Source organism: Augochlora pura, chromosome 10 (genome assembly GCF_028453695.1).
Source record: "Augochlora pura isolate Apur16 chromosome 10, APUR_v2.2.1, whole genome shotgun sequence".
NCBI lineage: Eukaryota > Metazoa > Arthropoda > Insecta > Hymenoptera > Halictidae > Augochlora > Augochlora pura.
In genome coordinates this window covers 8052773-8195908 of record NC_135781.1, presented here as the reverse complement: position 1 = coordinate 8195908, position 143136 = coordinate 8052773, and the positions used below count along the sequence as shown (strand labels likewise).

At 39.0% G+C, this 143136-nt stretch overlaps 9 protein-coding genes, 1 long non-coding RNA gene and 8 other non-coding genes across 27 annotated transcripts; 11 read left to right on the top strand and 7 right to left on the bottom strand.

The window, feature by feature from the left end:
• The first annotated feature begins 26447 nt into the window (after positions 1–26447).
• Positions 26448–48507, top strand: LOC144476078 (uncharacterized). The gene is made up of 4 exons (XR_013494962.1): positions 26448–26579; positions 26702–26794; positions 46671–46807; positions 47248–48507. It is a non-coding gene; the product is annotated as an uncharacterized LOC144476078 (long non-coding RNA).
• On the top strand, positions 28273–28356 carry Trnal-uaa (transfer RNA leucine (anticodon UAA)). Its single transcript has one exon. It is a non-coding gene; the product is annotated as a tRNA-Leu (tRNA).
• Positions 28484–28567, top strand: Trnal-uaa (transfer RNA leucine (anticodon UAA)). Its single transcript has one exon. It is a non-coding gene; the product is annotated as a tRNA-Leu (tRNA).
• On the bottom strand, positions 38849–38920 carry Trnaa-ugc (transfer RNA alanine (anticodon UGC)). Its single transcript has one exon. It is a non-coding gene; the product is annotated as a tRNA-Ala (tRNA).
• Trnaq-cug (transfer RNA glutamine (anticodon CUG)) lies at positions 39326–39397 on the top strand. Its single transcript has one exon. It is a non-coding gene; the product is annotated as a tRNA-Gln (tRNA).
• Trnal-uag (transfer RNA leucine (anticodon UAG)) lies at positions 39926–40005 on the bottom strand. The gene has a single exon. It is a non-coding gene; the product is annotated as a tRNA-Leu (tRNA).
• A 1460-nt stretch (positions 48508–49967) lies between the features above and the next one.
• On the bottom strand, positions 49968–50039 carry Trnaa-ugc (transfer RNA alanine (anticodon UGC)). The gene has a single exon. It is a non-coding gene; the product is annotated as a tRNA-Ala (tRNA).
• A 36130-nt stretch (positions 50040–86169) lies between these two features.
• Positions 86170–86241, top strand: Trnag-ucc (transfer RNA glycine (anticodon UCC)). The gene has a single exon. It is a non-coding gene; the product is annotated as a tRNA-Gly (tRNA).
• Positions 86242–86888: 647 nt separating this feature from the next.
• On the bottom strand, positions 86889–86960 carry Trnae-cuc (transfer RNA glutamic acid (anticodon CUC)). The gene has a single exon. It is a non-coding gene; the product is annotated as a tRNA-Glu (tRNA).
• A 565-nt stretch (positions 86961–87525) lies between these two features.
• On the top strand, positions 87526–95287 carry LOC144476033 (uncharacterized). Of its 3 annotated transcripts, none has more exons than XM_078192562.1 (12): positions 87526–87667; positions 88373–88587; positions 88674–88848; positions 89124–89252; positions 89327–89641; positions 89708–89943; positions 90023–90152; positions 90250–91332; positions 91408–91460; positions 91544–92405; positions 92479–92883; positions 92957–95287. In XM_078192562.1, the coding sequence occupies exons 2-12, from the start codon at positions 88400–88402 to the stop codon at positions 93500–93502; spliced, it is 4122 nt and encodes a 1373-aa protein (XP_078048688.1). In that variant the 5' UTR covers positions 87526–87667; positions 88373–88399; the 3' UTR covers positions 93503–95287. The 3 variants fall into 3 exon arrangements, with proteins under 3 accessions (XP_078048688.1, XP_078048687.1, XP_078048689.1); XM_078192561.1 differs by having other exon boundaries at positions 89115–89252; XM_078192563.1 differs by lacking the exons at positions 87526–87667; positions 88373–88587; positions 88674–88848 and adding an exon at positions 88890–89013 and having other exon boundaries at positions 89115–89252.
• Positions 95288–96352: 1065 nt separating this feature from the next.
• LOC144476197 (uncharacterized) lies at positions 96353–100167 on the top strand. The gene is made up of 4 exons (XM_078192860.1): positions 96353–96587; positions 97157–97197; positions 98107–98303; positions 99123–100167. Exons 1-4 carry the CDS (start codon positions 96503–96505, stop codon positions 99175–99177), a joined length of 378 nt encoding a protein of 125 aa, XP_078048986.1. The 5' UTR covers positions 96353–96502; the 3' UTR covers positions 99178–100167.
• A 2549-nt stretch (positions 100168–102716) lies between these two features.
• On the top strand, positions 102717–108082 carry Vang (Strabismus domain-containing protein Vang). 2 transcript variants are annotated; one of them, XM_078192978.1, is made up of 5 exons: positions 102717–102777; positions 103243–103462; positions 103560–104148; positions 104226–104384; positions 104457–108082. In XM_078192978.1, the coding sequence occupies exons 2-5, from the start codon at positions 103332–103334 to the stop codon at positions 105291–105293; spliced, it is 1716 nt and encodes a 571-aa protein (XP_078049104.1). In that variant the 5' UTR covers positions 102717–102777; positions 103243–103331; the 3' UTR covers positions 105294–108082. The 2 variants fall into 2 exon arrangements, with proteins under 2 accessions (XP_078049104.1, XP_078049103.1); XM_078192977.1 differs by lacking the exon at positions 102717–102777 and having other exon boundaries at positions 102984–103462.
• A 1776-nt stretch (positions 108083–109858) lies between these two features.
• Pfdn2 (prefoldin 2) lies at positions 109859–110755 on the top strand. Its single transcript, XM_078192097.1, has 3 exons — positions 109859–110065; positions 110324–110447; positions 110522–110755. The coding sequence occupies exons 1-3, from the start codon at positions 109920–109922 to the stop codon at positions 110711–110713; spliced, it is 462 nt and encodes a 153-aa protein (XP_078048223.1). The 5' UTR covers positions 109859–109919; the 3' UTR covers positions 110714–110755.
• Positions 110756–111043: 288 nt separating this feature from the next.
• Positions 111044–112856, bottom strand: LOC144475805 (polycomb protein EED). Its single transcript, XM_078192092.1, has one exon. It carries the CDS (start codon positions 112854–112856, stop codon positions 111573–111575), a length of 1284 nt encoding a protein of 427 aa, XP_078048218.1. The 3' UTR covers positions 111044–111572.
• A 3-nt stretch (positions 112857–112859) lies between these two features.
• LOC144475807 (uncharacterized) lies at positions 112860–114068 on the bottom strand. Of its 2 annotated transcripts, none has more exons than XM_078192095.1 (4): positions 113855–114068; positions 113299–113484; positions 113059–113220; positions 112860–112986 (listed from the first exon to the last, which is right to left on the bottom strand). In XM_078192095.1, the coding sequence occupies exons 1-4, from the start codon at positions 113951–113953 to the stop codon at positions 112888–112890; spliced, it is 546 nt and encodes a 181-aa protein (XP_078048221.1). In that variant the 5' UTR covers positions 113954–114068; the 3' UTR covers positions 112860–112887. The 2 variants fall into 2 exon arrangements, with proteins under 2 accessions (XP_078048221.1, XP_078048222.1); XM_078192096.1 differs by having other exon boundaries at positions 113951–114068.
• Positions 114069–114409: 341 nt separating this feature from the next.
• Positions 114410–115979, top strand: Mcts1 (malignant T-cell-amplified sequence 1 homolog). 2 transcript variants are annotated; one of them, XM_078192094.1, is made up of 7 exons: positions 114410–114475; positions 114602–114816; positions 114894–115046; positions 115123–115223; positions 115372–115505; positions 115595–115662; positions 115747–115979. In XM_078192094.1, exons 2-7 carry the CDS (start codon positions 114806–114808, stop codon positions 115826–115828), a joined length of 549 nt encoding a protein of 182 aa, XP_078048220.1. In that variant the 5' UTR covers positions 114410–114475; positions 114602–114805; the 3' UTR covers positions 115829–115979. The 2 variants fall into 2 exon arrangements, with proteins under 2 accessions (XP_078048220.1, XP_078048219.1); XM_078192093.1 differs by having other exon boundaries at positions 114424–114816.
• On the bottom strand, positions 115351–119482 carry LOC144475804 (uncharacterized). 3 transcript variants are annotated; one of them, XM_078192090.1, is made up of 11 exons: positions 119051–119482; positions 118922–118968; positions 118775–118855; positions 118483–118689; positions 118325–118409; positions 118132–118254; positions 117902–118074; positions 117706–117807; positions 117442–117630; positions 116614–117387; positions 115351–115482 (listed from the first exon to the last, which is right to left on the bottom strand). In XM_078192090.1, exons 1-11 carry the CDS (start codon positions 119112–119114, stop codon positions 115441–115443), a joined length of 1887 nt encoding a protein of 628 aa, XP_078048216.1. In that variant the 5' UTR covers positions 119115–119482; the 3' UTR covers positions 115351–115440. The 3 variants fall into 3 exon arrangements, with proteins under 3 accessions (XP_078048216.1, XP_078048217.1, XP_078048215.1); XM_078192091.1 differs by having other exon boundaries at positions 116758–117387; XM_078192089.1 differs by lacking the exon at positions 115351–115482 and having other exon boundaries at positions 116110–117387.
• Positions 119483–120719: 1237 nt separating this feature from the next.
• LOC144475802 (uncharacterized) lies at positions 120720–130597 on the top strand. 3 transcript variants are annotated; one of them, XM_078192085.1, is made up of 12 exons: positions 120720–120913; positions 121615–121757; positions 123159–123483; positions 123569–123763; positions 123845–123960; positions 127566–127777; positions 127851–128487; positions 128600–129017; positions 129096–129317; positions 129400–129575; positions 129657–129803; positions 129884–130597. In XM_078192085.1, the coding sequence occupies exons 2-12, from the start codon at positions 121650–121652 to the stop codon at positions 129974–129976; spliced, it is 2649 nt and encodes an 882-aa protein (XP_078048211.1). In that variant the 5' UTR covers positions 120720–120913; positions 121615–121649; the 3' UTR covers positions 129977–130597. The 3 variants fall into 3 exon arrangements, with proteins under 3 accessions (XP_078048211.1, XP_078048210.1, XP_078048212.1); XM_078192084.1 differs by having other exon boundaries at positions 123129–123483; positions 129884–130596; XM_078192086.1 differs by lacking the exon at positions 120720–120913 and adding an exon at positions 121912–121946 and having other exon boundaries at positions 121669–121757; positions 123129–123483.
• Positions 130598–143136: the final 12539 nt, after the last annotated feature.

Below are 143136 nucleotides of genomic sequence, written 5' to 3'. Positions count from 1 at the left end.
TTTAAAATACTAGAAACTAATGTACCATACATTTTGTGTACAGGTTGCAAGATTCGTGAACCGTGAAATCGTAGTACGATCTATCGACGAGCATGGCTCGTAACCAGTCAGCATTAACACTTTCCTTCCCCAGGCAAGAGAGCCCCTTTCCTCGTCGAAGACTAACAATATCTCTTACGGTTGATCGGCTTGTAATAATTGCGACTGCACGGCAGCACGCTAAACGTTGGCGAGGGGCAAAGAGGGAGACGAGGAATGTTTTGTGTTTCCGAAGCCTTTAAATCCCGACTCTAAATTCATTTCGTACCGACGATCGACTCACCATTGTCCCCGCATCTGTTCCTCGGTCGGTCCGCGGGGTTTAGCTTAGGAATTAGGGGTCGCGACTGGATTTCATTATCGGTATAATTTTAAAGTGGCTGTCAAGGGGTGATCGTAGCTTTTGACGCTTCCTTGACTGACGGAGGGTGTCTCTTTCTACCGGAGTCCTCAAGCTGAATCACCGTTTAAAACATTTCGTTTCGGCCGGCTAGACACGGAGACAGGATAAATGCTGTCGCGTAAAACACACCGGGAACGAATCGCCGGGGTTCATGCTTTTAGACGATTAATGGATGTCGCGTTAGCTTAAAGTAAACAGCGCGAGAGGTTCGGTCTTGGAACGCTTTCCATCGAATCTCAACATTCGCTTAAAGCGTTTAATAGATCCATAACCTGCCATTAAATATTCTTCACGGCTGCAGTAATTAGATTTTTGCGATTGTAATAATGGTTTAGAACAAACGGGAAATTTACATTTACCGCGTATCTACGCTTATTTAAATGCTTTCACGAGTGGGTTAAAATTATTGTGACGTAAATCAGTATTTCAAAATAAAGCGGTTGAACTGGTTCAACGATCATTTTATAATTTAGTATATAATTTATAGAGAATATAAGAAGTATTTAAGAAATCGTTGAATATCAATAACATTATCTAGTAATTCCATTTTACGTTACCAGATAAAACAAAATTGTTTAGATCTCTCTTGGTATAGCGTAATAATTCAGCATTCAATTAATAAAATTCTGATGGATAAATTAATAAAAAAAAAAAACAGGTTTCAACTAGTCTTAATTGTGTAAATTTCTTTACTCGGGACGTCGTTCTACAAAAATACCAATAGACATGTTGGTACAAGCAGAGCGGTGCAATTCCGCTTATGAATACGTCGTGGGACAATAATACGTGCACGGTACACAGTACACACCGACACACCTCGTTCGAGATCCGTCTTAGATACACAATGAGCGCACGGACTCCGCTCTGCCCCCGTCGCCGTCGGTCGATAAATTTACCAAAGATATTCTCGGCTGCCGGGAGCTTGTCATTTCCACGCAGACGAGACGCCTCGCCGCAGAGATCAGAGAAAAATCCATCTAGAGGAAACGGGGGGGCGGGGGGAGAGGGTGGAAGGCCAACCCGGGGGCAGTCCTGACATAACATCTCTTCCTTTCGAGGCTTAGGGAACGAGATCAGAGATTCCCGGCGAGCGCGACATGTGAAATCGACACAAAAGTGACCATCGTCTGGTAAACGATAGCAGCACGAAATTGCCCTGCTCTTGAGATTCGGCTTAACCTACCCTCTCACGAGCCAACCCCCCGCGCGTATCTCGGCGCGCGCCGGATACAGAAGAGTATTTCGCTTGAAATAACACGGACGATGATGTTCAGCGCTAACCGGGGGCACTAATGTCTAGACAATATTTGTCTTGACCCGGACAAGAAAATAATAAGCGATGAGAGAAATGATACGCGGGATGATCGTGTGCCGGCTCGATTCTGCGTCTGGCTACGCGACGGCCACGGAGGTCATAACGGGGTTATGAGCTGTGAGGTAGTTAAAGTTTTCAACTGCCGCCGCGATATATACGGTCGCCACCTCCTCGCCGTCGTCGCCAGCCAGTGGCACTCCGAAGCTCGTTCGTTACGTGTTTCGCGCTAAATTTGTTCGATATCTTCCCGGAGTACCGTAAATCCGGATATACCGGAGGAAATTGCTCTTCCCCGGCGGCCATAGGCTCCCAACTCTGACAGGGAAAGAAGCCAAACAACCATGGATGACACAGAACTTGGTCAGGTTTTTAAACGAATTCTAAAGATAATTGTTCGGACGAAACTGTCGAAAGTGATTCGAGCATATTTGTCAATAGACCCGAGTCTGTCCCAAGTTGTTTCTTAACGCGTTGACTGCAAAACTGTTAGCCCAATAGAGCATGTATCGTCGACGTAATTTAATTATTAGGGCTAAGACCGTACACTTATTCTCGCAATGATTACTATTGCAATTTTTTAAATGTTGTGATATCTATCACACGCATGTGATCGACGTGGCAGTCACATGTCAATACATTTAACGTGGACAACTTTCATCGCACAAGTTCAGTTAAACTGCAACTTTAAAATTTTTAGTAGCAGATTATTTAGACACTTGCATCGAACGTATTCTGTGCCTTTAATCAATACACTGACACTTTGATTTCGTGTGTACTAAATTGTACACTTAAAATACAAAGTATTAAAAACATACGTTTTACTCTTCATTTATAGACGATTTAAAATATGGCCACTACTATATATTGCACTACTTAATATAACACCACTATTTTACGCAAATTGAACTGTATGGCATGATTAGAAATTTAAGATATTAATAGCACAGAATCTAATAAATCCTTGAATTTTCGTAATACCGGATTACTGGAAACCAAAACAAAAATGGTTGAACTAATTGAAGAAATCATCAAGCTCAACCGATAACAACATCAAATACTAACAGTTCGAGCTATACGTAAAAGCAAAAGCCTCGAGCAAGCGACGAGGAGGAAAAGGGAAAACCGTTTGACGAGAATTTTAATTGACGGACTGTACGCAAACAAGGAATATCTGGCAGTATGGAGAGGAAACTTTGTAACGACAGGATACAATTGACCGCATCGCGGCTAGAGTTTGAAAACGTGCTCGATGAGATTCGTTATGATGCTCCCCTCCCTGTACCCTTCGCCCACCACTAATGACAACACCAGGGTGCTTCAGCCCCTATCATAATTCGCAGCTTCTGGTTTTCTGTCGAGGGTTGTTGACACAATGCGGGCGCCTTACCGCAGCCCTATTCGTGCCTAAGACCGTCAAATATCAATAAAGATAGAAAAGAGGAGCGTAACAGCTTGGCGAGCGTAGCGGAGGAAGTGAAAAAGGGGATGGGTAAGAAGACGAAAAGAAGAAGAGTCAAACGGGACAGAACCGCGGGCCTCGGACATCGTTTGGAGTTTGGGAAAGCTTGCTGCGGGATACGGCGATCGTGACGAGATCAAAGGGAACGCTTTGTCCTAATGACCGTGTTGCACACTCGCTCGTCGGCGAAAAGCCACGGGGTTCGTTCTCGTCCCCCTTCGGGCGCCGGACAAAATGAAATCGAGCATCTTTGGAACGGGGCTTTCGTGACCGAAAAACGGCGAGTTCGTGATCCTCGGTTGACGATACCACCCACCGCGTTACATTGTTCCGCGGCGTCTCGAAAATCTCTATTTCCCTCGGTCCCCGGTTGAATTATGGAACGTGGATGCCTACGCCCGGGAACACGAGAAACGTGCTTCCGAACGGTCGACTAATTTCTCGTCTTATAATTTATTCGAGGAGAACAGGCACGAACTTTCGTGGACGATTCTGCGTTCAATATTAATAGCTGAACAGAAAGCAGCTGCGATAATTATTGCGATTGCCCGCCCTAAAAAAGCCGTCGGGAGCCCCCGGGCAACGCGAACTCGAACAATTAATCTAAATGTCACCAGGAGTTAATTTATACCAGCGTGGAATCGTATATCAAGCGCTATCTTCTTCGGATATTCTCCGGGGTATAGCAGCGTATAAAGCGTTTCCCGTTAACCAGCGACGCGCGGTCTTTATCAACCCTTCAACGAACGTTTCCTATCGTCCGCGCTGCGAAGCTGTTTCATGCTTTAATTACTTTTCGAACGAAAGATGATCGTTAATGGCATACGCGTATAGTATAGGAGGTATTCGCAAGTCAGTCAACGTAATTACAGTTACGCCCATGGTGGATCCGTAAAATCTGCATCCCAACGAATCGTGTACCTCGCACCAATTACCATCTCAGTTACTTTATCTCGCATTTCTACACACCTTTTTTTATTAATCTTCGTCCAGTGACACGACCTATCTAAAAATGTAAATAGAGATAAATAGTAGTCAAAACTATAGTGACTTATTAGAAGATCCTCTTCTTATGTTATTTTTGGTCAAACAGTGAAATAAATGTTACTTTTGTAAAATTTTCATTCAGAAAAAACTTTTATAAAAAAAAAATATTATTTTTATTTTATATATAAAAAAGAAAAATATCAATGATTATGGAAGAGACATTGAATTTTCCGCAGACCCTTCTCCAGTGTTATCAGAGCACTCCGACGATATCAATTCGTGGAAACGTCCGCAAATAACCATCGATTCTTGCGTCGTTTTCATATTAATTGATTCTCTCAGTGTATACTGACGACAAGCAATAAAACCAGATACTATCGTCTGCCGGGTTGGAACAGACTCCATCATTAATCGGATTTAATGAAACAACGTATCGGCAATTTCCGGTCTGGCGGTGGGACACTGCGACACACCGACCGCCTTATCTCGCACTCAGCGCCACGAACATCGATGCACCCAGTCGACATTAATATTTATCAGAAAATCACGTTTCTTGCTGCCGGGATGTTTTATTGACCATATCGCCTGGTATCGTGATGCTGGCTATCTGTGTTATTATTACATGCACTATAAGATGACGGCGAACGCCAATAAAACGAGAACGAACACAAGAGACAGGTCGCGTCGAGAGATATCGACCGTTCGCCTACTCGAACAACCGCCTCTACTAGTGCTAGTACCTTTACTCGGCTACATGAGATATATTACTACCCGAATACCCATAAAGAACCAAGCTAGAAGAAAAATACTAGAGTAGTAATTGTGCGCATGAAGTGCTTATTTATCTTATTTATAAACGAAGTCCTTCCTCATGTCAAATGAAATGTACGTATGGAAATATTAATTAACAGAAATTATTATGTATGCTAATCTAGTACACGCACCTCCCTAATTTGATCAGTATCTGCAAAACATAAGAATATTGGAAATGTGATTGACGTTATACACCTTAACTTTTCCATTTTAATTTGATTAATTCAAATGCTATGTGATAGTGTAGTTCAAGCGTTAATAAGTAACTCCGATAGCTGGTTATACCTGTCGGGTAATTTTCGTTTACCCAAGTATCTGATGGGTTAACTCGGATGCCCAGGTATCTTATTAAATAAAAGCTCTAGTCTCTATCACAAACTGCTATACAGCAAGAAACTAGCAACCGACGACAGGACTGGTTACCGTAACGTCGGTCGATTGCAATTTCACACGAGCATCGGCAGTAAAGCCCCAGAGACGCCGTAATTATAAACAGAAGGCACTTCGCGCGACGATAAATCCCATTCGCAACTCGGCTACGTGAGTCATACTCGTTTACTTTATTCCATTTGATTAATTCTGGGCCGTAAAAGCACCGTAAAAGCGCGACGACTCGACGGAACTGGAATCGCGGGGGCATCAGACTGCATTTCGTGGCGGCAGTTCCGCTCCCGATCCCCGGGGCTCGTAGACGAGTTCAACCGTTTTCCCCGGTGTCGGTGGCCGTCGTTCCTCCGTACATTGTACCGTCGAGCGGGATCCCGACGATTCCGAACTTCCTTTTTCGGGAGGAGAAACCGGCAGCAAGGATAAAGTCGTAATTTTAACGGGTCCGCGCGCGGCTAGCATTTCGATGCCGAGCCTCGAGCCTCCATCTCCGTCTTTTTCACGATCCACGCAGCCGGTTCTCCTTTTCCAGCCCTCCCGCGACGATTCCGTTTTTTTTACGACGATAAAATTTCTTCGTGGCAGCGGCGTCGGGACGAGGCCGCCCGACTAGGATAAAGATATTAACTGTTCGCGGAACAAATATGTCTAATTGCTAGATCCACGCCCTCCCGGCGGGGTAGCGATCATAAAATCTTTATTGTCCCGGTATTTAGAGTTCGACTGCCAATGGCGAATCGTAGGGGCAATCGTAACGCACGGATTTCGGACCAGCGTGCGAGAGGAGTACACGCGCGTTCGTCCCGTGTCTTCGTTTTCTTCCACGAATACAGCCGCTACTAATTGCACGGGGACACCCGTCGCGTTCGGTTTTATCGCGGCATAAAATCGGTACCGTTGTAGGAAAATGTCTGGTCGTTCAACCGCGATCCGTCATCCGAAGCTTTTCGATTTAGTGGGCGAAGCTCCGACTGGGCTAGTCGTTCGCCGCGTGTATACTTTCAACGTAGTCGGCTTAATTGAATTAAGACCACGAGACGTTAGAAGCGACAGGTCACGGAGCCGCGGTTGCCGACGCGATCGAAAGCAACGGGTACGATGCCACGATTGTTTCACCGACCGAGACTTCGTTACCATGTCTCTCGTTTGCCATAAATCCCCTCGTTTCTTAGGATTCGAGCGCGCGCGAGAAGGGGGCGTGTTCGTGCATTCGACTGCGCGAAACGATATCGCGAGCGAGAAGTATCAGCTGTAACTTTTATTGGTTATAAAAGCTCGCGATATTATGCTGAGCCTAAGTAAATACGTTTATATTCCTCGCGTTTCTTGTTCTGTTTCAGCTTTTCCGTCTGTCTGTCCTCGTTTCATACTTGCATCGACGACAGTGCGTTCTGAATTCGAAGGGGTCTTATTAATCTAATACGTTTCAGATTTTATGATACCTTCGTAGAAGTGAGAGAGATACTCTTTGCTTACGTTTGACTGCTCTCCGGGTATCAGTTCCATACAGAAATGTAGGAAGTGCGACCCTTTTAGCGATTTCCAGACTCGCGATATAGGACTGTATGTATAGAACGTGCGATAGAGTGATAGGACAATCGCAGATTTTCTATATTCACGGAGCGCGGTAAATAGTTTCTTCACCTAAAAACTTTTCTGAAGAGCAATCCTCAATTTCTATATTTCCAAAAATGTCATACAGAAACATATCGGAGAACAAGTTATTTGGTAATGTATAACATTATTTTTACATCTTATCATTTTCTTGCATCACTGTTAATATAAATGAGCACATAATTTCAGAAAGTCAGCGTGAATAACAGTCTTTATGTATATTATAAAGGAATAGATAAGTGATTTTGTTTGAAAATTTAGAAGTGACTTATGTTAATTATGTCGCGAAGTATAAAAATATTGTGTGAATATAAAATTGAGTGAAAGATTCTACAGAAATGTATTCTATAATACGAAAGAGAAAATAATACTTCTACGTTTAAGTATGACAATAATTATTGTAAATATTACTGAACAGTTGTAATGACTCTATAGCAATTGTACATACACATAGTAATTATACCTCTACAATATAATCACGTTTAATGGAATCATTCCATTTATGTACATTGGAATGGTAAAACATCGCAATGCCGTGAACGCGGAGTCCCCACTTCGATCTACGCGAATGAATCACTCGGGGTTGAAATCGAAGGGAAAAGAGATCGCCTCAGGTCGGTGCACCTCTGGTATACACAAGCTCAGTTAAGTACTTCCCCACTATGCGTTACGGAAGTTTCGCCGATAGGCCGTGAAAATAAACCATCGGGTCCGAGAAACTTTATAGACTGCGACGGCGATTGCTATCTCGCGTCAAGCAAATGTCACGGTCTTTTCAAGTGTAGCGTCAGTGATTGTCCTAACAACAGGGAAATTCTGAATAAGTTTTCGCAACGGTCATTAAGCAAATTGTCGGGGAAACGGAGCCGCTAGATCGTCCTACGCTTTGCCGACGCTCGAAAAATGTTTGCGGGGAAAAAAGAAACTTCTGCGAGATAGAATCAATCGTTTCCAAAGTACCGAAGTCAGGCACGCAGTTATGCCAACGAAGCAAGGACCGGCAGACGGCCAATAAATAGGACGATAGGTTCCGTCGCATCAGCAACACGGGCAATTGCATCCAGGTGGTCGTACTGTTATGACGTAATAATCCAAAGCAAGCTACCCCTAATTCACAGGCAAACCTGTGGCACAGCTCACAGGAACGTAGTGGCCTCGTGAGTGGCCGTAGTACGTCCTACTGGTCCGGCAGCTCCGTGCGTGCGAACGTGTGCGAGTGTGTGCGAATGTGCGTGAATATGTACGGACGTGTGCACGTGTATCCTGCGGTGCACGAAGCCCGAGCTAGGTTGCACGCGTTGATGATGCGTCTCGACACACCTGACGCCCGTTAACGTCCACTAGACGCGTCTAGATATCCGATCCTACCTGAACCCGACTACTGATTCGTATTTAAGCATACGTGGCAGCGACTTAATTACACGCGATCGAACGCGTAAAGCGGTCGAATAATTATTACGTCTCGATTGAAAAAACTGACAGAGACTAATTATACATCGACTCGATCTTTATCTTTTTTTGAATCGCCGATCGCAGGTTTCATTTTGTAATGAAACTTTCTTGGTTGTCCTGTGAGTCTAGTCGACCGTTCGTTTAAGCGTCTATGTACGATGCGTAGTAAATTTCGACTCAATATTTAAGACGTATCATTTAGCAAGCAGTTTAATTAAAATGACAAGATTGAATTTGTCTAGACTCTTCGCTGTTTTTGTTATAGATTACTTATGCTTATCTTGCGAAATTGATTCAATCATCCCCTGTGAAAGATTCTCTATAATTCCAATAATTCTAAAATGTAAAATGCTGATAACTGATTATAACTAACTAGAGAAACTGGTAAATGAATATATAATATACAGGGTATCTCAAAAATTACTCGCGATCGGGAAACGAGGGGTTCCAGAGGTAATTTGAAGTAACTTTGTCTTTAGCGCAAATACAATCCACAGCTTTCTTTAGAAGTTATTGACGAAAAACAGTGATCAATAATAGGTGATATCAGCTGGCGCGAGACGGCCGAGCTAACGGGCAGACGAAGCCCAGTTCCGCCCATTGACTCGGCCGCCGCGAGCAAGTTGATCTCGCCTCTGTTTTTCGTTAATACCTCGTAAACAAAGCCGCAGATTGTATTTGTGCTAAAGAAAAAGTTACTTCAAATGATCGGAAGAAAACCCTTATTTCTCGATTGAGAGTAACTTTTGGTACACCCTGTACAAGTCAGTGAATACCTCATGTACTAATATTATTGAAACAAAATCTTGATTGTGTCCCTAAATGTGAAAAAAGCCGATACGATCGTTGCAGCGCTAACAGAAATATGAAACGGTAACGTAATCAGCTTGGAAGCCCATTAACGAAATCACCGTGGCCGATAAAGTGTGTCCAGCGAAACGAATTCGAATATTGTCCGCAATAAATCATCGTGCGACCTATAGCCTCCGGGAGCGTTCTTTGTTACAAGAGACGGTAATCATAGCATCTTTTTTCTCGCGCCAGATACACGTTTTAGAACGCAATCGGCGGCGCTCGTGCGGGACCACGATCTCACACAATCGCGATCGAATCAATCGATCGGATTGTATAGACGGGAGCCTGGAAAAACTGTTGGCTACGGGCAATCAATATTATCGCTTAGCAGTCCGCCGCGCGCAAGGTATATAATACTTTCTATTTCCCTAACGAGTGGATACGCACACCTGTACGCGGCTATCAACCACCTTCCGGGCACGCGTACGGTGCGTCGTCGTGACTTACCGCGTCACGGCCGTAACGATATCTGTAACTGTAAGTGTGGAAAGCAAACACACGGTGGAAGCATTGTGAGAACAAACAGCCATTCAGCTGCAGCATAAATGGAGTTTAAACTGGAACAACGTGGTTTTCCTTGGGAATCTTTCGAGAGGGTTGAAAAAAGCGAGAGACTACAATACGTGACATCCGCGGGGCATAAATTACTGTTCAACACCTTTTCTTTACTATCGATAGATCTTCGTGACCAAGATACAAATTTGCCAATTTGTTTTTGTAAATTTCAGTTTTGAAAGAATCTCTTGTATACAAGAAAATAATGGAACACTATCAAGGAAAAAAGTCATTTACATTATATTAGAGTATTATTATATTTCTATTACTAGTTTCATACTCGTATTGTTTAATAGTATGTTCCAAGAAGTTTGAGATTTTTAATATTACTATTCATTTACGTGATTTTATGGTTTGCTTTGCATTCGTTTGGTTGCAACTTGTATGGCAATGTATAAGATACGTGTAAATATAATTAATCTAAAGTTAATGCATCTGAAGAAATTTGTGAAACTGGAGTGCAGCTTTTGGTTGATTTTCTTCCATATTATTATCGCTTAGCAAAAATGTTATTGGGTAAATGGGCCAAAAATCGCAAAGATACTATATCTTGTAATAACTGTTTACCTTGCTGCTATACGTCAGACCGACAACACAGGAATCGAGTGTACAGCTATTACTCGGGGTATCTTCTTTCGAAAACCAGACATTAGACGAGCAATACGGAAATGGTGAACGCACCTGCAACCGATCTGGTAATCGAAGGAATAAGGATCAAATAGTGCAGCGTGTATCAAGGCCACTGAACTTGCCACTTGAACCTAGACCGGCGTGGCCGTGTGGTTTTTGTGGTTGCTCAGATTTTATAACGTTTCACCGGTGTGTTCGTACTTCCCTCCCGTTACCCCGGTCGTTTATATTACTCTTATTAGCAGCAGGGCAGCGAGCGCGCGCGCGCGCGCGCTCTGGTCTACGGTAATCTTTAGACGGTAATGATAACTCGTCTTGATTTCCTGGTGCGGTCGGCCCGGCACGAGCCTCCGCCGAGTCGTTCGCGGTTAATGGACGAGACGCGAAACAAAGAAACATGGAACGAAGAGGACGACACGCCTTGGCCACGGGGCGAAATCTTCCGAGAACCGATTACGATTAACGCGGTCGCGCGAAACTCGGAAGCTCGGAGCGCGAGCACCGTTTTCACGATACCGGCTCACGGACCCACCCATGATAATTATGATCCTCGGTAAGTAATCACCGGTGGCGAAGTCAAACAAGAAAACATCTGGGTTGGCTCGGAGCAAATACCTGGAACCGGGCATCGGTTTTCTGCGTCGAAACGCCCTGCTCGGTTCGACAGTTCTCTTTTTAGCGAACGTCTTCCGCTCGAAACACGATAATTCGCAGCTCGTGAACGTGACGCGCCTAATAAGTGTTAACGGAGTTGTTTAATTCGATCAATTAAAATCAAACGGTCGTGCGGGATGCGAATACGTAGAACGTTTACGCCGCTTTTGATACATCACTACGAAAGAGCGAATAGAAGCTCACAAGAAGAAAAAGAAAGGAAAGAAGGGGGAATCCGGACACTAGAACGCCATGAATAATTAGGTATAGAATACAAAGGAAGAATGTGGAAATGGTTAAAGACGTACGTGGCGAAAAGAACATAACCCAGTTTAAATTCAGAAGCAGCAAAAGGCAAATAAAATGCTTACTTATTGACTTTATATGACATAATTAAAACGAACGAAGTTTTCTAATATAATCAAATATTTTTATCACTTGACAATAAATTACCATTGAAATGCAGTCATTTGAAATGTTAGAAAATGCATAAACAGATTTAAGTTATTTTCGAGGTTATCGGATATTCTTGTTCAAAAATCAAGCAAAATTAAAGCAGAAAAGTTATGTACTTAGTTTTTATGAAAAATTTCTATTTCGGATTGTATTTCTTGTACTTCTTACCTTGCGTACGATTTCGTTCTCTTCTCTTTCTTTCTTTATCCTTGTCGTGGGTGCTGTTAAAAATTCTGTCACTTTCGCTTAATGTACTCGTTACACTTCCGACGGCGAGACAAATACAGTATGATACGACTGGCGCAGGACTGTTCAGCAACCACTGAAAATTGACGAGCAAATCGTAAATGTATATGTTAAAACATCATATTCTTATACATAGAAGATGAAAAAATACAATTATAATGGATTCCGTAGAAACGACTTAATTCGAGTTAAAACGTTTTTGGACATGGTGTCTCATGATAACGTGAGATAACGACGTGATTAAATTTACTAAAAATTGGTATAATTTCGATTATACGCTATGCTTGAATAAAAAGTTAACGAAAAAGTTCCTCGCGGAATGACTCTCATAGTTTCAGTAACTGTAAAAGAAAAAAAATCAGAAAGCAGTCATTTCGCAGCTTTGGTGATTTTATTATTAAGTCAGTTTTATAAACCAAGTCCATCTTTTAGTCCTTAGATTAAATAAAGTTATTATTATTGACACATCGCTTTTGATCGTGTTGCAAAGTAAGAGCAGCGTACGATATATGTAGGTACTATGAACGCCTGAAAGATAGCTTGTAACGCACGCGCGATAAAGGATAATGCATTCGCATAAACCTTGGAAACATAGCGAGAAATGATACGCGCCCAACGAGTCTGAGCACCACTTTGAATGCACTCGAGCATTCGAATATTTAGCAGAGGCTTTCACTCCTGCGGCGATTCCTTTTCCAGTGCGCTTCATTTACCCCGGGCGTTCCGCCCCCTCCGAACGAAGAAAAAAAAAGGAAAAGAGAAGTTTTCATGGCTGAGGGTCCGGAGAAATTTTCACGGAATCGTCAGACACCTCATTTGATTCGAGCTCACGGTTTGACGCACCGTGCGATCCCGCGATCCAACGGCTCGCGCGATTTAAACTTCCGCGATAAATTCCGCCAGCAGCTTCTTTTGCGTAAACAGACCATCGTAATGAAATAGCATTTTGTATAAAAATGTAGAATAGAAATAATGTTTGAACTTCACGACCAAGAAACATAAATTTTCTATATCACCTCGTTCAAACTGTTTCCACTTATTCTGTTTCTCAATGCTCAGTATTTAGACTTGAGTGACGAACGAATACGCTGTGTAGCTGGAACGGATGAATAAAATATTTTATCTTAACAAGCAACAAGCATAACCTTCAATTACTACTTGTTCCAACTTTAAAAGCTGCTTCGATTCCTATATTTCTATTTATTCTGTTTTTTATTGTTTAAACTCGTCTATTTGTTTCCACATCATATTTATCCTTATCCTCGTTTTATCACTACTTTCTAGCATTCACCTTTTCCTTTCTTGCTAGCGATTCTAGTAACTCAGTCGGCGTTATGTACTTGCATGTGCATAATCCACTTTCTTGATATTTTATCTGAGTTGTATCTTCATATCTTTTCTTCGCCTCGTTTACTATCTGTCCCCCTTCATTTCTCGATACTTTTATTCTCAATTCTTACATCCCATCTTTTTAATACGTTCTGTGCCACGTGTACCACCTATGGAACATGTTTACGCTAAAAAAATAGTTTATAACAAATTATTAACTAAAGAGTCAATTTCCATCATAAGAATGGGTTGCAATAAGTTTGTTTCATAATTAATCATTACTATGTACAAATACATTGAAATGGCAAAAAAAGCTTACATATGGCAACACAAAATATTGCCTATACTTCATGGTGAATGCTGCTGATCGAATTCTATATTCATTTTTACAGAATGCATCCTCCCTGCTCCTTATAGCATATTACGACTATTTCATAAAATAAGAATACACATGCACAAGACTCATTCCTTCGTCGAATTGATGCAGAAATTTTTGCATACTCCGTCATCATGGTTCGAAAATGCTCATACACCCTCGATTGCGATGTTTGCATACCATTATAAACTCAAACGACCCACTCGGAAATTAAATACGTCCACGGGCGCGCGTATTTCATAAACGACAAAAGAATGTCTATCCACGAAAGCTTGATATACGAGTGGCTCGCTCGCGGAAAGCAGAACATATTTGACTCTCTCGTCCCGGAAAGTCGTTCCTCTCGTCAACGAGCCAACAAAGCGCACCTTATTACGATCGCGGAATGGAAACACGTATTCAGAGGGAAAATAGACTCACGAGAGAAATAATCGGTAATACCCGTCGGTTAAGAAGTCCGTAGTGCTGAATAAGGGGTTGCTGAGACTCAAAAGGATCGGAACCCGAATCCTACAGAGAGAGCGAGAGAGAGAGAGGAACGAAATATACGTATACATGAATATATACACGTATATCCGCGCCGTTCTTTCGCGATATAAAAGACTATAAAACCCCTCTTTCGACGTAGCCTTCCATCCCCGCGTCGCCCACCCCTACGGCGACTGACTGATCTTTTGCCCAAAGCGTCGTCGATGCTATGGCGTAATTAACGATTACGAAGTATTTCGTAGAGATGATTATCAGTCTGTGCCGGATCCAGCAGCGTTCTCACTCCATAACATCCGGCACTTTGATGTCCCGACCGTCTCTTGTTTTCTGCTCCATTGTGCCGACTCTTACAACCACCAGCGTGAACGGGGCGGCTGCCTTCGCCGTGTTTTCCACATCTGTGTTGCGCACTGGCAAGCCACCCACACAGACCGGGAATCGTAGCCACGAAACGGCGCAGCTCCGCATCAAAAACCCACGTCGATGAAGCGCGGAATTGCGGGCTCCATTCTACCGGCATTGTCGAGAGCACGACGTTTTAATTGGCGATCCCCGATGAAGCACACTCCTCCACGTCGAAAATGAACCATCACCGTGATACGCACGTTTTCACCGACGATAAAGATATATTCCACGTAGTTAACCCCTCCGGTGCCCGTTTACGGTTGACGATGCACTCGAGGGTTATCCAATATCTTCCGTGGAATTACGTGCACTCTCCGGCATTTAGCAAGACAAGATTGCGAGGAGTGCCGGCGGTACTAGGTATCGCTGCTGTTAATATCCCCTCGGCTAGTGCTTTTAAGCGACACGATAAGTTTTCCGACGCGTCGCTAACACAACGCGTCCTCGCGAATCTATGACAGACTGCAAATCACCGAGAGTTCTTTGCGCAAACCGTGTTCTTTCCAACAGGCAGAAACCTGCTGACGCCTATCCGCTTCCGTTTACTCGTGGAACGACCTCTACCCGGACGCTCGCTGTCTCGAAGCATAGGCACCGAGGCAGTTACACGCAATTTCAATCGCATTTTTACTGGAAAATCGAGAGACGTCGATTAATCGGAGCTCCGCTAACCGTGACAACCGCCACACCCTGCGAGATGATCGCGTGCTCCAAGAAAGATGATCGGCGTTATAGGAAATATACATTCCTCGGCTATCGGCAGTTGACACTGTCTAATGGAATACTGGAGTAGTCGGCTCAGATAAAGGATCGAAGTGTTTTGAAGATAGATGCACCGTGGAAAGCATTACCGTGGAAGGATATAAATAGACGAACGAATCTGTTATTTTTCTGAAAGTTATTTCTACGGAAAATGTCCTGGGTATATCAAACCAGTAACTGAATGTAATTGAACGTAATTGGTAAGTTATATTTATCGTTGAAAAGCTCAGTTAGCTACCTGTGGAATGAAACATTTATCAGTAATTCTTTAAGTTCTTTGCCTCCTGTAAATCTGTACAGTGTATTTATTATCATTTGACTGCGGATTTTATGCATTCGTCACAAACATGAACAGATCACATAAAAAACAATCAATAAATTTAAAAACATTGATAATACTGTTTTATTAGTTTTATTCCAGGAAAAAACACTAAAACGATATACCTATGCAATTGCTGTATCCTTTGATTAAGACAAACAATTTTTACTTTGTATGCAAATTTTCCATCTAGTTATTATATTATTTCAGCCGTCCCGAAATAAGTAATTACCAAAAGAATTGCAACCTTACAGACACATAGGAAAGTATAGTTGAAAAATTGAAATTTTTTTTCATTTTTATCGGTAACAAAACTACCGATTCTCAGTCACGCTGGTATTTGAGATCACGAAATACCGAAACACATAAAATACCAACACCATATGGCGATTAGTTTATTGGTATTGTTTATGCGATAACTGTTTGAGCCGTTTTATTGTGGGAAAGAGAAAGAAAAAGAAGAGCCATTTCGATCTAGGAAATTCAAAGCAAACCGGAACAGGGTAGGCCGTCCAAGAGTACTAACGAAGTTAATGACGTGTCAGGATCATAATGGCGTATCATCGTGCGAAGACAAGGTACATAAAGCATATGTTTTAAAGCTCCGCGTAATCGACCATCAAAGTAGACGCTCTGCCGTCGGGATACAATGCCGGTGACGCGAGGCCATTAAAGAGGTGCGATTAAATTTAATTATCAAATTTTACGATTATTTGGGGCGCGACCGAGCCGAATGCGCCGGCTACCATGGGACCACCCGAAACGCTGCAAAAAACCGACGGGAGGGTTTCGGTGCGCAAAAAGCGAATTAGAATTTTCGCCGGTCGCAGTAAAAGCGCTAATAAAACTATAAAAACCTGTCGGCCGGTACCGGTCACATGGTCCGCCGTTAACAGAACAATGCGTGACAACACCATAAATCTGCGATCTTACCGTTTTCCATAAATGGGATTAATACGTTCCCTTTGTCCGTGCGCGAGTGCCGTTTCGAACGACTCGAATACGCGGGGGAAAAAAAAAAAGTCGACATTATAAAGAGCCGGCGAATCATAAAAGCTCCACACCTTGAGCGTAATTTCGTAATTTTATCGTTTTCCGTAGCGCATCTTTGGCGCGACGCAATGAATTAACGGCGGAAACGTTAGACTTTTCACGTCGCGTTTAACCGGACGCAGATAAATTGTAAAGCGCAACGATTAAACGGGAATAAAGGTGAAACGTGTCCACGTGTTGGTGGATGAGGAAGAGGATAGATCGTTTTCCACGAGTGTAATCGTTTTTATCATCGAGCCTGAACCGCCTTCGCTTTTACGCTGCTCATCAAAAGGCGTGCCAGTTGAACCTCGTAGTTTTTCTCTCTCTCTCTCTCTCTCTCTCTCTCTCGCGAGGCCTTTGTTTCCGATCCTGCGTGTGGGTCAACGTTCAAAATGTCCCGCATAAACCGAAGGCTTAATAAAGCCTGGAATCCGGACTATTCCGTTCGCAGTCGACATTCCGTATTGGATGAGCGACCGTTTACAACCTTTCGACGGTCCTACGTGTCTCATTTCACCGGCGAACCGAAAAGGTCGTGACAGTCAGCGGGATAGACCGGGGGAAAAAAGCTACCAGATACGATTCGATGAAATGAACGAAAAAAGAAAACGAAGAGGCGAGCTTAACGTACGCTTTAATGATAGGCCAGCGCAACAATCGGGTCCCTGTTCGCCGCGCCAACTCTCTTTTGGCAATAAAGCCCGGCCTGGCTTTATTGACCGGAAGACTAGGCTGCCGAACGATTTGGACAGTCGGACATTCGACCGGCGAATTTCCGGTTTATAAGCGAGCCCGTAGAGTCGTAACGCCACGCCGTTAACGATTAATGATTCATTTAGGAACGTTTAGTACGACGAACGAGGGTTCCGAACGTTACGTCGACCAGTCCCGCTTGCGCGCCGCGATAAGAGACGTTTTCTTCGTGATGGTGAGTTTGAATATGCTTACAGGCCTGCGCGAATTGCGGAACGTGGCACGGCAAAATGCAATGGCTGCGTGTAAAACCGTACATGGGGATCTTACATTCTCGTCGACGTGTCACCCCTTTGCCGTTGTATTCGAAGCCATTTTAACTCTACATCCGAAATAATTTTTCTAAGCTATTGTATTACCATTGTATAACTTATTAAATTCTATTTGCATTGAATCTTGTGATAATATTTAGCTTAATATTTAGCATAATATTTTATTTGCATAGTATGTAGAGTTTTCTAGTTTGTCTTCAACGATATTTTTCTCATAGTTTGTAAGAGAATACGTTGTTCTTCTACATTAAACCACGAAAGCCATTAACAACCGGTAGCCAACGTGTACATAATCCCCGTCCGCATACATTAGGCCGTCTAGGTTTTATGAGAAAGTGATATTTAATTGATATTATGCAATTTGGCAATGCATCAAAAGACATTATTTAAAGATATATAAAGTGTTATAACCGTCAATATACAAAACATGTACTAGTACGTATTAATTGAAACCATTTATCGAATTACAGATATGGTCAACAATAGATATTGGGAGATAAAATGTTAATGTTTCATCGGCAGAAAAATATGATCAAATAGATGTGAGTACAATTTACATAAATATTCCGTCCACGTATTTGGTACATGTCTATAAGAAAATGTTTCTCAAGAAATAAAAAATATAGATATAGAAAAAATTGAAAAGTATGAAGTTTCTCAATTATTGTAACTCCGGGAAATGGGGGGTAGCTGAGGCTATTTCAAGTAACTTTTTCGTTTGCCGAAATGCAATCCGCGGCTTTGTTGTAAGGATTTTTAGACGAAAGCCAGACCGGTACGCCGGCAGATTCGATGAGAGTAAAAGTCATAAAATAGGGAATGAATGAGACAGATGTCTCGAGCATTTTGGAGCATCGAAAACCTGTGCGACCGAAGGATCTTTCACAGACATTGAAGGAAAAGACTGTGTCGGTGAAAATTACGGGAACTCCTTCCTACAGAAATTTGGCCACACGCGGTCTGTCCCACGCAGGGACTGCAGTCCTTAGGCAAAAATGCCACGGTCACTTGAAGCTGCCTCACTCTAACATCTGCAGTCCGCGGGTGGCCGTAGGAAGGAGTTTCCGTAATTTTCACGGTGACAGTCTTTTCTCTTATTGCTTGCGAAAGATCCTCCGATGCTCCAAAACACTCGAGACATCTGTCTCATTCATTCCCTATTTTATGACTTTTACTCTCGCCGTGTTGCAGTTTGAAAAACCTTCTTTATCGTCGGAACATCTCAAATTTCTTTAAAACCGAGTGTCCGTTGCTATGACAATCGACACAGTATGTGTGAACATCTTCGTGGAGAAGGTCAGTTTCGTTCGAGATTTCATCCCTATAACTTCACCGTTCTTTAAAAAGTATTTGAAATTACTTAATAACTTCTCCGTATTTGAAATTAATCGACCCTTTTCAGGGCCACACAAAATAACACTGGAAACTTCGGACATGTGTTAATTGTTGAATAATTCGTGATCAGTGTGAAATAATAGTGCAGTGAAAGTGAAAACGAAAGTGAAAGTTAGTGTAATCTGTGCCGTTCTACATACGTGGATTACATACGTGGATTACAACTTTTGGATTACAACATTTACAACTGCATTGGTAAGTTTTTCATTAATAACATTTGTGAAATTCATGAAATTCTTATTTGATGATCGAACGCGGCTCAGAGGCGATACGTGGCCCTGGCTCCTGTCACCGAGACGGGCTTGAGTCGTCCCTGAATCGTTCGCGCTCATGTGCGCAGCAGCACGAAAACTCGTCGGTGCGCAGCCAACTTTAATTGTTAATAACTCGTTAACAAAGCCGCGGATTGCATTTCGGCAAACGAAAAAATTACTTGAAATAGCCTCAGCTACCCCCCATTTCCCGGAGTTACAATAATTGAGAAACACCCTGTATATTTTAAACATGTTGCATGAATAGAACAAGGTTTATAATCATTGTTGAAGTATGTTGAATTTTAGTTGCAATGATATGCATGATTGTATAACGTATTTTATACTGCAGATTTACAAAAAATCTCTTACTTTGTTCTTTTCGGGAGTGGAACCGTTAGGAAATTAGGTTCCATTATGGACAACCCTGCAGGGGAGAACACCGCTGATGTAATTCACGTCATTCCGAAGTTAGTGCCGCGTTAAAGTTACTGAAACGCGTCTAGAGAACAGAAGACAATTCTGTCGTCTCGTTAACGTCATCGCTTCGGGTCGTATAACTTGCTCCACTACGAAATTAAAGCACGAATCGATTAACCGAGGGGACACTGAAATTATTACATTAAAGGTGCTATATCGAGCGGACGAAATAGAACCAATAAACCGTGCCAATATATTCGACTGTTCACTCAGATAATCAAGAGGATCATCAAGAATATACAATTAGGTAATTTCAATCGTTCACAACGCACACGTGGATATCGAAAATGTTTTAACTCCAGAATTTTGACCGAGAATAAAATATTGTTCGCCCTCCTCGCAAAACTGCTATGATTTTTTATAATTAAACTAATTTTATTATTTATATACATATAAACTACGACATCGTGAACGTCGCATATATCTGACATTATGGATAAACTTCGTTTTAAGAATTGATAAATTATTGAATTTAGATTACCAAGATTCTATAAAATAAAAGAATATTCACAACATTGCATACAATGTAGAAACAACTTAACTAGATATAGGGTGGGGCAATAAATACATGTACTTTGAATGTCCAGCTATCTATAACACTATAGAATAATGTTATTGACATTTTGGACAGTATTAATAGAAAATAAACATCCAAAGTCAAATATGGTAACATAATTAACTGGTCCATTTTTACAGCTTATTACACACATGACTTTGAATAACCGTCAATGAAAGCTCGCTGAAATCGTCTCAACGTTTCTCTCATTCACTGGCACAATTGCAAAGTTGACGCGCGCGTGCATAAATCTCGCACCTGATTAACAACGTTCACGAGCATTTTCGCGAGCATCGTACCGCGAGCATCCTGTTAATATCGACTAAAAGCAGACGCGTCGCTTCGGTCCATTTTCGAGACGCGATACGAACCTGTCACGGCATTCCGAGAACGATACGACATTCTTGCCCGGGGAACTAAAACGGTTCGCTGGTAGCTGAAATTGCGTGCATTTAGTATCCGTTATTTTTTCTCGATTCACGCATTCGCATACCGTGTAAGTACGTATGAATACTTAATGCGGCCGAGGCTGAAGGGAAGAAGACCATGCCTTTGCCACGGATCATATCGCCGGTCGCGTAACAGCTACGGCACATGGCAGGCGGTCTTTTAAAACCGCGACGATGGCCGCCATCAGCGGGACCGAACCTTTTTCTCTCGCCGTTAATCCGGAGCCGCGTACGGACGTTTATACGAGCGTATTATCGCGGCTAGGCCGCTCACGGTTCCTCTTAACACCTTTCATAGTTGGCATGCTGCTGCTCTTAAAGCGATTTCGAGTAAGTACTTTGTCTAACTGCACTCGCAACAGGATATAAACGGGCAGATATCAAACTGCTGCAACCTTGCTGGAGCGTCACCGGTTCCCCGCTGCTGGTTGCGCGGTCATTTCTGCAACGTCGCACCATTTACCGGTTTCGTCGGCTACGGAAAAGGCCCGTAATCCTCATATTGCCTTCGAACCGCGAAATATTTATACAATGTTATACGGTGACGTCAACACACGTGAACACGGTCTTTGTAAACTACGGTCGCTTTTTTCGCCACGCGAGAAATTCGTGCCCCCACCGTGACGGAGTAAACCAGAATTCAAGCCACGGACGGCTTTATGAAGTGTACGTTACTGGCAGACACGATTGGCATCTCGTTCTTTACTGCTGCTGAAAATTGCGCTGCTATAATTTCCTGTGGACGTTTAGTGCCTTCAAGAATAAGTATTCGACCCACACCTCTGTTATTGATACTATCCTTCATTGTTTTATATAGTTGTTAAACTTTTTCCTGCATGGTAAACATTAACCCGTGAATGACACTTCTTCAACTCGAGATATACATGTCTCATCTAAATTCTAATTTTGCGACAAACATTATTAATTACATTTTTATTCGGATAAATTGTGATGAAATCTATATTTCTTTGAAAAAATTAACTCATTACTCGGATATTAATAGTAAAACGAAATATGCAAATTTTCATTTGATTTTCTTTGGTTTATTCTAAATTTACATATTTATTTTATGACATCTAATACGACACATCTAAATAGCTAATACCTTACGTAAAACTAAGCATCAATAGTTTAAACTGAAACACCGCACAAAAATTAATAACAGTTTAAGTTATCTTCTTAATTATATTTATTAAACATTGAAAGAACTATGCATCTTCAATAAAAGCAACTCTAATGTCAAAGTATCTTTTATAATTTAAGCATTTCTTTGTAAATTTTAATATCGAACGTATCATTATTCAACATGACACAGGAAATCAATTACCGTTTGAGCAATCTATCCACAAGCCCTGACAATGACACACGAAGAGAAAGGCTCTTTCCGCGGCAGTTCGCCGCGCGTACCTCTTCTCTGTCCGCGTGCTCCTTTATTTGCCTCTGCTCCCTGGCGAGCGGGAGAAGAGAGTAACCCAGCCATAAATATCCCGTAGGGTAATTAACCCTTTGAGGACTTTGAAGCTCTGACGATTTTAATAATCTTAAAAGACACCGGGACCCGTGATTAGTGTTCCTGCCGGCGGATGCAATCGGCAGTACACTCTGTCTCGCGTATTCCTTCGTCGGTGCTCAGACTGCTTCGGTAAGTACGTGTACATCACAGAGTTCCGCGTTTCGCTGTTATACTCGTAGGAAAAACGTGGGTGCAGAGACCGAACGGAAATTAAAACGAAAGAACCGAGTAAACGCCGTTTCTTTGCGCGGATCTCGGCCCTTTGTGCAGCGTGCACAAATTACGAGTTTATTATCGCATCGTATGAAGTTCTGGTTGATACGAACGTCATTTTAAAATTCAGATACCGTAACTGACAAAAAGTAATTGATAATATTGCATAAAAATTCATACAATATATTATTTTCAATATTTCGTCCCATTACGGTCCACTAATAAAAAAAGCTACGGACAAGCGTGTTAGCGGAGTGGAGACGTGAGAAAAAAAACATTGAAATGTTTACGTTTTCATTCTATCCTCTCTCACTCGCACGCGTTGCCATTATATGCCGATTGTCCGATGCTCATTCCCATTTTACTCAATCTCGACGTAACCTATAGTCGACCTCTGTCTCCGTCTTAAGCCGAATGACGTATCGTTACTGGTGAAGAGTTTCACGAGGAGCTAAGAAAGGGGCAAAAGGTTGAATAGCACTGGCATACGAAATCAAAATAGATGTAGTAACTACTGTGACGATTGTAAAAAAATCATGTTTGTAATATACATGCAATAAAAGAATGTAAAACTTTATATATTTAATGTGATAATGTATAAATAAATTTTTCATTTGAATTTATGAGTATATAACCTTACTCTTTATTCCTTCGAAATAATCATATTTACGGGCGCGCAAAACGTAAAACTGTATATATTACCTCAATAGTAATCTTGAAAATAGTATTACGAGGTGACAATTCACCTAACCACAATCCACCGTGTACTATCGTACAATGTGTAAAAACAGGAATAGAATAATTTCTAACAAACGTTTTTAACAGCTCACTCACCATAAATAAATACATTAAAACTGATCCGACAGTGTCACCAGTGTATTGCAGCGGAATATATCAAAGATGGCGATGATCCGATTCCGGTTGTCGTAACATTTGCAACGCACGGCTCTCTGCGCGCGTCGGTTGCATGCTACTTTGAAGTATCGGCATAAAAGCAGCCCGCGTGGCACGACGAAAACAATGAGCCGGTATACATGAAACGACCCTTTTTAGCCAATAACACACGTGGATTATTTCAAAAAGCTAATTTTTCTCTGTGATCGTGCACAAAGCCAGAGGGCTACACATCATTATAGCGTCTCCGTTTTCTAGAAAGCGGAAGTCTGGTACTCTCAGCCGCGTGCTTTTTGCTCGCTTACGATCAGAGAGAAGCGCAGAAACAATACTAATCCGTAATCTCAAAGCAACGGACACGAAAGCAAACAAATGTTAAACCCTTAGGTAGTACCCGCTGGTCTGCTGAATAAAAATTACCATCTTACAACTTTAAGAAACTGTGTAAATACTTTACAATTTGTCTCAGCATTTACAAGAAAAGAATTGAAGTCATCCTATCTTTATCCATTTAATAAAACCATTTTCACTACTATACGATTTTCGGCGATTATTATATCTATAGAACTGTCCTAGCATTCCGTTCACACGTCACCAATGCTGCAAAGTTAGATCGTATATCAATGCCCGATAACCGATATCGTGCAACTTTGTAAATTGCTCTGAATGCGAGGGTGTTTACAAAAAGTGATAGCGTCGAAAACGTATGGGATAAAAGTCACAACGAGACGTTGTTCGTCCCACGAGATAACCTAGTGGATCCAAGACGATTACGTGTCGTCGATACCCGGTAATATCAGTGTTTACAAACAAATAGGACGACCGACTTAAGATTATAAAGCCCTTCGTTCATTTTACGGAGATCCTAGTATATTTTTGATATCGGTCCAATTGCCCTCCAATGACCTGACGTATCAATTGCAAACAGTTTTTCAAGAGAACTGAATCGCTCTGTTGACCGCGACACGAATGTCTATAGCTTCGTGTTGTACTTTAATGCGAGCATCTTTTATTCATAATTTCAAGCACATTCGGAGAACCTTCACAGATCTGTACTCGGATATATTAATTCGCGAATTAGTAAGTATCAAATCGAATATAACATTATATTATGGACTTACATGCCTTTGTGTACCATACAGGAGACGGTGGTGTCTGTTCTTCGGAAATAGGTTGTCTTCTTTGTGGCTCATGGACCATAAAACATCACAGGGCACATTTGTTTTGGATCTGTTACCGACATCGGATGAAAGACGAATTGGCCTAGCATTTGGCTTTTCAAGTGAAACTGCACCTTTCTCAAATTACTCGGAAGAGATACGATACACTTCAACTTTGTTTGTAGTTATCTACTTTCCTTCCCGATTGACTTGTGCTAACGCAGCGGGAACGCGGATGTCACCAGGATCGGCTCGTTCGGTTGGCAGTGCCGTACAGCTAAAGCCAAGCGACAGAGTCAAGGTAGTGGAAATGAGGCTTAACGTAAACTGTTAGTTTTATGGCAAAGTTGAACGTAGCATATGGTTCGCATATCCGTGGTAAAAATAAGGAACGTTCGACGCAATTCGCTTTTGGGAGAAAACTAGTTGTAACATCATAAATTACAATGAATTATCTGTTAAATTATGGTGGACAGGATAAGTAATAAAACGTCATCTGTCATTAATATATAATATTCTTCTACTTTATTTTCAAGGCTCTGACACTATATTTCCTTTATCTACATTTTCGACCGACTGACCGCTCGCGACAAGTGTCGCTTATCACGGTGCATCGCGTGGCACTCTCAAATATCATGGAGCTCGACCATTGGCTGTAGCACTCGTGGCATAAAATTACTCATATTCTAACATTATCTACCTATTTTGCAAAGTAAACTTGAGAACAAAATCCTCAATTTAGCTTATAAACATTCTAGTGCCTTAGATTGCGTTACAAATACACTATAAAAGTCCATTTTGAATTCTCTTTGAATATTACTGTCGGTAATCTCTATTCAAGCGATTACCGAATAAATAGCTGTCGACTAACCAGCTGCGCGGTTTCAGATCTTGTGAGGAAACGACAGGTTTGACATGCGTTAACCTAAATTAAAGAACAGCGGACGTATTTAGCTCGTGTTTCGAGGGTGTTGAGTTTACGCTTCGAAACACATCTGTTTAGTTAGGAATACATGTCTCGACTAATCACTTCTCTGTTTCTCTATTGGCTAGGCGTTGAACGTCTGGATAAACTAATAACATCGGGTCTCATTAAAATGTGAGTGCAAAAGATGTTAAGTTCAAAATAATATCAAAACGGTAGAACATGTTTACTTTATACACCCGTATGTTGTTCAACCGATGTTAATTTATTTTTGTGGTTCTTTTTATAATTTATTTGTCGAATAACATAATAGCTTAAAATTTCAATATCTCGAGAACGCGAACTTTGTGTTTGAACCATTTTAACATGAATACCTAAAACCAGACAACCTGTATAGATAGTTAAACATTGCAATTACGTATGCGTAATACGAAATGCCCTGTATAGTTTGGTAGAATTTCGTGTGCCCTCTGAAAGTCGCGAAGACGAATTACATTCATTGAGAAGCACGAAGGCTCTTAAGTAAGTGGAAATTCGCGAGGAGCTTGGTCGCTCGTGACGCCGAAAGTTTAGACTGCTTAAAGTATCGAGTGCTTTCTCTCTCTGGAGTTCTCTAAGTGACGGAGAGTGATTACGTTAACGACATGACCGAGTACGTCCAAATAGTTGGATAGGTGCAGACTGGTACGACATCGGTGGCACGCGATCTTAACATCAAAAACGACATAAACCGTGCCATGTACAAATCTACTGACAGTGACTCGACTGACACGAGACTACTTTCCGTCGTCGATTCTCTGCCTCCCGACCCCTTTCGTTTTTACGAGGCGGAGTAGTATAGGCGAATCGCGCGATTTGGTTTTATTACCGTACCGTCAACCTGTAACGTGACCGTCGCGCTGACTTATCGTCGCGGTGATGCAACGCACACATGTACGCGCATACACCTACATATTGTGTGCGCACGATGCACGCTCGTTACATCGATGAAGTACCGTGAATGATGCCCGCGTAAATCTGCGGGATGCGGTGTTAAGTATTGAAGCGACTAATGGAAATGGGTCGTTGGATATTCTCGCAAGAAGATCGAGACGATTATCGGCCATCGTTGGATCCGTCAAGTACACCCTGCGTTTCGGTAAATAAGTACATTTGAATTCGTGAAAGTTGGTTTCCACAGGCACTCGAGCTGCGTTAAGAGGATCGTGCTTGTTGTCAACATGACTAATAACAGCATTATCGCAATCTGCTGGTTTTCAGTACTCTGCAGCTACCTGCGCAGTTGTTGTACATCACACTAGTCGAATATCGTGGCAAATCACAATCTCCGTTTGCAGTTTGCTACGTGCATGCGTAAGTTGAATTCATATTATTATTATATGTTTTTAATTATATCTTTACAATAATTCTAAGATATTCATATTTATTTAAACAAAGCTTTTTTTAATGAAAGTGTAGGAAAAAGTAAAGGTTATTTAAAACTGAAGAAGTTAGTAATAATTACTTATCTTTATCGTAATTTACGAATTCATATCTTATTTCCAAGAACTATGAATTATAAACCATTATAAGTCGTAACTAACCGCCAATTATCAACTAGACATACAAAACAAATCAAAGTGAATGATTTTCAAAACTGATATTAAAAAATGTTTTCAAGAGACATCTTCAGATTAATTTTTTTACTCAAACAATTGTTATAATAGAAATACTACGAAGATAAAATGGATCGAATCAAAATACAGTGTTTTATTAAATGTTGAACTAGAACTAACGTAATCGTAACCAACATTTATTTTTTTCACACAGTTTCATAAATAAAAAGCAATACTTAATAAATTAATAATTTTGTATAATCATTCATCATCAGTACGTATTTATTCGAAGCTCGATTGTCAGATTGACGCGTACTTATCACTGTTTTCGATTGAAATTCGAGCGAATAAAATTAAATTTATTTAAACTCAATGAATTTTTTCGTATAAAACGGGACCACCAGTTGATCATTTAATAAAACGGGAGCATTGTAATATCGCTACGTAAGTACCAGTGGGAGTTAAACTAAATCATTTCAATTACGATCGTAAAAGGAATTACATGCATAAAAACACGCGATACAGTTGCGCGACATTTGATTTACCTGAGCGCAATCAAGTTTTACGAGCGTGGACTATTTCCTCGAGTCGATCATTAGTCAACGTTAAGAACAAGGTAAGAGGGGGGAGTGAATAATCGCAGTATTATTCAAATCGACTCTCGCCTTTTACAACTTCTGTAATTTTTCTTCCATTTCGTATGGTGAAAAAGTTCATTAGCACTTTACGGTAAATTAGACTAGTATTGTGTAATTCGATACGCTTGACCCTTAATAACACGAAGATAAATTAAAGTCGAATTGATAACAGAGAAAATACGTGAATTGGAATAATATTTTCATATGTTCGATATTCTAACTTCTAATAAGAATATTTGTTATTATTTCTAAATTTACACATTAGAATTGAATGTATTAGATAAAGAAATTCGATTAATATATTTGGTATTCTTAATAACAGATTAGTTCCATGTACACAACGGAATAACTTATTTAAAACTAAGCTAAACAACTTATTCAAGGCTAGGTTGACCAAGCCGTCTTCGACTAATTTCGGTCTGGGAGTGTTGTTTCCAACTCTACATTTAGCACAACCTTTCTTTTTTTTATCTTTTTCTATCCGATATATGTGTGTTTATATCGTACTACCATTTATATAAATGTATAAATAGATATTACTACAATAGTATTCATAACAGACCATATATAACGAAATTAAGTCGTGTAAAGCAAGCAAGCTAGGTTGGCCGAGCGGTCTAAGGCGCCAGATTTAAGCTCTGGTTCCCGTCAGGGAGCGTGGGTTCGAACCCCACACTTAGCAAATTCTTTTTCTTCTTTTTTTCTCCATAGATCTCATTCCGGATGGTAGTGACATCTATTTGTATTTATTTGCAACATGATAAACTTCGTCCCTTATATACTAAAATACTACAAGCCCGTACAAGCATGCTAGGTTGGCCGAGCGGTCTAAGGCGCCAGATTTAAGTTCTGGTTCCCGTCTGGGAGCGTGGGTTCGAACCCCACACTTAGCAAAATCTTTTTACTTTTCAAATCCGATTTGTCATTGATGAAATTACACTTGAATGCATTAATGCTGTACAAATACGCATGAACAGATGCTAGAGTGCGGTGTAAAAAATTAGAAAATATGCGATGTCACGTTCTGAAAGGAATTTTTTTCTCTTAACATATGAGCCACTGAGAATTTATAGTAACTTCCTGAAACACTGCGTTACATAAAGAACGAACTGTAGTTGCTCCTTCTTAAATAATAATTCTAAGAATAAATGTTAGATTTCCTTACTTGGCGTACTCTATCGGTTCATAATTAAAATTAGTATATCGCTATGGAAAAATTTGCCATAGATAGCTTTTAGCTGAAAATTAGATATTTTTAAGAAGTATTAGAAACAGTCACTAGGTAATGTGTTAACATTAGTACATATTATTGATTGTCCAAGGCTTTTATGCAAATAAAAATGTATGTGTTAGTCCGTTAAACTGTAAACGTATAACAATTACATTTCAAAGTATCCTTTGTACGTATATCACAGCAATTTCGTAATATCCGTGATCTTTAAATATCGCTTAAATGGTACAGCGAGTCCCATGTAATCGCATGAAAAATGCTTTCGTTAACAAGTCATTAATTAAAAGAGTGGAAGCTGGATTTGCAATTACAGAGCATCTCAACGAGGAGATAAATGGTTCTGGCTTTCGTCGTAGCCGGATTCGAAGTGACTCGGGGCCTCGTAACTGATGGCAGCGATAATAGAGCCGAGTATAAATGACTTGATGAATAGTCATAGACAATTAGGGAGGTCGAGATAAGCCGGCAAACTATGCGCCAGCAATTTTAGCCCGTTGATCCCGTTAGCGAGTAGCGAGAGCGCATTCGCCTCGACGTATTTACATAACCCGTGCGATCGAGTAATCGCAAACATCGTAATTACCAATATTTTCGTAGTGGAATCGTGTTCGCAATCCGCGCGATTCGTACGACTAACCAGGTTACTCTTGAGATACTCGGACTAAAAATTACTCAAGTATTCAGGTATATTATAAGATGTCAGGCTACTTGAATGCTCAGTTATTTATTTGATTTTAGATCAAATCTGAAATATTTACAGCCAAAAAATTAAAACAGTATTAAAATAATGTTCTTCAATTTAAATTTATTGCTTTTGTTGGATTCGTGAACAAACTATAATATATCATTACTTCTTAATCCTCTATAATTATCTGCCATAGCCTATCACATCTCATGCTACATTCTTTCATATTCACTGATTGGTTCTCACTCCATTTTTACTATTATAGCTATATTTTATTAATATTATATTAAATCAAATGAAATAACAAGAAGAAGAAGTTTAAACTATTAAGAAAGTATGGATGAAAATAATTTGTTACATCGTGAGAACTTTATATTTTAAATAAATAGAAATTAATAATTAATGTTAAAATAATACAAGTTTTTGTAGTCAGATGTAAGACCCGATTTATGAAACACTCGACTACTCGGCTGTCTCATGATATGATATAGCTCTATCTGGATATCTTATGGACAAACGGTATCTCGTGTACTCTGGTGAAAGTACTGGTCCATGCTTTACAGTTCCGTACAGAGACCTTACGATTGTACCGAGTCCCCTGTGGGCGAAAAAGCCTGACAACGCGTTTATCGACGTTTCCGAGTTTGACCAACAGTTTCGTTCGAATCGTTGTACCGGGAAGGAAAAGGAGCCGATTAAATCGAGTTACGGAACCGGCAGAGGCGGCAGGACTAGGCCGCCCAGCCCTTTTCCCAGAAGACCAGGACTTGACACCGTAAAAGTGTCACGGGGGCCTCTTTCCCCGTTGAAGTGAGCCGCCCGTTGAAACGCTTGTCACAACAATTTCGGTAAAAAAGCACAACTCCGGCGACACAATGACCCGGGACACTTGTAATTCCATTCCGTCGCATCTGTTGTCATTCTCACGTTACCAGCACCGATATTTCGGTCTTCCTCGTTACCCGCCTAGGTGCGCACGCGAGGGATAGAGACGCACAGAGATTCGCAGAGGTAGTCATGTTGAAGAAAAAAAATCAGACTCGCGTATTTCAAGCAACCCTTGCGCGAACGTTGTACAATGGAGCAGAGTGGGTCCCCCTGTAGCTAAGGGGTGCCGTTCCTGTCGATACTGTGGTCGACGAATAAAAGGTCCGCTATGAAAGGAAAATAGGAAGAGCGCAGGGAGAATGGGGGGGGGGGGGGCAGCGGGCTAGGTGTTCGGGCGTCGAGGTGCTCCCATCATCTTTCTTGCTCCTTTGATTTCATCAAATCTCTTTTTTAATCCTTTGACAAATGTGCTCATCGGGCAACCGTCTTATTCTTAATCATCTTAACACGTGCTTGTAGTCCAGAATAAAATTATCTTCGTTTTAATTAAGAATATTCATTTAAAATCTACAACAGATAATGTCAGCATTATAAATTTCGGAATGTATTTAGAGGGGTATGAATGTTGAAGTCTAAATAAAATCTAATGATCAGTGAGAAGGTTAGCTCTTACTCGCAAGATTGTTCGTTTTAATTTTGTTTCTATTCTGATCTGAATGATGTCATCCTGAAAGCATCCGAGTGCTCGCTGATATCATAAAGTGTACGAGATACGTTCATATCTACAACTACGATAAATACCACGCGTCGATTCTAAAATTATGAGCTTAAATAGACCGATGTATGGAACAAGATGTTTCCATTTTGCCTAACTTTTACTTTTGTGCGTATTGATGAATACAATGTAAAAAATTCACACAATTCGTTGTCCATTTCTTGCTCGACCGCCGCCGTTTTCGCGTTAGGGTAATTCAATTTCAACCGGCGAGGCGTAAAAGTAAGGAAAAAAGAAATTGGAAAACAAGTCTGGTGAAAATGTCTTCCGCAACGCGATCCGCCGCCCCTTACGAATCCGAAAGGGAAATCGTATTTATAATACTTACGCATTTCAAGCCTGACGTCCCGTGAAATCGCGTTACCGGGATTCGGAATATTAAATTCATCTCTGTCTTCCCAGGCTATCGCATCGTGTTATCGTCACCATAATCGAACCCTAAAACACGGTCTCAACTGGCGCCCGACGAATAACACCGTCCGAATACGATTAGCTGTTTCAGTTGCCGATACTAAATTCGAATCGGTGGCAGTATTTTAAAGGAAGAAAGTTACATTAAAAATTTTTTTCGACCGCGGTCGACAATGGCAGAGTTTGTATATAGCAAATCGAGTGTCAGCCACAAAGACTGCGGTTGACGCCGCCAATTCTGAAATACAACGAAGATGAGGCAAAAATTAATCAACCGAAAACCATAAATAACGATTCGCGGCGGTCCCGGCCTGCGTACGGTCAGACAATGGATGACAAATTGCGCGAAAGCAAAACAAACTGAGGACTAGATTGAGCCCGGCCGGTCGATTCGGTGGCTTTGCCATTGTCATCAATATAACCAGCGACATAATCTCTGTGTGGCGAGCAAGCGAGCGCGCGCGCGCGCGCCGGCCAAGAAAAATGGACCTTTCCGCCGCTGTCCGAAAATTCCTTTGAGCGGAATTCGTTTCACCCCTGCGAGATAAAACGTCCACCACCGCTAGTCGTCCAACGAAAACCTCGCGGAGGTTGCGGCCGCGTCGTTCACCGAGCGTGTTCCTTGAAGGAGGCTGCCGTGAACGAACTTGATCTTTGCGCGAGGTTATCAGAAGGTACATAAACATAAACAAGAGGTGGCACGCGGGCGCGGCGTGCTGGGCGGGTGTGGATGTTTCGAGGGGAGAGTCGCTTTGTGTAGAAGGGAAGATCGGATCGGGGCCGCGTTAAAAAAGAAGAAAGAATAGTCTTAAGAAGAGGACGGCATGGCAATCGTAAATGTTTAATATCGTGATTAAAGGCGCTGGCGCCTCTCATTATTATTTCAGTCTGGAGGACATTTCACCCAGTCTTCTACTCCCTCCTCCGCGTCACCGCGTTTCTTTTCAATTCTCACTTTCCTTCGTCGGCTTAAAAATCCTCCGTGAAAATTAGCCGCCTAAATATTTAAAGCTCCCCTTCCGTCTCCTCCTGCTCGCCCCCCCCCCCCTGCCCCAGCTCCTCTTCCTCCCACCCCTCTCGACAACAGTGCTCGCAGAATCGAGGAAAAAGAGAAGAAGAACGGAGAAAGAGAGACGGGAAATCTAAAAAAAACAAGAAGAAAACAGAGAAAAACAAGAAAAAGAGGCACGAGCACAAAAACCGTCTGCGGGCCGCGTTATTGTCCCGGGTATGGAGACAGGCGTGATCTCTTCCATCTGATGGATTTCTGCTGCAGTCACCTCTAACCACCTCGCTCGTCACTTCCCGTTGCGCTTCGTGCCATTGGACACCCGACTGACTTTTTGTTTTAAATCCTTTTCCTCTCTCGTCCTCGGCATTCAGCTCGTTCCTGGTTGTTCACTGGCTCTTCCCTAGTACCCTCCGCCGAGGCGCGAACAGTGCTTGGTGCGAGTACCCGGGACGGGTGTGAGCATCGAATTAACGCGTAATTTCTTCGGGAAGACTTATCACGCGAAGTGAAGCCCCGACGTGACGGGAATGCCTCCCAGCCGCCGCGCCGCGCCGCGCCGGAGAAACGAATTTATGGAACGACGATGAGGCATTTCTCTATTGTCTACACCCTCGCTGGCAGACACCTCCGTGCATCGAGTAGCTTGCCCGCCGCCGAGGGAGGACGGGACCGACCGGGTTCAATTGGACATTTAAATTCAGCCGGAAGTGTCGATGTTCCAGGCGCGAAAAGAAATCCAGCCGGCGTCGTCGTCCTCGCACGACGAAGCTTTTATGCTGGGATCGCCTGGACACTCCGCGTCCGCCGAAGGATATTCGTAAATAAAATTTTCCCGAGGGTGACAAAATGGTCACACGCTCCAGTGCTGACCCTATTCGGGTCAGAATTTCATATCTATGCGACGTGATTCTCTTTTTTTTTATGTTGTTTTCACGTAGTTACGCTGCTTTCGACGACAGAATAAAATAGATATGGGATTGGCGGACAGAATATTATAACGGTCCGCTGACAGGGGATCCGAGACGTCCGCGGTGTTTTTCCTTTGGGGTGGGATTAACCTGGTCCGGCCAGGTCTATTAGATTTCAAAGTGTATCTCGAATTTGCTAACCGAACCGCGTGTCTTTGGCCTTTCGTGTCCACGGAATTCCTCTCTGGCCAAAGCGTTTCGCTAGAATATCGTTAGGGGCGGGATTAAGTTCAATATGTACTCGCTAATCCAAGTGAATTTCAACATGCATGTTTCATTTCGCGGTTTTCGAGTACATACTACCCGAAAGCAGCAATGTTTTAATGTTTACCTATAGCTTGGTGCAATGCATACGATTCAGGCAAACAAATCTTGTTTTGAAAACTGTGCTCTGTTATTAGGATTCAAATGGCAATACACTAGTAAAGTGTATTACCACTTGTAATTACGTATACAATAGAACCTCTAATATCAGAATTTTCTATCAAGCCACCATTTTATATGTCAGTAAAGACTGAACTATTTCATTATTAAATCACATGTGCTTCCTTGATTTATCTTTCGTTTTAGTCACAAGTTCCATGTGTCACGGGGATTTATTAGCCGTGAATAAAAAAAAAGAAATATCTAGTCCATATTTCCATTTTCAAAGCAACTTGTTGTGCAGTTGCCAGAGTTTGTGGATTTCTAGCAATTACTAATTTTCCTACATCGTGACGTAGGTTAAAGATGTATCGAGCGGTCGCGGTATCTTCTTCTTCCTCTAAAGCGATTCGACGGGCCGTAGGTTTGGGGTATTTATTTTGGACGGCAAATCGTAACTCGTTTAATTGTTGGCGACTTGTACGGATTCAGTCGGGTCTTGTTTAACGTTATGCAATTTTGATCGCGCATTTAAAATAGTCGTAGGCGGGGAAACATGCAGTCGTAAGTTTTCGTATAATTCATCGTACGTATTGATACTCAGGTGTCGGATGCTACGTTCTGCTTGATCCGTTATCTTTTCAGCTAAAATTAGACCTAGCAAGAGGTGTTCTTCATTACATTGGGCGCGAGACCGTTTCACCGCTTTGATAAAATCTTCTACTCCAATATAATCTCTTCCGTTTAATATATCTTTAGCCGGCACGTGCGCAGTTTGCAAGCTTGCTTCGTCGTGCGAACTTGATGGCTCGGTGAATCGTCGACGAGAAGGAATGCACTGAGACTTGCCGTCTTCTGGGATCATATTCTATTCCTCGTCTTGATCATCTTGTTCGCGCGCTACGTAGCCATTCGATTCGTCGTATGTTGCTAACTGGCCTAGCCTTTCGGCTAGACACCGTATTTCTTCTGATCTTTTCCTATTCTCATCTCTTAACTTCAATATATCTGCTTGCAGCGTTTCCTGCATCTTTACTAGAGTCATCCTTCGCTAAACGTAAAGAAATCTAAGATAATTGTGCTTGGGAAAGTAAGAGGAAAGAGAAAGAAAGCGATATGGAAGTGGAAAGGGGAGGAGATAGAGAAGGTTAAAGAATTCACATATTTAGGTGTACGGTTCCAAAAGAATGGAGAATGGAAAAGCCACATTAGGTTTGGGGAATTGGGGAGAGGATTTTTAAGGATGATTTTGGCAGAAGAATGTGTATGTTCAACACCCTGGTGGCAAGTGGCATAGAAGGATGTGTGCTAAAGTATGGAAGGATGAATGCAACGGGTTTTTTTCTGTAAACCAAGTCCATTTCTTGGCCCAAGGGCTGAAATTAATAAACATACATACTAGAGTCATCCCTATTCCATCAATGGATGTACTTAGAGTGGCTACAGCCTTTTCCAATTTTGCTAATCTTTCGTCCATTTCGATAACCGAATCAACGGAGTCACTGTCGCGGTCACTGTTATCTGATGTGAATTCAGCGAGTGGTTCTCGATATGTGTTAAATAAATAGTAAGCCACGGCTTACCTTTGGATCAGCTTTGTGGTGGACAGCGTTGATGACTTTCAGGTAGTTCTGGTCCTTGTTTCTTGGTTGGTCTGCTCGCTAATCGTCTTGTGGCACTCATAGTCCCTGCGTTGATTTGAGCGCGCGTAGTTTCGAGTCGCGGTAGTTTCAAAACGATCACTTTTTATGCATCTTTATGCATCTTTATGTATTTATGAGCTTACCGATTCTGGCAGGATCGCCAAATTGTCACAGGGATTTATTAGCCGTTAATTAAAAAAAAAGAAATATCTAGGGTCTAGGAATAGATCCTGTCATTAAGATCTTCTGATCTTATCATATTAACGTATCTTTTAAGATTAGATTATTCTTATTTCGCGATTTTTGGGCCGAGCCGTAGCGATATCAAAGGACACAGATATGACGTTTGAAAGACTGAACTTTATTCATTAGTCTGTTGGCCTTTTTATACAGAGGTTTGTAGGGAGTGGGGTAACTTAGAAAATGCTGCCCTCAGCGTTGCAACTATATCCGATCGGTGTGGAATATGTTAGTGTTGTTGCACATGTGTAAATACACAACTGATAACAACACTTGTAATTTGAAACTGTATATGTGGTGGTTGAAGCTATGAATTGATAAAAATTGATCTAAATGAACTAAGAGATTGCCAGTTTTGTACAGCCATTAAAAATATCTATTCGAAATTATCTTTTCATTTTCGTCATTATTTGTATCGGGTCAGAGCAAAATTCCTTGTGCAAGCGATATTTATTGTTGCTTGTGCAATCTCCATATGTATTAGTTCTACTTTTTATATTAAAGTATCTTTTATATAAAAGTATCTAGAAATAAGCCCAGAATTTTAACAAAAACACGATTCAAAATTCATTTCCACCTTACATGTACTGCTATATAAGTAATCTTATCACTTCTATTGAAATGGTTCATGAACTTTTGACTCAACAGTTGAACTCTGAGCGAACAGTTCAAACGCACATACTAATTGACGACAAACGACAAAGGTCGCCGCATTTTTCCATTTTCCAAGATGCATCGCTTACGAATACCAAACACAGATTTTACGTAACGCGGCTGAACGCGATGCTTGAATTTACATAGAGGATAATAAGAGTTCCCTTATCGCGCGAACAATGGAAAAGAACACGCGATGGTGGACCGTATCTTTTTTCGCGATCGACTGTCTTTCCCTCGGCGACTGCAACATTAAATGGTCACGTTTACCTCCGATCAATCAAGGTCTTTATCCGCAACGGCGGGTTTCTTGCGAGCGTACAACTCATCGGTGTTCTATTACGTTAGACCTGAGCTATGCCCCGGCCTACTGCGTCGTTTCCATCGTCGATGATTAATTCTCTCTCTCTTCGACCGCGACGGTGCGCGGCGTATACCCTACGGGGAGAAAGAACGAACGCTGGGAGTGAAGAAAAAAAAAAAGGAGCCTGTCACAGGATATTTCGCGCGATTATTCTCTCCGCATTTTCGTTGCGAATAGGAGACGAGGCACGCGTCTTTCTGGCCGCGCGATGAGCACGGCAATTCAAATGATACCATCTTTCTCCCGGCCGGCGACGACAACCGCGGGGCCGCTTTTCACTCCGATATACGAAACTTTTGCATATGACGAATGGAAGACTATTACCATTCAATCTCTCTGCTCGGCTTCGTTTGCATCCTATCATTTCTGCCGTGTGTTTCGTTTTACATATACGGCCACGGCCATCGCTCAACAACGTTGCGCATCATCGACTTTTATCGTACTTCTCCCTTCCTTTTTTTTTTCCTTCACACTAATGCGACTATATCGTGGTCATCGATTCTATCGCACTTCAACGATCGAACACGCAATGCTCGAGTAACCCCGAGTATCACCTCAGTTGCGTGTACATACACTCCACGATGAAAAGGGAGCACGTGTATCATTTTCTTAATTTTCGTCAATACAGTCGAATAACAATAGTTCTCGGTATTATCAGTTTACATTTTACAATGTATGCTATGAACGCGAGAAAATTATGTATCTTTATAAAGAAGGATTCTTTTTTTCTGCAAATATTCATTATCCAAATCTATGTTGTTTTCTGTATTCTTTATATCTTTTTACGTCTATTATTACGGATAAAGAACAGGTTAGAATTATTCGATTGTACAAAGGAGAAATTAAGAACTCCGACATTGTTATGACTATCTGATACGGAAAAAAGTAAGAAGAATGGTCAGAAAAAGGAATTGAAATTATCATTATTGAAGGCACAAGATCTCTCATCAATCGTTCAATATTCAAGTACGCAACAATCATTAATAATTTTCGAACAAGACTTCGAGAATCTATTAAGCAAAAGGAGCAAATGTTGTACTCTTAGTGTAAATTTTATGGTTCAGTTTTGTGATTAATATCGTAGGGTTTTACCGAGTATGGAAGGCAGAATGGTCGAGAGTGTGAGTCGTAAAATACAGAATGAATGAGACAGATGTTTACAGAGTGTTCGGGCAGCTCCGAGTGACCTGGGATCACATTGCTTAGGTTCTTCGAAGTCCTGCGTAGTCGAAAGTTAAAACATGAACGAGTGAAAGAAAAATAAGGAAAGAAAGAAAGAGAATGAGCAAAAAAGAGACAGAGTGTGAAAGAGTGTATGCAAGAGAGAGAGTGGCAAGTTAATGAGGGAAAAGTCTGTAAGGGTGGAAGGGCCGACGGAAAAGATCGAGGCATTCGTGAGGGAACGGTCGCCCTGCAAACTTGTGCGTTGTCGTAGTTGTTACTGTTGTTATAGTCTTTGCGTTGTCGTTGGTATTGTTATAGTTGTCACGTGAGTATAGAAAATCCACAACTTCAAATGTAATACAGTTTAGACAGTTTCTAGCTACCCGTGTTAATTTATCATGCTTGTGGCACACATGAGCATGGTCATAAAGGGATTAATGAAAGCGTAAACATTAATGCCAACTGCTTCAGTATTCATATTGTTCGCATGAGTAAATATCTAATATCGTGCACGGTTTAGTGTCGAAGTACAATAGAGTTTTTCTTATCTCAAGGTTTATTTTATAATATTGCGCAACTAAGTCTTTTTTGGGCTAATAATTGTGTATAATAAATATATTGAAATAATTTTAAATTCGCTTCAACCATTGTAAAGGCCAAACTCAATCAAATATGCTACTCAAATTTTAAAAAACATAATACAAATATAGTAATATAATGAAGTAATAATATATGAGTTTGTTTTTTAACTAAAGTGCTTTAAATTTGTAAAACTTTGGGGAATACGACGTAGCAGTCAACGATGTAAAATGAAGAATTTCAAGAAGAAAAAAAATTGGAGATGCCGGGGATCGAACCCGGGGCCTTTCACATGCAAAGCGAACGCTCTACCACTGAGCTACATCCCCGTTTTTTGATGGGTGATTATAAATTGAAGTCCCTCTCATTCCTTTATTATTGATTTTTTGACGTCCCTTTGTATATTAATTAAAATGGAAAGGGTTTTATCTGACGTACTTGCTATTCAATGTGAAAGCAATATTAAGTCATACAAGTAATTATATAATAATATATTTGTTGTCTATTATTTTATTTTGTTTATTAGGTATGTACATATTATCAAGTGTAATTGTTTATTTCAACAATGTCAAGGTACTACCGGAATAAGCATACGTAGACTGGCTTCGGGCCAGATTTCTGACGTGTTTCATCTGTTTTTACAAGACAGCGATACTAATTCCTTTGTTCTTGCGGCTATATTGTTTATTTATAACAGTACCTGTTTACACTTATTTTTACCAAATATCCTTGAAGGTCCTATGGTGTAATGGTTAGCACTCTGGACTCTGAATCCAGCGATCCGAGTTCAAATCTCGGTGGGACCTTGATTTTTAAACTTTTTTGTTAAATAACATTTTTACCCAGATTAAAGTTACCTCTCAAGTGCAAACCAACTACTTGATATTTTTTAGAAACGCTTCAATAAGAAGACAATATACAATAGTAAAGATGTTTAAGTAGACAATACAATAAACAAAGCAAAATACATAAACAAATATTTAATACAATACTACCCTGAAGTTTAAACGTAAGTGGCATTTACACATTTCTGATTAAATGCCATATGCAAACCACAGTATATTCCACTTGCACTACACTGCGCTGTGAGCATTGCATATGTTTTTGTCCGCATTTGTTTTATTCTATAAAATTTAAATAACAGCAACAGTCGATAAGCTGCCATTTTTCATACATTACATGCAAAGTTCATAAAATCTTTAACAGATAAAAGTGAACTAAGAAATATCAATCTAAAATATATTAAAAAATTTTTAATTTAAAATCTTCCTTGAATTGTTTATTACATGCGCCATCGAGGACAGAGTACTAAAAAAAAAAGTATAAAAATAATTTGACAGCGGTGGGATTCGAACCCACGCCCATACGGACTGGTGCCTAAAACCAGCGCCTTAGACCGCTCGGCCACGCTGCCTTCGGCAATGTGTTTCTCTAATCCGATATAAAACGGTACCGTAACTATGCGTATCACACATCGTTATCTCTCACAGCAATCGCACGCGCTTTATATATATCACGTCACGTTCGAAGCGTACACGTTCCATTATTTATTATAAGATTTTCGCAATTTTACCTGCTGTCCCACTAATTTCCTTAATAAATAGCATACGTGCGCGCATTTAAGGTGCGAGTTACATAACATAAAACCGAGAATCTCTGTTCGTCGACCACGACGAAATCATCGTCACCATTAAATCCGCAGAAACATGATGCGGGAGGTCAGAAAAATATTTACGATCAATTTCGTTGCTCGTTCCGTTCGCGTTTAAGAAGACCGTTGTATGTAATACCTATTAAAGGTTTCGATCATCGAGCCGAGGGGAAAGGAACTAACGAAATTACTATACTGCCGCACACGCAACGACGCGGCGTCCGTCATTACGGTCTCGTCTCTCCTCTCTCACCATCTTTACTTTCCCCTACCGGTAGCGATGCGTTGCGCGATAACATCTCAATATAAAAATTCGTGTTCATAACGCGACTCTCCGCCCGGTGTCTTCTTCTTTTCATTCCTCTTTTTTTTTATTTCCTCTTCTCTTATCACGTCACCCAAGGGACAAGCGTAAAGCTGACGTTTCAAAGAGGGAAAAAGTGGAAACGGACGGGCCGGCTGCGGTCGTGCCGAAATGGCTGCAGACAGATCGATAAATTCGCGTGAATATTCGCGTAGCTGATAAGCCGGCGAGATAAGCCGAAATCGGTCTTGCGAGTGAGGATCCCCTCGTTACGGGCCGGAGAGATACGGCGACGGTAGAAAATAGAGGATAAATCTGGCTCTTTCGTATTCCTTGCGCCCGTGTTTTATGACCTCGCCTCCGCTTGCATTCAATATTTCCAGCTCTCTCGGTTCCCGGTTTTTGTTTCTCGATTTTTGTTATCGCGTTCATCGATCGGCCCCGATTGCGGCGAGTTTTATCGGCGTTGTTTATCGTATAGTACACTGTCGGACAAAAAGATAGCACAACAGGAAATTTTTGAAATTTCTATATTTACACTCAAAGTAATACAATCATTTGATGATATTCATGTACATTTTCCTTAAGAAAGGTAACAATAAAATAATAAATGTAAATAATAATTGTTCTTTTTGCTTCTTCATATAATTCTCATATCTATGGTCGGCGAAAAGATAGCACACTTGAAGTGACTTGGTAGAAAAATGAATTTTTTGAAATAAATAACAATTAAATCTGCATTGCGTAGATACTTAATAATGGGTTGAACCTCCATTATTTTGTATAACTTCCACTATTCGATTGGGTAATGATTTATATAATGTTTTTATTACGTGGAAGTATTACTTTGTGGAAGTTTATCCCATTCTCGTCTAATGCAGTTTTTTAACTCATGAAGAGTATTAAATTGGCGATTGCCAGCGTAAACAGCTCGAGAAAGTTCCCCCCAACAATTTTCCATAATGTTTAAGTCAGGCAACCTTGCAGGCCAATCTAGTACGGATATATTTTCGGATGCAAGAAAGGATTTTACAATTCTTGCCTTATGAATGGTGGCGTTATCTTGTTGAAAAATATAATTTACTCCACCAATACGATTGGCATGCTTCTTAATCTGTTCTTCAATTAGTTTTTTATATCCTGCGGCATTCAGCCGACAGTCAATAAATTGTATATCAGTCCGTCCATTATAGCCAATTCCGGCCCATACCATTGTACTGCCTCCACCCATTTGACGACGAATTTGTGATAATTCTTCCTTTCTAATATCATGGAAATAATAACTATAACCATCTGGACCATCTAAATTAAATCTTTTTTCGTCGGAAAATATTACAACTTGCCCCCTTTTCTTCCACTGAATGTGCTTCTTCGCAAAGTTTAAACGATCCAATTTGTGGCGTGTTGTTAGTGGCGGTTTTCTTTGCATCTTTTTCCGTGTAAGGTGTTCACACGTTTGAATTACACGACGCACATTTCTGACATTGGTCTTGATGCCAGTTTCAGCAACAATTTGCCTTGCTGTGAGGCACGAATTTGATGCGGCTCGAAGAATTGTTCTCTTTTCACGATTAGTTAATGTTGATGGTCGACCAGTACTTTTCTTTCGACCATAATTTTTAACGTTCCCTAATAAATTATAAATTACTTTCCGACTTCTTTTTACAGCTAACGCAATTTTTGATATAGAAAAGTTTTGTTCTCTTAAAGCAAGAATTGTGTGAATTTCTTCTTTACTTAATCTTTTTCCTCGCCCCATAATGACAAACACTTCAAAATAAGCGAATTACCCGAAATTTAGTTATACTGAACGAAATGATAAGTGTACATTCGCAGAAAACTCGCCAAACACTGAGAATTATTATGAAAATAATAAGTGTGCTATCTTTCCGCCGCGTCCTCAAACCTACTTTTTCTAGAAAATTGCATTGTAAACAACTACACATAGTTTCGACGTTGTTTACTTCGCTTTTAAAACATACTGTTTAGGTACAATATATGATACATTCAATATTATTACTGTAATATTTAAATTGTGGAAATAATACCGGTGTGCTATCATTTTGTCCGACAGTGTATGTGAAAAAGCAGCCGGAATTTTTAAATAAAACACGAACTACCTGTTCATTCGTTATTATTTTTCGTCGTCAACGAAATATGTTCAAGGCAATACACGTATGCCAACACTTCCCACAGTCTCGAAAACGTTTTTCAAACGCGGAAGGAGGTGTGGCCTTTTACCCCTACTGCGAACTCTCTTTTATGCAAGGGTTGAATAGAGTTATAAGATCGGGTTTGGTTCTTGAAATAGCTGCGCTTATAATAATATCTTAACGAATTTTTGTTAATACGTTTAAACTCGACGTTTAATCCTGATTATTCCTTTTCATTGCTGTGAAATTTGTATAAAATTTCACAAACATACCAGACAGCTTTATGAAAATTTCGGGCACTGTACAGAAGAAGATCATTTCAATATATGCACCGCGTGACTTGAGAACGATTGTTTTTTACATAATGTATATTTCGTGGCGTCGAGACGCAAAATTCGCGCAACCGTCTGGGCCGCGTCTTCGCGACGTCCCTCGGACGATGTCGTTTTTTCCCCAGCTCGAGTATGGTACCTGTTTAGCATCGCGTTTAGCAGAATCACGCCGCCACTTTAGCCTAATACTCGTGACTGTCGGCCGTAAATGATGGATTGTTAGCGGCGGCCGTGGCTTCGCGTATAGATGATCCCGATGACTTGCACCGACTGAATTACGTCCCGCATGTCGCCTATCGCAGAGAAAATCCTCGCGCGTACATCGGCCCGTTGTGTGCGAGCCTGCGTGCGCGGAGGGAGGCGTGCGCCTATGGATTCCCATGAAATAAACTGCTGGAAGCCAATTGAGGATGATAAATCTATTATTTTCAGCGAATCATCCGCCTGCCGGCAGAAGGGAAGGGCGGAATGATGCGCCACCGCGAGCGCTCGCCCGGCTCCGCAGTCAGGTGCTCATTCGTGACTTCCAGTTCGTGTGCCGGGACGACGCGGAGTCATCTCGAGCATGCAATTAACCGGATGATGCGATTGCTTCACGGCCACGCGCTAAACGACCGTTCCCCAGGCCAATCGGCATGGTTAATGGCTCTCGGAAGAGATGGAAAAATTGACATGATCGCCGGGTTGCCAAACATTTTCATTGGAACTCCATAGTAATGGTGTAACTTTGGTACTTATTGGAAACCCATTGCCGCCAACGATAACACGTTGTCATTGAAATCAAAAATGAATAGGACTCGTGCATGCATCGCAACTACTTTGCATTCAAGGTTAGCCAGTTTCTTTCATCTTCGTTAAAGTTAATTAGTAATCATGAATACGCTAATACCGTATCAGCCTTAATATCGTATACTTAATAATATACAATTTATAACAAAATTTACGGGGATGGGTTAATGCGTGCTAAATTAGTCGAGACAAGAAATTAGACAAGCCACGACAGGCTGACCTAACGATAGAGTACCGAATGTCGTCAAAGAGTTCAATTCGGAAGTATGTAATCAGGAACGTATAAAATTAACGGAACGTCCGCAGGGCTATTGGGTGTTTTCAGGAACCCGTTCCGTGCCGGGCGGACACAATGCGCCCGCCATTAACGAAACACACGATGATTACGTATCGAACATCGATCATTATGAGGCTGCAGGCTTCACCGGGTATTCCGGTAACGGTCTATCGCCGCAATAATCGTCAGCATGCGCAATAATCATGTCGTTTAATGACAATTGATGAGAACCCGGGAAATGCGTCGCGCTTTAACATCGGTAGGAACGGTGGCCGTGCTTAGCGGACTGTATTCGCGACTTGCGGCCAACAACAACGTAACCAGCTTGAATGGCTGGCATGGGTTATCCCGTGTGGTCGCGCGTGCCTCGCATCCCGATAGGCGGAAACAGCGCGCGGATAGGCCCCGACGATTTTATTGTTGGCGCACCGATGTGCCATTACGCGCGATCAGTCAATATTTCCCCGTAAATGACCTCCCGTTTCGATACCGATTTGCACCGGCGCACCGGTAAACCCGTAGCAACGAGTTTGGACAGGTGAAACAAGCAGGCCGTGGCGCCGCTTCCGAAACCAGGTAACGGGCCGCGTTCCCCGAAACGCGATGTTACAACGGGGCAATATTTTCACGTAACTGACCTCCGGCGATCCCGGATGTGCGTTGATGAAGTGTCTATATGCACTTCGTTGCATCGGTTCCGGTGCGGCCCACGCCGCCGCCGCCGCTCTCTGCTCCGCCTCGGGTAACCTGTGGAAACACAACGTTACACAAGCTCAAATATTTGCGCCTTCCGAATCGAATTACACCGTTTCTGTTTATCTCCCCGGCGAGAATACCCGTTCTTTCCCCGGGCATGCTAATTAAAACGTGCATATCGAAATGAGGCCGAAGTTCGATCCACTCCCGCGGCGTTATGTATAATTAACTGGAAAGATGCGTTCAACAGAGGAATTCTGATCGTCGCGTTTCACGAACAAAATTCACCGGGATACGTGTAAACTCTGCAACGTAGAGCGAGTTTCATATTGATATCAAGTTCTGATGATGTCATATTTTAATTACGCTCTGGTTATATATATATATATATATATATATATATATATATATATATATATTTATTTATTTATTTATTTATTTATTGTCAAAGTTTATATACTATCACCCGGCAAAAATCGCCACCGGAGCACTAACTATTAACCAGTAACAATTTTTTAATACATCAAAAAGATTGTTTTCTAGTACTGCAAAAATGGAACGGTGTATAAAGAACTCCAGTTGAATTATAAATAATATACAAGTGATCGGGCGTACCATTGATATTGCATGGCCGTTGCGCTCACAAAAATTTCCGAGTTGTACGCACTACTGGGACGTCGGGCGAGTCAGGAAAACTTCTCGATTACCGGTGGGATTATCGATCGAATTGTGTCGAGCAATTTGTACTCTCTGCACACGCTGAAACCTCGCGCGCCCGCAGTAGATAGGATATTTTGCAGTCGAGTTGCTAGCTGCTCGAGGCCAGACATCGAGATCAACGTATAGGGCACCGAGGTAGCTCGCGAGAGTACGATGCGGTAATTGAGAGTAATTTAGCTGGACCAATTTGTGCGGACATTTCAAACCAAAAAATTTGTCCCGGCAAACCCTCTCAACCGGGGCTGGCCTACCCCTCCATTTCGCTCTTATCTCTTGCCAACCCTCGCGGATCCGGCCGGCGCTCACCTGCATCATCGGGCAAACCTCGTTTCCCGGTGTAATTCTATTTTCACGCAGCCCCGGCGATCGTATGACTCGATTTTTCCACAATTTCAAGGGCATGGGGAGTGGGTGGGAGGAACGGGGAATTTCAATTAAATTACTCGGCCCGTCTGTATTTCTCCTTCGTGTGCGTGCACCATGGGTGGTGGGGAAAAAAATAACACGCGCCCGATTACGTCGCATCCATCGGACGCGAGCAGTGACGAAGTTTTCGTCGTTTGCTTTTAATGGCCGCGTCCTTTCGGTTGGCGCCGCTTTCGCGAGATTGCCGATGATTAATCAGCCCCGGCAGCCCCATTTTTAGGCGTGGAGCACGCGACGACGATTACCCTAAGCGAGACACCGCTTCCATTTACCTTCCTTTTTTTTTCGTCTGTTTTTAATCCGCGCGACGGAACGCACGGAACACATCGCCGCCGATTGCCGGTCGATGGTTTCAGCCGAACGAATTCCTACGGCCAAGCGGCCGAAATTAATTTAAACGAACGCTATTATCTCCTTACTGGCATTTACGTGTGTAACGAGTTCGGTGACAGTGACGGAAGCGACTGTGTAACTCAACCGCAACAAAGAGATTGAACGTCACGGTTCGACGTTGATGGAAAAGATGCAAATTTTTACAGAACATTATTTAATCTTTGTACCGAAACCGATATCGGTCGATTTTCAATAGTTTATATTCACGTTTAAATATAATAAGTGCTAACATAATCATAGGATGAAACTGCATAGTTTTCCGATGTACCCACTAAAATGAGTTCGTTGCTTTGTTTTACGGGATAGGTCAGTTTATTTATTTTTTTCTTTTTGTTTAGGGAGGATATATTAGAAACAATTGCAAATGAAGTTTCACCGGAAGCGAGCAACATCGTCGACTACAGAGAAACGCGGCCAAACAGGAATCAGGATGTCTAACAAGTGAAACTACTATGTCAGTTTACCCTCTGGAAAGGTAGTAAAGGATTTGTCTTAGGCTACCTCTATTTATCTTACCCGCAAGACAAACATGTTTCCTCGCGAAGCACATAGTTGAGGGAGATTGTAGTCAGTCTAGTTTCGCTGACACGACCGAAAAGTTCTGCTCTTTCTTAAAAATTAATAACCATTTAAATAAAGATAATGTTTATCTTCTGATGAATGAAACAATCGCGATCGCCTCTTTATTCTAGCTCCTAAGTTTAATAGAAGTTGAAGTTCTTTTTGATACTTAACTCCTTTTATTCAAGCACTATTATATTACACTTTATTAGACTATTAAAATATCATTAAAGCAATGGATCTCTGGAAGCTCTTGATGATATTTGTGTGTCTCTTTAGTCGTCGGTCGTAAGAAAACAATGACAAATATTTCAAAAGGGCATTCGCCATCGAGTAACAATAATTCTTTTCCAGTCCACAAGTACAATACGGAAATTGATTTTCGATCGCCGTCGGTTGATTTCGTTCGACTGTGCGAAGACAAAGTTGTTCTGATGCATGGAAAATGGCGATGTTTTACCTGGTGCAAGAGTAGGTGCGCGGCGTGCAGCGGGCACGGCGAAAGTTCTCGGCGCGGGTTGACGCCGTGGGAATCCCCGGAGAATTGACGTATGACGTAATGCCGAAGGAACGGCGTGCAACCCTCCTCTCTCTCCCTGTCATTCCACTCGGAACCCTCCGACGCAACCCCTTGCTCGCCACCTCCACGGCGTCCTCTAACACAACGCCGATGGTACGGCCGAGGACAATGGTGCTCGCCGGTAGCAACCGGAGGGCTCTGATTTTCTCCCTCGGTGCATCAGCGATAAATGCATTTAGCCTGAGTACTGCATAGCTTGCGTCCGGAGAGATCTTTCAGCCTCGCCACGCGGTAGATTTTTTTTCTCTGTTTTTCGCTTTATGCGAAACCAGCAGAGAGAACGCCGCCGCGGCGCGACGCGCGCGCTCCTGGGTTCCTGCGCGTCCCGTGCACTCGGATGCAGTTCGAGCGCTAAGTGGATTATAAACGTGAACGCGGCACGGGAACTGTGTTATTCCGCTGCAGTTAACACGATTCTGCAGTTATGTGCAATTTTTTGTTTTCGATCCCGTCCATCCGTCTCGGAGACGGGCGAGCCGGGAGGAGAAACGGACAGGCATGCGAGCAAGCAGCCAGCAAGCCAAGCAACCCCTTCGGGGCGTGTTACGCACGCTCGATCGGCATTCATTCTCTCCGTCCCTCCTCTGCCTCCCTCCAACCCTCCTCTTAGCTTTCCGATGCCGATGCCGCGCGCGTGTTCTACGGCTCCTCGCCCGTCGTTTTCTGCTCCGGAATAAAAGAGTTCGAGCGCTTCGGAGGAATTGTTCCCTATTATTTCATTTTTTTCGAGTTTGTATATTATGTCGTTTGCCTTTTATTCGATCTCTGTGGTCGGGAATTACCCCATGAATTTTTAGCAACACTTGTCTTACTTTTTCTTCGTTGACTCAGCTAAGAGAGATTGCGTATACAATAATTTAAGCAAGTTTTCATTATATACTACATTTATTGCGGATTATTGGTTAAAAGATAATTGATTTAATCAGTCATTTGTTTTCGATGAGTATGCTCCTAAAAATCAGCTAACTGGATTGGAGAGGATATAAACATCGACATTCTTGAATACATGATATATTTTATAAAAGTGTCACATTTAAAAAAAAAATATAAAAATCAAACTGAAATAAGAAAATTATTATTATAATGGTTTAATGAACAACCTGAGACAGTCACGTTGACGGGGAAGGTGGACTTACTCCTGTATAACAGCTTACTCCGAAAAAAATACGCGTTAAGATTAAAACCAACAAAAACAGCAAACGAGATTACCTTACACAGAATTAATATCTATATGCCGGACGTGCGCGTCGTTTGTTATGCGTCCGCTTCAAAAATATATAGTCAGTTTCCCAGGAATCCGCCGGTCTCTTTGTGCTCGACATTTTCATTACACAGAAGAATCCTAGCGAGCGTATAATTAATTTGGCTTTGGCAAAGCGACCGGTACGGCGAGCCTCGTAAATTTACCTGTCAGACTTCGGTAGTTTCCTGAAATCTTAAGAATGCTTCTGTCAACGAGACGCCGGCTCTCTCTCCGGTGCACGGGTCCGGCACAGCGGGGAAGCTTTGACTCGAATAGGATCGGCATATATTGTCGGAAAATTAAGTACGGAAACCTTAATAAAATCTTGGCGAATTCCAGGCGATTTTCCGGCTTCGCGAAACGTAAAATATCCGTCCGGTCGACGGACAGCGGTTGTGAGGTTTCTAAAAAAAAAAAAAGGAAAAAGAAAAAGGTTTTGATTGCTAGAACCGAACGACCGCACACGCTCGAGGGGAATCGATGATTATATATGTGTTCCGCAGCTTCCTGTTATTCCAATCCGTTTCTACGCTTTTTGCAGAAATATCGAATTTCACCTCGCCGTGCCGCGCTCTCTTGTTCTCTTCCCCCAGTTTTATTGCTGATCTGTATCACTCGGAAATTATCTTAAGTTAGCGTTAGTTAGTTAATGTTTTCATAAAACATACGCGAGAATACGTCTTGCGTATACGTGATATTTATTGAACAATTATAATGGAACCCCGGTTATCCAGATTAATCTACGAACACACAAATGTTCAGATAATAGAACAGTTTTAATTATAATCTGAATTCAATCTTTACTGATTTTATAATAAACGTGTGAAACTTGTTCAGATGATAGAAAATTCTGTGCGGTTATTTTGATTCATGCGATACATTTAAAACCTACTATAATTTGGTATAGTTAAGTCATTGAGAGATGTGAGAGAAGGTAGAGGTGACCTTCGTTGTTGTGTTGGAAAAAATGTTGTGAAATTCGTATGAAAAAATTATGAATTCTTTTAACATTATAAATTCATTTATAATGAATATATGTATTTATGAAATCATATATTAAGGATTTGGATAATCGAGGTTCTACTTGTGTTATTTTCATTCAAAGTTGTTAAATAATTTTATCATAGTGATAATTTTTGAAAAAGTTAACCTACATAATTTAATAAAATTACATAGATAAATATTGATAGTACAGTGAATATGAGATACTGCGCCAACGTGCTGAACAAGAAAAAGGAAATCAAAAAAGTTTGGAGATGCCGGGGATCGAACCCGGGGCCTTTCACATGCAAAGCGAACGCTCTACCACTGAGCTACATCCCCACGACGATTTCACTATGATTATATAATGTACAATACTTACTTGACATTTTGAGAGAAAATGCAAATAATATCATTAAAAATTTATTTACTTACTAATTCATCAAATCGATCTGAATCGTTCTAGAAACATTTTTAATACATATCAAAGTATGTAACTATGAAAAATTTTATAATTACTTACTATTATTATCTGCTAAGTAGTAATTTGTTTTCGAGTATCGTTACATAATTGCGTATCATGACCTATTACACGAGAAGGGCAACAGGAAAATCGATAATCATTTATCACGGTTGCAAAGCATTATTGCTATACGTTCATGTAGGATTCAGTTCGTGCTGAAATATTACGAGGGTGGCTAGAATTCGACCCCTGTCGCGTGACTTATGCGGCACAAACCTCTAATGAAGACCTATCGTACGGTGCATCGCTACATTTATTTGTTACACAAGCTGCTTAGTTTCTTTGCGTTTCGGTGTACATATGTAGAAAAGTGTCTGGCTGTCACGTCGTAATTGAACGTTGCACGAGCCAAAAGCAGTGGAATCATTTCCATTTCGTTTGTCGAGACGAATTAACGAAACAGATTTCTCAGACATGATAAAAATATTATTCCACTGCATACTTTAATTGCACGTCCCACGACTATTCATTGGATTATTATACATATTGTGTTAGATTAGCCAAGCAGTATTTTCATTCTTTTTCAATCAGCAGTTTATATTATAGTAACATACGAATAATATCATATCAATTATTAATTGTTTAAATCGATTGAAAGAAACAGTAAGCGTTCCTTGTTTATTGATTGTTAATACCAATTTCGACGAATTGAAAATAATGAGTCGATACTCTTACATTCCTTCAATCTTTCCACTGTTTAATATAAAATGTTGCAAACATAAAAATTGTTTCGGCTTGCAGTTTCGTTCGCACAACACAGTGTTGAAAGCAAAGTGGCAGCAGAAACATCCATAACGTTCTTCAATATTTAAACGCGCGTAGAACAGCCACAGGTGAAAGTAACCATTTTCTCTGCTTTCTATGGGGCGAGATGTTTATGCGTATGATACTTGAATAGTGAATTATAATAAATGACGGTAATTTCGTACAGGAAATAGTAGAAGAAGGAAGTCTTGCGACCGGTGGAAATGTAGACGTGTTATCGGTGGAAGTGGCCAAGTACCTGCGACAATTCATTCCGTATCGATACATCCTTAATTGCATCTGTAATGGTGTTGCTAAACCAGTCCGTAACTCGAGAATCGCCCCGGGCGATCATCGGACGCTATAGTTGGCCGTATTATACTTTTTTTTCGGGTTGGAAGTTGTATACATTAGAAGTAACTGCCGTTACATCTAAGTCGTTATGTCCCGAGAGATTGATATCGCAACCCTGTTTGCAATCCTGCATGAAATCGCATTCGCTTAGACGGCGGGCTTGTAAAACGATGAAATTGATGGATCATCGATGTCCGGTACATATAATATTTTCGCTGTCAGGGTCAATACGTTTTGATAACAGCTTCGGTGCAATTCGATAGGACCCTTTTAAATTTTCTGTACGCCTAAAAACTTGATAAATCGTAACCCGATACTTGGTAATGCGATATTTTAGAGGCAGAGAACTAAGAACAGGCGGTCTTATCGCCCAAATCCGAGAATCTCTCCCCGCTTGGCAGTTCAAAGGCAAACAGTAACGTGAGAATGATAGGGCAGTGTTTTAAAACAATCTCCCCGGGCCCATCCTTAAAACGTAACGAATCTTGGAACCCGTGCCCCTCGTTGTACGTACTATAAAAAAAGGGGGGGAGATGCGCAGGCTGCTTCTTAAACTTACACACGAAAGGCTCGAGAAAGAATGATTATTTTAAAGCGACCAGCTCGAAGGTTAATCCTCCTCCCGCGCGAACCCTTTCACCCTACAAAAACCCCTTTGTGCGTCGAATTACCAGCAAAGCGTCTTCGCCAGCCTCCTCCTCCTCCTCCATCCATCGTCTTCGCTGGAACGCGAAGCAATATTAGCCTCGAAGTCTTAATCCTCAATTTTCCGAGTCATTGCCGTCCGCCCCCAACAGACTTTCGTCCCGTCATACTTCACATCCTTTGAGACTAACAATTAGCGATATTAATCCTCGAGGAAGCCGAAAGACTGCTGCCCAAAGGCACACGTCCTATTACGTCTTAACACCCGACAACGAGCCTACCGTAAACATTCTTTTAACGCCACCAGCTCGACTGGATGGAGATCTACGAGTCCTGGGGGTCCGGAGGAAAGGAGCGCAGGCCGTTCGCAATTAACAGGCCTAATTACCGGAAAACGGCCGACCCCGAGAGAGCTCGCAGCCCGGTCCGTGCATATTTTATTCTTAGCATCCTTAAAGCCGCGGACCCGCGAAAGAAATAATCCCGGGATAACCAGCTCCTGGTACGCTCCTGTTTACGCGGGAGTAACCTGCAGCAGCGGCGAGCAAAGAGGCTCTTTGTGCGCGCCGCTTCGAGAAAAGTTCTCGGCAAATACGGTGTCCGTCTTCGGGTTTCCATCCGGTATCAGCTGGCTCGTTTCTTTACACACGGAAGATAAAAGCGAGGGAAATCGGGAAGATAAGGCGCGTATCTGCCGCGATCATCGGCACTGACTCACACGCTCGCGTGTCTATTCAACGTGACCAGATTCCCTTAATCCTTCTCCGCCGATAGAAACGGTACGTATTCCATTGGCGTGCCGGTGAAAATAAACGCAGCCGAGCAATCGCGGCGCGAACTCTACGACAAGCGAACCGGCGCACTATTTTTACACATGAAAATTTACGAAATGCTATTTTTGAAGCATGTATATGTCGATTGGGGTTTTCTTTCGTCTAAGTTGGTGTCAAAAAATATGAGAAAAACTAATGCAATTTGTGGAACATTTTACCACTAGAGTATGTGTTATAAAAACGAAGTTTCGTGCCATAGTTATAGTATAAAGGTAGAGGAAAAATTGCGATGCTGTTAAGGCGATACTATATTGTTATTCATTTTTCACAGCGTAAAGTAATCATGTAAAATATATTATAGATTTTTAAAGATATTCTAACCGAGTATTAGAAAATTATTGACATTCACCAAGAATAAGTGGAATACTTATGTCACTTAGGATATTGCATTTCTAGCAGCGTACACAAATTCAGCAACCTCGACGATTTAAGAGTATCGATTTCATAAAAATCTTATGAAGTTACGAACTGTGACCAACTTGTTCAGAGAACGTGCCGTCGCGCTACGCTCGTGAAAGCGATAACGAATGTTCCCGCGGTATAGAGACGTGACATCCGATTCGCGATTGGACGTGCCGTATGCAAAGCGGAGTCCCCGTGGCTCTTCCGATTTTTACGATTCGTTGCCGTTGCTGATATAAACGCGGCCAAACGACGTCGCATAAAGACCTCCCGCCGAGACGAGCGTCGCCGCCTGTTTCGTCGCAATTACGTAGCCCTTATCGACTCCTTATCGGCGGCGCTAAGTCAACCCCGGCGTTAATCCATCCGTCAATACGTCGCGCTGGTAATCTGACGATAACAAACGGCCGTAGCCGTGAATAATCGGTGATCCGCTAAAATCGTCGAGCCGTTTTACGCTTGCTTTTATCGTCACCGAACCCAGCTGCGTTTATTGCGTAAACGCTGTTGATCGCGTCGCGCGTGTCCTGATCACCGTCGAAATCGCCCCACTCTTTCAAGTCGGAAACAAAATCCATTCGAGATTCCGTTATCAGCGGAACGGATTGAAGTGCTGTTGTGTGAGCCAAAGACGAAACGTTTCGAAATCGAATTCGCGCAAACCACTCTTTACGGCGAAGGAGCGAGTGTAATACGTTTTAAAAGTGATCGGAAAGAGTTTATATGAAAGGTTAAGTCGAGATGAGTCTTTTGATAATTTCAAAGCGGTATACATATATTTGAGAGTTTTTTTGGAATGACGTGCAGATGACTGGAGAAAGAATGTTAAAAAGAGAAAATGTTCTGGAGTGGCATAAGTGGACCGTGGTTTCTATGAGTTTACAACATCAGCGTGAAACTGAAATATAAAATTGTTTATTAAAATAATTTAGAGGATTATTTTCACTTAATTCCTGTTTCTAGAAATCATTTTAAAAAATGTTTACTTCGCATACAGCTCTACTGATGAATAAAGTGTATGTAATATATGTAGAGTGTAAAGTATATGTAGATTATTGCATATGAGTATTGTATTATATGTAAAGTGTAAGTGACAAATTAAGGTATCAAAAATACAGCGACATTGTCTAGAGCATACAATACTCATATCCAATCCATATGATTCATATCCGAGGATAAGAATTAATTACGTAAGCTGATAGCGCTGAAGGTACGAAGACGTGGCTAACCATTACGAAGCGTCCAGCTGGAGCAACCAATTTCAAAGGCTACGAGGAGTTAAAGTCATAGGTTAATGTATTTAATGTAGGAAATAAATTACCAATGGACAGCTAGTCACCGAACAATGCTGTCAGATTGATTTAGCGTCCGACAGTTCGATCCCCGGCATTGCGCAATGAACCGCTATACCGTCGGCCGCGTATAATCCAATGGAACTCTTACGGAAGAGCTTCGCGAGGCAATATCAGTGTTACCCTTCTACTAGGCTTTCCTGTTTCTTGAAAATGATCGGTTTCTCGAAATCACTGACCGTCGAGGAACGCGACTTCCATTGCGGAATCCTATCGCAGCTGTACCTGGAAACCTAGTTTCAGTTCTCTGACGGAAGTCCCTCCGTAACCCCTTCGGAGCTTGTGTTTCCTTCTAGGTAGTGAAACCGGATCGTTCGCAACAGTTCATTATTAGGGCTCTTGTAATTCAATCGTTAGTGGATACAATTATGCGTGTGCCAATTTCTCTTAGTCTGTAACTATTAACTGATAGAGTAATTTATACTGCTATATGTATTTGAATAAAAATATTTCCATTATGATATTAAGCATTAATATTTCTCATACGTAGTTCTAGTATTATAGTTAATAGTTCTAGTAAATTTTAATAATTTACAATGCTAGAGACAATGTTTGGTACGCCATTCAATTTTTTAAAATGTATTCCTTAAAATATTTTCCTTCATTTTTCTATGATATTAATATGTAACGCAATTAATATTTTAAAAACTCTTTACACAGAAACTCTACAGAATTTTCATATCCGATTACACTGTATGTTTGCACAGGAAAAAACGAAATTAATACTAGCGTATTGCATACTTTTATTGCCATGTAAAAGGCTTGTTTCATAAAATTTCTATTTTATCAACTCTATTCCCTATCGTAATTATACTACGTATTTCAGCAAGCATCGAATAATCATTAAAACTTGCACTATCCAATTCGTTCACGTTATCAGCCTGCGAGGTAGAATGAAAATTCGATGCTCGAGGTACCGCGCGTAATTCTAAGCCACGACCAATTAAACTAACGTGCCGCGGCGAAAAGCAAATGGCAAGAAATTCGGCGCGCTCATCATCGGTGACATTACAGGAACAGATAAATACAAGCCCTCGGCGTTCTTCACCCTTCGCATCGAAACTCTTTCACCGACTCCTTCTCTGTCCTCCTCCGAACCCTAAATTTCATTGGCAGAATCCGTTTCCGCCGCGTGCCTGCTTGTAAAATCAGCACATCCGGGTGTCAAAGCGATGTCACCCGAACGGGTGGTATAGCCGGGTACGCATCAGTTTTAAATTCGATCAATGGATGATACCAAGCGTGAAACACTTTTAGGGTTGAAACTTTAAAGGCCAGCTCGCGAAAGAGCGAATCGCAGTTACAACCGTGAAACTGAGGGTGGGGGTGAACGGATGGCGGAGTGAGAGGAGAGAAAGAGAGAGAAGGGCAGTGGCAACGTTGTGGGAACTTGACGTCGAGTGCAGCCGGAACCCAAAGGATATTCATTTCGAACCCCTCGCACGTTCCAATATCTTTCCTTTTGCCGAGCCGCCGTTCGGTTAACAGGAAGAACTTCGAGATCGATCGCGGAAAGGAAAAGTAGGTGTATAATAAACATACCTGGGGGGGGGGGGGGGGTGAGGACGAGCGTTCGGACGCACGGCATCGCGTTTTCCCTTTTTCCGTATCGCGCGTTATTCGCGATGGAAAAATGATGAAACCCCCGACGCAGGATTACAATTGGTCGTGTCAATTTGACCGATACGCGAGAACAGGCAAACACAACGATTCCGTGTGAAACGCGGCGTTATAAAAACATTACGCGGGCCGTGTCATTTTTCACGCGCCCATTACCGTGGAGCGCGGATACTGCGGGTCAATCGTGCGGCCTCGCGCGACCCAAAATTTCCCAAATTCCCGTGATGTCGCGCGGGGTTGACAGGGTGATTTTGTAATGCAAACAAAAACGACGGCGAACGGTGCCGGTGCATTACGGTTACAAGAGACGGTCGCGTAGCAACCGCTCCGCGTCGGTGTAATTCATTTTGGGGTACGCGTATGCAACCCTCTATTGCACTCGCCCCCGCGCGGCAATGCACTCCTGCCACTCTTCGCTCCTCGCCGATGCACACAAACGATAGATGCACCCAGCTGACCGACGGACGGACGGAATCGCAGTGATCTGATTTTAAACCAATCAACGGCGGTTTCGCGCTCAATTTACAATCAGCCCCGATTCGACTCATTCGTTATATACGACGTCCAACTGCAAGCGCCCCTAATGAAAATATTTTAATCGATTGCCGTACAATTGCCAAGTTCATTCCTCCCGTCGGAAATTCGACCGAGGAGAGCTCGATAGATTTATAAGCAGACAAAGGGCCTCGGCGATATTCAATTAAAGCCCACAAAGACAACAAAGTGCATTTCAATTTAAATGGTAAACGATAGAACGTAATTATACCGTATCCTCCGTTCACCTGTGTCGTTGGTATATTCGTTGGTTGCGCAGCTTTTATTTAAAGAGCGAAATGAAAAAAAAAAAGAAAAAAGGGGGAGAGAGAAAAATCGCGGTTATATGACGCCGTCACGTTTTCATGACGACCGGAAACTCGACGGGTACTTAACAGGGAAAATATGATAATTGATCGAACGACGCGTCCGCAGAGAAGATGACTATTTATTTTCGTGGATCCGTCGCGGCGTATAATGGCATTAATACAGAGGATAATTTACGAGCGACGACACCTGCGCGCAATAAAGTAAATCTAGCTTTTCATTTCATTGTTCCGCGGCGGCCTCCCCTCGTGCACACCGCCTCGGACGCACACCACATTAGCCGACAATAAAAGCACGATCGACGATACACCGGCGAACGATCGCATACATGAATTTTTAATAAATCCTTCGGGGCTCTATTAGAGACAAATTGTGCCGAAACCTCTCGCCGCCGCAAGAGCGTATAAATTAACCGTAATCTCGTTCGGTCCCAACAAATCATACAATCCATTGCTCGGCCATCTAGCAAAATCAAATGGCGAATCGAAACTAAGCAGGAGCTGAAACGTCATAAATCCGAATTCATCGAATCGATACTAATGCGTTTAATTGTCACCTCAGAGGATGGTGTTTCTAACACTTTGCCTGGCACAATAGTGTTCATAAAGTTCGAAACAAAATCAATAATATTTAAAAATTTGATCAAATAAATTTAAAAGAAAAAATCAATCTAAGAACGCAAACGAAGAAATTGTTCGTATAAATTGTGGAGAGAGTAATGATGAAGTTCTGTTCTTTTGTTATAAATACAAGCATTCACGTAGACAGTACATATAAAATTACTCTTTCTTCTAAGAAATTATTACGATCGAATGCCCATTCATTTAATGTTATTTAATTTTATTTAAAATTTATTTAATGATATTTAGATTACCATTGCTCTCGGCTTATAGTTGATACCAGAATAAAACAGTAAACCATCCTATATCGTATTAATCTAAAGAACCCCATAATTATCCGGCACGAGGTAGAATTCCTCCAATTAATTCAGTCGTCTTACTCTTTGTTTCTTTAATAATCGCATAAAAACTATTCTCCTTGAATAATTTCTGGAGGAACCTTCTGGAACAGTGAGCACGCAACGAAGCAGGTCGCTGGTTGCCAACTAATGATTTCATTTAACCTATCAACCTCTGACAAGCATCTGCCCTCACCCTAGCAAAGCAGCCGCGCGCTATCTGACGATCGCGGAACCACGTGTCCGCGCGCGAGCACCGATTAGAAGGTGAAGAACGCGCGGAGCGTAATACGCCGAGATGCGCTCGAGCCGCGCTAAATTTTCTGCTGCTGCTGCTCGCGCGACCCGCGTTTCTGCCGGCACGCACGCCGAAGAACGCGAGCGTGTGTCTGGCGCGTGCGTGCACAGGCGTGCGAGACCCGGAGTTGCGTGAGGTTCGCGCTTTAATTTAGCAAAGTACCTTGTCCGTTCCGCTCGGTGAAAAGTGCAGGAAGGGTGCACCCTGCGTGGATGCGATCCTTCACGCACCCGTTGCATAATATCTGCACGGTACGCCCAGGTGAGAGCGCCGCGAGGATCGGCACGTGGACGAACCTAACGAGTCCGCGGTGTGGTCCCGATCCGATCGGAAACCGGAAGCTACCGCCAATGGCAATAACAATTTCGAGGTCGTCCGTCACCTTCTGCCGTTGACGACCTTACAAGGCGCTGTGACTTCCCAGGTTCCCGGCGCATCGTCACGGTGCATTTTCACGCACTCGTGATCTCGGGCTTCTTGCGAGGTGAAACTGCCGTGAAGACGTTGTAAAACGCCGTCGTAAAATCGCCCGTGAAACATTTAACGGCAAAACCTTTGTTGATACGACATCGAGCGTGGCATTAGTCTCGTTGATTGATTGTGCTTTGGTCACGCCGTGCTGACGTACCAAACTTTTCTCGAAACTTGTTCTTCGATTTAAATATAAAGAACGTTTTATAGAACGTACGATGTCAAATATGGTTTCGATATCTACTTTAAGATCTTGGGATCTCCCTCGAACGTACAAATAAGCTCAAGCACCAAGATCATTGCGAAATCCTATTGTTCAGCGTACAAGGTGTAAGACAACGAAACACGGTGTATACAATTTCAGAAGCAATCCAACGGAAGATAGCAGGAAATTCATGCTGCTACCTTCGCCGTTATTACCTATCTATCTATTTACCTACACCTTTCTTGCCGAGTCTAATTCTCTAAAATAGTTCCATGAAGTCGGTGTAAGTATAAGTACAATCCCCACGGTGCATTCTCTCGGAGAACAGTTTCGAGCTGCCAAGGAGTTCATCGCGAGACAAAGGTTCATCAATACGCCGCACGGTAATATTCAAATCCAATTTTCCGAGCAATCTCTGTGGCAAAGGCTTACGTATGTACCCGGCAATAGGAAATGCAACGTGTCGCGTGCACGCCGCTTGGAAACGTCCTTTGAAACCTAGACTCATCTCCTGCCCGATGCGATTACTTCCTGTGCCAGTATTATTGACGCCACACAGCCGATGAATAGCTTCAAAGTAACGCGCGCCGGTGCAATCACAAAAGCCGTCTTACATTGATCGACATCTCATTAAGTATGAATCCAACGCGATCAGCGGATACGTCTTGGTTTGAACAGTTGCTGGCAGTGTCAAATTTTCGGCGGCTCGGTAACGCAATATACGACCGTGGACCGTTATCGATCGAAGATTAGCATCTGGCCATCCGCAAAGGGAGATTAGCTAGATCGATCACACACGCTGAACCAATTCCTCTGGTCAGCTGCTCATCAATACCACTAATGGTGCCATCCTTCCCCCACTTCGCCACCCGAGGCACCCACACCTCCACCCTCTTGTGTCTATATTGCGTGTACGTGTACGTCTCTGTATTCCTCTAATAGGCATATAATCGTTATGCATATACAGAACACACATGCACCGACGTCTGCCTGTGTCCTCCCCCCCTCCCCTTGGTCTCATATTTATACATATGTACGTACATTAGACGTGTGACAAACATCGACAAATGATCCATGTATATTGGATATAATTATGTATTCGACTGTGCGTATTTATGCACATTATACCAATGCATTGAAACTATATATGTATATATATGTATTGTATATACATATATATGTATATACGTGTGTATTATACATAATATATGTACATATGTATGTATATATTGTATATAAATTTACATATCCGTCGCGACATACGGTGCTACTGCATATGCAAACCTGTTTGCATCATCGATACGCGATGTCATGTGAGCCAAATGCAAATTTTCAGAAATCTCGATTCGCGCTTTTGACCAGTTGCGCCGCGACGGGCGCGCGTCTCTCGGTCATTTTCAGGAGTAGGTGCTCAGGAAACAAATAGCCGAGTTGCGAACCATCGTCGCTACAGCTGTGCAATACAACTCGAACTGTGAATATGTGTCAGACGATGATTTTCGACTCACCGGTTTAAATTTTTGTTTCATTTCCAGTTATCGATTTGGAAACATTTTAACAATAATTAAATTATTCGATCGAGTAAGGTCAAGGTTAACATTATTGTCTAAGAAAACGACTAAAGGAAGTCATATGTTAATTTTTAGAAGATCGTTGTAAAGGAGAAACTTCATTTCATTCTGATTGAGATATAAAAAAGATTTTCTGCAGATTTAAATACGAAATAATAGGATGCTTTATCTGAAAGGAGTTGCAAAGATTGATTAGTAAACGATGGTTTTCGACAGTATATGTTTTTAAAATAAAATAATGAAGTACCTCCCACAAGTATCATTTTTTGACACGAAATTCGATATTTTCAATATAATGAAAATATTTAATATTTATGCTCAAACATCGTGTACTAAAAATAATACAACATATCTTCTGCATCTCTATAGTTTTGTCATACATCATCATCATTTATTTTACTGGATACGCGAATGACTGGAGTGCAATGATTAATTCTTAATAAAGTACATCTAAGTTTTAACTTAATGGACAACAAAAAGCTTATTCAAGTACTCGATACAATAAGTTTGGATGACAGAAGTTTTTCGAAAATTGATAATCGAGTGTCCACAAGCATTCGTGAACGACTGTACGTCTTAGCGAAAATGTAAGTCGCGGGCGTAACGAGCGCAACAGACTGTTACATCTGTCGCTCGCATAATGCGCGATATCGTATGTACATCACCCGTTGCATAATGCATGGGACGCTTGTGTGTGCCGGGTGATATTGCGGCGGAAATAGTGTCGCGGAAAATGGAAAAGCCGCAGCGGCTGCTGCTACTGCACAACATTGGTGCCACGCTGCCTCCGCTTGTTAGCCGGTCGCTGCCCACTTCGGCGGCAGCCTTTGTCGTGGGGGCAATGCAACTGTTGCACTCGGCACCCCCCGCCATCACGCGTCCGTCTGTTTACCAACAATAGTTTATTATTGCGGGAGTGATCGGTTTCCTTCGATCGGTGTTACCCAATCAACCGCAAGCTACCTCAAGTTATGTGTCCGATAATGTAGAAATGCTCTGGAGATATGGAGGTTAACGACGTGCCACCAATCCACAAATCGATGGTAATTATATATAAAACAAAAAGGTGGCAATTTGGTATGATAATACAGTAAATATGCTTTCGGGGCAATGTCTACGATTACTTTATTTTTCATTGTGAAGAGTGAAAGATAACATTGTTTGAAACTCATCCGAATATAACTATGTGCCCGATAAGTCGTGAATGCTTTAAATATGTTAGGAATAACGACATGTTACCATTTCACTAATTAATGGTGACCCTAGATAAAAAATTAAAACAAAATATCTAGAAACAGTTATAAGACATAGTTTCATTTTTGAAGAAATTAAATTGCGATAATGGTCAACCACGTGTAAAATTATTGAATTATAGTATATACATCGATTATTTTCTAATATCTAAATTTTATATTATTCAAACACGTTTCACAAGTGAATTAATCAACCTAAAGCAATTCACGCACAATACTATTCATTCTTTAACATTCTTTTTTTCAGTCGATTAAATAAGGTAAAAGATTACATTCTTCAAGAATTATTGAAATGGATAAACTCGCTTGTTCAATCAACATTCGAAACTGATATTTTAAAGACCTATATCTCGTTGCATTCTATATGTTTTATTCAAATACCCGGAATCCGGACACTTTGTATATTCAACTAATTCGAACGAAAATTCTTTTTGAACGCCACAAAGTAAAGAAACCGTAATATTTTTTTAATAGACCGACCGAAAATATGACCCGAAACGAGCTCGTATTCGATGATAGATGGCGAGCATATACGACAGAAAAATATTCCTCTGTCCGACGATTCGGCGGTGCTACTTTGCATCCGAGAGTAAGGAACGAACAGGACGGTCGAGAAATTCGACCTGCCATGCGAATCATTCCCGAAGAGCGTCGCATATAAATATTCGACAATTTGCATTTTCCTACGGCGGCGACCGTACCGCCGTCTGGGCCATTTCCAAGATGGATGCCGCCACTTTGCGAGATATATGCCGAAAGTTTTACTGCCCACTAAATTTCAACTAGCTCCTCTAGGTAGGTACATATATATCCATGCATGCGCGACGCGAAAATAAGAGGAATACGACACTTGTTGCTCCCGTTAGAAAAAGCTTTCACTTTGGCAACGGCTCAAGACGTATAGAGATATTGCGCGATCGCAGCTAATCCCTAAATCTTGTCGGGCCATTTCCATATTTTCCGAAGCGATCCCTCGGCTACTATATATCGAGATCGGTCTCTATCGATTTTCGGCGCAGACGTTCCTCGTCGAGGGAAATACACGCGTTTTAATCTGGTCTACGAGGTTGTAAAGTGCGGCGATTAAAAATAATTTTATATCTCCCCCGTGACTGCCAGCCAGTCGATCGCTAGAGACTTTTTCTCCTTCTCGACTCCAGGTTCGGACGATATACAGAGCGTGTATGAAAATTATTGTAACTCGATAAAAAAAAAAAACAGTATAGATATTGAGAAGCCAGAAATAATAAATTTATTAGTGAGAGATATTCGATTGAATAATACGCAATATGAAAATCATTGTTGACGGTTACTTTCAGGTAAACGTTCAGCGATATGTTATTGTTCAATTAGTCAGCGCGTCCTTGTCGGTGTAAGCAGTCGTATTTCGTAAAGTGCTCCTCGCGAATATTCGGGCGAAGTGCTCTGATCCAGGGTGGACCACCATGGATTACTGCTGACCCTTGGTCCACCCTGTGGTCACAGATGACTCACCTGATAAGTGATTATCAGTGGTCATTCAAGTGGTTACCAGTGGTCACTCAAATGATTATCAGTGCTCATTAAAGTGATTCTGTGGTCAGTGATTGTGATGGTATATCTGTGGTGATTGGTTTTTTAAATATTAAATAGACTACAAATTGGTAAAATATTTAAATTTCAAGACTATTGTTATACATCGGGAGGCAACATGCACATCCTGATTTTTCAAATTAACAAATAGTTCAGAAAATTCACTCCTTAAGTTTCCGTAATTTTCACCGTCGCAGTCTGTTCCCACATTATTTGAGAAATGTGAAAAATATTAATAATATGAAATTGACACATTTAGTTATAAATCCAAGCCGTGCTCGGATGATGGAGCATGGACCTCTTACAGTGTATGATAAACGAGACAACCGATCTATATACGACAATTTCCCGGTTGATGAAAAACAGTTGAAATTCGTTTCTAAGAAACCGAAGCATTGTTGGTCATCTTGCAGTATTCCGCAGTTCCTTCTACGTGTCGTCAAGCCATACGTATTAAAACAAGAATAATTATTATCATCCATAATTATTATTGAATTATTAGTGATCGGTAAATACCGATCACTAATGATTTAATGATAGTGCAGTGAAAGTGAACGCTAGTGTAATCTGTGCTGTTTTACATACGTGGATTACAACTTCTGGATTACAACATTTACAACTGAATGGGTGAGTTTTTCATTAATAATATTTGTGAAACTTTTGAAATTAATCGAATATTCATCAAATTCTTATCCGTTACTTCCAACGTGGTTCAAAGCCGGAGCGCGACCCTCTCCTTCCGTCGCCCCCCGGAGTGACGTAGGTTTCAACACGCTTGCTCGCGCGCGTAGCAGCAGGTTGAATTCTCGCGCTGGTCTCTAACACGTTACTGCTTTTCAGTAATAACTCGTTAACAAAGCCGCGGATTGCATTTCGGCAAAAGAAAAGGTTATTTGAAATGGCCTTAGAAACCCGTCGTTTCCCGGAGTATGTATAATTTTGGTACACCCTGTATATCGTCGCAACGGATAGCCGCGATTTCATTGGCTTTCGGCATTATATAGGAAACCATAATGACTCGATTAAGCGGGACAGTCGGTGATTGCCGGTATAATTTGCCAAACAAATCGCGTCGGCTTAATCCTAACCTCGCCCCGATCGTCTGTATCGATCACTTTGATTTGGCGACCACTCGGCATCACGTATCCGCCGATGCGCGTTGCATTATCACGGCGAACGTCGCGCCGGTAAACACCTGTCCGAACGAGCGCACGCACGAGCCGGGCCACCGTGCTCGTCTCTTTGTATGAGAATCGAATTAATGGGTATCGGACGCAGCGACAAGTGGATGAAATTATAGTTATACTCGGAAAACTTCGTTAAAATAGAACTGGACCGCGACGCGGCCGGGTAAAACGCGCAAACTCTGTTTTTCCGTTCATTAGGAATTCGATGCGATTATGAAGCCGCGATACCCGGGCTAACAAGCGATATATCGTTTATTTCCGTTCGTCCGGAATAGACCGGCATTCATATTAATTCTCTCTTTAATTAAATGAATTCGGCTCGAGGTGGAGTCGCGCGCATACACACGCCGCTCCGTCGAACGAAATAATAGAGGGCGGCATATTGTCCGAGCGATGGATCCGCGATTTCGTTTGCGCCGGCTCCGCGCGCGTACGCGCGGGCGCATTTTAATTACGTCCCTAAATTATTCTAATTACCGGGAATGTCGGAGCAAATGCACCTTCAAAATTGATTTTCAAATTCAACTGCCGGAACCTATTCATTATTTTTCATCGGCGCTCGTCGGCCCTCGAGGCCAATTTCTCTCCGGCGCGCCGCGGCGGTGTGCAGGCTCGTCGTTCCGCCGATGCAATTTCGGCGGCAAGCCGTCGTCGTTAATCGACGCGCCGCGCCGCGCCGGCCGACTCCTCCGCGTCTGCTGCGTCTTTCGTCTGCTACCGGGAGAAGCACGAAGCGAAACGGAAAACTGAAAGCAAACTGAGAAAAAAGGTGGAAACGCTCTCGGAGCCGCGCGTACGCGTCGAACGGGAGACGGGGTGGGCAGCGAAGGGTGGTACATACTATCCATCGGCAGCCGGTGCCTCGATTACTTCGCAATGGCGCAATCAACGCCGAGTGATCTTTATTTTCAACGGTCGACCCAACCCCGATACCGTTCGAACGGCCAGGTACTACAATTTCGCGCAAACGAGACAATACCGCCGCGGAGCTTCGTTACAACAGGGTGTGATTGTCGTCCCATCAAAGTGGACAGTTTACAGATGGATTGGAAGGCCGCTGGAAGCCCCACTCGCCTGTGGATGGCACTTCTGCATATACAGGGGTGCAACTTCCCTCGATTGTTTCACTGAATTTTAGACGGTATTCAACGGAACGTGAATGGCCCTGGCTCGCTGTGATTAATTACCATTGCTACACGGCCGTTCTCGCGGCAAGATAGGCGGACCGTAATTACTTGAAATATCGACGAGCAATCTTTTGATTAACACTCCGATTCAAACGAGATACTAACTCGTCTAATCTTCTTCGCGGTCGTTACATGATTCATCCTTACCAATCATTCCTCTCGAAACGATTCGCCAGTGACTTTAACGCTAGGTTTACGCAGCGCTAAAAGCAGCTATTGCGATTGCTTCAGCAAATTAAGGAGAACGTGTTTGTTCAAATTTTTAATGATTTTTATAGTAATATATATCCCATGATACTATATTTTACAAATTCTTCGTAAATATAAACATATAATATTAATAATCGTAAATTAGATTTGGAACGTGTCAAAATGACGTGTTAGGTAAATAAATTTATTTTAATAAGTAAAATTTCACTTTGATTTTTAGAATGCGACAGAATTAATGTAATATCTACTATACTCAATTTTAATTCCCTAATTTCGGCCCAATGATAGAATGGTTGATGAACCCTGGGGATGGTTTAAAACTTATTAAATTAAGCTAGATTATTAGGTACGATACACATTCATGCATTATTGCTTATTTTCCAAAATTTCGAGATAATTGTACAGAGTATCAAAAAATTGAAATTACTGTCGGATGATGCTGTTCTCAAAAGGTTGAATCACTGTAATTTTTTTATGTTCATACTGTGCATGTGTTAATCTCTTTAACTTGAAGCTAGGAAACTAAAGCTATAAAATTAAAATTGATGAAAATACTGAATTCTCAAACTTACAGTACAATTTTTTAAAACATTTTATTTTTCCTCCTTGCATCGAAACTACATAAATCCTCAGTTTGCTGATTGCTTAATTAATTGCCGCAACAGTGTCCAAAAGAAACACACAATTCAGAGCAAATAGTTCAATAAAATAAGAGTAGAAAAAACAATAATTGAACTAATGTTTAGCTTACCTGATTTATCGCAATACAAATTAATTCGAATAACTTGTTTATTAATTTAGTTTCAAATATTTTGAAATTACCGACCCGACCACACCAACCAATATGAAATATTTCAGAAGCATCCAATGAACAACCGCAACTTGTTAAATTCTATTCACACAAATCGAATAAATAGTAAAAGAATCGAGTACTTCATGCTCGTTAGAATGTGGTTCGATTTATATATCGATCGACTCGTAGACCAGTTATTTCTCTCAATAGTGTCCTGTTTATGTTATCAAACACATGTTCGAGTCATGCACGTGTTCGCGACTCACCGGTCCCTGTTTGTTCCCGATAAGTGTTCTGACAAGGGCTCTTAGAACTTTGGAGCGTAATCCTCGGACGATGGACACTGTGATCGAACGGCTCTTCCGTGAGCTAACAACACGTTTGTGCTCGAGAAGCAGTATCGAGTTATCATGACCAACTGATCTCCATCAATTAATTCTTAAATCTTCGATTTCCTATCGCTCTCAGCGTGAAGTGCATCCGATCTCTCGGTAATTCAAAATTTAAAACAGCTTGAAGAGTTACTCGCAGTAATTTGTTCAACCTTTAGATGTTTGTTACGTTTTGGCTTTTACTGTATAACTAGAGTAACAAGTCCAGCGGACGTCTACAAACCTAAGCGGTTTTCGAACCGCTTTTATATTAGTATAAACGTCTAATAAATACGTATCAGATAAATCAAACAGGCACACTATGATTGAATTGAAATAGAACATAATAAACACATCATCAAAATATAAGAATATGAACACATTATCTTTTAATAATTAAAATTATTAAACGAAAATTAGCCCCTTACAACAACGAGTCGAACTCGTGGTGAAGATTTTATGCAAGCTCTAGTAAATATGAATATTATTAATTTCTTCTACATCGAAGAAAAAATAAATTCTTCTGTTTCAAAGAATAAAAACGGAGGTAAATAAAGAGGACACAGGGAATAAAAATTGTTTGGTCTTATTAGGAAAATTATTAAGTACGAATATGTGCCAATCGTCACTGCATGAAAGGAATAATAGTGCAAGGGGTTGAGTATCCATTTAATTCCGGTTTCTCATTGTCTCTCTACTAGTGGATAAAGTCACGCGAAAGACAGTAAAAGTGAAACTGCGAAGTGGGTCAAGTGTCAGCTGTAATGCGAGTACTTCCACCGAAATCAGTGCAACAATTTTTCTTCGAACACGAGTGTTGCGTGCTCCGAACGTGGATCGACCTAAACGCATAAACTCATAGAATGAAAGCGTCCGTTGTAACGCGTTGGACTCTGTCTCTCCCTCTCGCCCGCCCGGCCGGTGCCACTTTTTCTCTTTCGCTTCCGCAATTACTCAGGTGTAATTGCGTTCGGACCCTCGCGCGCGTGAAAAAAAAACGCGCGCGCGGTACGCGTGTCACGCACATACACGCGCCCGTACGAGTAGTACACACGTCGGCATCGAGAGACGCCGGGATTCGATGGTGGAGACTGGGCCGATGCAATGCTGCAATGGGCAGGCATTTGCCAGTTTCCCTTCCTACGCCCACCCTCGATTCAATTCAATGCCACTCAATCAGTCAATGTAACGCGCATGCCGCCGCATACCGGTGTACCGCGTTTCGCAATGAAACGGCCGCTGTTTCGACCGGTACTTCGGCTGTTAAGTGTCCCCCTTGTTGTAACCGGACCGGCCGCGATCGCTCTCTCGCCATCGTCCATCAAGATATCACGCGAATATGGCACGCGCGCGAGCACCGCTTTTACACAGATTTTATTTTTCAGTTACACTTCGTTGTTTATTTACGGCCGACCCCGGTGTCGCCAGCCATTTCCCTCCAATTTGTCCGAGCGTCGCGTTACCAACGGGCTCGAGCGGGAATCCTGAAACGCATTACCGTGCCCTGTCCCGGAAATTATGACCGTACAGAATCAGCCTTTTTTCCGTCTACCATTCTTTCTGGAAACACCCGCGACACGCTTCCGCTGTGAACGCGTTGTTTACGCGCGCGAGTATATACGCTGCTTGTAACTCGAGCGCCCGTGGCGTTATTAGGACACGTATCGGTTTGTACCGGGTTTGTAATGCTGATCAAACAGTTATCAAAATGGCCGATCAATTCGGCCGATCAATGTTAGCCTGCGAAACTTGTAGTTCGTGAGGAGTGTGAAGACACTATTAGCCTAATGCGGAGCAACGTTTTATCCATTGTCTAATTACTCTTTTATGTCGGGTGAGGTCGAAAGGACACAGTGTTATTATAACTTGTGCTTTACTATGACACGCTTTTACTGGTGAACGGTGATAGTTTGAGAAGTGTAACAGCGCGAATGATCCAAGTAGAATGTTTTAGGTGCAGGTTAGGTGTTGGCGATCTGATCTAAAAATTAGCTAGAGTTTATAATTTTATAAAATACAAGATTAATCTGTAATAATAGGTATATTGTACATAATACAGGTTTGTATATTAAGAGAATATCTAAAAGTGTTAAAAGTTAGTTAAAAATTAATTGTTGAGACGAGGGGTAGAATCTTTGAAATGTATAACTGATATTGCTCAGGGCTTAGGGTATACAGAACGTAATATTTATAATGTAATAATGACGAAATTATAACAAAAATACTGATTAGTTATAAGTTCGTAATAAATAGAAAACACAGGAATTACTATGTATAGTGACTATAGCGAAAATAATTAATTGACTGTAAAATGTAAAGTAAAGGATAAGAACGACAAGAAAGAAAATAAGATGTTAATTGTCATTTCTCGCTTCAATTTATATGCGCATACACGTATAATAAAAGAACTACACAGAACATGATCAAGTTTAACTTGAAAAGAAAAATTCTATACTTCGCGATGAGCTTAATGTTTGCAATGAAACAAATGTAAACTTGACTGAGATCGTTTCTGATGAGCAATCGCGAGAGGCGTTCCATTTCAAGGGAACAATGGGCGCATTTTGCACTGTTGTGAACAGTGAAATTTTAATTTCTAATTTCGCAGACCGCCGTCGACCGAGAGGAATAATTGACCCAGCGTATCGTGGAATCCGGGGAAAAATGCGGGCGTAATATCAGCGGCGGAACGTTTACCGCGAGCGGTGTGTAAAATTTAAAAGCACTTCCTTTTTAACCGAAGTCAAGCTTAATTTCCGTGCTTTCCCTCTTTCCCTTTGTGTTCGCGTTCGCCAATATTTCCATGGAAATTTTGGATCCGAAACAGCGGTTGTAATATTCCCACCGTTGGACAGGAGAATTCTTAAATATTTGCGGTAATCCTTTTTTAATTGCACGTAGTTTTAACATCGTGGACTTATGAAGCATATTATTAACCCCTTGCAGTACTTTTACCCTCGCAGTAACAATGCCTAAATGATTATTAGCTGACTTGTTTAAGGGAGAAATAGAATCGATATTTATAGTATGACTGCATTTACTCCGGCACTTAAATATTAATCGAATAATATTCATACTTAACAGATCATTATTAGAAGTCACCATCACGAGTCAGACTTGTCAAAGTACGGCAAGGGGTTAACTTGAATGACTCTAGAAATTGTGTATCGACGTTTACAAGAATGCGAACAATCATCTTTAACCCTCGAAAATATATTCTTATACAACTTATTAATTAAACCAGACTTTATTAGAATCTATAAAGTGTAAGAATATTGCAAAACTAATGCATTAATTGCATAGAAGATAAATACATTAATTGTATAGAAGATAAGTAGATATTTATCTTCATTGTTTAAATGAATTGAAGGAACGCAACAGTGTTCGGTTTAGATTTGTCGTACTCGTCTCCAGCATTAAAACCAGTCTACTTATCAGACTCAACGTTAGTGCCGGATATTTCGAATACGTACGATTTCTGGTACTCGAGACATAATCGACGATGCATAATGCTCCGATGCTCCAACAAACGGTTCCCACGTCGACGCCGGAATAATACCTAGACCTTGATCAGGACCTAGATTCGACTAGCAATCGAGTTTCCCCGAATCCATCGCATGTCCATCATCCAGGGGAGAGAGGGCTCTCTGTTTTCCAACAGCGAGACCAGAGGCCATCGAGATCACGACCCGTGGCGGATTCGTAATCCCCGCGAATGACTTAACTAAACGCACCCGCAGACCGAGAACGGTCCGCATCGAATCGCGAACCCCTATACCAGCGCGCGTCACCTCGCCTCACTCCGGTCGAGAAGTTATTCTCCCATCTATATTCCATGATGCAATCTATGTTGGTCTGACCCTGCGGTTCGAGCATCCATATACCTCGTAAACCACTCGGAGAGAGTCCCTCGGCGGCCACCGTTTCTCAGTCATCGGGAGTGCGCATCGGCCGGGCCTCGATTCTCGCCGGACCATCGACAAAATCGGCCTAGCACACGAGAGGGGGAGTTCGAGACGACACGGAGGATAGGGGAGCAGGAAGATCGCCAGAAGTTTACATACGAATGCCTGATTTCTGTGTAACGCTCCCGTCGGGGGAAACTGCGAGGGACGACGAGGACGAGTACGCGACCGACTGGAAGTGACGAGCCATCGTGCCGGTTGCCCTGCTAATTATCCCTGCCAATTAGGTAAATCAGAGGCGGTCTTGCTCGCCTAATACACCGGGAACCCCGGAATCCTGATGAGAGCCGACGGTGTTCTTGAGTGGCGGCGAACAAAGCCTTGAAGAGCTCTACCAGAAGCGGGGTGTCTCGCTTATCACCGAGTTACAAGAGCCCGAATTACAATGGCGGAACGTGCGCGTCGTTCGCCAGATGCCGGGTACAACCTTTTTCTTTTTTCGTCACTCTCTATCTCGCTTTCTTTCCTTTTCGCCGCGAGATATACTGTTACTACGATCATCTCGTGTAACGTTTAAGAAATAATGCGACGAGCGGAGCTTCTTTTTTTCTCTCTTTTCACTGGAGAATGTATTACATTGTACACGGCGTCGTTAGTCAGAGGAGGACAATGAGCGACGAGAAAAAAAAAAGAATGGTTTTTTGCCGGTCGTAGGGGGCCTAATTGCGGTCTGTGTTCGCGACAAATATCGTACCTCTAACCCTCCGCCGATACCGTACGTCACCGGGGCCGTCGCGGCAGCTCGTATTCGTTTGCCGATACTTCCTATGCTAATTACGCCAATTAGCATAGCGGCGAGAGAGGATCGTGAGTTCCAGGGAGAACGTCCGTTTCCTCGTAAATTCGTCGATAGTTCATCCCCCGGTCCCCACTGTGCGTAGAGAAGTTCGCACACGAATTTACATGATCTGGCTCCGCCGGATCATTCGGTGCTTGTATAGCGACGACTCCCGTGCACGCATACACACCGGCGCAGAAGTGTGCACTCGCGCGCGCGCGCGCGCTCGTGTGTATTCGTGCCGATGGTGTTGCAACGAGCTCGCCGTGCCACGCATTGCGTCAAGCGGAACCGTTCGGACACGGGATTAACATAAAAGGAAGAGTCAATATCATAAACAATCTTCGTTACAATGGACCGAGCGGTGCCGGCGATAAATTCGTCGATATGAGATGGGGAAAGGTGGAGAGAGCGAAACGGGCCAGGGGAGAGGAACTGCATCGAGGGCGCCGATTGGCCGTTCAGGGAACAGAGAAGGAAGCAACGGCGGACAGAGACGACTTTTCGTCGATATCATAAACCACCGTACGGGGGTTGAAACTTCCCTTGCAGCGCAAGCAGAGAAGTCGAAGGAGAGAGAGAGAGAGAGACGCGCGAGACAGAGAGGGCGAGAGGTCGCAGGATGAAGGGATTGAGTGACAGGACGGGTTCAACCGGGTCGTAAATTCGTCGATATGCAAAGCAGATTCTCTTCGACCGTTTCCTCTACACCTCCTCCTCATCGTGGAGACTCGCTCTCGCTTCTTTCTTCTCTACGCTCGCGTTCCCTTTTTTTTTTTTCTTTCGCTCCCTTTTGCGCCACACACCCCGCGCGAGAATAAATTCGTAGGATAGGAGCACAATGCCACCGGCGAGATATCCCGTAGCCAACGACCGATTTCTTTGGCGGCGGAGACTCGTAGACGAGATAACTCTTTTTCTCGGTTAAAGGTTACGCAATTGCGGTCGTGATTCCTCGGCCAAGGGTCGAGCAACGCGGCAACCGCTTTCGCAGACCTTGCAAGCAGCAACACCGTAGTGGTATATCGCGTTGCTCGGCGGACTCGTTCATTTGCATGGGAATGGTGAGAATATTACACAAAGGTGGATCCGCTGGGGGAAAAAACGATCCCGGGATTCTGGACAGGCTTTTGTCAGATATTAGAACGGTGCAGCCGTGCGGCGATGCTGTTAAAGAACGTTGTACCTGCTAATTGTACGTCGGTGAGCGGGGTCGCATTAATCCCTTGCGCTACGATTTCTTTTTTTAATTATACTCGGCTCATCCTTCGTGCAATTGACGCAGAAATATATTTTGCCTAAAAACCCGCGGTCTAGTAATAAATAATTGTAAAATATATTTCCATTCTGAACATCTATATTTAATTCTTCGAGACTTGATTTATTTCAGAAACTGGTTAATAGATAGATAAACTGCTGAGAATTTTTCGAACAGCTAAGATTTCTACTGTACAAGGTCTGCGAATATGACATCATCAGTTTATCTAACAGTTCGTCACGTTAGGTTAGATCTGGTTATCTGACTGCTAGTCAATTAATTACTTCGATGACTCCGTCGCTTCTTTATCGTCGTATTAATAGTTACAATAAATAATGACTAATAATTTTACTGTGCGATAGTGATAGCAATAACTTCAAGTACTTGGAATTAAATGAAAACGTGGAAAACGATTGGGAGCGATCGATCGTTTTTTCAACACTCGTTCAAAGATAGCAGCTCTTCGAAAGCGCATTTATATTTCAGTTTTATGCCGTGATTATGGTTAACTTAAAGTTTAAACTAGCGTATCATTCAGGATAATGCGGGATAAAATCGTGTCGGACGATCAGCCGGTAACTCCGCGAACGCTTTGGAACGAGGTAGTTTGGGACGTGGACGGGGGCGGGATTGCAAAGTCTCGGTGATATTACGCGAATTTTACGATCCGGGACTTAGTTTGCATATCAATGGGTTATATATTCGGGTTCGAGTCTCCGGCCGGCGAACGGTTTTCGAAAAAGGAGCGCGACGCCGTCGTCGTTGTCGTTGCCGTCGTCGTCGTCGTCGTCGTCGCCGTCGCCGACGACGATGGGAAATTGGGACGTACCGTCACCGTCGCACCAACTTTTCATATACACGGGCGCGTACTTTATTGATTACGCTTATCGTGTCCTCCCTCTTTCGCGAATCTCGCCGTTCCGCGACTGCGTAAACTTTTCCGGTGGGAGGAGGGGGGGGGGCGGGGGGTGAGTGCTCGAAAACGCCCGGACTTTATTTCCCTCCGTTCGACAAGACTCCGTGTATTCTACTTCGCTGGGATACCATCGAATATGCTTTAAAATTACGCGACGGACGGATCGCTTCCGGCACCGGCAGATAAAAGTGACGTATAACAGGGAACTACAGTTATAAAAAGGATAACAAAGAGAGCAGAACGGGGAAACTTCGATAATCGTCGAGCGAATTCGATAAACCGGATCGCGGAAAAAGTTCGTCGGTCGCGGTAATGAAAAGTTTCACCCCTTTTCCCGTGTTATTCGCCCGTGGCAACCCGTAGGTTACTGACCATCCGCTGGAGCTTATACGGGATCGATCGTGTAACTTATACAACTTTAATTCGCTAAATTTTTAATGACATAAGCGTATCTGAACGAAGCTGAGCGCAATGAGAGTAAATAAAATAAAGGAAACGTAAACACAATGATTATTAGTTCCTCAGCTAATTTTCAGACCGTAAACTCTTTCTTGCAAATCAAAAGATCTAAATAATTGTATCTTATAAAAGAATTAGAAATTAAGAAAACATTCCAAATTATGATAAATACTACCTCCTAGTTTTTATGAATCTTCTGAAGTAGTTTTTCAAACAAGGATTATCTGACAAGGATTTAAATCTGTAGGCAAGGATTCTAATAATATTACGAAAAAATGTTAAGAAATTAGAAAATACACAAAGAAATATTTTCTAATGCACTTTCACATCTAAAATTGTATCGTACAAACAGCTGAAATAACATCAATCGAAAAATACACACTGGCCACTCTGTGTTTTAAAGTACAAGCGCAAACTTTTTACGAAAAATTGAATCCCTGCTTCGAGAGTCCGCGCACCCTCGCCCGTCAACTATTTTATTTAATGAAGCTCTAATATAAATATCGAAGATTAATCGAGCCATAATGCGCTCGTTCCCGAATGATAAACTACCCTCGGCCCGATAACAGCCGAGTCACTGTCCATCAATATTATGTGCATATTCCTCCCTCGCAGTTTCGAGAGTCGAACTCACTTTGGCCTGACAGGAATGAATTTGACGAGAAAAGTAAGTTATCTACTTTCCTTCGTTTCTCCGGCGTCCCTTCATCGTCTCCGAAACACGATTACGTCGAGCCCTGGGCTCATTAACCTGCTATCATTCATTCTTGAGAATCGTTATCGACTCCAAACGGAACGAAATTGATTACCAATATTCCCCGTTGTATTTCCCCGCCTCTGTATCTCGTTATCATACTTAAATGAATTTCCTCGCTTTAACGGCTCTTCACCGCATTTCGAATAATGTACACGGCGAACTAAACGCGTAAGACCGTGGAAATTACAGTCTCTCTTTACGACGGTAATATAGCCGCCGAACGAACCTCCGGCGTTCCCTAATTTGTCCGCGTTCTTAGCCGAGTTCGTTCTCCTTCTGTGCCACTTTCTACGGTGCTCGCAGAACTCCATCCTTGGGGGGGTCGTCGTTTCATGGTAGAACAAGAATACGGTAGATGCGATACAGGGTTAACGGACGATCCACCCGTCACGCGCCAATAACGCTGCCAAGGAATGACAAAGAAGAAATATCGAAAGGAGCTGAACAGCGAGGCAGGGAGGAAGAAAATAAAGTTGCATGGTTCATAAACAATTCCATATGGTCCCGGGCGTTCGCCGCGCGGCACTTACGACGGCGATCGCGCTTCTTCCTAGTTCCCTCGATATCGTCTCCACTTTACTCTCTCCATTTCCGGACCGCGGCTCGCTGCGTTTATACCTTCGTATTTTTCCTACGGTTATGCCTCCGGAATTGTTATATACTTTCGTCTACGGTTATACCGCCCGCCGCAAATCTGACGGAGGAAAAAAAGCTTCCATAACCATTACCGCGTCCCGAAAGGTCTCCAGTTATGTGGCAGATCGACGCGAGTTTCGACGTCGATGAATTCGATTTCCGATTCAGCGAATACGTAGTCCGAGACAAAAATCAAGTGTAACGAAATCGCATTAACAGTATCGTTTTCGAATAGAATTTAATTAAAAATAAATCTGAAACACGTGTACCTAGCATTACAAACGTTATTCCGAAACGCTTGGGTATTGTCTCACTATATTTTGAGCTGCATTATTTCCTTTATTTTACTTATACCACTTTTAATCCACCTTTTTCACATGTACTTCTCTCTGCTCACGATAGAACGTTCACTTTTAGATCAGTCTTAAATAAAGAGGCAGTTCGTTAATTCCTATATCTTAGAAAATATGCTTAAAACTCAAAAGATAATCGTAGTATTTCATATTTTCAAATCACGATGTCCTGACGATTTTCAAATGCCACTGCGAATTTAGGCAGAACGCAGCCCCGAAGATAAAGCAAATTGTTTATCATTACAAGGCCTTCCGACTGAATTTACCTACATATGTGTGCTCAGACAGAATTTTCAGGTCGGTCGAACTGGCAAACGGAGGCGACTTTACAGGTCAGCTTTCCCTCCAGGCAGATTTGACCATTTGACCATTAATTTCAATCACACAGCCCGGTGACTTTTAATTATCAATAAAATCCCCGAACGATGCCTGATGAGGGAAAAATTACCAGAGCACGATGGTCGTTTCCCCCCTCCGGTTAGATTGATTCCACCGTCCTCTTTTTTTTTTGTCTCTCCTCTTCCCGTTTTTCCCCGAGTGGTCCCCCACCCCCATCGGCGGCACGGTCAGAGACTAAACGTGCCCGTCGACAAGACACACGATGCGCGATCCACGGCCGGAACCGTGGAGGACGCGACGCGTTCCGCCCGGAAATGAGCAAAGCGAAAAAACATGTTTGAACCCCGAGCCAAAGTGTCGGGGGTCTTGTGTTGGATGAGCAATTGAATAAAGTGGAGGCGTCAATATGTGACGGCAGTCGGATACGACTCAGTCGACGGGAAACCCTCGAGATACTATCGATTCGGTTCCACGCGGCCGAAGTTTTTCTCTTTGGTTCCGGACATCGTCGATTACTCGCGCAAGAAATTCCGAACGAGCTCGAATCGTGGAACACACGCGGACAAGTATTAGGTTGGTAGGAAAATAATGTCGGTTTCCAAACTATATCTTCAAATCGACATATCACCGATCGGAATAAGTTTTTCTAATCAAAATAAGATCCATTACAGACTACACATTTTTGCGAATAAATTGACAGTTTGTTAATGCCAGTAGCGTAAAATTCTGTTGTTCTGGAATCGATAAATTCTTCGAACGCACTTTCAGCTGCAGCTTGGTTGGTAAATATGTACCCCTGCAAGTAGTGGTCGAGATGTTTGAAGAAGTGGTAATCGGTTGCCGACAGATCCGAGAAATATGCTGGATGGGTCAGGGTTTCATATCCCAATTCATTCAACTTTTGTAGCGTTAATTGTGCGACGTGTGGTCGAACGACGACACGTTTGGTTTACGCGTTCGAAAGTTCGAAAACCGACATTAATTTCTTACCAACCTAATATTACATATCATGTTGTAAGTACGAAAAATCATATGTTAAATAATCTTGGAATTCGTGTTCAGTTATTTTCGCCACGTCAAAAACGTCAGTTCGTACAACAACGAGCATCAAGTCGACGATAAAAGTCGTTCAGACACCAATGCTACGAAACTGCGACTACAAATTATGCGGTTTGTTTGCACGAGGTCAACTCTTCTCGCAACAGTGACGATTCACGGGGCTGACAGGCGCGCACCAACGTTTCCGGTCCGCGACTGTTACTACTTGATATTAACGACTCGTGGATAATATGTACGGGCAAGGAAACGGCAGATGCACTTCCTAGACCACGGAAGCTCGCCGATACTCGGAGCCACGTTGTTCAAGGTCCGTTATAATTGCGTCCAAGTTAATCGTAATGCGGCGAAACCCGTTTCCATCGTTAGCCCGTAAATAGCTCGACAAGCGAGGGAACGGGTGCACGGATGGCACAGGGGGGTAATCGCCGTTTACCTTCGTTGCTAGTCCCCCACGTGTCACCTGGTTTCGTAGAGAAAAACCAACAGACACGTCTGTCGATACCTTATTCCACTCGAACGCCGATAGAGGCATCAACTTGCCGTCAAACTTTTCTTTCCAGTTTCTTCGCCGATACAGAATAACAGAACGAATGCCCTTTACGTTGACTCTGTATCAGATTAATCCTATAATTGGTCGGTTAATTCAGGTTGCGAAAAATTCGTAATCATGTAAGACGTTTTTAATTAATTCTATGCAGTTCTGTTAGAGGAGCATGTGTAGGTAAAACAATAATTACGCAGTGACTCTTGTTACACTGCGGATATTTATGTAAAATAAAATGTCTAAAAGTTTCTTTAATAATCTTAAAAACTATACATTTAATAATCTTAACAACGACAATATGCAGAAGACGTTTCATAATGATTTATTACGTACGAGTTTTAAGGATGTGAACACGCCTCAAAATCGTCAATCGAGTGCAGAGTGTTAAACTTAATTTATTCAGAGTGTTAAATTATTTTGGACGTAATAATTTTGTTCGATATTTTTGTTCACATTATACTAAAAATTTAAGGAGTTAATAAACGAACCGAACCGATCATATAGTCACGATTCTGATGCAGATAATGAGAAATACGGATGATAGTAAATACGTATAACCGAGGTACTACTGCACTTATTTTTTACATATTCGAGCGAGTGACATCGAGTTGAATCGTGTATTGTAATTTTACAATAGGTATTAAATCCGAAGCGTAGCTTGGAGCGTTGCATTCATAAAGCAGTATACACCCCGAACAAGATTACTCACGTGTCATCGGTCAGTACGCAGTTCCTATATTCGTATTCCGTATTTGTTCTACGTAACGGGGGACCGCCCCGAGAGAGTAAATCGTCGAAAATCGTTTCGGTGGAATCGGCAACCCTCGTATGCGCGAACGTGTCGACGCTCGGCGTCCTGCGAGTTATTTCAATAAAGCAAATGGAATAGGCTTCGCGGAGGTGGTATATCTTCCCATAGAATGGCAAAGTGCGGGCCGATCGCATGGCCGGTGGGGTGGAGAGAGAACACCGTGGCTATGATGGAGCCGTCAGTACATCGTGATCCACGCATCATCAACATTGACGACCTCCGTCCGCTTTTTGGCCCCGGCTAACCACCCTTCACCGCCCTTCCCCCCCTCCTCCAGGACCATTGCGCCGGTTTACGAGCCTGCGGGGATCCCTGTCTCTCTTTTCCGCCCTTCTCTTCAGCTCTTCGCGTGTGTCTTCGTTCCCGACCTCCTCGAGAACGTCAAACATTTTCGGTGGAACCGTGACGTCACCGGTTAAATCACCCTTCACGCCTTGTTAGCCTCCGCCAACGGACCGTTTTACGGTTTCGCCCGGCATCGCCTGCGAATTGCCAATTGTTAATTAGCATTCTCGCGGAAGAAGGCCAACGGCGGGGTGTCTAGGCCAAGAATGGTCGTTGGAAGATTTACAAGGTAAAATAGACGACCGTGCAACCGTACTTCCTCCGTTTTACGTTGTTGTTGCCCGTGCGTGGAACATATGCATACATAAATCGGACATGTGGCCACGCTAACAGTAATTGTACTAATTACGTGCAATTTGACGGTGATGCTCGTGTGCGCGCAAAAGAAATTAAAGAAAAGTAGTTGTGAGGAGCGTTTAGGGTTGGACACGAAATTGTGATACTTAGCTGAAAGATTGTTTTGTCTTTTAATTACTATCAAAGTTGCTTCTCAGTTTCAGTTTTCTACAAAATTGCAAATCTTTTAATTACTTTAAACAGAACTTCAATGCGTACTTTAAAAATTCACTGGTTCAACTAATTTATTTAATGACAATTTGTACAAAAGATTGAGGTAATAGACAATTATCTAAATCTTTAGTCAACATCAAAACTTAAGAATTCGTCATATTATTTTAGAAATTAAGGAAGCGTTTATGATTTATAATTACGGAAAAGAGCTGCACTAAAAAGTTTGAATATTTTTAGATGAAAAAGTACCAGTCTACTAAACCATAACGTGAGTGCTATTTTTCATGCCATTGCTTAGAGTGACAAAAGAAAACTTCAAAAATGTTTTTTGTAGATCTCGACAAGTTACATGCATGCTAATGTAGCGCCCAGTCGTGCGCACAAGAGAAAGTCTCTTCTTCGTGCAAACAACGAACGTAATTTACGACTCTCGTTCGACGAAGCTATTTTTGAGTCGACATTTTCCAGATCTTTGCAACGCATGTTTATTAGAGTCTTTTCCGAAGGTCCTCAATAGCAAACAGAGACCGTCGTAAATTAAGGGATTATCTGAAGGGCACTTGGGCCGGACGCGCATCGACTTTCGTACACGTGGGTCCGGCACGGGTGGCCTGAAGAAAAGTCCCACGTTCGCACGGTAAAACGCATCCCCTCCGGTCACCTCGCCGTTCCGAAAACAAGCACGCCAAGGGCGTAAGGAGTAGGCGGTGATACGGAAAAACGAACAGCACTGATTGGAAAATATCCAGCGCGCGGGTTAGCCAATCAGGGTTGTTTCGGAATTTTACCAGGGCAAGCGCGAAGTTATAGTTTTTAAGAAAGACTTGGTTACGACGCGTCCTAAAATTAACGTCGTGAAAGAACACTCTCCGTGAGGACAATACCGAGTCAGTAAGCCAGCGGAGAAATATTGTATATTTGTATATATATTAGTAAAAAACAGTAACTTCACATCGCGTACGATTAATTCACCTATCTACCCACACTATGAACTGTAAATAATTAGATATCGGCTCTACCTCTATCGTCTAAACAAAAATTCAAATCGTTTAGTCCAGTACTAGAAAGATTATTCCGTTTCGAAAGGTATCCCAATATTTTCGTTGCCGAGTGTATAAAAAGTGAAAGTTCGGAAGTGCGCGCAAGGAGAGCTATTCCTCTGTAAATTAATAATTCATGGACAATTAGAGCGCCGCAGGTGGTCGGTATAAAATGCAAGGCGGCATATGTTTGCTCTGGTGAATCATAGTGGAATTAGCATAATTAACGCGCCACGGGATCATTAGCATATTCGTGTCGATAGGCGTATAGGGATCTCGCATGTCAGCCGCTCGTCCCGCACTTCTGCCGACGCGGCGCGACGCCCCGAAATGATCATGCCCAGGAAACATTCTTTTTCCTGTATTTACCACGGTCACTTTACATCTAATTTTCCGTGCCGTCGTGTCAAGTAGCGTGTGCATCGCTCGTCAATTTTGACACCGTTGTCCGTCGAATGCTCTTCGATTGTTTCAGCGCCGGGATTACGCGAACCCGGGCCAATTCGATATTTCGCAAACGGGAATTGTTCGAATCTGTGTTGCCGCCGCGAAAACAAACGAATCGGAAGGGTAAGGGAGCAAATTCGGTGACAAAGTGTTGCCGCGCTGCGCACAAACGAATCGTTCGGTTTTTTTTTCCTTTTCATCACTCGGTTTATCAACCCTGTAACGTTACATGTCCCGAAACAAACGATGAAGGTTAGTTCACATTAGCAGTCATTCGAAGTTCCGAAATCATTTACATGTCCTCGCTGAGCTCGTACTATAATAATCACGTTAACATCAAGGTTACATTCAGAAAATTTACAGTTTTTGATATCAAAATTTCAAGTTATCCTCTGAAAGCTTCGAATGTTCTTAAATTTGTACAATAAAGCAAATCAATCCAGATCGAGCAGAAGTGTATTTATTCAGATTTCATGAAATTGATCTATTTATTGATGAACATTTTCTTCGCTAAGATTCACAAAAATGACTATTCTTTAATCGAATTAGAAGCAAAGTGCCGCAACATGTTCGCAATTTAAATTTTACTAGTAATTCGATTACTCAGGTTTTTAACTGAGACAATTTCAGTGTCTTTTTATTAAATAGTTTTAAGATTGCGAGTTTTTCATTGTAACGCTGCAATGGACGCGATAGCAACAGAAGAATCCAACGTGAATGAAGCTTAACGCGTTACGGCCAATTCGAATAGACCGTTCGAGCGGGTCATCCGGTTTACAATGTCGCGCGGATGTTTTAGTAAAGTAGTAAATCGACAAAGCCGTTGAGTCGAGCCGACCGGGATTTAATTAGCAAATTCTGAATATCGGCACGTCGGTCGATACGGCGCGTAGGTCCCGCGGGGCATGGTCCCTCGACCAATCGAATCGTCGGCCTTTAATCGTTCTCTCATCGCTCTCGATTTCGCGAAACGTGGAATACGCGCGGATCCACGAGCAGAGAGACGCGATCGCAACCCCGCGGAAACCTGGACCGGTCGAACGTGCGTGCATTTCGGAGGAGACCGGCCAGCTCCACGGGACAACACACTGCATGCGTAATTAATGAAACCAATAAAGCCGTTCGTACCGGTGGAAATTCGTTAAATTTAATTGGACGCAAGTAATCACGCGACCCTGCGAACACCACGACGAACATTGCGTACGTTAGTCTGCCGAGGTGGGGAGCATGCGTTCGTCGCTGCAATATTCGTGGAAGAATCGGCTGATTTTTACAAGAACGCCGACACTACTGTACAACAGACAAAAAATATATTTCTACCAAGCCGTGAAATTACATTATTGTTATAATTACGATAAAATCGGGAAAAATACGTACGCGATTAAATTTGAATGCAATCCAAATTAGGGTGATTTGTCCAATGACTACCACTCACTGAATAAACATTTTCTTTATTATACGAAAACGTTGATCATTATGCTTTTACAAAAAACTATTAGAAAATGCTAAAATTATGTTCAGGTATGAATAAACTTAATAGCAAACCGGCTCAGTTGTGATAATATTATTGAAAGAATTAACGGAATAGCGGTCATTTTATCAAACACGCGACTCAAGTGTTCATTCATTGGACAGGTCACTCAGGTAAATGGCATAATTAATATATCACGTTTAGATGCAATTAATTCCTAGAATCCTTTGACTGAAATTCCAATTATCATTGATGTCTAAATTCTCTATGATTGTTTTAGGTCGCTGCGGATCTTGGCCAACGGCTGATTTTTATCAAGGACAAGTTCAAATGAGATCCATAAATTTTAAGTGGCACCCAGCGCCGAGCAATTAAACTTGCGCCGTGGCACACGACAGTGTAAGTTATTAATTAATCATTGATTTATAAGTGCGCGCGTTAATCCCCCGTTAAATTAAACTGGTATCACGGCGAGGGTACTAATCCGTGCATGGAATATCCGCGCGTCAGGACGGGGCAACGACAATTCGTATGAATACGAGAGTCCGTGACGGTCGGGCGCGTATCGGTGATCGTAAATTTTTTTTTTATTAATGCCGCATTAAGGACGCGCAGCTTCCATCGATCGAGGATGCGCCGGAGCGTGCATGTCGGCATTAATCTGGTTCACGAGTAACAACGTTTTACGCCAGTCGAGCCTCGCAGAAACGAGATGCGTCCTCCCGCCGCGGCAAAGCGAGAGAGAAAGAGAGAGAGAGAGAGAGAGGAGAGAGTCGTTCGGAATTCACTCGACACTGAAATATCGCATTTCCAACTAAATCTGGCCGAATCTAATTTTACGGGACCCATGTGCATTAGCGGATTAATGCACTCTATTGCTGGTGGACCAAGTGATGAGATGTATTTGCATGGCATTATACTTGCACCTTGCCCCCGCCCCCTCCCCTCTGCCCCTGCCCCCCGCCCACTCAATCCCCCACCTGTCCCCCGCCCCTTATTCGGCTCTTCAATCCCATCTCTAATTATACGTGTAGCACCACTATGTGTCCTCTTGTGCAGGTGATAATCATATTACTATCCTATCAACGTTATTGCCATTCCTGCTCGCATACCACGATCACACTATTTGAAGTGCTTAGACTAGTGCCGATCGATCAGCCCCTAAGAGGTTTGAATTTACCCTCCGGCAATCGCCCTCGGCTTTGAAGAGGAGAAACAGGGACGAGCACCGGGAGGAGGAGGAGGAGGAGGAGGGGGAGGATGGGCGGAGAAGGGGGGTGGGGAGGGGGTGTATATCAGACAATGGGCAAGCACCTCTCGACTCCGAAATATCCTATTAGTCTTGAACGATATTTATCCGGTCCCGATTGTTCTTTTTCTTCGAACGATACGCGTGCGACGAACCGTCGCGAACTTATTGGCACGAGCGACCCGACGTCCAGCGAATAAAACGTAAATAAATAAGGACGTTGGGGGAGTAACGAACTCGCGTTCGCTAAGTTTCCCGCGAAACTTTCGCGAAACTGGTGCGCGCAGCTGTCGCGACCGAAAAGAACGAGCTCCGTACGTTGTTGCTCTCTTCGCGCAACTTCCAAGTAATTTCACGTTGTCGGGCTCAGGATATAAATCCGCGGTGGAAAAAGGAGGAACGGGCGATAGTCGGGCATAAGCTCGCACGGAAACGAGAACTCCGGCTGTTTGATCGTCGACGATTAATTGGCGTACGGAGGAAGGAAGCAAATAGTCGTCGAGGCGATCGTGTAATTCTTAGCCGGACGATACGAGCAGTGTTTGCGCCTGCACTTTAGGCAACCGGCGCGTCTAACGGGAGTCCCGGTACACGCGATATGCAAATCCTCGATACGAAATGCAACGCTCACCGGCCGACCAACCGCGGCAACGCCACCCTCGTGCCCCTGTAAATCACGCGACACTGCTCTTTTTCTAATGAGATACTTTTAATTAAAGGATACAGCCGCTGGTATCTTAATGCCGTCATAACTTCATCGTCACGATCCGGCGAACTAATAATGATAGACCCGCGTTGCCTTCGTGCGCCGAACCCGCCCCGTTCATCAACCACGGCGAAAGGTGATGAGGAATACTTTCATGACACTTTCACCCTTTTGCCGCAACGTCGCAACGTTCCCTCCCACTTTTCCTCGTCGGCCACCAATTCGGATTGTTATTGTAATTGTTCCCGGCGCATTGTTTCATTCCAGCGTTCCTCCATTTAATTAGGAGCGTGCCACCTTTACGACCGACACGCCGTATTGATTTTGCCGTAGTTAGTGCTCGCGATTCGGACACCAGGAAAATGGCACAGTTGCTCGCAACAGTGAATTCGCGACAAATTAATCGGGCAAGTAACCAATGCACGGCTAATGCAGGCTGAGCGCCAAATGCTGTTTCTAACGTAATCGAATTTGCAGGTTGTCTACCATGCGCTGGCTACAACCCGGCCTCACCTATACGCGTCACCGGCGAATAGCTGACTGACTATACTAATCAAATAATTCATTTCCGCAATCTCGTGTCGCGTACAATAACGACTTCGGTTGCCCAGTCGGCTCGGGATTATTCAAAAATAATTTAATCTCTCAGCGGGCAGGTGTCGATTGAATAGAACTCCGATCCTCCGATAGTTATGACCGATCGGGAGCGTTATGTAGCTTTCACGTTATAATGAAATTCCGAGTAATTGAGGCGTCTAATGGAGAGAAGGCTTCAAATGTCGAAGCTTATTTTGCAGATAAATTGTTAACTGAGCCGTTTCAGAGTCGTTTCGCTAATTGAATTTTTGTGCTGTATTACTTTTTTATACCGATAAATATACTGGGTAAATGTATATAAATATTTTCTACAAGAAGTGGATAGTCAAGTTTTTTGAAACAATGCAAACAAATATATGTTGGCGACAGCTTTTTCACGGGGGACAAATGTTATGTGGCTTCTTAAAACGAAATTTCTCCGGAAATAGAAAATTTAGTTGTTCTTCAATTAAGTACTGAAAAATTTGATTTATTATGTGTATTCCGACGTGATCGTAGTAAAAATGCGTTTATTTTTCAAACATTTAAACTTTGAAGAAAAAAGATTTAATGAACAGCTGCACCCGAGAGTAACTAAAGGGAATTTACGCACCAGGCAATAGCCGGTTTTAAACTTTTTTAATTTATAGGGATAAAGCACAGTTTGCACGAAGGTTTAAGAAGAAAACGCATCATTTTGTAAGGATAATGCCGCTTAATTGGCAAACAGCTAACAATGCCTTGTGCATTAAATTAACTTTTAATTAACTATCACGTAGAACATACATACTTCCTGATAGCGTAGTGGCCTCACCACTCGTTGTAGTGAAGTACCTTTCAACTGCGATGGTGGTGTAATGGTCAGCATAGTTGCCTTCCAAGCAGTTGATCCGGGTTCGATTCCCGGCCATCGCAGTGATTTATTTTTGCAATCTTTTTGTATCATCTTTCTATGTATACATATAAAATTGCAATGGCGATAAAGTAATTTTTGGTAGAACAACGTATCCACGCAGCAATGTGATCCGAAATCAATTATTGATTACTGCAATTAAAATTTTGTTTACTGTGTTGTAAGATCTACACAGGGTAAGATCTATTTTCTGGAGTTACAATAATTTTGATAAACCCTCTCTGGTCTGGTCATTATCTACGTTTGTACTACATGCGTTTTACATTCTACGAAACGTAATTTACATTTTAAGAAACGTATTTTATATTTCGCTATAAATTCTGTGAAGAATGGTTATCGCGTCGCGATAAACATACTTCATGCAGAATAGCATGTACTTATTTATAATTCAAAAGTTAAACATCCATCGCGTAATTTCATCGCCCAAAAATCTTTATCTCCTTTTATGTAAGAAATATACGATCACAGTTTGGCGGAAATAACTTGAAATACTCTGTATGTCTAAGTAAATAATATGTGATATAATTCCACGTTTATATTACATATTGGAAATATTTTTAGTGAAATATATAAAATACGAATATATTATGGATGAATTAAATACAATACAACACATTATTAAGTAATAAAAACAAATAGCCAAAAAAGTTTCCGGTACCGGGAATCGAACCCGAGCCTCCTGGGTGAGAGCCAGGTATCCTAGCCACTAGACCATACCGGATTTGATGTTGCAATTGTCTAACAAGCAGAATGGTGAGTTAGTTTTTCGTGACAATTTAGGTTAAGATATCGAATTAACAAAATATTAGCTAAATTGAATAGATTGTCTGAATACTATAATAGTATTTACATTCCAATATATGTACATGTAGATCGAAAAATCATACTGTTTTAATGAATTGAGATAAATAATACACAAAATACATAAAATAATAACTTGTCCAGAGAAATACTTATTTTTAGTTAATATTATGCACATATTTTTCATGATTTAATAACATTCCTATACATTTTTGTTTTTGATAGTAAACAAATTTTTCAACTCCTTTTCAAGGTCTTGTCAACATTATGTTACATGCTTCAGGAATTCAAAGTGGCAGTTTTGGTAGTCTAATAAAACAGAAGTTATTTCTAAATAGAGAAATGGCGGGAAAGTTTTACCATGTGACATTGAAGTCCTATCACACTTGAATTTGATTGGTTAATTCGGCAACAGTGGCAACGATGTGTTCTGACTCATATACGATATACGCGACACATAGGTACAATCAGTTACTCCAACTTCCAGTTCATTTCAGTGTTAGTTCTCTAATGGCGAACAATGAACGCGAGTGAGTTTTGTATGCTGGAAAGACTGTAGTGGTTCCCAAACAAAGGCCTCGCGAAAAATAGAGGTTCTGCGTAATTGTAGTGAGTAACATCAATAAGGTGAGGTTCACTTTTACCTTGTCACCAACTTCTCCAATGATTACAGAATTATTTGAGAACTTTACTACAGAGTCATTGACCGCAGTGTATGTATATATTTTCTAAATTAATTGCTCCGTGTAATTAACTTATATACTGTATTGTTTAAGAACGATAGATTCTTGTTTAAGAACAAAAACCTGTTGCACCCAAAAACCTGCGTGCGTTTTAGCAACAGTTAACCTTTCCTCTTATATTATTTATAATATGTAATTCTGTGTTCACAATTGCAAGAATATATTACAGTGTATGTCGATTAGAAGTTGACTTAACAATTTTATTAGTGCATTCTAAAATTATTTAGCTGTACAGTTTCCTGTGAATTTTAATTATTATTTGAATTTTAACTTGTATATAAGACTATAGTTTGTGTCTATTTTCGTCAAGGTTATTTTGATGCTGAAGTTTTTAAATCAGGTGGCAAACAATTTCAAATAGTATACTCCTCGAATTCCAAAATTTGGAAAGGACAAATATTATTAAATAAATAGTTATAGAAGTTGAGTATAACTAAAAACATTTTGATTTATAAAAATATGAATGAAATGCTGAAATGAAATGGAGTGAATAAAAACGCTAAAATTAATTTTTCATGAAGTGAAATTTGTTCATAAAATATGCTAACTATACTATATTTTACTACAGTGATTGATTCTTTTTTCATAGACTTTACAGCATGTGGAGATCATAAAAATGGACAGATTACATGTAGACATTCTTAAACGTCTACGTTCAAGTATAATTATTGACGTAGATGTATTCAATGATATAATAAAACCATTGAAATCAGACTACATATTATCTGAAGAAGATGTAGCGAGGATCAAAGCTGGTGATTCTAAAGAGGAAAAAGCTGAAATTTTATTAGATATACTTCCCAGGTATCTAGTAAAATCAAATTTCTGTTTGTATGAAAAAAGTAACTTACAAGGATTTGGATATTATATTGTTATGATGTATTTTTTAGTCGGGGAGCAGATGCCTTTGATAAATTTCGTCAAGCTTTGCGACACCATTATGAATGGATAAGTGAAGATATGGATCGGCAAGAAGCAAATGAAAAAACTTTGACTGATGTGAGACGTGTTTGCACACCAAATCTGCCACCATTGTCACCATTAACTGTGAGTAGGGAGCAAAAGGTACGATGCATAAAATAACTGAAATATTGTATAATTAGCATAGATAACATAATACGTCATCTGTTGCTTACAATTTTGTATATACATGCATTGAAGTATAATTAAAATACGCATCAACGATTAAGTTTTTAACATTTTATGTGCATGCTTATGGATATGAATCATGTAAGTTAAAGAAATATTGTCCAACATTTTATGATATCAATGTTTTACATTCGAGATATATAATTTTTATAGAAAGGTAAATTAATACACTTTATTTATAGATCAAACAGTTAAAAGATTACTTGGAACAATTGCAACCAAATGAATATGTTGTACTTCATGGAATGAAAGGATTTGGTAAATCATGTTTAACAGCAAGCACTTTAAAGGATACCAAATTCGTAAGAAATACATTTAATGTAGGTTCTCGTTGAGGAAAGTATTAAACAAAAAATAAAATAACAATATAAATTAATTGGTCAATTGCTTTTAGAATGAGATTTACTGGCTCAAATTTGGATATACGTGTTCAGTAGATGAAGAAATATTGATTCAATTAAATAAACTATATCATCAAGTGAAGAATTTGGAAATGTTACCTGAAACTTTAAAACCTGAACCTTTAAAAGAGTCTTTAATTCACTTTTTAAAACATTACTTTGCTAGAGAAAGCAATTCTCATGCATTATTAATTTTGGATGACGTTTGCAATAGTAAAATAATTGAAACATTTGATTTTGGATGCAAAACTTTAGTAACAACTGCTGATCTGGATATTGTATTGGATAAGAGGCCTTCCGTAATTGAGGTAATTTATAATCACATATTTTTATCTTCTTAGCCACTGTGTTTATAATAACATTTGTTCTTATAGATGAGTGATGGTTTCACGGAAGCAGAAACTTTAGGTCTTTTTGCAAAAGTGTTAGGTACAGAAGTAGATAAACTTCCATTAGAAGCAAAACTAATTCATTATGAATGCAAAGGGATGCCTCTATTAATTGCCATGTTTTCTGCTCAGTTTGAAGAATTCAAAGATGATATGAAATTACGATCAAATAAATGGATATACTACTTAAATTCTCTGATAAAGAGAGATGAAAAGAATCGGTATGTTTTAAGTATGTTAGAACTTTAATTATATATATTTAAGTAAAATTATAATTCGTTTGGTTTTCATTATCTTCAGAGTCATCAAAAAATTTCTAAAAAAACAAGAAGCGATATTTAATATATGTATAGGGAATTTATCTGATGAAATGAGGAAACATTATGAAGAATTAGTAATTTTTAGAGAAGATATCAATATAACATCACAGGTAAAACGTGACTGTTTAAACATTGCAAACTTGCTATAAATTAATTAAAGTCATTACAATTCATGTAATATATTCTTATGTTTTATTTATTTTATAGACATTAGAAATTCTTTGGGACGAGGAAGTCCATCAAGTTGATGAAATGATGCTTGAACTATCTCATAAATCATTAGCTGCCAGACAATGGAATAACGAACTACGTAGCTATATATATGGTGTACATGACTTATTACTTTGCCATTTGCGAAAAAAATTTTCTAATGATGAATTAACACAAATGCACAGATCGTTTATTGAGAAATATCGTAAAAAATGCAATGATGATTTTTCAAAACTGCCAGCAGATAATTATAGTTACTCATACATTGGACATCACTTGAAAGAAGCAAAATTATATGAAGAATTTCCCAAAATATATTTCAACTTTGATTTTATTCAAGCAACAATAGAGCATAGTGGTTTAACCAATCTGTTAATTGATCTGGACAATTACAGAGAGTACATTACTAGAAATTCTGACCCAGTGTTGAAAATGCGTCTAGCTGATCTTGAAAAGTTCTTAGAAGAACAAGCAGGTGTCATAGCAAAGTGTAGATACAAAAAATGTCTAGATATAGTACAAATTGCCATGAATCATCCTTATGAAGGATTTGTTAAAGATACTGCCATTAGTCTTGCAAAAGAAAGGACTAACAGTTTATATGTTCTACATGATAAAAGAATGGGACAAATGTATATGCCATGGAGTGAAGAGATGCTGACAGAAATTTGTACAATTTGTTTTGCACACGATCCGGACCTAATTTTGGTCGCAAATGGAGCTGGTGAAATATTTTTGTGGAATAGTATTTACAAAAGGCAACAGATTTTTATTGGACATAACAAGAGTCGAATAAAAAAAATTGTTATATCTAGTGATCATGACTGCTTTCTGTCACTAGATGATCATGGTATAATGAAACTTTTTAGACTTTATAATGATGCAGATTATGATAAAAACCAAATTGTTTTATTAAATCCGAAACAAAAACAACCCTTTTGGAGAGAAATTTTTACTGGCAAGTTTTCTCATGACAATAGCTCAAAAGTGTTCACTGTTGATAAAGAAATTATATTGGATATGACATTTGCGCAGGATAATAATTATATTGCAGTTTGTACAAACAAGGGCACTATAAAGGTATAAATATTCACGAAAATGAGCCTTTATTATTCTGATCCAATTAAGTAGAATAAAGTATAACTCTTATTTTAGGTCTGGGATCGTAATGGGTGTGTTGTGTCAATTCCCGAACATAACTTTCACAGGTCCGTTATTTGTGATTTATTATATTTGTATGTTCTATTTGGTGCAAATAATTTCAATAATAACGTTATTAAAATTGTTACAGTCAACTAAAGAGCATAGTATTTTCAGAAGGAAGCAATTTGCTACATATAATGGACGAAACGAATGGAGTTTTAATATCATATCGTAGACATAATTCGGAATACAAATATCTATCACAATATAATCCAAATTTGCAAAAAAAGAAGATTATATTCTTCTGTAACGTGCCAGAACAAAATAATTCATTAATTGTTGTTACCGAAGATAAAGCTGTATATATAAAATGGTTTCAATTCAGCAATGATCAAATGCATAGCTACAAAAAGCAAACCAGAGCGAGTGTTGAAAACGAGAACACAGTTTTTGTTTGCAGTACTTTAACGTATGATGGCCAGTACTTAATTCTGGCAGATTCTAATGGCTTTATAAACATATGGAAAGCTAATGACGGACTGCAACCAATAGCAACATATAAGAGTCGTGTAACCTCTTTGGATACTTACTGGGTAAAAGAAAAAGGATATCACATTATTTGTGGTAGTGAAAACCAGTTACTTCACAAGTGGAAACTTCCAGTAGAAGGAATTTGCAAATCAATAAAAAAACCTTTATTTGATGCAGTTGTGCAGCCATTATATGAACCTGATACTATTATTACAGAGACATTCTCGAATACTGTTGTTACGTTAGTTGGCGATACGATAATAGCAGAATCTAAACCATTTAATGGAAAATTAAATAACTTAATTATTTCTTCTGATAGATCGAAAATAGTATTTGTTACAGATGAAGACGTTGTTACCTTATTTGATATCTACCAAAAGGAAACTATAAACATCTTAAAAAGTGCAGAATTAATAAAAATGGCTATAATACAAAACAATAATGTAATAATCTGCCGAGAAAAAGATGACAATTTGAGGGTAAGAAATTTCCTAGATTAACAACTATATCATCTTAACGTTCTTTTGTAATTTTCTATTTAATCATTTATAGATATGGCAAAACAAAGATATAGCATACATAGTAGAAAATACAGGATTCATTATTTCAATTCATGAAATAAATGAAAAATGTGTCGTAACGGTAACAAGAAGTGGTATAATCACAATCTGGAATATAAATGGTACAAATTGGTTACGAATAGATAGAGTAAGCATTGGAGGCTTAGATACAATCACCACATTCAGTTGTTTAAGTTATGGAAAAAATATCTTGGCTGTGTTAAATGAAAATGGGGATGTAGTTTTATATAAACTTCAAGAAGACACAATAACGCTGCCAGTGTCTATCAAATTAACTAATTACTTTATAAAGAAGTATAAGCAGAAATTAACGTGCTGTGAAATTTCACAAAAAGAAGAATATTTGGCTATTGGTTGTGAAAGTGGAGATATTTTCGTAAGCTATAATAAAATTTGTTTTTACCGAAAAAATGAAAAATGCCATATTACAGTATCTTATTGATTTTCAGATCATTAATATAAATTTAGGAATGGAAGTACATAAATTATGTTTTCATTCAACTCCTATCACACAATTGTATTGGGCGCCTTCTACAATTACTGTTCCTATTTTGCTCTCTGTAACTTCTGACGAACTAGTTTGGTGGAACATTACCTTGAACACACATAAGGATAAGCAGAATACAAGAAGATATGAAAATATGCGTCGGAGTACTAGTTTTACATTGGATAACAGAAGTTCAATTAATATTTCACATATGTCTTCTAGTCAAAGTGCAGACTTGAATGTCTATGGCGCACAACGACCCTTAGAAGATATTCATGAATCCCTTACTCTCACAAATGGGGTATCTGCTGTAAGTAAATACTGGAAGCTTAAAGAAGGTAAAGATCCAAAGCAACCGGCACTATTAGCTGTAGTGGAATTACCATCAAATTTTCTTGCAAAAGTTTGTGTATCTACAGATTTCACAAAATTTGTAACAGTTGACATGTATGGATCAATTAGCACCTTTTCAATATATGGATACAATAGTAGCTGTCCTAAATCATAATTTTTACAATTTAATTTTGATTCTTGACAATATTTGGCGGTAACAGGCTCAAAATATTATCAAGAATACACAATTGTTTCATAATGTTTCTTCATAAACGAACAAAAACATTATAAAGTTTGTAAATGATGGGCACAGCTATTAAAACAAAGCAAAATCAATTTAAGTTAAGAAATAAGTAAATTATTGTACAACTATTATCGACTGATGCTCAAGACTACATATAAAACATACGTACACTACATAACAGTACTACAAGCTGCCACTTGCATTTACCAGTAAATGAAAGGATCTCTTATTTTCATGTATTTTTATACTTTTACAAAACTATCATAGTTTCATTTATGACTGCTCTTTTTATACAATCCTATTTAAAAAATATTTTTCCGGTAACTTGTAATTTATTTCGTTTACAGACTTGAATGCATTTATGCTAATCGAAAACAGTTTTTATTAAGTTGCTAAATATATATCGAACATTTTATTTAATTTCATATTTGTACAAATATTTTATTTTATTTAGATAGAAAAATTATATATCCACTGCAATTTAGTATTATGGATATACATACTCAAGAGTATAGTATATACTTATTTCATAAGTGTTACTGCAATATGAAATACATTTTAAATATTATATTAGATAAAATATTCATCTTCGAAAATTTATCACAAAAAATTGTGTAACTACAAATGTCATACATATACAGGATAAATAGCTCAGTCATTTAATTGCATCAAATTTCACAACGAACAAATTGTCTAATTAATAAATTGTACTGATATGGAAGACTTACACTCTCTATTTGATCTGAATAATATAACATGTTAAATGAAAAGTTAAATAAATTTTAACTAAGTATGCATTATGTACTTATAAGTTGAAAAATTATTTAATTCAATTTTTGCGATTAATATTAAAGTTGTTATCAACTGTTGATACTTTAAAAATTATGAAAGCTTCCATATCTTTAAATTTCATTTATTTCTAAGCTAGGAAATTAATACTATTTTTATCGTTATTTCGATCTATGTGCCTTAAGTATACTATACATACATTTAAAGGGAAGTGAAAATTTATTCATAAACTGTGTTATAGTTTAAGTATATGTATAATATACTAATTTTAATCTATATCACTGTATAATGCTGTAGCCCTTAGATAATATTTACTTTACTCATTCAATTTACATAAAAAATGTGAAACAATTCAATTTTGAACATTTTAACAATATTTTATGTGACAAAACGGTATCTTAATGAGCATGTTTAGTCAACTAATTTACTTTCTATAATTTGAAAATTTTCTTACAACACTTTAAATGCATTGATTTTTTTTTATTTCACTCAATTTATTTGATCTCATATTACTTCATCTATTATATTTTAAATTTAGTAAAACAAATGCTTAAAAAAATAAAAGGAACGGTACTATAAGGTTTTTAATGTAAAACATTGCAGTTTTGTTATAAACGCGTATATATTCATATAATCAAACGTGATTGTAAACGCGGCGAAGCATTTGTAAATATTGTGATATATGGAATACATATAATCAGCATGTATTCATCAACTGCGGTGCAATCTATGAGAGATCTAAACAATAGCAATTTGCTCGAATACGCTATCCAATGCTACTGAAAGGCAATTGCGATAAGTTTGCAATCTCTCGTTGAGCTCAATTTTTATAGCATTTATTGTATTTTTTTCAATCTATGTATTTTACTCGGTGTTACAAAAGGCGAATGTACACATTTAATTGTAATAAACCCTTGTATATAGGTACATCTTCCATGCATTATTCCCACAAGATCAACGAACTGAATCCGGAATTGTATTTGCAAGAGTATACCTCCATTAACGATTACGTACAGTTAATACGTTGATTGAAACGACTAATCTTATATTGTACAATTTGGCACTGTACGCTGTGTCCAATTTTATACTCTAGGTCAATGTCGATTATTCCGTAGCACTGTGATGTGTACATATTAATAGTATCGATACCAGTAAATTTGTAGCTACTGTTTCCTTGTTACCAAATACGCTTTGTATTATGAATATGCGGATATACATATGGTACCTAACAAAAGTGTTCAAACACTTTTTAAAACGCAAACCTTTTTTCCAAACTGGATCAAATGACTTGAATTTTTTAGATAAAGCGACTAGTTTACTCGATAATGACTAAAATTGTTTTTTCTTAATTTTCCTCATTTGGAATGACAAGAAAAAGTAAAATATTTTCGTTAGCCATATATGTAACAATTCGAATTAGAAAATAATTTATAATATTCTCAGCATTAAGGAATTTCTTTTAATATCAAAATAGTATTATAGAATAAATTACTAAAGTATTAAAAAAATTATATCACAGAAATCTAAATTGGACATATAATGATGAAAATAAAAAGATACTCAATCTGATTGAAAGAGACACGATATTTAACAGATAAACAGAGGAGACAAGCTAAATACAGGTAATCTTGCGTATCAATTTCGATAATCTAATTTATAGAAACATTTACATGTCGTAATTCTGATCATGCAAATTTGATGATAGAAATAATAATTTTCAATTTCCCACACTACGCAGATTTTCAATTATTTTATGAATACAAATTGTAACCTTTAGTCTCTGTAAACATTTTTAATTGTGAGTATTCTCGTACTAATTACTATATCGTTACATGTAAAAATCAATCGATACGTGAGCATGTATATTCAACCATATTTGAAATAGTTTATCATTATGTGCACATGTGTGAGTCCACGCATGTGAGAGCATGTTAGGTCCAGGAAATCAAAGCGGGGAAGAGAAGAAGGTACCCGTGAGGAAGCAGCACGCCTACCAATCGTTGCACTACTACGATATTGCACGATATTCAGTCTCAGTGTGCGGTTCGTCTCGTCGACTCACTCCTCGCGTAGACCTAGAATTCCATTTTAATATTCGTTTGTTTGACTAGGCGTTCCTAACCCGTGAACACACCAAAAAAAATGTCTCAAATCTATAAAAAGTCGATGCTAACAATTGGCAAGTTTGTGCCCCAGCAGCTCCAGCCATTGTGGAATCACCCAGCTGGTTAGTACGTTGTCTAGGATTTTCGAATTTTTTAAATTTTGATACACGTGTCACTATCGTATGAATTAGTAAAAGAGACAATCGTCTTAAGAAGCACGAGCACTGCGCTTCTTTTTTATCTCTTTATTCACGTAATGTGAACAGTTATCTCGGTGGACTTGACCGTTGTATTGTTAGCAAAAATCAATTTTATCCCACCGCACGCTGCTCTACATTTTAGCTGTTGACTTTTCCTGAACCTAAAATCTATCTTCACATATCTTTTAACTGATAGCACTCAATCACTCGTAATGAATGCTTCAATGTAGTTCTTCAATGAAGAAATAATGTAAAGCTTTGTCACTCATCTGATATCAATAATTTACGAAGCTCCATTAACTCAATTTTAATAACGACTAATGTGTAATCTATTAAACTTCTAAATAAAAGGACAATTCGTTGCTATCATGGTCGTTGGGGCATGAATAGTGTTTTTATTTCTTTCTCTATACTGCACTCAATTTGATGTAATTAATACAGGAAAAGAGGAATGTAACAGCACACAGTGTCGACCTATTTTTCCCTTTCAGGTCCGCAGACTATATTCTTCTGGGCACCAACTTTTAAATGGGTCAGTAATAATATTGTAATGTCTTGCTAAATATTTCGTGCTTCATTCATAATTTCATAAATTATAACAATACTCGAACTAATCGCTACAAAAGAAATGAATCAGTGAATACATAATAAGATTTTCCGTCTTTATGACTGTGCATATATTTTGTGGTTAATATAAGCGAAATAATTTTGCTTCAAGGCGGATAACGCACGGTCCTAGCATCGCTCGCCAATAAATACGTTGCAGAAATATTTCTCGTGTCATGTGGTAGCCGTATTCGTGTACAATGGACTTGATCCAAGTGCGACTTTGACACGTGAGGTCGTAGATCTTGAAACGACCGTCGTCGCTCGTGCGACCTTCGGCGATTCCGTAATCGTTTATTCTCTTCCGTAACGGTGTATGAAATTGATTCTGCAACGTGATCTAGTACCAGAAATAGGCAAGATTATATTTAAAAACGATAACAAATAAAATTAATTTTATCATTTTTCATTCATTCGTAATTTTATTGCTTTGTAATAGCTATCTAAACTAAGAATTTCTATTAAAATTTTGTTTAATATATAATTTTTTTAATGTTTTACGTATAAATAACACATACAAGATTTTGTAATTATTTGTAATCCCACAATTTTTATTTGAACAAAAATTTTTCCTATCTTTGTTTCTGTAGTTTCGAAAATCTTAAAACAGAATATTTTGGAAATCATCGCCGTGCGCACGCTTTACTAAATTGTGGTCGATGTAGCTGGAAATAGATTAACCTTGAAGTAAACAATCTCAATGTCTGCCTAAGCCTTCTGTTCTTTCGTTTCTCGTACATGAAACTTGTTTCTTTATTGATGATTGTCACTTTTCGTTCGTGATATATTCTATTAAAATTAATTCATATTATTAAACGCAATTCAAACATTTTAGGGACTTGTGATAGCTGGTCTCGGTGATCTACAGAGGCCAGCTAGTCAGCTCTCTGTTAGCCAATCATCTGCTTTGGCAGTGACGGGAGTGATCTGGACCAGATATTCTTTAGCAATCACCCCGAAAAATTGGAGTCTCTTCAGCGTAAATCTCTTCGTTGCGATAACGTCTATTTATCAAATTGCTAGAGCGATAAAGTAAGTATCATCATTTCGCAAGAGATACGTATATTTTGTATTTTCTTTTAATAACATTACGAAATACTTAAGATACAAAAACGCATAAAAAACAAACGCATTCGTGTTTAGTGCGAATACATTTTAATTCATATCATTCTTGTTACATAAGCCTTCTAAATATTTTTTTTAGATGTATGAGAAGGAGCACTTAATTTTTTTTTAATTAACACTGTAGGTAGGGAATAAGTTTTGAAATGAGTATAGAATGAAGACTCCCTTATTCCAATATTTATTTTTATAGTACTCTAGTTTTCAAACATTTTATTATAATAATTATTGTATTATTTAGGTACACTATAATAGAATGTTTTGCTTTCAAGACATTACAAAAATAATCCTTCAGATAAGAGAATCTCTATTATATATTATGTTATATAAGAAAATTGAAGTGTACATAGTGTTAAATGCGTTGAAATTAGTTACACATGTTGAACACATAGAAAACTAACTTTCAAAGCTTTATGGATCATAATGACTTTGTAATCTTTGAGTATTTCTGCTTGATTTAAATAGTAGAATTTAAATACATTTATAATCAAATGTAAATTGCATACTCTTCTTATGCATCAATAACCTCATATGTACATGACTAATTTTACTGGAGATTATTATGTTGAATAATGTTATGTGAAAACGTAATGTGAGTTTATTAATATTCAAAATCAGTAAAGTAGTTAAGAGCATGGAACCTACTAATGTATAAGTATTTAACTTTAATTATAAGAATTATTTGATGATAAAAATATTGTTTACTAATGAGAGAACATCTTTTTTTAGCTATCAACGGGAGCAGGAAGCTCTAGCAAAAGCATCAATGACAAAAGAAAAATAGTGACTATATTCGAAATGATATACATTCCTAGCGATAAAAAATACTTTATGTAAATAATGACCATATTAGGTACACTGACTTGCGGAATATTTCCAAACGTTATGTAATGTGAAACAGAGGAACATTAACACTACAAATAACCGCGAGTTTAAATTAATTATTTAACTAGCACTTTCAATAATTTTGAAAGTTCCATATAGCAAAGTTGTAAATATTTCAATTTATATAAATACAGTGATTTATTGTACATTAGACACGGGAAGGAAGCAATCATAGAAATACTAGAAGCACATAATCATTGAAATACCAGAAGGAATACAAACTGCAAAGATTAAGTATTGAAAAAATTACCAAAAATCAAGGTTAAGGAATCTAAAACAACAAAAATAAGTTACCAAGATTCTGAACACACCGTAAGCAGGTCATTCACATTCAGAACATTCAAACACCAATAATCAAATATGTACTTCTATTACCTACTATGCTTTCAAAATCTAACAATTGGAAACTATAATGCAATAGAATCGAAATTTGGATTCCGAATCAAAAGATTATAATCTTCTGAGATTCGCGAAATCTGTAAAATTCATAAAATGTTCATACCGAACTGTGATATCGAACCTAAGGTGCTGCTCGTAACTTTATTCCACTAGTAATGCATAAATTGTAAATCATAGATTAAGCACATGTACCAATTAAAATGTATTACACAATATCAAAATTCAATACATACTTAGCTGAATTGTAAACTCAAACATTAATGACAGTACACCAGTTTATAAGATTAATATGCTATACTTATTAGGTATGTTTGTTCACGTATAAATCTACCTCCAAGTAATAATATATAATACCTATTATGTATAATAATTCGCAACACTGATGCTGAATAATTTGACGAAGTAGGAAATGTACAAATTGCATACTGAGTTCGATAATGTTATAACTGCCTTGTATAAATTTAATAGAAAAATATATTTTTGTATACAATGGTTATTTATTCAACACTAAATTTTAATTCGTATTTGATTTGAATTTGTGACTGAAGTTAGTTGAATCTCATATTATGGTCATAATATACAATTTAGTAATAGATCCTACTCCTGCACTTTCCGTGCTCCCTAAGCTGACTCGCGCATCCCCACCAGTTTACTCCGCAGCCAGCTTCGCACAAGTACTATTCTTTGAATAGAAATATTTTTCCCTTTGGCCTATCAATTTTAGCTTTTGCACAGGTTATTTTTTCATACAGGGTGTACCAAAATTATTGAAACTCCGAGAGAAATGAGGGGTTCCTGAGGCCATTTCAAGTAACCTTTTCCTTTGCTAAAATGCAATCCGCGGTTTTGTTAACGAGTTATTAATGAAACAACAGTAGCGAATGAAAGGCAAGCGCGCGAGATTCAACCTGCTACTACGCACGCGAGCCAGCGGGCAGAAGTCAACCTTTCTACAGAAAGGGCATAGTCGATTAAGATAGTCAAAACTGCCCTTAGAGGTTTTTCAATGAATCATACACCGTTCGATAGCTGACCAATAAAAACTCATCTGGACAAAATTTTAACCCTGTAATTTGTCCATGAGGGTAGTTACAGGATAAATTAGATTTCGCGGTTTTCCGTCATTTTTCCGCCTTTAGCGGCTTTCTAAAAGGCCACACAGGCTGCAAATGTTTAGAGTGAAACACCTTGGAGTGACCTTAGGCCCAAGTGACCTGGGATCATTGCTTAGGGACTCTGTGGCCAAATTAAATAATTTTTTTTTCTTTTTTACGTGGAGAAAATCTGCAATCCGGAAACCCCCAGCCTGCCCGGGGGAGCAGACCAGGGGTAGTGTGGAGTTCCTGTTGTTTGCTGTCATAACCATGCTTCGGGTTATGTAGGCCTGCCATAACCGGGGACGGGGGGGTTTTGTTGACATAAGCCCCTATAGGGTACCCACTAAAACCTCCACGGTGACCATCGGACGCTGTTCCATCATATGACGATTGGTTACGGTTGCAGGGAGGCCGCACCCTGCACCGTAACATCTCGGCGGCCGCATAAGTGGTTCATATACCCAGGACCCCCGCCACCCGGGGGGTGACGTATAGATGATGGACTACGTCACCCCCTACTCTCGTCAGGTAGGGAGATGAACCCCCCTGTCCTGATAGCGGGTGACGGGAACTTGCTGAAATCAGCGTGTGATATGTCCGCCGCCCGCAACTCTCAAATTACCGAAGGTTCCACATTACGCGGTCGCCACCCCCGGTTCCGACGTGAGGGGTTGGATCTCTCCTGACCCCTCTCGGCAACCTCCTTCTGTAACATGCCCTGCACACAGAAGGAGACTGCCGCATTTCATCCCCTTTTGCTACCTGCTAAAAGGCGAGGCATACCTCCAGCGTATGCTGCGCCGAATCCACCTTCTCGCCGCATTCGTAGCAAAATTATATAACCCTGACATAACCTGAAACGGTGCCTAAAGTTACAAAAGGAACTTTGTAGATTTTATATGAATAGACTAAGCGCTTTAAATTATCCTATTCAACGCTTATAATTTAAATCGGTATTTTATATGGAATTGTCAAACCAATAAATAAATTATTCCAGTTTATTATATACGTGTTCTTTCTGCGAGGATTTATTATGAATTGAATTACTTGTTAGTAGAAAACAATAATAATTGTCAAAGAAATATAATGTAGGCAAGACGAAAATTGACTGGAAGAGTTCGCAGCTAATTCTACCATAATTCAATGATTCTATCTCAGCAATGAATCATCAGCCAATCAGAGCAAAGGAAATTCCTGTGTTGACTCTCTGTAAAGAATCAAGCTGTAGGCTAGAGGTGCGCAGAAGTAGGACATCTTACTGTATTTTCATACATTTAGAGTAGTTCCGAGTCAAACCGAATACAGCTAAAGTGTATGTAATTCCTCATTATGGCAAACTCACGTCCTTTTGCCATAATTCAGATTGTACATTTATGTTCTATCTTCGTATTCTTAATTCCACTTCTATCACGGATATCCAAAACAGCCAGAAATTCCCTAACCAACCTCATAGTTACAGAACATTGCAATTTTATATCGAGTAAAAGTGACATACGTTACCGTTGTATAAATGTTGGTCCACTATTGTATCCACTAAGCTGAGCTCAGAATTAACTGCACAGGAAACTCCAATTTCCCGGAAATTACATAATTTTTGAATATCCTATATATGGGTATCGAATCGTTTATGTACTCATGTGTGTATTATGTGTAATAACGGGTCCTACTTTTGCACACTTCTATGCCGGATCTTGATTCATTAACTAGGGTTTGTATTGAAATTTTCTTTGCTCTGATTGGCTAATAATTCACCACTGAGACAGGCTTCACTTCAGATTGGATGCGCAATAAAACGGTGGGGATGGGCATGCTAGCTTAAGGAGTAAGAAAAATGTGCAGGAGTAGGTCCCATTACTATATCTAGGACTCACAATGTTCGCATCGTGTAATATGGAGCATGGATGCCATCCCCATTTATATCACCATCTCGAGTCACCTGCAGCGCTTTCGTTGCAACCTGAGCACACTGGTACACATGTACATACAGTCGAAATAATTCACATGTACGTACTAGTGCATAGTATTTTTGATAGGATGTAGGATATATAATAAATAAACATAACATTCCAGTATTGTAAATATATATTAATATTATATATGTGAATATTTTTGTACATTGTGCTTGATATTTCCCTAAACATCCCTAGGAAATTTTACCTGATCTTCCTTCTCCCAACAATTATTCTGGAATGTGGTAACAAGACAAAGGGGGTGGGAATAATAAACGTTAGGCGTGTCGGCGTCTGTTTTTAAATATATTTTAACAGAAAATTACGTTGATAAAGCAATCTTTTTTGTAATATTTAGTTTTGAATGATACGAACTCAACTTTTTGGAAAATTAATTACGTATCTTAAAATGTCGGCTGTGCAAAAAATTTTGTGCACAGAAAATACCCTGAAGATTCTTAATTCATAGCGTATCATTTTGTAATTCAACAAAGTTTCAACACTGCGATTGTGTTATAGCACTAAGTATATGTGCCTGGCGGTCGGAAACAAGTGGAAGAGGGTATGTTCTTATGGGGTAGCTCGAGGGCGGTAACCTTTGCCGGGGAATGGAGACTGAGAGCGTAAAATCGGGGGCTAGCGAGCATAGCCATAGCCATCATAGCAGGACTTCTCAAAAACATCATAGAACTCATAGTTCTAAATCTCATCACAGACAACATTCTCATAGAAGTACCAGGTATTTGAATTTGATGACCAAGTGTGCTTATGTAATAATGGGAAAAATTGTAGCTAAATCCTTTTCCACTTGTAACATTAATATGTTTGTTTAAAAGGACCAGTCGCAGTCATAGGAAGGAAAGACATTTAGATACAAGCGAAATGGCTCCTTTTCAAACAACTGTTAATGTAAGAGGCGATAGCGTGGATAATTTGGGTCAAGAAGTTATCGAAGTACAGATATTACCCCAAGATGAAAACTGGGGGGAAAATACTACTGCTGTTACTGGAAATACCTCTGATAGATCAGAATCAACTGAAGATGTGAGCCATTGGCCACATGAAAATGATGGATCATTTAGTTCCTGTAATCGATTTGTGGGTCCTGTTATAGCAATGATAATTGGACTAAGCGCCTTTCTTAGCCCTGTTGCTATGGTTATACTGCCCAAAGTAGGATTTTTTCCTGATTCTACAACTGTGTTAACAATGCAACAAAAGCTACAATTGCTATCATGTAATGCAGAATGTAAAGGCCAATTATTAGGTTTAGCCTTTAAGTTGGTGCTACTAGGTATTGGAAGTTGGGCTGTGTTTTTACACTCACGAAATGCTACTATGCCTCGTATATTCTTATTCAGAGCTGGGGTATTACTTCTTACCACATTGTGCATTTGTACTTATTGGCTATTCTATGTTGTTCAGGTATATGATTTTATCACATATTTTAAATTTCTTTCTATAATAGTATAACATTTATATAAAATTATTATAAATTTTAGGTCACAGAGAGTGCTAAGACTGCTGCTAATGGTGAAATAACAGAGTACAAAAATTTAGTAAATTATGCTGGTACTCTCGCAGATACTCTATTGTTCATACATTATATTGCAATATTACTTATTGAAATACGACATCAACAACCTATGTTTTATCTCAAGGTATGTCAATTTAAATTTTATACAATAACTTTTATTTATTAAGTATATTGTAATAATAACTTAATATTCAAGGTTGTAAGATCACCAGATGGTGTATCACGATCATATGCAATTGGTCAGTTATCGATACAACGAGCAGCAGTATGGGTATTAGAAAGGTATTATACAGAATTTCCTATCTATAATCCATATTTGGAACGACTGCCTGTATCAAAGTCTGGCAGAAAACAATCAAGCTTCAAATTTTATGAAGTTGATGGTGGAGTTACTAGTGGTGTTCAGTCTCGAGGAGGTAGCGGTGATAGATCAGTAATGCCTACTCAAACTCGTCGTAGGGATTCTAGCCATAATGAACGTTTTTACGAAGAACATGATTATGAACGTAGAGTTAGAAAACGTAGAGCAAGATTAATCACTGCCGCTGAGGAAGCATTTGCTCATATTAAACGTTTACATTCAGAGGTAGAATCAACTCCAAATCCTGGACCTATGGATCCTATGGAAGCTGCGCAAGCGGTATTTCCATCTATGGCAAGAGCCTTACAAAAGTATTTAAGAGTGACACGACAGCAACCGCGTCACTCTGTAGAATCTATTTTAAATCGACTTGCACGGTGTTTAGCTCAAGATGCAGCCCCGCGAGCGTTTCTAGAGCCCTTTTTTGTAACAAGTCCCGTTTTTTCAAACGAAAAGGAGAGACAAAAACGTTCTCATCATTGGGCCTTAGTTTGTGAAGGCGAATTACCATCACGACCTCTTGCTAATGGTTGCGAATTTCAATTAAGACAAGGTGAAGTAGCTCTTTTATGTACAGCATATCATTTACCCCATTTTCATCTTACAGAACAACTTGCACATCCGAAATCTAACAAATTCTTGTTAAGATTAAACTCTGAAACATCGGTCTAGTAACGCTTTAAATTTAATGAAATTTTTCGACATAATTTGCAATCAGATGCTTGTATTTTTATTGAATACAGAAATCATTAAGAACGAGTAGTTTTTTACTGTATTGTATATAATTGAGAAAACTCCACAATAATAAGCTTGTAAGTATTGTGAATTAAATATAACTATAGCAATGCTAATAATTCTATATAGAAGCCTATATTATTGTTATATACATATAGCAGTGATAAAGTTTTTATTAGAGTATATTTTCAGACAAACAGAAATTTTCACAGCATTGAAATAGTTTTTCATAACGCTATCACAAAAAAATGTTCCCATTAATGAAATTATTCATATTCCTTCTTTGCTACAAGCAATTAGAGGATAAATGGACAATGCAGTCTTGCATTTACGACTCTGGATAAAATACTCAATCATTCATACTATACACGCACACATTTATTTATTCCATTATTTGTATAGTATAGTTTATAAAATCAAAATAAGTCTATCATATTTTATAGCAGTATTGACTAAAAGTGTAAGATTCTTGGGTACTTTTTGGAAGCATATCTATAGTAGAAAGAGAAAAACAAAATTAATTTCGAATGACTCGTAAAGTAGTTGTGTTTTAGTTGAAATATATAAACTACAAATGCTTCTTCGTTGTTAAAATAATAGTGTCCCAGAAGTGCATTAAAACTATTATACTCATATCAACGATATCTATTATTGTAAACAGTATTTTCGATTTAAATCCATAAATGCTGTTATTTGTGTAAGTATTAAAAATACTTATGGAAATAATTGTGTATACAGTTAAACGGAACATACTGTATACTTAGAATCTATAAGCTATTATTTTATACAATACTTTTTTATTTATTCTGAATAGGAAAATAATTACATTCCTACAATCTATACAATATTCTGTTTATGCATCTATATGTATTGTATATAGAAAGACACATGACATCTGTATTTTTTAAAAATACAGTTCAATGATACAGTTTCTTCCATGACACTAATTTTATTAAGTTTTTTTTATATTTTACATTTATATTGTATACTTTATTTTTTACAATCTATAGATTTGTTTTTTTTTTACAACACATGTCGAAGATAATAATCGTAAATATTGTCGAAAAGGGATTTTAACACAAATGATTTCGACCTACACATATGTTGTCAAAAACACTTCTCTAAGTAGCCATTAAGATATTTTAATTGACGCTGTTATTCATTACAAATTTATTAGTAAAACAAGACACCGACATTTTTCTTTTAAAAAGAAAATATATCTATAAAAAAAGTCTAATCTAATTCATCTATTTTGAGTTATCTCAAATTAATATCATCTATCTTTTACTGCGAATGGAAAAGTATCAGTATTGATTCGGATTGAAAAAATCTCCAGCCAGTCGGTAATACTGTAATCATTTTGAAAAAGATCCTATCGTTGTCAGCATATCATTAATTTTATTCAGTAAAATTTTTCTATTACTTGATTTTTAACGAATGATGACTAAAATTTGGTTGAAGATAGTCACGAGTGTATTTTTGATAATATATGAAAGAGTGAACGATCAATTAGCTGAATTCTCTTTTGATCATATTTACCTCAACTTTCATTTCTTAAGTACTTGAAGTACTTAAAAGAATACTTATTATTTTTAAACATATGATCAATATACAGATGTAATAAAAGATCAAGTAAAATATTAAATGATCTATTAAAATTTACAATACTTTAGAAATCATAATTATTTGTAAAATATGTTTAATATAATAAACTATACTGAAGAAATAAACTTCTAGTAATATACGAACTGGCTAAAAATACTGAATTCTTTGCTACAACAAATAGTAATAATTTTCTTTAAATTTTCATCCTTCAAGAGATTTTGCTGTGATTACATTCTAATTTACTTGAACCCATCAGCAATCACAATACAGTAGCTACTCTTTAAGTATTTAAGTTGTTTACACTATTTATAAATCAGTTTCTCCGTTTAAAAGTATTGAATGTATTAATTTTATTGAATATAACCATTAATATCACATTAATATTAGCATAAATTTTTTGTATTAAATTGTTATTTTATATGTTATTTTGCAAGGTTTATGGTATTTTACTGTATTTGTGACTGAAGTTATTATTACATATATGTTTATGTACAGTAGTTTATAAGAATATTCTACATTCATATCGTAATATGTATATATATATATATATATGTAGCAGTGGACATATAAATAAGATATGATCAGTATAACAGTGGAATTTATTGTATGAAGAAAGTATACTATTGCAGGTACTCTGATTATTCTTTTACACTTCCTGATCAATCATTGACTTCGAATAACAAAAAGTGTACATTCATCCACATTTAGACAACATTTAACATATCACAATGTGATAATACAAATTTGCCTCTGCTTGTAACTTATTGTTTAAGGATATACTAAGTTTAAAATAATTACATGAAAAGTATAGAAGAATTTCTTTTATAATGTTATATTGCAAATATATAGGTGATTTTGCTGTTGTGAGTAGCTTTAATTATAAACTTTTTTATTTATGTGTGAGCGTGGTTATTGTATTAATTGGCAAATTAAATATGCATACTTAAAATACAAATATTAATTTTCTGATATGTATTACTTTTGCATGTACTCCACTGCGATTCTTGTATTTGTAGAATATAATAAGTTATTATTTAAGTTATTACTTAAAGTAAAAATTATAGTTTGTGAAAGATTGTGCGCACAAAATAAATAAAATTCAAATAGCTTAAGGAGAAACCTGAAAAATAAATAAATGACATTGTTACTTCAAGTTTTATTTATAAATCTTGTATTACGAGAAGCATTGAAATATTATAAGCTACATAACTATAATAATGTAAAATGCAAGAAACAAGAGTTTTATTCTTTACATTTCGTATACTGATGAATATTTACATTCTCTCAAAATTTTTCCAAAAGTTTCTTAATGTACTTTTTTAAAAACTTTTGTGTTGTAAATATGTTTTCAATCTGCTCTAATGCAACGATTAGTTAGATCGTATTTTGCTTAATTTGTCGAAATATTGCCTTTATAGATCCATTCTCAAAATCGCTAACGATTGTGGTTGAGAAATTCTATGAGATGGAAAGTAAAAGTCGAATATAGCGCAGCGTGTTTTAAATGGGGCGCCAAGCGTATGGTTGCGCGAAAAGCGTGTTTGACTACTGTGTCGTGCTGTTGCCACTTTTTATTTACTTTTCTTTTATTACTAACTATGATGGCAACATTGTGCAGTCATAAATCGTCAGCCAATCAAAAGACAGAAAATTGCTACATTCATATGTTAAGGTCTGAATTGTCTGGATGTAGGGAATTTGATGTGGTTCGGTTGCCCGTGGAGCGCTGAACCGCTCTGCTCGTGAAAGGTTGTAGAGAGTTGTACAACTTTGAATATTTTAAGCAAAAACTGGTACTTTATTGATAGAGCTCTATGATCTACTTTCTTTGACTGTCGAATAAAGTCTGTCTGTATTTTCCCGAGGAAAGCAAGTTTTATTCCTGCGTTCCTTCTGGTTCTTCCTCCCTTGTCCAATAGGAAAATTGGGGTCCTCTAGCTGGATGCTGATTCGTCGGATGGCTCATCTTCTGGTTGCAGATTGGTGGTGATTGGTGGTTCGGCGGTGCGCGTGCGGCTGGGAGTGCGCGACGGTCGAGCGCGCAGGGGCAGAAAGCCCGCCGAAACGAACGGAGTGGGGTATGCCGCGCGCGAAGACCTCGGTTCAAGGACAGCGTGAGAGAGAGAGAGAGGTCAGGGAGAGTTCCGAGAAGTCCCTAACTAATGGTTTTCGACGTTCAACACTTTAGCGGTCCGGATTTGTTACTGTGACTCGTTTAGTTTGTGCAACATTGTAGAGGATCTTACGAAAGCCAACGTGACATTGTCTATACTCCTCGATTAGTCTTGCTAAAGAAAGCAAAGGCTTGACGATGAACTTCGTGGGAACTCTCTCATTGTCTCTTTACATATTCTCAGTTATTCCTCTCGGGCGATACAATGTCTCTATATAAATATGCGATATAAATTTATATATACATTCGAACTTCCCTCCTGCCGCCATAAATTGAAACGTATAGTCTAATAGCGTGGTCGTAATATAAACAAGTGCCTATGTTCGCGTCGCTCATGAAACGTGATAACGTAACACATATATCCAGGCTGTAAATTGTTCCGTTAGCGAGGTTCGGTTTAGAAATTTTCTTTGCTCTGATTGGATATGAGCATGTCTCATTACTGTATTATTAAAATTATCTAGCCTTTCATGAAAATCCCTAGGCATCTCAAAAAGTTTTTTGAATATCTCTCGAAAAGGATAAGTGATCAATTAAAACAAATCGGCGAGCAAATATGAACAATTAAAGAGCAACATTTTAAGCCATGTTTTATTAATATTGGTTAATATATTGAATCGCTTCACACGGGTGTGAACATGTATGTAAATCGATTCTTGAGTATAACTAGAAACGTAGGAAGCAGAAATTTCGTGCAGATATATATATATACGTACATATGTACAATACATAAATAAAGTGGTTAATCTCACGCGTGTAGAAGAAAGTAATGCAAAACGCCTAATATGGCTAGCCAAAAAAAGTCAGGAAAATCTCCGAAAGGTACAAAATCTACTGCTGAAATATTGTCAGAATTTCAAATGCTTCTTAATGAGCAACGAACAATGGCTAATAAATTATCGGAAATGGAGATGGAATTGAATGAACACAAGTATGCATCCTTAACCTACGTTAACCATTCCTGTCTTTTATAAACATAGCGTTTCTTACTATTATATATATATATATATTTAACAAATAGTCCTTAATACATTCTAATTTAATAAAATTTTAATTCATTCATTACAAATAATAAAAGTATTATTTTCATGTGTAAATTTTATTAACTCTACAAACTTGGTATCTGTTATATTTTACAAATATTTAAAAATAACTTTTCATTATTACAACGAAGTATTACAAATTTTAGGATTGTAATTGAGACGTTAAAACATGTTGATCCGAAAAGAAAGTGTTATAGACTAACAGGAGGTGTATTGTGTGAGCGCACTGTAGAAGATGTAATGCCTGCATTAACAACAAATAAGGAACAGGTAAAAGTTTCCATTTGTTTTGCATCTTAAATACTTATTGTAATACTTGACTAACATTATATTACGTTTTGCAGCTTATAAAAGTTATAGATGGATTAAATGAACAATTAACAAAGAAAGGAATTGAAATTAATGAATTTAAAGAAAAGCATAATATTAGAATTAAGGGACAAGAGGATGTGCAACAGCAACAGCAAAGTGAAGAGCCGAAAGAAGCAAAAAGAAGCACAGTTGTTGTTAATTCATTGTTGAGCAACTATCCCTAAAATCAAAATTTTTTCTTTGAATATATGCTACATTTTGATTTACATCTTGTTATGGCATTTATTTTCTAAATCTTCTGAGATATTTTGTCTGTAAAATTATTCAACATTTTAACAGCAGTGTATTTTTTATGAAAGGTATTTATTAATTTTTGTTTATAAATAATAGTATACAATTTTAATAATTATTTCAGTCTTTTGAAACTATTATTTCCTTAAATTAATTTATCAATCGAAGTTGTAAAATACAGTGTACTCGATTTATTCATAAACTAAAAGTTAAATGTAACATTACAAAGTTGTAATGTGTTGTATTTTTTGTTGCACTAACGAAGCCAGAAATTTTACATAAAAATATGAAGATGCAACAATATTATTAAAAACATTACACAAAAATTTTGTGATTTACAATTTGTTCAAAAAAGTAAAAACTTAAAAGTAAGAATATTTCATTTTTTAATACTCTTTTTCTTCTCTATTACCTTCGTTAATTAATAGAAATTAAATAATTTGTTAATTACTAAAGTGCATACATGGTATAATTTTAGTTCTATACCATTTCTAAACTTATTACATACGAAGGGATAAAATATACGTTTTTCGTGTAATTACGATTATAATTTACCTATATGATAAATATACGAATTAACTTGCTTAACTTTGCTTGAAATTAATGTAAAAGTGTATCCTTCATAAATTATTTATGAATTAAAATTATTATAAGTATCTAACTAATATTTTATAATAGGTATACAACCTACTATTGATGAGTTATTTTATAATATTCCATATCAAAAGGCAGTAAGCTTAATGTGGTACATTCTATAAGTGTGAAGGCACATTTTCATATATTATGTAACTATTAATGTTCACGGTTCCATCTCCATACAGTGGCATCATCACAAACACATAATAGTACTGAGCCATCTCTGCTTAAACTTGTTTGACGTATAGGAGCAGTACATCTAGGATGATGAAGTGAATAACAGCGTGCTTGTCCTGGTTCATCAACCTCTAAGTCCCATACATATGTTCTTCCAACTTGATTTCCTAAAGCTATTGTACGTTGCCAAAAATCCATTGAAAACCTTATAAACCATATATCACATTCTTTAAATTCAAATCTGTGTAAAACTGTAGCACTTGTTTCTCCATTACGTAGTTGAGAATCTTCAAGGCGACCTGGTTTCCAGCATACGATACAGTTTTCACAAGACTTGCTTAAAATAAAGTCACCATACCATTTAACACAATCAACATAATTACGGTGTACATCTCGTGTAGTGAAGTCTGGAAAATGTTGTAGTATGGAGTCAAAAGGTCTTCCATTACGTGTAGGATTAGAGTAATATGATTGTTTTATTGCTTCTTGCATATCTGGTTTATCCAGTGACCATAATTTCAAAGCATGATCCATGCCACATGAAATAATGCGTTCCCCTTTCATATCAAAATCTGCACTTAAAACTTCATCTCTATGACCTTCGACTCCGCCAAAAATTGCTATACAGACATCAGTTTTTATATTCCATAGCCTGAGAGCATGGTCCTTTGATGCTGAGAGCAATATATTGGGATCTTTAGGATGAATTTTTAATTCGTTTATTGCATGACCATGTCCAATATAGTGCTTAATACAAGTCATAGTTACAGGACTAATGACTCTAACTACACCACGTGATCCTGCCACTGCTAATAGAGGCTTCCCAGAATCATCATAAGTCCAAGTACAAGTATAAAAATTTTCTTCTGGGTCAGGATCTGCATAGCATTGACGTAGTCTAATATTACCCCCTTCAGGACACTCATAAATGCTTACTCGATTGCTTCCTACAGAAGCAAATATTAGTGGTTCTCCTTCCTTTAAGTGATGATTGAACTGTACACCAAACAATGGTTGCCCATGATCTTCCTTAATACTGCAGCAATATTTATAAAGGGGCTTATCTGTGCAAGACTTATATTTTGTAGTTTTACTTCTACGTCTTCCTTTCCTTCTATAACGTGCACTACGCGTAGGTGTATCACTACGATGAGTGCCTGCTGTCGAATTACTACCAATGCTACATTCAGTTTCATCGCTATCATTTTCACTATCTTCTTGACTGGAGGCATAGGTTTGACCCTTATTACTCGTCTTTTTCATTTCAGTATTATATATAGAACTTTAAATGTATTTATATAAGTCCAATAGTAGGAATTCCACTAGTAATACCAAGTACTGCCTCTGCTACGTTTAATATTCTATTACCTAATTGAACACAACTCTGTAATTTCTGAAAAGAATAGAACGGTCAGAACAATAAGTAAAATATAAGTTAACGATACAGAAGACTATAAGGACATACCGAAACATTGGCAGATAAAAATCTAATATTATATTTATTTCGCAGTTTTGCTGATTTATGAGAAATCAATCCCATACTACTAGAAATTTCCTTGCAATTTACTAAACATGTGGATCCAGAAATTATATAATGTTCATCTATGAGGTTTATGTTTGTTTCGACCTTAAATAAAAATTTATCTATATATAATTTTTGTAAATTAATATAGCTTAAATCGTGTAGAGTAAATTATATACTTACTTCAGATAAAGATTGAAATCTCCAATCAAATAGAAAAATAATAAAATCTATTGTAACATTAACGTCTGCCTTCAATATTTCATCAACAAATTCACACTGATGGACCACAATATTCCATTGTCTTTCTTTTACACTTTGATGTAATCCTTCAGAAACCTTATGACATAAATCTGCTGATCCTACAACCTATAAATAATATTTAATATAATCAACAGAATATTTAAATTTGAATGATTTCAAAGATTAGTATAACCTACAAAGTCGGAGCTGTAGTATTATTTTTAATATAATATGTAAATGTACAATCAATTATACTAATTCTGCATAACTAGTATTATAACAAACTAAGATACTTGTTCTTATATGATAACAAATATACAACCTTCTTTTAACACATGTATTGATAAACAAATGTAAAACATAGATTATTACAGTTTGATTTTTTAACATGGAAGCAACTACAAGTAGTTGAATATATGTTCGCCACTAGATTTTACGAGAATTTAATAAAACAACAAGTAATATAAAATAAAATATTGTAGTATTACAAACGCACCAAGAACGAAATTAAAGATTCATATCGGCGTTTACCGAACTTATTAAGAATGCGAGCCATATCCCCATATCGTTTCTTTATAGGATGACTACCGACCATATGATGGGAATGAGTCGTATTTCTGCACACCTATAGGCCGCAGCATCATTCCTTAGTGAGAATCCGTATAGAAATTTCCTTTGCTTCGAGTGGTTGACGATTCATTACCGCGGTAAGATGCACTGCACATGGGATGCGCGGTAAAATGATAGATTATTTAAGGAATAAGAAAAAAGTGCAAGAGGAGGTCTATTACTCCTTAAGCTGACGCGCACATTTCTACCATTTTACTGCGCATCCAATCCGAAGTAGATTCGGTTTCAGCAGCGAATCGTCAGCCAATCAGAGCAAAAGAAATTTTTATACTGACCCTCACTAACGGATCAAGATGCGGCCTTGAGGTATGCAGGGATAAAACCCATAACTGTACGTACATGTATAATATTATGTACAAAGTTTGCGTACTTTGATATTGTCTCTTATTCATATTTCCCCAAAATCTGCGCACTGTTTGATGCGTAATAAATAAGGGGGACCGTAAATTAGAGAGGCAATATTCTATTTTTAAACTATTTTGTATTTGTATGTTTCAAATTATTAGCTACGTAAATTTATATTATTAGTCTGAAAATTAACAAAATTTATTTAATAAATATATTATTATAACATGTAAACTTTATATATGTACATGTTTATATGTATTTGTAGGTTGGTTATAACCAAAAAAAATTCATGTGCACACCGCACACCATATGAAACTGTAGCATAATAACAGAATTATACAAAGTGTCCACCGGCTACCATAGAATATTTTACAAGTCAAGATTGCTTTTAAGAATTATTAAATTGAATGTATTTCTTAAGTATCAGTACTCCTTATATCTGTGGCATTGTTTTATAAAATATAAGAAAATGTTCAAAAAGTATGTGTCATTATCTCTGTTAAAAATACATAACCTCCATTCGGTAATAAATTATGGTTTATTTAAAATTTTATTAGATTCGATGAAAAAGACAGTGTTTCTGGGATACAACAATTAAAATCATCAGTGCAAAAAGGAATTCGTTCCAAACTCCTAGATCTTTATCCTCATTTAGAAAGTCACGCGGACACTATTATTCCAAAAAAGGATTCTTTCCGAATAGTAAAATGGTAAGACATTTTAGAGAGAATATTTGTTAAAATTATTAATAATTGACCATATTTATATCTTTTTTTCATATGTCAGTCACGATCATATAGAGATTATTGTAAATGCGGCAGGAGACCTTTTATTTTTTCGCCAACGAGAAGGACCCTGGATGCCTACCTTAAGATTGTTACATAAATGTGAGTGAGAAATTATTAAATTTTAAACAACTTTTAAAGAAAAGAAATTATAAAGAAATTTTGCATTAGATTGTATATTTAATATTAATATTATGTATATATATCATATATATGTGTATATGTATATGTAGATATTAAAAATTTTCAGATCCATTTTTTTTACCAATGCAACAAGTTGATAAAGGTGCTATCCGGTTCGTTCTTAGTGGAGCGAATATCATGTGTCCAGGTTTAACGTCGAAAGGTGCAAAGATGACACCTGTAGAAAAGGGAACAGTTGTTGTATCCTTTGTTAAAATATTTTAAATTACATACACTATTTACCAATCTTATTATTTGTTAGTCTATTGAATTCTTAATTAAAGATGTAGGCTGTTATGGCAGAGGGCAAGCAACATGCTTTAGCTGTTGGTGTTACTACATTATCAACAGGAGACATGTAAGTAAATGGGGCACATGAAATTTTATATACAAAGTGTATAAAAAGTAAGTGCTGGGTATATTATAATAATTTAATTTGCAGAGCCAAAGTGAATAAAGGAGTGGGTATAGAGAATTGTCATTACTTGAATGATGGATTATGGCAAATGAAACCTGTGAAGTAAAAGACTGATGTGTATGTTGTTCAAAATGTAATCATGTGCGAAAACATCTTGTTCGTTGCACAAATGCGTTCTCTGAAATTTTTGAAAGTTACATGTCATGCTATGAAGCAACAGTATTGCTACTCAAAATAAAAAAAAGATTAATATTGGATTTTTATTGTACAAACTGAATGAATATGACAATTTTATTATAATTGTTTAAATGCATCAATATTATTCGAATGTAATGTTCTACAGTTCATCACATAAATCGAAAGCAATTCTATAAATAGAATTATGTAATTATAAAAGTATAATTAACCAGATCCTGATTTAATATCTACTTGGCCTTCTTGATTGTCTGTAGAAACGGAACGTTCGTTTTCGCAATGTCCTGATGCCGGAGAATAAGATGAATTGTTAGCATCGGATGTTGGTGCAGAAGTAGTGTTTGAACCAGGCACACTGTTATTAGTAGTATTATTTTCTCCAACGGCATGAGGAGATTGTGGGTGATAATGCGGACTGTGCGGACTATGAGGACCATGAGCGTGAGGACGACCCATTACGTGTGGTGAATACTGTGAATATGGTTGATGATAATAGGGATGTGCATATTGAGGATATGGTTGATGATATGGTTGCTGCTGTGAATACGTATAAGATGGATGAGGAGGTCTCGGAGTTAATGGAACATTTTGAGCTTGCTGAGTTGGTCCTGGTTGATATTGTTGACCGTAGCCTTGATTCGGTGGAATCATCTGAGGGGAATGTGGGTTAGAAACAGGGCCTTGTGGTGGAAGCACCTGTGTTCCCTGAGTTCCTTGTGTTCCTTGATGAGGTGGCATTGAATGATTAGCTAACATTCCTTGCTGATGAGGAGTATGCTGCACAGGAGGAGCTGGTGAAGAAACAGGAGGCATAGTAGGCGCATTTGCAGTGACACTTGCATTTGCAGGCGCACTTGAATTTATATTCGATGGTGCTGCTGTTGTCGTAGTAGTAGATTGTGGTGGTTGTAAAGGAGATGGTTGCGGATGCGAAACTGGTTGTTGTGGATGTTGTTGGTGTTGCTGAGATGTAGGTTGTTGATGTTGAGTTGAAGGAGGCTGCTGCGATGGTTGTGAAGGCGGTGGTTGTTGTGGTTGCTGCTGCTGTTGTTGTTGTTGGTGCTGCTGCTGCTGTGGTTGCTGCTGTTGTGGTTGCTGCTGCTGCTGTTGTTGGTGCTGCTGCTGCTGTTGTTGGTGCTGCTGCTGCTGTTGTTGGTGCTGCTGCTGTTGTTGTTGGTGCTGCTGCTGCTGTTGTTGTTGTTGCTGCTGTTGTTGTTGCTGCTGCTGTTGTTGCTGTTGTTGTTGCTGCTGTTGTTGTTGGAGTGAAGGTGGTGGTGTTTGTTGTTGTATTGGACTAACAGTCCCACAATATATTCCAGAGCTAGGTGCATGTTGATTTGAATTTCCTTGTACTGGCGGAGTTTCAGGTTTGTTGTCATTATATGGTGGAGAACATGTTTCCTTTTTTATTTCATTTGTAGTCTTTTCCGTTCCATTTGGTTTTTTATCTATTGCCTCGTTTTCAGGAACCTATAATAACGAATAATGAGTAATGGTCTATATAATAAGTATGTACTTACTTACATCAGATGGAGTTTCATCATTGACTGGAGCAGGGGTAGGAGTGGGTGTGGAATTTGGAGTTGATTCACTAGATGCTGGTCCGTCTGAACGATTTTCTTCTATTCCTTTCAATCTATCTCGTCTAAGTGCTTCATACTGACGTTCTACCATCTTATTGAATATCTCTTCATCTACTGCAGGTTTACAGTGCTAAAATAAAATTGTTTTTTTTTTAATTAAAATAAATTTAATTTATACTTTAATAAACAAAAATCAATAACTTACTTTCTTCAATTCTTCCTGAAATATTTCACTTGTTTCAATAAATTTACGTTTCTTTGTTTCAAATTTTTCTTCTATTTGTTGTAATTCTGCTTCTAGCTTTTTCTGTAAGTTTTTAATAATTTAACATAACAGCTACTCTAATCATGCTATATAGCTTAATCTATAATCAATGTATAAGAAATTTACATTACATTACCTGATGCAATGTTAAAGATTGTACTTGACGTCGCAATACTTGCATTCGTTGTGTAGTAACAACAGAGCGAACATCAGGGACTACGGTGTCACTGAATATTTCATTAATAAGACGATGATTTCTCGTATACCGCGAATATGCAACATGTTTTACAGAATATCCATCGTCTTGATCTATAAAATTAAATACACATATAATACTATCCACGTGATACATATATATTTACGTACCATCATCGTCTTCTGCAGGTAAAATATCTATTCTTCTATCTTGAGCTGCTTGACCTTTAGTACCGCCCGATGAACGTTCATGACTTTCTCGGTCATCATTATTTTGCTGTGCAGCACACATTGCTAATAAAGAAACAAGATATCGTTAAACTGTTTATAATATTATCTATTTTTATTGATTTCCAATGTTTACCTGATTTTCCTCTATTTTTAGCAGCAATATAAGCTAAATAGGCAGGTGAATTATGATAAGTTTTTAAACTTTTTTCATATTCCACCTATTTAAAATATAAAAAATCATTATCAGCTATTTATAAAATTTTCAACAAAAAATATGAATATTCTTTATACCTTTTCTGCTTCATACATTTCAATAAATTCTGTTTTATCTTCCTCTGGTAAATCTCTCCACATTTGACCAATAATTTTTCCTATTTCCCAAAGCTTTAATTCTGGATTCTGAGCTTTTACTTGGTCCCATACTTTCCTACTATATCTCATATATGGCATAAGTGGTTTTTCTGGAGGTTTAGGTGGTTTGGGCATACGAGAATCAGCCTAACCAAATAATGAAGGAATAAATTTTGTAAACTTTACAAGTTGAAAGTTTGATTTCACATTATATGTAAAATTAAGTACATACATTTGTGTTTTTTCCAACCTTCTGTGGTGTAAATCCTGGGTGACTATGAGGTGTTTGTATAAATGGACTTTGAGTATCTTTCTACAAATTATTACAAGAATTAATTATTTATTCTGCAAACACTTATTCAATTTAAATTATACTTACGCTATTTGCTGAGCTATTGCTACTTCCACCAGAAGCTCTAAGACGTTCTGTAAAAATGATTTGTATACTTATGTAATTTTTAAAAAACAGATTTAAGTAACACTATATAAATAAATTAATAACGCTTACGATTTGATGCAACGATGTTTGATGTAGCTATTGCTACTTGTTTATAGTTTGGTGGCAAAGCCATTTTGTATACACGTGTAGAGAAATTTGATTTCTCTCAAGATTTGATACACGAAGTTAATAGTAGACAATTATTAATGACCTTATACTGTAAATAGCTACAATAATTCAACTATAAGCATTCACGAGATTCTTTAAATTGTGCTACTGTATGCTCAACCTTTGCTACAGTACAACTCTAATTTCACGGTAAAAGATATTACTTTTATCGCAATTCTAATGTACAACTATACTTCTATTGTTTTTGGCAATCTGCTTCATGTTTTGATCATATGAATGATGAAATTGTTAAACAATCAGTATTTAGATTAATCTACAGAATCAACTTCGGCGTTGTCACCTTCTTATGATATACCATAGAATTACAGAGCATACTCTAGTGCAGAGACAATGTATTTTCGGGGACTGCTCTGAAGTGTGCTGCAGAGTGGCGCGTCTGTGGCTTTGTCTCTTTCATGTGCATCGGTGTGAAGCTGGCTCACCATGTCAACCAAAATTAATGAAACATAGCTCAAAAAATTACTCTTTAATTTATGTTTTAAATGCTTATACATATATATTTTCCAGCAAATATCCAAACAGCTCGTAGTTATTTAGGAATTTCAGAAAAATTACGAAGAATTCATTAAATGTAATTATAATCGTCCTCAATTTCTCTTCTCCCAATTCAAGAACTTTTTTAGATCGCATTTCGAGTAAATAATTATCTTTCAGAAAAAGATATTAAGTTTACACTATTCATATGCAATATTGTTTTACTCTCTTGCACTAATAGTCAAGACAATATAATTATTAGCTGGACCTTATCCTGCTCAATATGTCGAAATATTGCCTAGAATAAATACATATGATCGATAATGCTATGAGGCGAAAGGTACAAGTTGGACTTGGCGAATATTATTTAGATAGAAAATTATATAAACAATGATTTTAATAAAAGATATTTGATCTTTACTCGTTACTTGAATATTTTAATAAAAAAGGTATTTTTTTATCATTGCAATTAAATGAAAAGTACAATTTTCTGGTAGGTTATACAGCTCGTTTCATGCACCTTTCTCCTAAAAGTCACTAGGCATCTAACAAAATTTGCCTCCCTAAGCTGGCACGGAGATCACCATCATTTTATTGCGCATTCCAATTTACAGTGAATCCTGTCTCAACATTAAATCAATCAGAAATTAAAATTTCTATCTTGACACTCGCTAATGAATCATGCTTTGGCCTGCAGATGTGCAAGAAGAAGACCCATTACTGTTGGTTAATATGATAATCCAGTTCATAGCGGTCTACCTGAGCAAGTTACGGCCTAAAGCTATGTAGAATGTAGATCTTACTGGTTTATACAAGGTCCTCGAAATATATGAAATATATAGAAAGGTGTCTAGAAAGTTCATAGCTCTTAGCAACTACTAAATTATGTAGTTACATATGTATATCCTTTAAATAGTTATTCCCGTAATATAATTTATGTATAATTAAAGTTCGTAACCATAAATTCATCCGATTTTTTTATTGTACATATGTATTCAATACATGCATTAACAATACAAAACGTGATGCTTTTACAATGTATTGACGAACACACGGGAAATATACCATCAACCATAGCCTTCTAGAAGCGAACAGCGCGTGAAGCCGTAATGGACGAAAAGAAGTGATTACCAGCTGAAAGATTGTGAAAGTGAAGTTTTAGTCTGTGTATTTCGTAAAATATCTCTTCAGATCTGCAGTCTCTATAGAATGACATAAAGCTTTTTAAAGCGATGTTTAATGAATTGCTTCTATTTTCAAATATATTATGTAAGTATAGAATTAGTTCTTTGTTACAATCATTTAACGGTTAGAATATCAAAGCATCCATTAATGTCTCGTCTGGCATCTGTAACTGTTATTAAGAAGGACTTATTCTTCCTTAATACGGTTTATATACTGTTAATTTCTTAAAACGAGAAGTGAAATATGTATATTTAAATATAAAAATTCATCTAATTCCAAATGGATGTCGGTATTTGATTACATGCCAAAAAGATTGTTACATATAAATGATTGTTACTTAATAAACGTTTGTGAACAATTTCACACAATATTTGTATGAAGCGTTTTGTTTATATTTGTATTTTACGTATAAGTTACAGCTGATTTGTTAATCATAGTGGTTCTTTATTTTGTAGTTAATTTATAGTAAAAATCGTAATTTATAATAGGAATTTATAAAATGGATAATCTACAGTATCTGTTTTTAGATACCGTTAGTTTTTTTATGCATATTAGCAATTTATAGTGTTAAATTGTAAGGATATGTATCATTTAATGTTACACAAGCTTTTAACGTAGACTGTTGATTTTGGAAACAAAGTAATTGAAATATTGAATTCTTGCAATGGAAATTATTGTGTATATTAATGGAATATTGTATTGAATATAATATTCGCAGATAACGAATTAAATCAATATATTTTATCTTATTTATAAATATTAATATACTGTTTTATACCTTTTAGTGAGAGCACTGCCATAGTACTAATTAAAGTAAGAAATGTCTTATCCTGGCCAACCTCCAATGGGAATACCAGGCATGCCACCTATGCCTTACATTGTTGGTGCACCTCCGCCAATTATAGGTGGTGTAATGCCTATGGCGCATGTAAGTGGAAAGAAATTCGTTGATTCAGTATTTTCAGCATGACTATTTTTTTTATGCTCTTGGACAATTTTGTCTTTCAGATCTTTTTCACACTTGCTACATGTTGCTAGATAATCAGTACATAATTTTACACTACTAAAATTTAAATTTACAGGGTGGAGTGGAAGTCATAAAACAACCAGAATGGAGGTGATTCAATGTAAAAAAAAAATAAGTAAAAGATTTAGCATCACATTTTTTCATTTGAGCCTTTGTATTACAAGTATTGTTAAAAATATTGTCCCATTGCTGCGTACATACTCTGCTTAACTAAAGAAAAATTTTAGAATAAATCGAGCTTCGATTGAAAAAATCTCATACAAAATTTTGTACTTATTTTTTTATTCAGAATAACTTCCATTCTAATTGTAGTATGATTGTTGTCTCACTCTGTACTTTTATCATCATTAATATTTTTGTGTTTATGGAATAGTATAAAATGAAATTTCATATTACATGTTACCATTAGTGAACTTTTAATACTTTAAAATACTTCATACTTTTTTTCTGTTTTTGTGTTTAACTTTTTCGCAGTTACTGCTACAGTTTTATAGCATACTACATTCAGAAGTAAATATTTAAAAGCATATACATATTTTATTTTTATGTAACATTGATTTTATCTTTCAATATTAATTTATGTACTTATTAATTACATACTTATATTTTTTTATTTTACAATCTGTTTTTTAGTTTAGTAGAACCTTTAGATTTAAAAAACTGACTGCGGAAGAGTTAATTCAATAATATGTATTACTATCATCTTAAATTTTTGCATGCTGTCATCAAATATGTTATAATTTAAAAGCTGTCTATTATATTTTTTCTGATACATTTTTTATAAACTGATTTTCATTGACGAGTAACATGTTTTCTGTTATGTTAAAAAAGAAAGAGGAAGTGCATGTATTCTCTAACACAGTTTAAAGTAAGCTAATTGATATGTTATGTAGTATATAATATGAATCTATGAAACAGCTTATTGTAATAATTGCTGCCAATAATATCATAATTATAATATTTTATTTATGCTAATGTATTCTTTTGCGTTATGCATTAATAATTTGTACACAAATTATCAATGTGAAGTGTTCCTCAAAGTATTCAAATTGTGGAACCATTACATTGGGTAGAATGGCAATTATCTACAGCTGACACCAATATTTGTTACAATACTTTCATACTTAATGCTTGCATGAAACTATATTGCCATATAAGAAATACTAAAATGAAAAGAACTGAAATAATGTGCAATTAGGGGGAGGGGAGATTCTGGATTCTGCATGAGTAGAGATGTGCATTATTAAGAAACCTACCATTTATAAAACATAGATGATTCCAACACCCGTATCTGCGATGCAGACCTCAGCTCCAGCTGTACGGTATGCACGTAACCAGAATCGTCATGACAATAATCGGCGGCGTGAGAGAGAATCTGGTCCACCAGTTACTGTGTTTATTGGTAACATTATGGACAGAGCACCAGATGTGATGATTCGACATATCTTGGGTGCATGTGGTCATGTTCTTTCATGGAAGAGAGTCCAAGCATTCGGATTTTGTGAATATGCAGGTCCTGATGCAGGTCTTAGAGCAGTTAGACTACTTCATGACATGGAAATAGGCACCAAAAAGCTTGTTGTGAAAGTCGATGCTAAAGCTAAAGTTGTTTTGGATCAATTTAAAGGTAATAGTAAGATAATAAGAAATTGTAGTAATTCCATAAATGTATCACCAAATATATTTTTATACATTGTTTTGATTTATTATAGCGGAAAGAAGAAAAAAATTAAGAGGGGGTCAGTCTCCCTTACAGGATGAGACTTCTACAGAAGGTACAGAAGGTGAAGAAGGCGAAGATTATATGGATGAAGGTATGAGAGTAGTGGACGCAGATGCACTAGCCCGTATAAATCAAATCATAGCCGAACATGCTGCTGATTTGGAAATGGCTCAAGTTGCCCCTGGTAATTATATTTACACTCTTACAATATCTTTCAAAATTAATTAAGAAATTAAATAAGTGTGTTTGGGTTTATATGTAACAGAGGAACATCAAACAAAAATGGTTGCTAAGTCGTTGAACTTGGATGATGCAGAAATAGAAGAAAGTAAAAGAGACTTGATTACACGAGAAATTGGAAAATTCAGGGAGGTCATGAAGGTAATTATTTTTAAATTTATTTTATCTTTCTTCTTATATCACACCTATTTCTCTGCCCTTCTTTCTGGTCATATTGTCGGATGTGATATACCAAAATCTTAGAAGGTATTCTGAATCGTGGTCTGTTAGGATTGGGTATTAAATTTGAAAAAAATTTAGGTTTGCAGATGTTAGGAATTATTATAGGTGTTGTCACCAATCATATGATTGTTTTATTAAGCATTATAAACATTATTCTACAACATATTGGAAACAATCTATTTATTTTTATATAATTTTCTTGTATATGAGAGTCAGTGTATTTGTTAGGTTTTCTTCAAATTTTTCTTTAAAAGGCTAATAATATTTTATTTAAAACTGTATTATTTTTTTTTTCTTACTTTTGTCTTTGTTGTTTATTTGATTTTAAAAGATACGTTATACAAATATTACTTTCCTTTAAAGTATGTTTAAGAGTATGTTTGTAATACTTTGTAGTTTTTATTCTATTATCTTCATGCTACATTGGAACAAATTTGTTGTTTTATTCTTTTTTATTGAAGAGAAAGCAAAATTATTCTGTCTACATAGTAAGAGAAAGCACCAATGTGTTACAAAATGATTATTTTAAAAGTTTATTTTTGGATTTTAAAAAGTACTTGTACATTAAAGTCGAAAAATTTACGTATCATATTTTATCCTAATACAAAATTTGTTTTAACTAAATTCAGAATTCACGCCTGACTTGTTGATGTATGGGTTATTAACATTGATTTAATATTTGCAAAACTTGCATCTACATAAGGATGTTTTCATAATTTGTGCAATATGATAAAATATATTGTAGTTATGTCTACAGTACATATTGAACAATTGCTAATTAAATTTGCAATATATATATGTATATACATATATTTATATATATAGTATATATGTATATATATGTAAAAAATTGAATGATATATTTGGGCAGGCAAAAGAGAGTTATATGTGTATAGTTATAAAGTATAGTTTTTAAGTATATTGTGATAAAGTGCGTGTGTGCTATGTTAGCTCTAAACAATTGGAGCCGTGACTCGTTGCTATAATTATAATAACAGGCAGCGTGCGTCGCACACAGCAAACGCACACGCCTAGGAATGCTGTGTGTGGGGACCACTCTTTCACTCACTCATTGGCTCTGAAGGGAGTCAATCACAGCACAACCCTCGTATTTTCGCAGGCAGCTGCAGCCTCGTCGGTAAGTCAGAGTATATCCAACCAACAAAACATGAAAAACAAGAAATGTGCAATCTTAAGACGGGAGAATCTCATAACTCTACAACATGCTGACATCATGTAGCCAATAATTTTGACTCTTGGAACTCCATTTTCTTGTCTCGTCGCAAATAATTCTTCGTTACTAATAGCACTGTACTGTTGTATATTCAGTATAATTTATTCTATACAATCAAATTTCTTTATCTGCTTCTATACTTATTGTGCTAAACTGCTAGTACTAACATGTTTGTAAGAATCTATGTTCTGAATGATTTCTCTTTGATTCTTTCAGAAAGATTTATTATACAATGTATTTTGCTCATAGTATTAGATATTGAATGTAGAAAAGAATGTAAGAAGCAAATGTCGAAACAGTAGTAGTCAGAATAATAAACCTATATATTTTGTTTATGTCAATGTCTAGCAGTCTAGTACTTCTATATAGAAGGTCAGTGAATTTGCTATTCCAGTTGTTTTTATGAACTGCCTAGGATTGATAAAATTATATTATTTTGATGAAAGAAATTTGACGCTGACATACTTTATAATGTACTTTTAGATAGATTATTGATAGGATCGAGACTTTCTGAATCCTACACACAATGAAATGATTTTGTCATCACAATGGCGACTGTTCAGTTGTTGTCTTTATTTTGTGTAAACAGCTTCTGTCAGCGTCTCGATCAGACATGTAGTACCTAGGTGCGCGCTCCTCCATTCTCCGGTACCACCACACTGACTGACCAAGTCAACTTCACACCGTGAGTAAACTCCACAACCATGAGCCAACACAATCATTCGGTTCTTGTAGTTTTGTTAGTGAACTGCCCATCTGAATACCTATGACCACTGATGTTTCATATTTCAACAGTCTGTTTTCTCTTCATATGTGCATCTATTTTTATGCACTCAGTTACTCTATCCTTATTAGTTTAAAAGAGTATGGGTTACTGTATGGACGTTAAGAGGTTTAAGAAAGCACAAATTGCATAAGATACTCGAGATAGGCTTTTTTTGATTTATCACAGTTATATTTTTATCATTTTTTGTAAAAAGGTATATTATTATTTTAATGCACTCTTTAGCTTTCTGTAAAAACCATTATAAGTGGAACATTTATTAAACACGTTTATAGAATTACTATTTTTTCCAGCCTATATCGTAGGGTACTCCAAGCAGTAACCCATTACTGTTATTATTATATCGAATAAGGATGAACCATATTAATTTATTTCTATGACGTTACGTTGATAATACGGGACGATAAGGGTGGGCAAACTATTGTGCATTTGATATCCAACAGTTTGCTGCATCAGCTGCATAGCCAGAAGAAAACAAAGTTGACAGACGTGTGACTGTTTCTTGGCAAAAGTGAAAGATGTTTTGGTGGAATCCCTTCTTCGTGATGACTCCGCTTCTGATTGGTATAATACTTTCTAATAATTTTTGAGTATTGACAAGAAATCTAAATATTCACCCCTTTCGACTCTTAGACTTACATAGTTTTAGACACTATTGATTTACAGGCACATTTGCAATGTTGTAAGTACATTGGGTGGCCTCTACGATGCATCTGTTAGTATTAAGGTATTTTTAGTTTAAGTAGAGCTTAAGAAATTTCTTATGCTTGTTTCCAAAATTTATACCTGCACTTAGGTAATTGATATGTAAACAAGATTTCGTGTAAGATGCTGCTGACCGAGCATGCTCCAGTGGAGTGAGTATAACCACATTGAGATGAACAGAATTATGATAATTGACATGTGATTAATTTTTGTGCAACTAGTAATCGTGAAATACTATAATTGGTATTGGTAACATTGAATACTAAAAATACTGTTCATACAAAATTTAAACGGTAAATTTTATACAATAAGTTATTCACGATGAAGTTAAAAATTAAAATGAACTTTCGCTGCAAATTATTTGTTCTGAACAAATAAGAGTTCGTTATTATATGATGGTATAGTATAAAACAATATATGTATATGTTTCATGTTTCAGTATTAATCAATAAAAATCTATATAGTATTTTTCTAACATGTACTACTTCTATGAATCTTTAATATAAAGCATTGTATCTCTTCTCAAGACATACATACATATACATATTTATTCATGAGGACATTTATTTTGATTTTACGAGAAAATTTGATATTATTACACTATTTTAATGTAATGGCGTTATCATTACATTATATACGCATTAACTAACTTTACACTTACAGTAACCATTTACTCTACCCTTTTATTTTTTTTAACTCAGGAGAATACGATTGCTAGTTTTTGCGTTTTATTATCACAGCCTGATAAGCTTGCTTTCGGCTATTTGGTCTCACCTGTTTTTCCGCTTTTGTGTTTTATAGAAGCAGGAAGAGGAGAAGGCCCAAGTGAAACGGAAGAAAGAAGCAGTGGAGAAAGAAGAAAGGGAGAAACGTGAAAAGGAGCGTCGAGATAGGCGAGACGGTAGCAATGCTAAAGACGAGCAAGATGGTGATCCTGGTAGTCCTACGTCTCACAAGGGACGTAGTAGTAGTACGGGAAGTAGTAGAAGGGACAAAAGGCGGTCTAAATCCAGGTATCAAAATTATACAATGTTATTTATGGAATTTATTTTGAGAATAACATAATTCAGTGCCGTATGTTTTTAGGTCCAAAGAAAGAGATAGGGACCGCCAAAGAAATGATAGAGATCGTGATAGAGATAGAGATCGGGATAGAGACCGAGAAAGGGAACGAGAAAGAGATCGCGATCGCGAAAGGGAACGTGAACGAGAACGTGAGAGAGATAGAGAACGGGAAAGGGAAAGGGAAAGAGAAAGAGATAGGGAACGAGAAAGAGAACGCGAAAGAGAGGAGGCGAGGAAAACCGAGCGAGAAATTATGCGTGAGAGGGAAGAAGAGGAGGAAGCTAAGGAGAGAAAGAAAAATGAAAGACGAGCAAGAGAAAAGGAGGCAGCTTATCAAGAGCGCTTGAGAGATTGGGAGACTCGGGAACGTCGTAAACAAAAGGAATATGAAAAAGAAGCTGAAAAGCGTCGAGGGAAACGAGAAGCACGTGAAAGAGAGGCGAAACGGTTGAAAGAATTTCTTGAAGACTACGACGATGATAGAGACGATGCTAAATACTATAAAGGCAAAGAACTGTCGCGTCGTTTGGAAGAGAGAGCCGTTGAAGCAGAAACCGACTCGCGGGATCGTTATGCGGAGCGGCAGGAGCTCAAGTGTCTGCGCGATAAACTTTATGCTGATGCTTCTCATCCAGACCCAGCGGCTGAATTCGAAAGGGTAAGATACTTCTAAGCTCTAGCATCTAGCCCGTTCCATATACACATGGTATCTAGGTTTTTACGTTAATGTTGTTGTCGATTAAGAATAATAGTGAATTATTTTGTTTCAGTTAAAAGCCGAAAGAGAAGAGCAGTACAAACCTAAGCCAGTAATTACAATAATTGATGAAGAAGATGAGAAAGTAGTGAAAAAGGAGAAAGAAGTTATGCCACCAATAGAAACTGAGCCTATAGAAAGTGATAGTGATGAGTGTGTGCAATTTGATGATGCTTCTCAGACGGAAGCACCATCCAGGACTCCCCCAAGACATCATCATCACCACCGAAGGCATCATCGTCATCATCAGAATCATCATCATGACGGTGATGAGAATGAGGAAGTTGTAGAAACGGACAGAGAAAGTGTGAAGTGCACAAGATCGTCTCCTCCTCATCAAGCAGTCACACCGTCAACTCAGTCTATTCCACCTACATTAGATGAAGATTCTCGGATGTCTCTTGTTAGTGAACCAGAAAAAACGAGTAGTAGTGAGTAAATTGTATATTTTCCTATTCGTTAAGGTAATGAAGTTAGTGTCCGTATTTATCATACCTATTTTATTATAGGTAATTTTGTACCGTTTGCTATGGGAAGTGGGGGTAATCGTGGAGGCGATCATGGCGTCGGTAATAAAACTCCGGCTAGTCCAAGCGCAGCTGTCAATGCTAATTCACAACAAACGAATCAAACGAGAAAAAAAGGTCGAATCGATGTCAAGGACGTGTTTAACAATGACGATGACGATGACGGTGCTAATAACGCGAAGAAGCGCAAACTAGTTCCTTTAGGTGAACTATTCAGTATTAACCATGGGTACCAACATATTCGTTGCTTAGAAGAAGTATAATTTATATGTGAATTTTGCTTTAGATTATGGTGAAGACAAAAAGAAGAAGTCTATAGATGATGCTCCTAAGCCTAACAAAGAAGAAAGTACAAAGAGTCAAGAGGAGAAACGGAAGCATATAAAATCTCTTATTGATAAGATTCCTACCGACAAAAACGCTTTATTCGGATATCAACTTGATTGGGCTGTAATAGATAATGTAAAGTTTGGTTCTGATGTATGCATACATAGAATTGAATTATATTTATTCATTGTATTTGTATCTTTTTTATTTTATCAGACGTTAATGGAGAAAAGGATAAGGCCATGGATCAACAAGAAGATTATTGAATATATCGGAGAACCTGAACCTACGTTAGTGGATTTTATTTGTAGTAAAGTAATGGCTGGTAGTTCTCCTCAGGGCATACTTGATGATGTACAGATGGTAATTAATTTTTATTAATATGTAGTTTTGACTTGAATTCAAGTAATTTTAATAGTATAATGTGATGATGTTTGTTTTAGGTATTAGATGAGGAAGCAGAAGTGTTTGTAGTCAAAATGTGGAGGTTATTAATATACGAAGTGGAAGCTAAGAAAATGGGCTTAGTTAAATAAATGGAATAACAATTAAAATACTAATCGATATAAAATTTATACTACACATCAAATTCGTTTGGTTAAGATGTAATATTTAGGTTATATACTGATATACAATTACCTATGTATAATTTGTAGGATTCTCCGCTAGATGAAAAACACGATGTTGATCAATTGATAGGTAACCTAAATGTGTAGCGATTAAAATGTTAAATACAAATTGTAATTACGATTTATAATTTGAGTTATATGTTACTAAATTTGCTTATCCATAAATGTAGAGGGAGATCTTTATCGTTTCAAGCTATGTCGATCTAATACTTTTTAACATTTCTACGGATACACATGCATAGGGCTTGTAATTGTAAACCAATCGGAACAAGGATCTTTAATCATTAGTTACATCTTACATCAACTTTAGATAGGATTTTATAAACTAATACTAATGAACGTACTATTTTAATTTCACTCATCGTATATTTTGTAAATATACATACTTGACCATAAATTGTGGGACATTCGGTTACAGTAAATACGATTACTTATTAAAGTACTTGTAATTTTTTCATTCAAAATAATTCTGTTTTGCATTGTGCTAAATAAATTGATTTCTTAATAAATAAATTAATTGTTATAAAAAATCTATCGATGTGTTCTGTTTGCAAAATGTATAGCAATTTCAAGAAAATTGTTTTGCTCGGAACCGATAAAATGTCGGTATTTGGGTAATATAAAGACAATTTTACAAGCTGTAGTGAACATTTAATTCATAATTAGCAGGCAAGTTTCGTTAATAAATCGATAGTGTTATGATTTTTAGTATTTACAAGAATTTTTTTGCTAATGATACTATTAAGCACTTCGTGACTATTTTATTTATCTATTATTGTGATATAAATTCGTAGTGGAAATAATTAATAACGTCAAACATATACAGTGATTTTTAAAGCATTAGCTCTAGATTTAGAATATGCACGCCGTATGAATTTGTGGCTTCCAAATCATAAAATGTACCGCAACACCAATTAAAATTTCTTAAATGTCTGAAATGCCATTTTTGGGTAACAAAATTCATTAGGCACCAACTTAGGATCCACATAGACATAGCAAGCAATTCGTATAAAATTGACCTTGTAAATACCCATGTGCATGAAAAAATGTATAAAATTATTGTTATATGTGTATCATCACTAATTATGTAATTAGTAGATATAATAGCTTAACGGTTCATGAAAATAATTACACTTCATATCGTAATTCTGTAATATATGTTTCATAAATACTAATTCTATCATTTAAATGTTCGCATCGTATGCACTTATTGCCTCCAAATAATATTCAGTACTTGTAGTAGAAATGAAATATGCAGGATATTTACTTCTTGCTACGTGTCTATATTTCGTGAATTATCGGTAATGTTGAACGCTACACGAAATGGTAAGGAGGCTTTAGAGTCTTTTAAAACTAAGACAGAAAAGCTCATAAGATGCAATTTGGTACGGATCGTAAGTTTGTGTCTATAGCCAAAATCAGCTGTTGGTAATCTTTTCTACAACCTGCAGTGTTCCATCACTATATGTAATGGCGCTAGATTAAAATTTTCATGGGGTTTGTATGCTAGCGCCATCTAACTCAGAATCTGAATTCTACAAATTATCATCTGTGAATAATTTTGGCGAACGGTTTGAGCATTTTTTACTGCACGATTGGCGCTACTTGGCTGAAAATTCGTGTCGGATTTTACATTGTTTTTTATAAGAAACGCGGTACGAATAATATGTTCTAATGCTTGATAGTGAAACGTGATATGGAAAATTAATTACAACTCAAACAATGACAAAATTATTATAGATATGTGGTTGAGATTTTTCTGAATATTTTCGAAAACTATTTTTTTCTGAAAACTATTCTTTTATCCTTAAATTGACAGATTTTATGCTATTTTTTCTTTGCGACAAAAATCATTTATAACCGTAACAAATATTCAATGTTACTAAGTTATTTAGATTATTTTCGGAGAATAAAAAAGGGGAGGGGATATTTCTGTGCTCTCAAAACATTTCGTGGCCATTAAATTTCCTCGCTAAAAGAGAATCAAATATGTATTCAGAGCGAAAATGCCACAATTAATCCAAAGCTTCTTTCAAAGTTTTATTTCTACTTAAGCTTCTTTTAACCATTATAACGACGCCAATGCTCAAAAAATGGTTTAAAACGAGAAAGAGACGAAAAGTATACGTGGTCACGGGAAGCTTTTATGTCACTTTTAGCCGCAATGTGGCGAAAGTAGTTTGTTCTGTCGTTTATTCTTCGTAATGAAACACAATTTGTAATTTCTACTTCACGCATCAGAGTAAATTTGCATTATTTCTAAAAATTTCAATTCCTTATAAATTGATATTTACAAGTTTATTACTATACCAACATTAATACTGTGTCTAGTAACTAACTTCCTTTTTGCATGTACGCTTGTATGTAGTATTTATAATTATAGCAAAAGAAAAATGTGAAGTCGATCAATGCGACTGGCTCGCTATGTTTTGTGGTAAAAATTCGAGTTGCAAACGGTAATAGGAAATTTGAAAAAGTTTTCTATGTGTAATGTTCAACAATAAAAGGAAATAACGACGGACCAATAGGAGGGTTAAAAAATGAAAGATCGCATTTCGTTGCAACCAATGAGCCGACGCGGAACCCGGTATAAAATTCTTTCGTCGCGTAATGTCTTCCACTTCCGGCGCTTTTTAGAAGAGCCGCGGTGATACGTATCGCGCGATTCTCGCGTGTAATCAAAGGGGTGAAACTGCGGCAGGTCCGACGAGGGGGCGGCGGCGGGGGCGGCGGCGGCGGCGGCGGCAACAACGGTCTGGGAGTTTCGCCGAAAAGAACACGCACAATCGCGGGATCTATTTGCAGGTGCACACGGCCGCGTGCATGTGGCCTCTAGTAGAACGTCGGGCGAGACACGGGCGTCCTGGCCGCTTGTAGCACCACTTCTCATATTATTTGTCGTTAAGTGCATGAAAGCTTTTTTCGAGGGCTTAATACAAGCTCTCGGTTAATAGCGGAGCATTATTGTGTTCACGGGGACACGAGTGCGCCGCAGCTTAAAGTCCTCGCTCTCTTCTTTGGCACTACACGAAAAACGCAGGCAGCCCAACCTTTTATGGATTCTTTGTCGCGACGCGATTATGTAGCAGCCAGCTTCTCGTCGCCACCTCTTTTTCCTGCCTTTTCTTATGTATTTATACACACGAGCTTCGCCTGTACACGCCGGTTATTTCCTTTTTTTTTTTACCTGGCTACACCGGCTTGCCTCGCCCTGTCTTGCCGTCGCGTCGCGAGGATGCCAGGGAATCAATTTGTTCGTGGTAGACAACATCCGTTTCCTTTCGCTTCGGCCTCGTGTGTCCACCGGAAACCGTTAAAACAGTTAACAGGGATTCAATGAATAATGTATGCGTCGTAATCGAACGGTGAACAAGAAATTGACAGTTTTTCGGATGGATTTAATGTAAAACAGTCTATCAAACAATTGCCAGCTAACGTTGCATTGCATTAGAGTAATAAACTAATAATCTTTTTTGTTACGTTTTTCTTGATTACCAATGAAGATTGTTCTTAATTTGAATTTTGTTTTATTATTATTCGTTTCATATTCGTGGTGAAATTTGTCGCGTGGTTCATGTTAAATGTTATTTAGTAACCAGTTATCGTTATCAATTAAAATCACTTACTTTTCAATTTTGTAACCGCTGAGGTTATGGTCGCGTTACGTAAATTAATGTAAATGGGGAAGGCGTATAAATAATTCATTGGCACTGGAAATCATCATGTTTAAATACGGACGGTTGGGAGGATGATTATTGGTCAGCTCATTATTAAAAGGCAATGCATTATTAAAATTCACGTTGTATTGGTTGTTGACCGCTTCAATGCGATTTATCATAGAAGCTACATCATATTTATTATCTATGTAAATTCAATAAATTACCATACTCGGACATGTTTATCGCGCGCGAGCACTGTATCATTACGTTGGGGGCATGGACAAGTATTTCGCCGGAACATTCACGGTGCGTTTAATGAATTTTTATTAATTTTTAAGTCTATCTAGAATTTCTAATCTGCGCGCTTGCATCGAAAGTTAAAGGCTTAATCGTTTGAATTGTATTAATTATTTTCGCAATTTTTTTCTACTTATACAATTCGATACCGAATTGATTAAGAAGCTGATACTGAACAGAATTATACCGTTTGCATTACGCTAACGAGCAGAATAACGAATGGCGAGCTGTTGCGTTAGTGATATAGTATCATTAACAGTCCATCAATTATAAATACGAAACGAAACTTTGCACGAAAAGTGAGAAACGCGTTGAACTTTATCAAATAGTACACCTCGTATCGAATCGCAAGCGGTTGTGTGTTTGCAGCGTAATGCTAAAATCTGCCGAAGGATTTGAGAGTAATTAGCTATGTCCAGTACGGGCAGTTTTCACCACGCTGATTAAACAATTGATGGTACGAAATCGCGTGCAGGGCAATTAATTTCGAACGTGCTTCACGATCACAGCTTTACGCCTGAAGGCACTCGGGTGCTTAAGTTCAATCCCTTTCAAAATCAGCGATCCACTCGTCATGCTGAGGCTTCTTCAAATCTAATGTGAATATGGTCGCAACGTAATAGCTGCCTAGCATATAATGCAATTGTTGCAGGTAATGTGCTTGGGTAGAGTACACCATAGTCATTGAATTGGCCGTGGTAAACCGAGAGCTTGCTCTGCTCGTTTCCCTACGCGCGCCCTGTTTACCGAGATATTACAGCACTCCGGAAAATACAGAACGACGAATTATTAATATAAACCTACGCGGAGCCCGAAAATTGGACTCGCCTGAAATACAAACGCCGTAGCGTCATTTTTTCCATTAAACCGAGGCCAGGATCAAGCCTCGTTGCAAAGCCGAGCTTGAAACTTTTAGCTTAAATTGTTTTCGAACACAATAGATTTAATTCTGGACGAAATTGAAATGGAAATATACATTTTTCGATGTCATTAAAAGCAGCGAACTTATTTTCAGATGAAAATATTAAGTGACTCGTTTATTTCCGTATGAAAATTGTAACACCGAAGTGGTAGGAGCTTTTTTAATATATCATCGACTCTTAACTCGTCCTAAAATCTAAATCTAACAAGAGAGCTCCTCGGATGTGACACTCATTTTTTACGAGATTTCCCATCGCGGTAGAGCTCGTAAAACTGAATCTAATGATACTGCGATTCGAGCGCAGACGACTTATAGTTTTTAAGATAACTAAAAGTTGTTAGTAACAAGGTCAGAAAAATGTATGTATCTACATATTATGCGATAAAAACGGAAAATAAAATTTGAAAAACAAGCGTGGTAAATGTAGTAGTGCGATCTATTAGTAAAAAATAAAATATATAGAATAAAATATGTAGAGAAATACATTAAAACATATGAGATAAATACTTATAATATAAACTTAAAATCTTGTATAATCAGGCGATTCTAGTACTATACGATGGGTTCTTATTTTCGTAACATTATAACGTCTTCCGTACTCAGAAAATATTATAAATTTAATGCATCTTCATTCCGCAGCATCGATCGAAGAATACTCGTGGTAAATGTGCCAGTTAATCGAACGTTTTGGATAATCGGGTGCCGGATTGGTACTCCACCGTAATTGATTAAAGTGAATGGAAACTTGAACGTCGAGATCAATCATAGTGGATGGTATCTTCACTTCCTCGCATCCCAAACATTCTACTAAAACTCAGTACGTTAGAATATATTACAAAAAAAACTAATTTCGAAGACTATTAACCCTTTGCACTCGAAGCCATTTCAGCTGTAAATCTAAAATAATTTTTCTGGCTTCTAGTGTTTCCATTTTATGTAACAATTTTTAACAATTTTTAAATCTAAACTTTGGCGATGTCTATTAAAAATAATTTCTATGTTTTATAGTAATTTCAATGGCGCCGCAGAGTCGCCACTCGAGTGCTAAGGGTTAAAAAATTAGCGCCGGCCGTTGAGAACACGAACAATTACAACGAACGACGTCACGACTCTTTTCATTATTTCGCGAGCCCGCGTCCCAGGAGTTATGTGACACGGCGTTGAGGGGAAATCGGTTGGTGTGCGTTTAGCATTTTCCGGAGGCGACGTGCTCGCCGGTCCTCGGATCGACGAGTAAGAGGGTTGTGGGTCGACCGGGTGAAGGAAGGAAGGACTCAAGGAATCGTCGCACGTATCTGCCAGGAGAAGATGAAACGGTAACGAGTGTAGTTCACGGTAACTAAATATTCGCAGGATCGCATCCGAGAGGGCGGCGAGCGACGGAAAAAGGAGCGATCGCGTTTGCGAGGGTTTCGCAAGCGGCGCCCGGGCGTCGACGTGTAGCGTCGCGACGCTGCGTTCGGTGTACGCCGACGTCGCTCCCGCGGAGACAATTTATTCTCACGGTTTCGCGCGCAATTTGCTACGGGCACGCGTAACGAGGATAACGAGGATCATCGAATGAAATGCGAACGTCGCCTCGCGGCCTGCGGAATTGCATTTCACGCGACATTTGCGATGTCTATCGTCGCCTCTCGGAATATATTTTTCACGCCCGGCCTCCGGGGTAGCGGAGGCGCCGCGATCTCCTCTCGGCGCACAGAAGCGTTCGAAGAGCATCGGCATCGCCGGATATACGCTGTTTAATTCCTCCTATCTGCTGCCGCGGCCCTGTTGCTTCAGCTCCGCGCCAAGCGTATCGATTCGCCCGCGCTTTCGTGAACAATTTGTCGGGCAAACCCCATGGTACCGAGCCGCAACGCGATTAACCCCCCGTTGGTTACCCGAGAAACTGCTGGCGATTCGTGCGCCGGATCAAAGTCCTATCGAGCCTCGAACATATTCAATCTTGCCCTCGAAACAGTCCGCTTTAAATTAATTCCGCGCTTCCTTGGTCGCCGTCGGGGACGACTCCACGGTTTCCCGATTTTTCACCGTTTCGATGGATCCCGAAGCGGTCCCGAGGTACGAGACACATTACTTTACACGATAAATTATTATTATTAAATTATTTTGCTTTGTTTAGTCATGTGGATCGTTCCTTTACACGAATCACTGTATATTCAGTGAAATCAGGATTCGCAGTGCAAAAATATGAAACAGTATTCAAACATGGAATGTACTATTTTATTTATCTATTTACGAAGCATCTAAATCTCATTTAAATTTATTAAATCTATTAAGAAAAACTATAAAATCTCTGGAAAGCTTAAATCCAGTATACCATAGTCTATTCTTATTTTTGTAATTATATCTTTAACTTGATACACTCTACCACTTTTTATAATTACTTCAATATTGACTTAGTCGTGCTTACTGTTTCATCGGTAGCAACTATTTTTTATTTCACTGCGAATTGCACGACTTCGAATAATGAATCGGCAAGAAATTAATTTTCGCAGTTGGAAAACGGCGGGGCCTCTGGTCTGGGTCGAGGGAGCAACGCGTACAACCGGAAAAGAAAGTGGCCGCGATAGAGTTGTTCAAATATTTGAAACTCCTCTTCCGCGGAGGAGGTTTGCGATGAAATTACCATGTCCGACTCTAAATAGAGAGGAGCATGTAACGAGGGCGACCCAAAAGAAATGAGCTCGCTGCCGGCACCAGGTCTCTGTAACGCGCCGCTGTGTTCGATCAGTATTTTTGAAAAATATATTTCACTTGTGATGGATGGTAGTGTTCTAGTTTTTCTCTCGGTACAGTTCCAAGCGACGGATGTGCGCTTTTATTGACAGTAAAGCTTGCAGATATAAAAAAGCTTTCTGTATTTATGATGGTGTGTAGGTGGCTACTCATAACAATGTTTACGCTGGTTCTGCCGCTTCAATAGTTCAGAGACTGTTGATGCTGCACGGAGTTCCGTGTTCATTTGCAAACCGAGACAGAATTCGAGGATCCACGTAATGTAGGGACGTTAGGTGTAATATTCCTTGCTCGGAAGAAGTCTGTTGTTTCCGTCGGGGGACAAGGGGAGTCGGTCACCGGTTATACTTAATCACGTATTTTGTTAGCCAATAATAATCGTAAGTCTGGAATCAGAAGAAATTGGAAAAAGCTAGGTGGACCGGTTGACCGATTTCCCTCTACCTTACTCTAATCATTTAGTTTACGCGTAGTGATCCATTTTTTTATTTGTCGATATTACCTTTAGATTTTTAACATTGTACGTTAGCAATTTACCAACTAGCAGTTACATTGGATTTCCCCCCCAATCCGGTAGTCTGTAAATCGGTTGTCATGACAACCAATAATTTGTTATCATTATTGAGATAAAAGTGTTTGATTCTACTACTGTAAGTTCCAATATTATTATATATACATATTTTTAAATATTAGGTACTTTACATGATTAATAAAAGAAATAAAATAAAAATAAAATGCATAAAATAGATCAAATAAATATTGTTTTTAATACTGATGTTATGAAAATATGAAAATGATAATATATTTAATTACTCTATAATAACAGAAATTTTTACAGTCGATAGACCGGTAAAGTTTAACGTAGGCGTAATGTATCCATAAAATTCTTATACTCGAATAATACCATGCAAGAAGATGAATATATTGTTGGATCACGATTTATCGTGGAACGAGATACACACTCACCCTAATGAAATCTCATCTAGTAAGACAGGGTAGAACAGGGTAAGACCGTCATGCTTGAACCCAGAAGATTTAGTGTCGACGGTCGATGATTAACACTAGATTTACCAGCAATTTAAAGAACGAGCATACCCACGGATGTGTGGTCAGTTAATTATTTATTTCTGAAAAATGAACGACCGGGTGAGCAGGTTTGGGAACCTCTGGTCGGAACGGTAGCAATCTCGCGTCGCCGGTTGGGCCTTTGCTTGGGGTGGGATATCGGGTGACGAAAAGGTGGGCTGACAAGAAGAAAGTCGGATGCACACGTGAGACGCATGATGGTACGTATGCGGCTAAGTGGCAGGGGGCGTAGGAGGACGGCAACGGACGGGAGGGTTGAAGCGGATCGCGGCAGTGAAAGAGAATGACGCGGCGCTGGGCGCAACAACCACACAAGCGCGAAGATGAAGAAGCAATTATTCTAATGGAGGCTTTGGGAGGATTGTAGCCGGGACAAGTGAGGTAATCCATGAATAATACCTGCACACTTCCACTGTTCTCACTCCATAGACTACAACCTCGCGTTACTCCTCGTCTTCTCGTCGCGCGTAACGTCGCGTCGGCGTCGCCCGGTCCTCGCTCCACGGTCGCAGTCGTCTATCTGTTGTCCTTCTCCAGCACGCTAATATTATGCTGAACTCCGGTAATCCTTAAATGCCAGGCCAGCGCCGCAGATACAGTTTCGGAGTAGGATATCTTGAATAACGCGGCCGGATCCCCCAGCCGGTCTCCCGGCTCTCATCTTTTCCGGACCTGGCCAGGTTTGTTCCCGATTCAGCCTGTCCGACTCTCTTCGGATGCTAATTGAGAGTGTACGCCCCGCCGTTCCGTTCCGGATCTAAGACGGATCGACGTGAAAGGGGAGCAGAGATCGAGAGGCCCGAACCCAGCCCGGCCCCTACGGATTCAACGGGATTTCCATCGGACCGGGGGATCATTCCCCGTCTTCGAGGACCTCCTCGACCCATTCGATCTCTCTTTCCCGCTCTCCGGGTAACAGGATTTTTTGGACGAGCCTCGCTAGCCCTTTTATCCGACTCCATTCGCTGAACGGAGGTATTTTGAAAGAATGATCTGTTCGCCGTGGTTATCGTGAGCCACGGATCTTTTATATATTAACCCCTTGCCGTGCCATTGGCTTCGCCGTTACAATGATTAGAACCTTCTCGAGTGCGATGTTCTTTTTAGAAGGAAATGAAAATGTATGTTCATCGTACGCCTACGGTTACGCGCGTGCTTAAATATTGATAACAATAAAACAAAATTCTATGTTGTCTTACAAGAGTAGAATAAAATTCTATAATAATTACTAGAAATCTATATCATGTGTTAGACTCGTTAAAATATATTTTTTCTGCAGATATTTTGATAAAAAATATTTCAATAAAGATCGTGGAAGTTTTAAATAAATGCAGTAAGTAAACATGTATAGCATGTTTGGGAATCGGTAGTTTTAGTATTAAATTACATTTTTACTCTTCCCCTTCCACATCGAAACCGAACATTCCCTACATGCTCTATGTTTAATTTTAATCAAGGAGTTAAAGCAGCGTCAAAGATTAGCGGGAGAATCGCTAAAAAATGATCTCCTCGTTTCGAGGATTACCTTTTTGACCTACAAAGCGCAGATGTTTCAGACAGTCTTCGTTGCTTTGACTTCGTGATTAAACTTAAACAGAACAGAACGCCGAGGGGGGTGTTAATTTTTTTCAAGTTACTATTGCACAGCGTTCGTTTTAAAACAGAAAAAACTTAGAATCAAATTAGAACGCATACGCGATAAAAGTTAATCGTAGATCGTAACACCAAACGGTAGAAATTCAATTCGACGATATCCAGCGAAAATTCGGGTTCCGTCCGCCATTTTGCATCGCGAAATATGTTTTCCATACAATAACGTTCGCACCAACTAGCGCGACGGTAGATTTAATAATTGAACAATAGGTGTCTCCAACGGTGAAAATTGTCCGCATTAAACATCCAACTTTTTAATCCGCGGCGCTGTATAATATCAACAGCGGGGACCCTTTCTCCCCAGTATCTCTCTCTCTCTCTCTCTCTCTCTCTCTCTCTCTAGCAATGAATGCGCGTCGGTATCCTCTGTTTAGCGCGTCAATTAATAATTAAGCAGTTCCAGCAATTTAAACAGCGTTAACATTTCGAAACGAGGTGTTGCGAAGCCAGACGCGCGGCGCGTTACGGTAAACGACGCCGAAACTCGTTTCCTCGACCGTGTAATACCGCCGTGAGAACGCGAATTCACTTTCGCATCCCCGCGTCCGAAAATAATTCGTATACGTTGTTATGAAAACTTCCGCGGGTGCTTGTGTGCGGAAATATTCCGCGGCTCTCTGGCGGAACAGAGCGGCATTCGGTCGCGTTATCGCGACGATATCGTCGCTTTTAAGAAATTAAACGGTCCTGTTCGAAAATATACTCCGCGGGACGATACGACGGCCCATCCAATATTTTTGCCTAATTCTAAAAATACGTATGAGATTCCCGTATAACCTGTACCACTCTCCGCATTGTACTTTCGTCCCATTGTGTCTAAGCATATCGAAAATTCCTTTCGTGGAGCACAGATCGCGATAGTTACCGGAAGAAATGGAAACAGAATTTAGGAGAACCAGGTGAGATGATATATTAGAAATTGCTCGATGAATAGATAATTGCTATCAATCTTAATTGTCTTCTTAAAATCAAGAAGCAATTTTGAAGACGTAGCCACCATTCTTTAGCTTGCTTTAACCCTTAACCGAATTATAATTAACCCCTTGTTATATAATATCGTGTCAGACTTATTATGAATACTTGAAACATAATCAATGGAATTCAATTAAATTGAAATTAAATTTGACCCATTTATCATTGATATAAATATATAACTGTAAATGTATATTGTATATAATATATATATAATATATAAATGTAAATATAAATATAAATTTTGTCTAGCGCAGGACGCATCTGTGACATAAGTTATAATTCAAGGATTAATATGCGATAATGTAATTATTTCAAAATTCACATAATTATTTATCAACTTGTCGAGGTTCCGTTAAGGGTTAAGTAAAAGATATTGTTCTACGTGCTTCGAATATACCACACTGTAGACCCGATGAGTGAGGCGGGTTCGAAAGAAGGGAAATAACAGCGGGCGAAGATCTGTAGACGTTTCTCCTCTCGCGTTCGGCGGAAGAGCGATAGTTTTTCGAGGTTTCGCGCGGACAATGCGGAAAAGAGCCGCCATTAACAGGTAGGAAGTGTTGCGAACGGGATTTTTGCGACAAGAAAACCAGAATGAGAACGAGAACGAGAGGGGAAGTTCAAGAGAAAGGAAGGTCGCGGTACAACACGTCCAAGGCGTACCATTCGCGACGTTCGGTCTCTCTCCTAGGACTCCCCCTCTCTCTCTTTCTCGCGCCGTGTACTACGCTCTCCTCACACCGTCTCGCTTCTCTCTTCTCTCTTTTTCTCCGTCCTTCGGCATCCCCGTGTCTTTATTCTTTCGCGCGGCGGCGTTCCAGCCGGCGCTACGCTTTCCGCCCTTTTCTTTCCTTTCTGCGTCGGAGAAAACACAGGTGCACTACTTTATATTACCATTCTTTGGGAAACCGTGGGCATACCACCACAATTTCTGTGTCTAGGATAAAATCGGAAGTAATCATGAGAAGTGGGGATCTCGAGAGCAGCAGCAGCAGCAGCCGCGCCGCGCCGCGCCGCGCCGGCCGACTCGGTAGCGCGAGCGGGTAGCGCGCGAACGAGCGAGGCGGGTGAACCGGGCGTGTGGGTGCAGCGGGTGAAGCGGGTACGCGCGTACACCCGCGTGCGGAGGCAGCACGCTGCTGTTAGAATCGAGGGGCGAGACGCGGGACAGAACGAGGCGAGTTGAAAGGGAACGACGGAGAGCGGCAGAAGTATGAACCGATGAAAAAGAACGGGAGGAACACGGTCGTGTGGGAAAAGGACGGGAAAAAGTAAGTGAACCCCAGAGTGCAGAGTATCAGAGCTTGTGCAACGCTGCATCAAGCGGCTGACGATGCACTTAGGGATATTAGTAAAGTCCGTAGAATGAGAGCCGGCGACGCGGTATCCTTCTCTCGCGCGGTCCAAAATGGTGCTTTTAACGCGTTAATCGCCGCGCCGCTAAGGACAAGGTTAATGCGGGAACGCCGGTGAATTGAATAAAAGGATCCGCGCTTTAATTCGAACTTACCAACGCGATCTGCGCTCCGGCTAACGCGAGTCAAAGGGCTGATGATCCTAAGCTCGGTTTTTGCTTCGCTGACCGTGCCACCGGTAAACGATTTTTAGTAACTTCTCTTTAGTTCTTGGAAAACAAGAGAAATACGTTACAATATCAGCACACTTGCGCGAACGGTTTTAATCAATCGATAATAAGGGCTGAACGAAGACAGGATACAATTGTAAAATGTGCA

What these genes read in the sequence shown, in the direction of transcription:
- LOC144476033 (XM_078192561.1), top strand. Translation starts at nt 88,400, where the DNA reads ATGGACAGATTACATGTAGACATTCTTAAACGTCTACGTTCAAGTATA. An exon ending in CTGTGAGTAGGGAGCAAAAG is followed by an intron (nt 88,849 to 89,114) that starts GTACGATGCATA and finishes CTTTATTTATAG; the next exon opens with ATCAAACAGTTAAAAGATTA. An exon ending in AAGAGAGATGAAAAGAATCG is followed by an intron (nt 89,944 to 90,022) that starts GTATGTTTTAAG and finishes CATTATCTTCAG; the next exon opens with AGTCATCAAAAAATTTCTAA.
- LOC144476197 (XM_078192860.1), top strand. Translation starts at nt 96,503, where the DNA reads ATGTCTCAAATCTATAAAAAGTCGATGCTAACAATTGGCAAGTTTGTG. An exon ending in ATTGTGGAATCACCCAGCTG is followed by an intron (nt 96,588 to 97,156) that starts GTTAGTACGTTG and finishes TTTCCCTTTCAG; the next exon opens with GTCCGCAGACTATATTCTTC. An exon ending in CAAATTGCTAGAGCGATAAA is followed by an intron (nt 98,304 to 99,122) that starts GTAAGTATCATC and finishes ATCTTTTTTTAG; the next exon opens with CTATCAACGGGAGCAGGAAG.
- Vang (XM_078192978.1), top strand. Translation starts at nt 103,332, where the DNA reads ATGGAGACTGAGAGCGTAAAATCGGGGGCTAGCGAGCATAGCCATAGC. An exon ending in CATTCTCATAGAAGTACCAG is followed by an intron (nt 103,463 to 103,559) that starts GTATTTGAATTT and finishes TTTGTTTAAAAG; the next exon opens with GACCAGTCGCAGTCATAGGA. An exon ending in GGCTATTCTATGTTGTTCAG is followed by an intron (nt 104,149 to 104,225) that starts GTATATGATTTT and finishes TATAAATTTTAG; the next exon opens with GTCACAGAGAGTGCTAAGAC.
- Pfdn2 (XM_078192097.1), top strand. Translation starts at nt 109,920, where the DNA reads ATGGCTAGCCAAAAAAAGTCAGGAAAATCTCCGAAAGGTACAAAATCT. An exon ending in ATGGAATTGAATGAACACAA is followed by an intron (nt 110,066 to 110,323) that starts GTATGCATCCTT and finishes TACAAATTTTAG; the next exon opens with GATTGTAATTGAGACGTTAA. An exon ending in TAACAACAAATAAGGAACAG is followed by an intron (nt 110,448 to 110,521) that starts GTAAAAGTTTCC and finishes TACGTTTTGCAG; the next exon opens with CTTATAAAAGTTATAGATGG.
- LOC144475805 (XM_078192092.1), bottom strand. Translation starts at nt 112,856, where the DNA reads ATGAAAAAGACGAGTAATAAGGGTCAAACCTATGCCTCCAGTCAAGAA.
- LOC144475807 (XM_078192095.1), bottom strand. Translation starts at nt 113,953, where the DNA reads ATGGTCGGTAGTCATCCTATAAAGAAACGATATGGGGATATGGCTCGC. An exon ending in AATCTTTAATTTCGTTCTTG is followed by an intron (nt 113,485 to 113,854) that starts GTGCGTTTGTAA and finishes TATTATTTATAG; the next exon opens with GTTGTAGGATCAGCAGATTT. An exon ending in TTTTATCTGCCAATGTTTCG is followed by an intron (nt 112,987 to 113,058) that starts GTATGTCCTTAT and finishes TATTCTTTTCAG; the next exon opens with AAATTACAGAGTTGTGTTCA.
- Mcts1 (XM_078192094.1), top strand. An exon ending in TCTTTCCGAATAGTAAAATG is followed by an intron (nt 115,047 to 115,122) that starts GTAAGACATTTT and finishes TTCATATGTCAG; the next exon opens with TCACGATCATATAGAGATTA. An exon ending in TAGAAAAGGGAACAGTTGTT is followed by an intron (nt 115,506 to 115,594) that starts GTATCCTTTGTT and finishes TTAAAGATGTAG; the next exon opens with GCTGTTATGGCAGAGGGCAA.
- LOC144475804 (XM_078192089.1), bottom strand. Translation starts at nt 119,114, where the DNA reads ATGGCTTTGCCACCAAACTATAAACAAGTAGCAATAGCTACATCAAAC. An exon ending in AGGTTGGAAAAAACACAAAT is followed by an intron (nt 118,690 to 118,774) that starts GTATGTACTTAA and finishes TTATTTGGTTAG; the next exon opens with GCTGATTCTCGTATGCCCAA. An exon ending in AAATGTATGAAGCAGAAAAG is followed by an intron (nt 118,410 to 118,482) that starts GTATAAAGAATA and finishes TATTTTAAATAG; the next exon opens with GTGGAATATGAAAAAAGTTT.
- LOC144475802 (XM_078192084.1), top strand. Translation starts at nt 121,650, where the DNA reads ATGTCTTATCCTGGCCAACCTCCAATGGGAATACCAGGCATGCCACCT. An exon ending in ACCAGAAAAAACGAGTAGTA is followed by an intron (nt 129,018 to 129,095) that starts GTGAGTAAATTG and finishes ATTTTATTATAG; the next exon opens with GTAATTTTGTACCGTTTGCT. An exon ending in GCGCAAACTAGTTCCTTTAG is followed by an intron (nt 129,318 to 129,399) that starts GTGAACTATTCA and finishes ATTTTGCTTTAG; the next exon opens with ATTATGGTGAAGACAAAAAG.